This window comes from Peromyscus eremicus, chromosome 3, assembly GCF_949786415.1.
Source record: "Peromyscus eremicus chromosome 3, PerEre_H2_v1, whole genome shotgun sequence".
Lineage (NCBI taxonomy): Eukaryota > Metazoa > Chordata > Mammalia > Rodentia > Cricetidae > Peromyscus > Peromyscus eremicus.
Window position 1 is genome coordinate 95965493 of NC_081418.1, and position 140487 is coordinate 96105979.

The window sequence follows — 140487 nt, forward strand, 5'->3', positions numbered from 1 at the left end:
CTGCCCCACTGGGAAGCAACTTTTTTTTTTAAAATAAAACTTTCCTTAAACATTTTTAAAAGTTTATTTTGTGTGTCTGAGTGTTTTGCCTGCATGTGCACCATGTGCTTGCCTGGTGCCAGGGAGGTCAGAGGAAGGCCACGGATTCCCTGGAATTAGAATGGTTGGGAACCATTAGGTGTGTTCTGGGACCCAAACCCAGGTCCTCTGCAAGAGCAACAAGTGCTCTTAAGTGCGAGGCCATCTCTCCAGCCTTCCAAAACAAACATTATTGAAAAAAAAAAAAAATCTAGGCCTAGGAATTTCAGCACTTGAAAGGCAGGAGGTCAGCCTGGCCACACCTGGAGGACCATAGTCCCTCCACTTCCAGCGAGAAGTCGCATTCTCGAGCACAGGTCTCAGAGCCCTCCATCCTAGGCATATTCATAGAGCCAGGGTACAGGATTGCTGGACCTGGGAGTGGCAGGTGGGGGTGCGGCTACCAGGCTACTGAGCCTCACGTTCTCTCTTCTAGCCTCCTGGGCCCTGGCTATTGGTGACCAGAGCCGTCCTGATCCTGCAGGCCGGGCCCACCCGCGGCCCCCCATGAGCGCGCCCGGCTGACCGGTGAGGCGGCCGCGGTGGAGCCGGCGTGCCCCGAAGGCAGCGGGGCCATGGCCTCGCTGGACTTACCATACCGATGCCCGCGCTGCGGGGAGCATAAGCGCTTCCGGAGCTTGTCGTCACTGCGCGCGCACCTGGAATACAGCCACACCTACGAGACGCTCTACATCCTCTCCAAGACGAACAGTATCTGCGACGGCGCGGCCGCTGCTGCAGCGGCTGCTGCCGCAGCTTCTGGCTTCCCCCTGGCGCCTGAGCCCGCCGCCCTGCTGGCGGTGCCCGGGGCCCGGCGCGAGGTCTTCGAGAGCACGTCCTTCCAAGGCAAGGAGCAGGCGGCAGGGCCAGCGCCCGCGGGGCCGCACCTGCTACACCATCATCACCACCACGCGCCGCTGGCTCACTTCCCTGGCGACCTGGTGCCCGCCAGCCTGCCCTGCGAGGAGCTGGCCGAGCCGGGGCTCGTGCCTGCCGCGCGCTATGCACTGCGCGAGATCGAAATCCCGCTCGGCGAGTTGTTCGCGCGCAAGTCTGTGGCATCCTCCGCCTGTTCGACGCCGCCACCCGGGCCCGGCCCTGGTCCTTGTTCCGGGCCCGCCTCGGCATCGCCAGCTTCGCCATCACCTGCCGATGTCGCCTACGAAGAGGGCTTGGCACGCCTCAAGATCCGTGCGCTGGAGAAGCTGGAGGTGGACCGGAGGCTGGAGCGGCTGAGCGAGGAGGTGGAGCAGAAGATCGCCGGCCAGGTGGGCCGGCTACAGGCCGAGCTGGAGCGCAAGGCGGCCGAGTTGGAGACTGCGCGACAGGAGAGTGCACGGCTGGGACGCGAGAAGGAGGAGCTGGAGGAGCGCGCATCTGAGCTTTCACGCCAGGTGGACGTGAGCGTGGAACTGCTGGCCTCCCTTAAGCAGGACCTGGTGCATAAGGAACAGGAGCTGAGCCGCAAGCAGCAGTGAGTAGACCCTGGGAGTCGAGTGGGTGGGTGTCTCTGGATCTTACCCCGTGCCTGGGGTGTCTCCACGTGGTCAGTCTTTGGAACACAGGTTCTAAGATGAGTCTGTGATAGTGGTGCCAGTGGGTTCGAGTGTGTTGTGGTGATGAATTGGGAGCTCGGAATACGTGCGTTTCTTTACCTTCGATAGCCAGGCCAGGCAGCTCTTGAATTTTGTACCAGATTTCCCTTTAGCCTACCCAAAGAACTGGCCCAATTCTCCATGCCGTCTTGTACTTCATAAAAGCATGCAGACCCAATTGCATCTTTCCCAGGTCCCATAAACCTGCTGCTTCTTAACCTTCTAATTCTTTGCTCTTGGCTTCTTGAAGCTCTTTCTTGTATTTCTGGTTCCCTAACCTACCCTCTGGGGTCAGGGTGCCACCTCCAGCACCATCTTTGTGTCCTCAGTAAACTTCATGTTCATCACCGTCCTGGATCCATGTGCGCAGTGTCTGATGTAGACTCTCACTATGTAGCCTTTGAACTCATGATCCTCCTGCCTCAGCCTCATGAATACTGGTATTATTGCCGCGCACCACATTTAGCTTTCCTTTCCTTTTGCTCCTCCTCAGCCATCTTTTCTGGCCACCTCCTTGTTTCTCTAGTCTGCAAATAATGGAGTAATTTGTTGTGTTTGTTCTCATTGTCATACCAAGTTCCAAGCAGGCAGGGATTTCGTTTTTTTGTTCAGTACGTTTCCCCTGTATCTCCAATAGCGCCTGGCTCCTGGATTAAATGTTTAACGAATACATGAACAGCTGAATGCGTGCCAGGATACACACACACACACACACACACACACACACACACACACACACGCAGGTAACTGCGAGGGTGCTGCATGTTTATATACCCCTCAGATGCTGGGGCAAACTATAGGAATACTTTATGTTTTTGTCTGTGTTGATGTGACTCAGTGCATTTTGATACTTCTAAGAGTACATGCGTGTGTTTGATTGGGTTGGTGGGCTTGGCTCTCCATGCTTCTTAATGTATTTCAGAGTGTGAATGTGCCCTGAGAATGAGCATGATTGCATACATAGGAACATGCTGAGGACTGTGTATTGGACCAAGTGAGGAAATGTGTTCATAGCCCTGAGGCTCTCAGGGTATGCCTGGGCATGTAACTATGTGAGGAGGCTATGTATTGAGACCACATGTGGGACTCTACATGTGCCTGGAGGTGACTGTGTATAGGATGAGCATACCCATGACTATGTCCCTGAAGACCAGTTGTATTTAGTTACTTTTCTTGTTGCTATGACAAAATACCTCGTACAGTTTAAAGGGCTGTCGATTTGTTCCCTGGGTCCCACATGGTGGAAGGAGAGAACTGACTCCTTCACATTGGCTTCCAGCCTCTGCACATGTGTTGGAGCACAGATGTGATTAAATTTTTGTTTTAGATTTATTTTTACTATTTTTTTATGTGTATGAGTATTGTGCTTGAATGTATGACCTCTGGTGCCCGCAGAGGTCAGAATAGGATGTCACATCCCCTGAAAATGGAGTTAGGGCAGTTGTGAGCCAGTATGTGGGTGCTGGGAACCAACCTCAGGACTTCTGCAAGAGCAACAAGTGGCTGAATGATCGATTTCTCCTGTGTAGTGTAGTAAAACTACGTTTTTAAAAAGCAACTTGAAGGAAAAAAGGGTTTCCTTCAGCTCACAGTTTGGGGAGACAATGGATCGTGGCAGGAAGGGTGTGGTCTCAGGAGTGTGAGGCAGCTGGTCAAGGGTCATCTATAGCCAGGAAACAGAGATGGAGGCTCCTGCTCCGCATGCTTTCAACCTTTTATTCAGTTGGGACCCAGCCCAGGGAATGGTGCCACCCAAATTTACGGTGGATCTTCACGCCTCGGTTAACCCAATCTAGAAACTTCCTCACAGATGTGTCCAGAGGTTTGTCTCCTGGGTAATTCTAGATTCTGTCAGGTTAACTACGGTATTAACAGGGGTGTCCAGTTGTGTGTGTTCTGAGTGTGTGGCGACTTGTGTGTCTGCCTGTTTGTGTTGTATGTTTGCCATTGTGTGGGTCTGCGTCCTGGGCATTGTCCATGGGACCATGAGTGGACACTCTAGGCCACTGCCGGGCTTTCCTCCAATGGGCGGTCAGGCCAGGGACCTAGGGTAAGAGACTGCTCCCGGCCCAGGGAGGTGGTGCAGATCGACCAGTTCCTGAAGGAGACAGCGGCTCGGGAGGCCAGTGCCAAGCTGCGGCTGCAACAGTTCATTGAGGAGCTCCTGGAGCGCGCAGACAGGGCCGAGCGCCAGCTGCAGGTCATCAGCAGCAGCTGTGGCAGCACACCCAGTGCCAGCCTGGGCCGAGGAGGTGGGGGCAGTGCCTCAGGGCCTGGGGTGAGAGGCCCAGGCAGAATGGTGAGTGTGTACGTGCCCTGGCGTCTCACCTGCTCCTGTGGTCCCCACAGCCTTCACCCACACCACCCCAGCTTGCCTCCTTTGTTCCCCCAGGAGCAACCCCAGACCTGAAGTGGGAGGGAGGTCCACTCTGTCGGGGCGGGAGTGCTGCCTCTGAGACTGTGGCAAGGCTACTTCAATAGCCTCAGCCTTCAGAAGCCCATCTCTGTTATTTTCCTGCCAATGAGAGCCTAGGAGCCACAAGCTGGGCCCTGGGAGGCTGGGTGGGCGCATTGGGAGGGATTTGGGAGCCTGCCTGTCTGGACTGTCTGTCTGTCCATTCGTCCATCTTTTCCAACTTTATTCTTCTCTCTCCTCTCCTTCTTTTCTTCTCTCCATCTTCCTCTCTCTCCGACTATTGCCTTCTTCTCTGGCCTCCTCTGCCCATCCTTCCTTTCCCTTCCACTCTGGGGGCTACAGCGAGAACACCACGCAGGCCCAGCTCTGCCAAGCACATACGCCGTTTCACGGCATGGCTCCTCTCCCAGCACAGGGTAAGCCTTGGCCCACCCCACACAGCCTACCCTCACCCTGGAAGGTCTGCTGGCCCATCAGAGGCTCGTCTCCTTCTGTGCCCACCCCCCTGGTGTCACCAGTCTGCCTTTCCATGCTCAGGGAACTTTTGGAAAGCAGGACAGTGGGCTCCCCTTGGCTGGTGGTAAGGAAAGTGTGGGGAGTTGGGGCAATCTGGTATCCCTCAGCCTTCACTCTGCACTCCCCCACCCACCCCAGGGCCTCCAGCCGTGTGCCAGCTGCATCCCAGAGCTCAGGCTGCTATGACAGTGACAGTCTGGAGCTGCCCCGGCCAGAGGAAGGGCCCTCGGAGGACAGTGGCCCCGGGGGCTCGGGTTCGCGGGCCCAGGCTACCAACGGTGGTTCAGAGCGGTCCCAGCCCCCTCGTAGTTCAGGCCTGCGACGACAGGCCATCCAGAACTGGCAGCGCCGACCGCGCCGTCACAGCACCGAGGGGGAGGAGGGTGACGTCTCAGATGTGGGCTCCCGCACTACTGAGTCAGAGGCTGAGGGCCCCTCGGATGTCCCACGCCCTGGACCTGCTGTAGCCGGGCCCTTGAGCAGCTGCCGGCTCTCGGGTAAGTCCTGGGAAAGTGGGTAGAGAATCCAGCCCTCCGGGGTGCCGGGTTGTCTCAGGGGACACAGGGTGGAGGTGGTGACCCTTGGCTCCTGCACCTCTCTTACTCTTGTCTACCTGTAAAACACTCTTCAAGCTTGGAGCAGGGGTTTGTGTGACAGGCCAGGCCTGCAATGACCCAAGGATGCTCCATTTAAGGGGGTCTGTGTACATGGTGGATTCCATCACGGGTAGGGGAGAAGAGCCGAGCGTTTATTTGGGGCTCTGAAGTGCCTGGGGGGAATAGCCCTGTGCTTATGTGGAAGGCTTAGAGCCTGAGAGTCAGGATGACCCTCATAAGGAAAGTTTAGGGCTGGGGAGGTACTTCAGCTAGTACATGCTCATCTAGAATCCAGGGCTTTGATCTCTAGCACCTCAAACTGGACATAGTGGTACACATCTCTAATCCTGGTACTTGGGCAGCAGATGCAGGACAATCAGAAGTTCCAGGTCATCCTGAGCTACATAGTGAGTTCAAGGCTAGGCTGGAATACATGAGACCACGTCTGAAAAAGTTTTGGGTTTGTGACAAAGCAACAGACACCCCTTTCCAGTTAGTAAAACTTGGGGTACTATAGAGAAGGGGAAAGCAGAGGACCTGCTGTCTTCCCTGGGAGCTGGTCCCCAGTGTGGGTCTCATACTCACCCCTCCTGGCAGCTCCTGCCTTGCCCCAGCTCCCCACCCACAGCCCTGTAACTGCTCTTTTACACCCCACCGTCTCCTTTGGCCCCCATGTTCTACAGCCCGCCCTGAGGGAGGCAGTGGGCGAGGCCGTCGGGCGGAGAGAGGTAGCCCCTCACGCTCCAATGAGGTCATCAGCCCAGAAATCCTCAAGATGCGCGCTGCCCTCTTCTGTATCTTCACCTACCTGGATACCCGCACGCTGCTGCATGCTGCAGAGGTCTGCCGAGACTGGCGCTTTGTGGCCCGCCATCCCGCCGTCTGGACCAGGGTGCTGCTTGAGAATGCCCGAGTCTGTTCCAAGGTGCCTGCCCCTGCCCTTCCGGGAGCCCAGCTCTTACCAGCAGTAGAGGTCTAGTCTTTGTACCCCTCACTGCCCTGGTTTCCCTGCACTCTCGTGGTGCCTCCTCCTCAGAGCTAACCCATCTCCAGCCAGTCCAGTCTATCTCTGTTCATATCACTTGATCTTCCCCAGTTCCTGGCGATGCTGGCTCAGTGGTGCACCCAGGCCCACTCGTTAACGTTACAGAATCTGAAGCCCCGGCAGCGGGGGAAGAAGGAAAGCAAGGAGGAATATGCCCGGAGCACCCGGTGAGGCCTGCGGTCGGTGGGTGGGTGAGTGCTCCTGAGTTGAAGTGGGATTGCTTCCCGGATGAGGAAGTGACCGCCGGCAGCTCCCTGACCTCTTGGCCCATCCTCAGGGGCTGTCTTGAAGCAGGGCTGGAGTCCCTGCTGAAGGCGGCTGGTGGGAACCTGCTGATCCTGCGTATCTCCCACTGTCCCAACATCCTCACTGACCGGTCACTCTGGCTGGCCAGCTGCTACTGCCGTGCCCTGCAGGCTGTCACCTACAGGTGGGTCTTCCCTTCCAGAAGCACAACTCACACCTCCTATGCCTTGGTCCCTAGCTACCACATGGTCTTGCTTCTTGGCGACCACAGAGGCCACCACGGTGGGTCACTTGAGCTTTGGCTTTTCCGCAGGAGTGCCACGGACCCTGTTGGCCATGAGGTGATCTGGGCCCTGGGTGCAGGCTGCAGAGAGATTGTCTCCCTCCAGGTGGCACCACTTCATCCTTGGTAAGCCCAGGCAAGGGGGTGGGTCGGGAGGGAGCAGCAGTGGGCCTGGTCTGGGGCTGAGGACTGAGCGAGTCAGCTGTTGGGGACAGATCACACACATTGACCAGTGTGTTGATAAGGAGCTGGGCTGTCTCTCTCTGGCTTGTGGCAGTGCCCTTAAATTTTTTTTTTTATTATATATTTGGGGGTGGGAATCGAGTATCTGTGTGGAGGTCGGGGAACAACTTAAGAGTCATTCTTTCCTTCCACATGTGAGTCTCTAGATCAAAGTCATGTCATTAGGCTTGGTGGTAAGCGCCCTTACCCACCGAGCCATCCTGACATCCCAGCATTGCCACTCAAACCTTAGCTTTGCAGCTTAGATTATGAGAGCCGTTACTGGCTCAGTGGTGTCCTGTCCATGGAGACTGTAAAGTCCACAGTACGTGTGCAGTCAGCACTAGCCTGGCCTATGATAAGCCCGTCGGGGAAGGTCAGTAAATAATACATAGAGCAGGCTGGGTGTGCTGTCACATACTTGATCTCCGCTTACTCCAGAGCTCAGGTTGAGAATTCAAGACCTGTATGAGCAATTTAGCAAGATCCCATCTCAAAACAAGAACAAATCAGTTGTTGGCGAACCCAGGGTGCAAATCATCCCTTGCTCTTCTTGGGACTTCCTCAGATTCCCAGGCTTCTCTGCCCTGCCCCTTACCCTCTCAGGGATTCCCCCCATGTGCCAGCTCCTCCCAAGCCCTCTAATACCCTGATGGAGTCTGTCATTGTGGTCCCCTACTAGGTCCCCACTGCCCCTCATCCTGACCTTAATATCATCCATTCGGTAGTAATTTCTACTTCAGGCTCCCCTACTAGACTTGGTTCTCAAGGAAGACTCTGTGAATGTCCGTTTCTGTGTCCTTGCTACCCTGGGCATGTCAGATGACAGATACTATTGCCTGAATGGATGTTGAGGGATGAAGTTTGGTGTGAGTCGGGTAGGCAAGCCAGCAATGATGGAAAGGCGGGCGGGGAAACATCATGAAGGCCTTGCTAAAAGATGTGGATCGGTGTATCTCGTGTAGAAAGTACAAGGAAGCTGTTGGGGAGATTGTCAGCGTTAAGAAGGGGGTATTGAGCCAGACATGGTGGTACACACCTGTCATCCCAGCCCTTGGGAGGTGGAAGCAAGAGGATCAGGAGTTCAAGGTCATCCTCAGCTGTATCATGAGTTTGAGGTCATTCAGCCTGGGCTGCATGAGACACTCCTTTAAAAAAAAAAAAAATCTAGCCGGGCAGTGGTGGTGCACGCCTTTAATCCCAGCACTCGGGAGGCAGAGCCAGGCGGATCTCTGTGAGTTTGAGGCCAGCCTGGGCTACCAAGTGAGTTCCAGGAAAGGCGCAAAGCTACACAGAGAAACCCTGTCTCGAAAAAACAAAAAACAAAAAAAACAAAAAACTAAACAAACAAGAGTACCAAAAGCTAGGTGTGGTCTATAACCTTAGCCCTTGGGAGGCTGAGGCAGGGTTGCTACAAATTCAAGGCTCAGTAGCAGGGACAGATTAAAGTCAGACTGCTAAATGTTGTATGTCATAGACTGTCTGCTGTGAGGGTGGGAGCTGTCCTCATTGTCACCCTGAACTCCAGGGCCTGGTTCAGCTGTCTCGGCTGTAACAGACACTCCATTGCTGTCTGATGAGTATCTGGCCACCAGGTGCAGGGTAAATGGAGACTCTAAGGTGGGGCTCTGGTCTACAGCTCTCTCTGGTTGGCTCCAGAATCTGAAGCTGCCAGATGTGGTAAGAGGGGAGGGGCAGAGTCAGAGATGAGCTATAGTCTGACAACTGGATTGTTGGCAAGGTGCTTGCCGGAGGCATGGAGAGGGACCTCCAGGGACGCTCACACTTGGGACTGCAATGCCTCCCTGACCACTCTTCACTCTTCATTCTTTAGCCAGCAGCCCACCCGGTTCAGCAACCGTTGCCTGCAGATGATTGGACGCTGTTGGCCCCACCTCCGGGCCCTGGGTGTAGGTGGTGCCGGCTGTGGGGTACAGGGTCTGGCATCACTTGGTGAGTCTTTCCTTGGGGTTGGAGTGGGTAGGTAAGAAGCAGGCAAGGGTGAGATGCTGCCTGTGAAATCCCACCAGAGTTAGGGGCTGCAGCCTGGGTGATGGCGAGGGACTGAGTGCTGGGCAGGAGGTGGGTCACGGAGTTTGTCACCAGGCTTCTCTTCTTCCTCTCCTAGCAAGAAACTGCATGCGGCTGCAGGTTCTAGAACTGGACCATGTGTCAGAGATTACCCAGGAGGTGGCGGCTGAGGTCTGCCGGGAAGGCCTGAAGGGATTGGAGATGCTGGTGCTCACAGCCACCCCTGTCACCCCTAAGGCCCTGCTACATTTTAACAGTGAGCAATGGGGTTTGGGGGTATAGAGCAGGGTATGGCTATAGCCTATCCTTGGACATTTTGCAGCATTGAGTGAGTGAACTTTTCCTGGGGAGATGCAGACAGTTGTCTTCTCCTCCTAGAAAGGGCACCTATGATCTACCAAACAGTGCCACCAAAGTCCAACTTGGTGAACCGTGGAGTTTATGGCTTATTTACAGAGCATGGATGAGGGTTACATACAGAGTGTGGGTTACCCCAAAGTAGCCATACCACTCAACAGATTTATCTCAGCACAGATGACAGCTCCCTTATAGCTACATAGGTGAAGCTCTCCGTACTCTAGTCAGAGTCTAATGCCTCCAAGGTGCAGCCAGAGCAAAACTGCACACATCTGGCAGGGATGGGGAGGAAGGGATGGCTGATAGCTCAGGTGAGCATCTGTCTGATGACTCTCCAGTTCTTCTATGAGGAAAAGAAATCAACAAGACCAATCTCGAGGGTCCCTTGGGGTAGTCATAGCCACTCTGATGAAATGGTGATGGCTGTTACGCTCTCTCCTACAACCATTCAGTGTAACTATTTCCTACTGCTCTAACCATCATGTACCAGTGCTGAGGCAGACAGAGCAGTGTTCTTCCTGGCTCCTTCAACATCTCTGAGGCCAGGATGGTACTCCAGGCCCAGCAGCATTTAATGCCAACTATTTAGCTGCACAGGATATCTATTGTTCCATTCTGGCCCATAGTGGCACCAGGAGTTGTGTGTGTGGTGCCAATAGTTGCTGTGTGAGCCTCCCTCTGGGGCGGAGGCAGAGAGCAGACAGACAGAGAGCATCAAGGGTTGCAATGCTGCTCCTTAGCACATGACTTTGCTTTCTGAATTCTGCAATCTCATCTTTTGACTTTCTAGATGGTAGGTTAAAGGTCATAGTATGTGTAAGTCCTCTGGGACATTTCTTGGGGTAAGGACTTCACTCTGACTCCTCTGCTGCCCACATCATCCCATCTACTTGGTCATTCCTCTCTGCCTTCACTTGGACCACCACTCAGGACCACTGACCTCTGGGAGGTCTTCATGCAGACTGATTGAAGGTTCCTTGTTTTTTTCCCCACCAGTACTGGGTTAAACCCAGTGCTTTAAGTGCTGTACTGCTAAGCAGTACCCCTCCCCCACCCCATGAGACAGGGTCTCTCTACAAAGTCCTGGCTATGCTCTAACTCACTCTGTAGACCTGCCTGCCTCTGCATCCCCAATGCTGGGATTGAAGGCGAGTGCCACAATGCCTGGCCTTTCTTACATTTTTATTTTGAGACAGTTTGACTAAGCTGTGCAGGCAGGCCTTGAACTTATGATCCTCATGCCTTAGCCTCTTGAGTAGCTGAGGTGACAGACCTGGGCCACCATACCTATTTCTTTGACCGTTATCACCACCTAAGCCTTCCTATTTACTTTCCTTCAGCCTCATGTCCACCTAAATGGTCCACCAGAACTCACTACTCAGCCCCCTACATCATGCTCTCTAGGTCCCTCCCAGCTCCTGACCTCCCTGCACCTCTCCCTGACATCATGGCCAATAATTCTTGAAGCCCTTGTTTCAAGACTTGATTGCCTCCTACCCACCCAACTCCACACTCAGTCTCAGTTCAGCAGCTAGTCATTTCCAAGTGCCCAGGCCATGGTACAAGCTGTCCCCTCTGCCAGAAAGTTGTTAGGGCACTGAGCAGCTTGCTGTCACACACTTGTCCTTCCAGAATATCCTCCCTGCCTTCTTAAGATGTCCGTTATGAGCTGCCCCAGCACAGGCCTGGCACTCTTGTTCTTGTGGCTGGCCCATGTATGTTTCCCAGTGGGGCTCTGATTTCATTCATGAGAGGAACCCTTGGAGCACACTGCCCTTGCCAAGCACTATCCCCCTTACCTGCCTTCTGCCAGGCATCTGCCGGAACCTCAAATCCATTGTGGTGCAGATTGGGATTGCTGATTACTTCAAAGAGCCCAGCAGCCCCGAGGCCCAGAAGCTGTTTGAGGACATGGTGACAAAACTCCAGGTAAGGGGTGGACTCTGAGGCCACAAAGGCCCTTTGGCTGGGGCCGGTGAGGGTGGCAGCAGTTCATCTGCCCAACACCAACCAAGAGCTAACCTGGGGCTCTATCTCTAGGCCCTGCGACGGAGGCCTGGCTTCTCGAAGATTCTGCACGTCAAAGTGGAAGGTGGCTGCTAACCCGGGTGAGGGGCGGCAGGGCCCCTGCCAGCCCCACACCAAGGCACTCTTTGGACCTCTGGAGGGACCCTGGCTTGGACTAGACCTTCGGAGGCCTAGTGTTACGCCAGGTTCCAGACAGTGGTTGAGTACCCTGTCCAACTGGAACAGCAAAGTGACAGGTGACCCAGAGCACAGCCTCCCCAGGGCAGGGGCTTGGACAGAAGCTGCCCTGAGACCCCCATGACATGACATCCTCAGCTGGCACAGCCTTCTGGCACAACCAGCAAGGAGCTGGCACACCAGCACCTGGTTGTCACCACTCAAGAGGATCTACAGTAACCACCCAGCAGCTCCTCAGCTGTTCAGGCAAGGTCTCTCCTTCCTGAGGCCAGCTCCTGGTCAGGAGCCTGTCAGGCCACAGGCCAGAAGGGGCTTAAGGCAGCTCAGACATGGCAAGGAGGACTCTTCTCCTTTCCCTGACCAAGCCCTCTGCAAGGCAGTCCCGTCAGACAGTGGGTCTCTCTTCCAGGTCCACATTCTCCAGTGACGATCCAGGCAAGCCTAGGAACCCAGGTAGAAGGTTAGGGGAAAATTGGGGCAGGGCCTTAGGGATAAGTTTAAAAGGGTAAAAAAAAAAAAAAGTGCAACTTCCCAGGATGAGGCCCACACCTCCCTAGCAGGTAAAGGACTGGCCAGTTGGAGGAGACTACAGTAAGACAAAGACTTCTCATTATCACACTCCAGAGCGAAGCTTAAAGCAGTCTCTGTACTTTCTTGCTGAGGGACATCGGGAGGGAGGACCCTGGGCTCCCTGTTGTGCTGAGGCTTGGGGGAGAAGGGGCTTGCTTTACTTAACAGTTTGCTTGAGGCAAGGAGCCAGATACTGGTGCCAAGGCAGAGGAAAGAATTTCCTCAGCCCATCTTCCTGAGTCTTTACAGCCCTGGGCTGAGGCTACAATAGAATACTTGGGGCAGGGTGTCACGGGCCCTTGCGCCATTCCCAAAAGTCTGTTTGAGTACAAAGCCCCAAAGACTGAGCATCCCTAACTGAGTTCCTCCTCTCAGAACTTGCAGTGGCTAAGGCATGAGTCTTGGCAATCCTCACTTGGGCAGATCTTTCAAATTCCTGGCCTCTCATCCAAATCTTAGGGTTTTCTTTGCTCCTGTACAAGGTGGAATCGTCTTGTCAGTTTTCTCCAGCTAGGCCACAGCTGGCCAGAGCATGAACCCAGCTATGGGTGCCGCCTACCAGTCCCTTCCACTGCTCAATGCTCCCAGACCCCATAGCTCCGTCCCAGTTGGTCATCATGAGTTGTGTGGCTTGTTCTGTCCCTGTTCTTTGAAGACTGAAACGCCAAGGCTATCATGCTCGATACTCCATGCCTAGTCCCGCATGAAACCTTGGCTGTGTGGTATCTACACCCCTACCTCTCACGGCTGCCTCCAGTTGCTCTCCCCTCTCCAGCCCTGTCCCCAGGAGTCACAGGTAACAGCACAACTTTCCCTGCCTTCAGTGGCTCAGAAGGGAGGTGGAGGTGCCCTTGGGGCCCAGCTGCCTTCAGTAGGTCAGTTCTTTTGCCAGCCGCATCCATGTAGCCCTGCTCCCTGTGACTCCAAGACCAGAGGTGCTGCCCTTCCTGCCTCCTGGATAAAGCACAGAGTGGTGTGGCGTTGGCCAAGCCTGCCCCCAGGGGCTTCCACTACTCAACCCCAGGATTTGGACATCTTCCTGGGCAGGGGAGGCACCAGAATGCCTGGTGTTGAGGGGAACAGGTGGCAGTGCACAGCCATCAGGGCAAGAAGCAAGGTCAAGACAGTCCCAGGCTTTACTACATCTACACCACATCCTGATCCATGGAGAGGGAACATACCCCTTTTGTTGGCATAGTCTGCTCTCTGAAAAGCTGTTTCCAAGAAGTCTCACCTGCGTTCTTGCTGAGTAAAGGTGGAGAGAGTAAAAACTGTAGACCTAAGCCTTTACCAATCCAAGTGACAGGTCGCTGTGTCCTGGCTGAGTCTTGGGCATCTTAGTTTTCAGGCATGCCTTGAGAGCCAGCAGCTCTGCCCCTCACTTGTGGTTCCTTTGCTTTGCCCCCTGGCGACCAACCCTGCTTCTGGGTGCTATGCTTGTTTCCATCTTTAGCAGTCAGGAGCCAGAGTTGGGGATGGGGCATCTGGCTTCCTGAGAAGTACCTTAGCCCATCTTCAGGCACCCCAAAGGGAGCTCTTTGTCTTATACTTGATACAAAAAAACATGTGAGGGCATGCCCTGCTCCAGAAGCACAGGGTCTATGGAAAGGGCTCATGGGTGGCAGCCATCTGGCATCTCTTCCAATCCCACCCCCTGCCACACAGCCTGGCTCTAGCACCTGTGAAATATAGCATGTTTGGCCTGAGTACTTCATGCTTATGTAGGCTGCTTTTCCCCACAGTATGGCAAAAATATATGCACTCCTTCCCAGAACCCCAGCTTTCTACCCATCAAGAGAAAGCACCTTGAAATCGGGTGGTTTTTTGTTTTTTGTTTTGTTTTTTAACCCTATGACAACAGAGGCCTCTTTCCCAAGGCCTGGATCCATCCTTTGCTTTGAGTCTTTCCTATCCCCGGCCCTTATGTAGAATGCTTCAGAACACAGGCAGTGAGCTGTCCACCCCAGTCTCTGTAAGGCGCTAAGTTGAATGAAAACTTCCCAGAGTGACAATTGGTGCCAAAGACATAGCTTCTGGTGAACTTGGAAGAAGTGCGACTGAGTGGGATATGGCCCAGTGCCCAGAGGAGTTAACCACTGATGGGATCTACCCCAGCCTGTCAGCCCCTAATGACCCTTGGTGGCCACACTTTCTCATCCAGCCTTGGCTCAGGCCAGCATCTCTGTATATATTACTATGTAGTGTGTATATTTACTCCTGGACAAGTGAGCTCAGTTGTAGTCCTTGCCCAGGGACAAGGCTGAAGGTTGGGTGAAGAGCAGAACATGAGGCTTTCCTCAACTCTTTGGGACCTTAGTCCAAGACTGCCCGACAATCAAGCAGGCACCCCACCATGAGGCCAGCCCCTGAGGAGGCTTGGCCTGGAACCCCAGCCTCTGCTCATCCTTGGCAAGGGTCTCGGAGGCCTGAGGTGGCTCAGGCTTGCCTTGCAGCTGGTGCAGTTGGCTTGGCTCAGAGGGCACTGCCTTCCCTGCACAGCCAGGCTGCATCCTGCCCCCAGCACACTAGGCAGAGGGGCTGAGAGCAGCTTTTGGTTTTACTTTTGTTTCTAAAGTGGTGCCTGTACCTCCAGCCCCCAGGGGGCCTTCCCTGGCCCCACTTATCTGCCCCACCCAGGCATTGCCATCCCAGCACTTTGCTCCATGTCACCCAGATGCCCTTTGCCGAATGTATTGAGCCTATGTATTTAAAAGGACTCATGGGCATCAGAGAATTTATGGTTCTGTATCCAATAAAAGATGATGAAACTGAAAAAATTGTGTCTGGTTCAGAAAAACATGTAGCATACGGCCATATCTGTCAGACACCAAGCCCTACCCTTTGCTTCCCAGAGTCTCATGTAGCCCAGCTGGTCGCAATCTCAATATTGAAGACAGCCTTGAGCCTCTGATCTTCCAGCTTTCCGGTGCTAGGGAGTACATGTGTGCACCACGTCCATTTTGTGTGGCCCTGGAGACTGAACCCAGGTTTCTGTGCATGCTGGCAAGCACCCCACCAACAAACATCCTCAGGCCTCGTTACAGCTTTTCTATAGCTAACAGTGAGGCAGGAGGAAGTCAGACAGCCCAGTCAATGGAGCAGATGAAGAATTAGTCACCCTCTTTAGGGCAGCAATGCTGGAGAAAGGCCTGTGACTGCCTCCTGAAGCCTCCTTTGCTGTCCAAATATACAAAGCCTCCATTCCAGGGTTCCAAGGTAAACCCAGATCGGCAGAACAAAAGCAGTAGGGACTGTCTACCCCACAGCAGCTTAGTCCCACTTCAGGAGGCTCTGGCAGCCAATCACTTGACCTGTGAGAGACTAAACTGCTACCACAGCCTGACCTTAATTTCCCCATTTTACATAATGGCCTTCTTGCTGATTTAATTAATAGCTCCTAACCTGTTTAAATTTAAAAACACACACAAAACAGATGTCTGGCTTAAACTGCATACTGTACAAGTAATCCTTGAGAGCCAGCTGTTCCAACCTGACCACAGGAAGGATGTCTGTCACACTCCAGAGTGCACACCTGCCCACAAATCCTATCCTGTTTCAAGACCATCTAACCATGAGTTCAGAGCTCAAATTCTCTAATCACATCCCAGTTCCAGGAAGCAAGAACTTCAATTATTCAACATAACCCCTTCAGCTCTAATAGTCACTGACTACAGCTCTAGCTTGGGGCAGTTAGCAGAATTGAGGCACTCACTGGTAGACCCTGCCAGACTTCTGTGCCAATAACCATTAACTGCCCCTGGTCACAAGAAGCAGCAGCTGGGACGGTAGCACAAGCCAGTCATTCCAGCTTACTCAGAAGACAAAGCAGGTCAAGCCCAGCTTGGGCAACTTAGTGAAACCTTAACAGTACAAAGACTATCAGCCCAAAGTCAAAATAGGGCTGGGGACATAGCTCAATGGCAAGTGCTTGCTTAGCAAACCACATGAGGCCCTGGGTTCAATCCATAGTACCAGTTTAAACAAAAGGGACTCTCAAGGTGACTGAGCAAAAGAAAACAGGTATTTTCTCCAAGGCCTTATGAAGGTACCAGAGTCCAGAGATTATGTGATGCCCTGACACTCTTCCAAGAGCCCTCACTTACAATATTTTAAGAGGAAACATGCCTAAGCTCAGAGAACATGAATGTGGAACATAATCCACCCACTGTGATGGAAGAGATGCTGTGTGTGCAGTGCCTGAGCTAGAAGGACTGAAGATAATGACATCAGGAGAAAAGGAAGCCACTATACATCGCCAGCTACTGCTCAGAACTGCAACTGCACTGAGACTTGTAGACAAGGGCCACAGCAGAGCTCACTGCAGAATCATTTACTTCTACCGCAGCAAGTATACACACACAGCTCATTCTGAGAGGCAGCACGATGGTTTTGAGAAAAACTCTGACCAAATAATCTTAAGTTTTATTTAAATAACCTCCAGTGAGAACACAGCAGACTAATCAACCATTTCCTCACCACCAATTCACGTCATCAGGGTGGTGTGCCTCTCAATGGAGGCGGCCTTGGCCTCGACCCCGACCAGCTGCTGGGGGAGCATCCACAGTGGAGCGGGGGTTCTTGATAGTCTCATCCACGGATACAATAAGGCATGCAGCCTCAGACGCTGCTGTCAGGGCATTGATGCGCACCATGGCCGGCTCCCACACGAAGGCCTGGAAGTTGTCAGCGATGTCCTCATTGTTGATGTCCACCCCATACCACATACCCCCCTGAAAGAGAGGGGAAGCACTTAAGTTTCACTTCTTCCTGCACACTTGCCAAAGGACTCAATTGCCAGAAATTTTGAATTGATGGCACTTTCCCAAGAGAATCTGAGGGCAATGGCACCCTTCCCCACCTGCCAACACCTGCTTCCAACTCCGGGCATGCTGACCACAAGCACCTAGGCCCTCCCAGGCAACTGCTGTTTCCAGGTGTGCCAGGAGGGAGCTGTCCACTGCGCCTGGCAGTGACCATATTCCCAGACAGCACATCCCTAAGAGCCTACCCTCGCCCGTCCAATCCCTGGGTCCCAGAGAGCGGAGAACTACCTGTGCGTGCCGAGCCCGCAGCTTGTTAAGGATGTTTGTGGCATCGAAGCCAGCATTGTCACATAGCTGTCGTGGAATAATTTCCAGGGCCTTGGCATATGCCCCGATCAGCAGCTGCTGTTTCCCTGGAATGGTCCTTGAGTAATCCCGCAGGTATTTGGAGAGCTCCATCTCAATGGCTCCACCACCAGCCACCACAGAGTCATTCTGCAGAAACCAAATAGCTCGCAATGTAGTGGCCCAGCTCCAGGCTTCAAGTTGGGCCACACAGCAAATCCTCCAGCCCAGAAAAAGTGCCCAAAACGTGAATACTGGCTTGTTCTGTCCCTTCCCCAAACCCCAGATGCCCAGACACAGCCAGCATCCAGCACATCCCAACTTCAATCATAGAAATTGAAAGGTCACTGTCAAGGCCAACCATAGCTTGGGCGTGGTGACGTCAGGAGGACAGCTGAATAGATCAGCCCCAGTTTGTTAACTAGTTTTGGCCTTTAAAACATCATGGCCTATGCCAGTCAGTGGTGGTGGCTCAGGCCTTTAATCCCAGCACTCAGGAGGCAGAGGCAGACAGGACTCTGTGAGTTTGAGGCCAACCTGGTCTACAGAGCGAGTTTCAGGATAGCCAGGGCTACAAAGAAACCCTGTCTCAGGAAAAAAAAAAAAAAAAAAAAAAAAGCCAAATAAAAAACCAAACCAACCAACCAACCAAAACCAGCATGGCCTATATATGAGGCTGAAGTTATTTCTCCACGATTTGTAGGGGGAAATCAAAGCCCAACATGCCACCTAGGAAGGACAGGTTATATGAACTCTTAAGATTTTTCCAGCTCTAGTTAGAGGACTTCAGGAAAGAGGCATCATCCCAGTACCTTGATGGCCCTCCTCACGATCATGATAGCATCATGCAGGGACCGCTCTGTCTCCTCCATAAACTGCTCAGCCCCACCACGGAGGATGATGGTACATGTCTTGGCCTTAGGGCAGCCAGTGAAGAAATTGTACCTATGTCCAGGATGTAACGGTGCACACATGAATTGCTGCCACCTTGCTGCCTGATCTCCCTGCCAAGGCCTCCCAAGAGGGAGCAGTGCTTGTTCACTCAGGCTGTCAATCCTAACCTTGAAAGTATTTTTTGAGGCAGGACTGGGGTGGTACCACTAGAGCTTGTGGAATCAGATCTAAGATCCAACTAGAAGTACTTCCCTTCTGTAACACTATACCTGAGCTCTTTATCCACCCCTCCACCCAATAGCACCTTGAAAAGGGAACAGTACAAGCCACATACCACACCCAGAACTTGACAAAAAAAAGGGGGTTGGGCAGACCCAAGCAGTTCTTGGGTGCTGAGCCCATAGGCTCACCTCTCGCCTCCAATTTGGGTCTCTTCAAACACCTGGCAGTGGCCCAGCACATCTGGATTCAGAGAATTCACACTGGTCTGGATTGAGCCTCCACAGGCCTGGGGAGCAAGGAAAACATCAATGAGGCCAATTGGCCTCCTGCACCCACTCAATAAGCCGGTTTCCATGCTGAATCTGCCACAGAATCTTAAGAGCTCAACATTTATCCTGACCTCTAGATGATCCCTACTACCTCTCAAAAAGATGAAATCAAAACAGAACCAAACACATAAAAGGTAAAAAGCAAAAGGGACTAGTTCAAAGGAGAGAGATCTGATGTCTACTGCTCTGGGTTCAGCAACTCTACTCAGGAGCAGATACCGAGAGGGAAAGCCCTCACTGGAAGCAATACCCACTGAGCCTGACCCAGTGACCACAGTGCTGCTGTGCAGCACCTACTTGCTGACCTGTCTTGGTCAGTGAATTCAAAGCAGTTTCTATTACTGGGTATAGACAGTCTATTCTATTACATCAGGGACAGAGGAAACAATCTAGGGCCATGAAGGACAAGCAGCAGCCTATGAAGTTTTGCTTACCATCATTGTCCTCTTCAGATCCTCCTCTGGCACTCGGCCAGCACAGAACATGTCCCTATCAGCAAAGTACTGGGTGGCCACATCCCCAATGGGGAGTTTGGACAAGATGACTTTGGCTCCAGACTGATGGATCTTCTCTAATTTGTCGTAGAGAATGTTCCACTCAGCATCAACAATTGCCTGGTAATCCTAGAGACCCCCAAAAAGATGAGAGTGTTTGAGGATGAAAGTTGGTGTATATACAGACAGGCTAAGGCTAACCCAACTCCTCCCCCCACAGAAAACATGCCGACTTATCTGGGAATTAAGAGGGGCCAACAGTCCAAACAAGTAAGGACCATTAAAAGCAACCACTTAACACTTTCAAACACAAACAAACATACAGAGTAACTTCAAGAAGGGAGCTTTGCCTAGGGATTTCCCAATATGATCTCTCCCACTACAAAGGCCATTCTGTGCTGGAAAACACTGCTACCTAGAGGCAGCCTTGGGAACCACAATGGAGGAACACAGTTCATGAGACTAGAAAGGAAGGAGACCTGTCCAGTCCAAGAGAATCACAATAGAGGCAAGCTTGTCATCCCAGCTACTCAGGACTGAGGTAGGAAGATTATAAATTCAAGGCTGGCCCAAGAAACTTAACAACACTTGTCTCAAAATAAAAATTTAAAAATAGGTAAGCCTTGGGTAGTGGTGCACACCTTTAATCCTAACACTAGTGAGGCAGAGGCAGGCAGGTATCTGTGAGGCCAACCTGGTCTACATAGCAAGTTCCAGGACAAACAGAGCTACATAATGAGACCCTGTCTCAAAAAAAGGGGAGGGCACTGGGAGTGGTGGTGTACACCTTTAATCCCAGCACTTGATAGGCAGAGGCAGGACCTCTGTGTTTGAGGCTAGCCTGGTAGTCTACAGAGCAAGTTCCAGGACAGCCAGGGCTGCACAGAGAAACACTGTCTTAAAATACAAAAGTTAAAAAGGGGCTAGGGGAGGGCTGGAGAGATGGCTCAAAGGTTAAGAGCACCGACTGCTCTTCCAGAGGTCCTGAGTTCAATTCCCAGCACCCACATGGTGGCTCACAACCATCTGTAATGAGATCTGGCACCCTCTTCTGTAAATAAATAAATCTTTTTTTTTTTTAAAAAAAGGGGGCTAGGGACTGGGGGTGTAGCTCAGCAGTAAAGCCCTACTTAATACATTTCAGCCTTACTATGGATAAGAGAATAAACAAAACAAAATTTCAGGCAAGCTGGAGGGCTCATCCCCCTAAGAGGCAGAGCACAGCTGCTCAATAGGTTTTCACATTCAAACCACCCCAGGTAGAAGTCAAGGAGAACAAAGTAGAAAATTAGTGGGCTGAGTGTGCAGACACAGGCACGGACAGAAGATCAAGTGCCCACAGGAACCTGAGAAACTGAGCTGGCCCTTAGCAACCTAGAGATTGGAGGCCCTCACCCAGAAAGTCGCCGGCCTCCTCACCCCTGCGAAGGGAGAGGCCTACCTCTACCGTGTGGACTCTGATTTCAGCATTATCTTTCTCTGCTTTCAGCTCGAGCTCAACATTTAAGAGGGCGATCTTGGGGTTCTTATACTTCTTGGGCTGCATTTCAAACCCAGCATAAGAGAAAGTCTTCTTGAATGCGACACCAGCCACCAGCTGAGACTCCTGGTTAAGACAGATAACTCAATGGTTTGGTTACAGCCAGAAATCCAATCAATCTATGAACCCAGAAGAGTAAACCCCACTCTCCACTACTGTGATAGTCTTATCCATCATCATCACAAAATTTGGGACAAACCCATCTTTTAAACTTTAAGTGACACAGAACGTACTTTAGTTGCCCCTTTAAGGTGAGATAGCATTCAATTTGAACAGAGACAAGCATGGTACAAGCTATCTACCTGGTTGACCTCTACAGCTGGCTATGCACAGCACTTCCAACAAAGGAGCAGATGGGGGGGAGGGAGGGGAAAGGCAGACACTGTGCCGTGAGTCCACCTCACCCTCAAGTCTCCTCATTGCCTGAACACATGAAGTCCACACAGTGGAGCCTGGACGCCTCCCTAGTAGCTATCACTGTGGCTCTTCACCCATCAACCCCTCCAGTTACTGCCAACAAAGGAACAGTCTGTGGACTGCCGAATACCTCTAGGATTTCTCTTTGGAGAATTCACAAGTACTTTATCTGAGCCAATCCTTCTATACACCCTGACACTAACACAGAGAACAGGATTCTCAAGTGGCACAGGTCCATGCTCCCATCCTGATGATAAGCAAACAGACTCTTGCATTCTCCCTGCATCTATACTGTGAACTCTGCTCCCAGTCAAGTTGTCTGCTGTCTAGGGAGGCCACAACAGGCTCACCTCTAGAGCTCCACCCTGCACTTTCTTGATGCCAATCATTTTAAGCTGCAGCAACTCATCAAGCATCATCACAGCATCAACCACCATCTTGGCGAAGAAGACCTTCTGCTGAGAGATCAGCTTGGAGCTCAGGGCTGTCATTGCACACTTCTCCAGCATCTTCCTCTGTTCTCTGGAGCACAGGGCAGAACTGACATTGAGCTTCTTCCCTGATTCTACTACAGCATGGGAGTGGTGCACTGCATACAATACTCTATACATATTAACCATTAGTGTGACAGAAAACTACATTTGACAAAAGCAGTATCAACCCATCATTTAAACAAAAATCTACCTTAGCAGCTATACATACCACTCCATTACTTTCCCTTTAACCCAAAACTCACCACCCACCCCTCTCCACCTGTCACCTTTCCTATCATTAGGGTAGATTATCAGCAACAGACAGCAGATGCAATCACCCCCACCCCACCCACCCCAGTGCCAGCTCTTTCATGTTGCACAGCCAAGGGTCTGACAAAAACTCAACAGCCTCTTGCCCAGAGACTGCAACATGCTTACATACCCAATTTGGCCGCAAGATAGCAAGGCTCTGACAAAGCCCACTGGAAACTTACACTTTATCTTGCTTCTTCACAGTCACAGCAATCTCTTTGATCTTGTCAACAGCCTGCCAAAAACACAAGTTGAGTGGGTCTCATGCTAAACATAGAGTGGTGAAGTGGACCCAATAGTGCCAAGACCCTAAGCACATCCTGGGCCTGGAGCTGCCCAGGAGAATGGAAAGCTCTGCCACCTTGAGTGTTCTGAAGAATCACCAGGCACTTCCAGGCCTTGGCTCTGGGACTGCCAAGAACAACATGAGGACAATGCAGTTGAAGCAGACAGGTTGCTAGGTCAGGCCAAGCCCCTGGCTTACAAGTGGACAACTTCTAGCACTTTATATCTATGCAAGTCATAAATAATATATAAACCAGCATTTTAAACCAGCAAATCCCCTCCAAAGTATTCCTTACATATGACCTGATTTCAGTGTCAGCACTGGGAACACAGCAAAGGAGAAAGTAAGGCCTACAGGGATTAAGTGACATGTCACAAGTCATATGATGGGAGACTGAACAGTCAAAACCAAGTTATCATAAGGTACCTGATAAAAAACAAAATTGTACCATCTCGAAAAACTAAAACAAAACAACGTACACATGGAAACCGTCACGAGCCAGGTGTAGCAGCATATACTACCTGCAATCCTGCACTCAGGTGGAGGTGGGAGGATCAAGCAAATTCAAAGCCAGCTTAGGCTATTATCAGATTATCTCAAAAAAAGAAAAAGAAATTGGCTGTCCAGTGCCAAATGATCAGCCCTGAAAATATACAAGTGATATTATATATTATATGGCCTCAACAGGTTCTATTTAGGAATACACATATCAGTAACAAGAGGCCATGAACTGGAAGCTGAGTGATGAGTACATGAGAGGGTTTGAAGGGAGGAATGGGAAGGGAGAAATGCTGTAAGTAAAATACAATCTCAAAAATAAAAAGAAATTGAAAAAAGTAAAAGAAAAAACAAAGATTGCATTTAGCAGACATACTAAGATGTCCCTAGTTTGTACACTCTAAATAATTAAAAACAGCTCTCACCTATAAAGAGCCTACCTATGCCTACAAAATAAGTCTACCAGTCTTAATCTATCTCATCAAACAGCTACTGAAGGGTAGAATGGAAAGATGGCTGGCAATGCCCGTGTAGCTCTGCTCTGGGCAGTTCCTTCACACCCAGGAAAGGCATTATCCTAACAGAAATGTGAGGGGCCCAGGTTCTAGATCGAGTGAGCCGATGCAGTCCCTACCAGCTGGGTGGCTGTGCGGAAAGCTCGGATGATGATCTGAGGGTGCAAACCTTCCTCCACGTAGGGCTTCACCTGCTTCAGAAACTCGGCAGCCAGCAGGGTCACTGAGGTGGTGCCATCACCAACCTGGAAGACATGTTTTCTGCTATTCAGGGAATGAAGCTCTGAAAATCATTTTTAGGCAACTTAGCAATTTAAAGTGGATACTTTAAATTGGGTGTCAAACTTTTTCCAGAAACCCACATATTTTGCAACAAAAATGGAAAGGTTAGAGTGTCCAGGGAATCAGCCTTTCTCAGATGGCTTTGAAGTACAAAGTTAATTCCCCAGACAGCACCATTCTCCAGAGAGCCCAGGACAGTCCACTCTCAGGACACGAACCTGGCACATGAGTCAGCAGAAACTTTACTGTCTTAGTTAAGCATTACTACTGCTGTGATGAGACCCCAAAGGAACGGGGGAGGAAAGAGCCTATTTGGCCTCTACTTCCACATCACAGTTCATCATCAAAGGAAGTCTGGACGGGAACACAAGCAGGGCAGGGACCTGGAGAGAGGAGCTAAAGCAGAAGCCGCAGAGGAGTGATGCTTGCTGGTTTGCTCCTCATGGCTTGCTCAGCCTGCTTTCTTATAGAATCCAGGACCACCTGCTCAAGGGTAATATCATCCACAATGGGCTGGGTCCTCCCCCATCAATCACTAATTAAGAAAATGCCTATAGGCCTGCTTACAGCCTGATCTTATTGAGGCTCCCTCCTTCTCCAACGATTCTAGCTTGTGTCAAGTGACATAAAACTAGCCAGTGCACTTTACTACATACAAAGTTAGTAAGAAATACAGCACATGACAAATAACTACAGTACCAAAAAGAAATAAATAAACATTCCTTAAAAATGTTTTTATTTTAAGTCAAGTGGCAGCAGCACACACCTTTAATCCCAGCACCTGGGAGGCAGAGGCAGGCAGATCTCTGTGAGTTTTGAGTCCAGGCTGGTCTACAGCGCTAATTCCAGGACAGGCAGGGATACATAGAGAAACCTTGTCTCAAAAAACATAAATAAATAAATAATAAAAAAGTTTAAATTATATACATACACAGTTGAGCACAGAAGTGCAGGTGCCCACAAAGACCAGAGGTATCAAATTCTCTGAAGCGAGAATCAGGGAGTTGTGAGGCAGAAGTAAACAAACTCCTAGAACTGGCCAAAACGCTATTTAGAAGAGCAGTTTTCCAGTCTGCTCATCTTCCTCAGCTTTTCTGCGCTGCAGTCTAGTATTTGTTTATGTAGATGGGTGTTTGTCTGTCTGTGTACCACCTGTGTGCCCAGTATCACAGAGGCCAGAAGAGGGTGTCAAATGCTCTGGACGGACTTAGAGGCAGTTGTTAACCACCATGAGTGCTGAAACTGAATCTGGGTCTTCTGGAAGGACAACCAGTGTTCTTAACTGCTGAACCATCCATCTCTCCAGCCCCCTAAACTGTATTTTTAATGAGAGAAAAAGTAAGATCATTTATAAAAACTGGCTGACTTCTCCTTGGGAATGAATCCCCTTTTCACTCACTTATGTTCCCTATGTAAAATAAGGAATACTCAATAGGAAGGGGAACACTCTGGAGAAGGAATGAAGCTGCTAGATGTCTGACAAGAAGCATGCATTATTTCCTTGCTGAAGATAATTAACAAACCCATCAAGACCCACCTCAACATCCCTATTCTGTAGTACTCCGAAGTACAAAGCTTGCTCTGCACAATTACTACCCAGACTTTAGCATCAAAACTGATGTTTACAAAGACAGACTGGTGGTTGACAGTGACATGGACACTTGAAACTGGTTGGAAGGATAAATTATGTGTACTTGACACACACAGCAGGATGGAAACCTTTGTGTCTCCAATCCCATTTTATAAAGTGGTAAGCAGTGAATAACATGAATAACCGCTCACAGGCCCAGTCTAAATTAGAGCACTTAGACTCAGTCTCCAGAACTGAGACCTAGAGACAGCTGCCATCCACAATGGATTAATGGATAGGAAATAGTACATGCAGAATTATAGCTTTAAAGGTTATTAATCATAGACTGGGTGTGGTGCCACATGCTGCATGGGAGGCAGAGGCAGGAGGATCTCTGTGAGTTCAAGGCCAGCCTAGTCTACATAGCCAGCTATAGGATAGCCAAAACTACAGAGGGTCCCTATCTCAAAAAACAAAAATAATATTTTTTTTAAAAAATTTTAAATTATAACTATTTTTATATGTAAAACAGTTAGACAAGTATAATTTTAGACCTAAAAAAAAAAAAAAGATCTGCAGTGGAAAGAGTGAGGCACTGAAGGAGAGACATTGTGCTCTAGCCTCCACTTAAGTTTCCATGACTGACTTTCCTACCTCAGCGTCTTGGGATTTGGCAATGTCCACTAAGGTCTTTGCTGCAGGATGGACGACATCGAGGAGTTTCAGAATTGTGGCCCCATCATTAGAAATTGTTGCCTTGCCTTAAGAGAGAAAACAGTAACAGTTAAAACCTCCTTTCTTAATCCTGTTTACGGACCTGGACTCCACATACACTTTTTCTTGGGATTGGGCCACAAGCTTTTAAATACTATGGGCTCTTGATTTTCTTGAGTCCAGGTTAACTGAATACAGAGTAATGTTAGCCAATCATGCAGTGTGCAAGTCATCTTTGGAGGCTAAAGCAAAACATCCAGTTTGAGGCTAGCCTGGGCTATACTGTCTCAAAAATAAGAGTAACCCCTAAAATACTTTGAAGACATCTGACATTCTAGTATCTCACGACAATACAACATAGATTAAAGGGCAATTTTCCCTTCTGTGTTAGCAACATGTTACAGTGAGGAGGACCCCAGAGAAAACCAGCTTCTTAAAAATAAATATATAAATTAAAAAGAGCGATTTCCCGTTTTAATTATGTACATATGAGTACATGTACATGTGCATGCATGCAGGTGCCCTCAGAAGCCAGAGACGGCATCAGAACTCCAGGGATTGGAATTTCAGAGACAGTTAGGAGTTGCTTGACATAGGTGCTAGAAACTGGTCACCCGAAAGAGCAGCAAGCTCTCCCAACCACTGACGCATCTTTCTCTCTAGCCCCCAGTTCTATTTATGTCTCTGGGCCACACTTTCCTAGAAGGCAGTAGACTCCTGAGGCCAGGTTCTCCCACAGAGCCCCACAGGGTTCTACATTGAAGGCCGTGCATACAGCTTCACAGATCCTTTGGAGATCCTACAAGCAATGGGATTTCTGATGGCAACCGTAAGCCCCAAATACCCCCTAGGCACCTCTACTCCTTCACAAAGCCCCAAGGAACCATGAAGACTTACCTCGACCATCCACAATAAGCTTGTCCATGCCACGGGGACCCAGTGTGGTTCTTACAGCCTCAGCAACCACCTGGCAGGCACTGATGTTACTCACAAGCTGAGGGATGCCTTGGGAGCTATCAGTCCCTTCTTTCAACAGGATAACTGGTGTGGGCTGGAGAAGACAGCAAATGACTGCTTTTAATCATCACCTCCTACTTGAGACTCACAGAACAGTGGGCAGTGAAGGTGGTCCCAATTCCACCATGGCAGAGTTATCTGCACCCTTTTAAAGCACAGTCCCGTTACCCAGACTGACTCCCCAACCACGCCTACCTCTAGAGGTACTGCTGATGTTGAAATCTAAACAATAAATTATGCTTTCTGGTGTCTACATGATCCAGTACGGCCCTTTCAACTTTTGACATTTTTGTCCTGTGCTTCATAACTGGGTCACAACACACAGCACAAAAAGAGCAGTTCCAGCTTTTCATATACCGTCCCTCCAATAAAATACACACTGGTTTGTGTTAGAGAAGCAGAGGATAACTGGTATAGAAACTGAGACACTGTCCTGGAGATGACCAGAAAGGAAGCTTTACCAGAGACCTCAGCTTGAGTGTAGCAAGACAAAAAGCATGTTTATCTTACCTTAAAGTGACATACTGATATCACACAGCAATGCTGTCACCTCTCATACCCATTCCAAAATGCTCCCAAGTAACTCAGTAATTTTTGCCTTTCTCTTTAGCACTGGCCCAGAAGGGTTAACATCCCTGCATGGGCTTTCTGTGCACAACCACTCTAGAAACTATGAGAAGGTAGGAATGCTGCTTGTTCAAAAGGCCTGCTTGGAGACTGTACTGCTTAGTTCTTTGTTAACACAAGCCAGGATCATCTGGGAAGAGAAATAGCAATTGAGAAAATGCCACCATCAGACTGACCTATGGAAATGTCTATGGGGCATTTTCTTAATTAATGATTGATGTGGGAGGGCCCAGGCCCCTAGGAGTAGTGCCACCCCTGGGCACACTGGTTGTTTTAAGGAAGCAGGCTGAGCAAGCCACGAGGAACAAGACAGTCTGCAATGTTCCTCCACATCCTCTGCTTCAGGCTCTGTTCTGCCATCCCTTTATACAGACTGTAAGCTGGAAGATGAAATATGCCCTGTCCCCCCCAAGTTGCTTTCATCATTGTGGTGGTTTGAATGAGAATGGCCTCCATGGGCTCATGTTTGAATGTTCTGTCTCAGTTAGTAAAACTATTGGGGAAGAACTAGGTGTGTCACTGGCTTTCAGGTTTCAAAAGTCCAGATCAGGTCCAGTGTCTCTCCCCCTGCCTGCTGCCTGTGGATCAGGATGTAGCTCCCAGCTACTTCTCCAGTGCCATGCCTGCCTGCCACTATGCTCCTCACCATGATAATCATGGACTCACCCTCCGAAACTGTAAGCAAACTCCCAATTAAATGCTTTCTTCTATAGGTTGCCTTGGTATGGTGTCTTTTCACAGCAATAGAACAGTAACGAAGGCAGTCATGCTGTTTAATCACAGCAACAGAAACCTAACCAGGATAGGGTCTTTCCTCCAGTGTCCAGGAAACAGCATGGACAATGAAATAGCTGGCAAACCAGAGCTCCCTACAGCTACACCTGAGCCTTCAGAAACAAGTGGTGAGCCAGGCCATCTTCTCAGTACTAGACTAACTCTGCATGCCAAACAGAAGTAATTAGGAGGAACACCACCTCAGCACATTCACAGCTCTTTGTTAGCAGCAACAACTGAAATTTACTTTTTACTTAACAGTGCAATAAAAATGCCACTGTCTCCTTGCTCACTTCAGATACTGTCCCCATCTAAAAATACGGAGTAAAGGAATCATATTCTGTAGTCTAACAATCTATGAGCCTAAGTCCACTGTAACTGAGAAACTTCTGGAAGAGGTAGAGCCTGTGGAGCAAATTAGCGCTGTCCACCTTACTGCTTCAGAAAACTTACTGCTCCAGAAAACGTACTGTTTTCACGGCTGCTGGCCCCTGCCGGGCTCCAGAGCTGCTCTTCAACACGTCAAAGTTCTATGACGGGAGCCAGCCAATGCCAAACCTAACTAGCTGAAAGTTGGGCTGACCTTGGGCACCATGGTTTTCCTGTGGGTTTTATCTCATCAAACAACATAATGAAGATGTTTTGGAGTATAAAAGAAATGGATTGGAATAAACTTTGGAAAGGTTAATATAGTCTGTTTCACATGATGATCATGGTTATTCCTCTGGATTCACCCATGCGTTGAGTTGTGGATATGAGGGAAAAAGTTATATGTGAATGTGTATCAGTTAACATCTGCATTTTACATTACTGAACAAATAAAAATACTCATGTTCTTTAAAAAAAAAAGTTTAACTCCTTTGGCCAAAACAGCTGATGGCAAATTGAGAGGATGCGTGGAATAAAGCTGAAGAGTTGGGCAGGAAGTTAATCACATATACTTGAGATCAGCCATGGCAAGCTCTCAGGCTGTATTCCTACTTAGAAAGGAAGCTGTAGAAAATCCGTCCGCAAGAACTACACACTGTGAATCACCTTAAGCCACTCCAGAAAATGACAGCAGGTAAGATACAACATGCAGATGTATAAAAGGGGTCTAAAGTATGGTTCATGAATGAATGAGGGGTAGTTTAACACAACACCCACTACATTTTTAAAAGAATATTTGCCAGGTAGTGATGGCATACACCTTTAATCTCAGCACTGGAGAGGCAGAGGCAGGAAGATCTCTGTGAGTTTGAGGCCAGGGCTACAGAGAAATCGTCTCGGAAAAAGAAAAAAAAAAAGAGTATTTGTTGCAGGACATAGTGGTGCACACATGTAAGCCCACTAATGAGCTAAGCTGAGGCAGTATGATCATTCCATGTTCTAGGCCTGCCTGGGCTACATAATGAGATCCTATCTCAAAACACAAACAAAACCCCAAATAATTCACAGAGCAAAGAAACAACACTAAAAGTTGAAAGTGGGAACTGAAGAGATGGCCCAGCAATTAGGAGTACACACTGCTCTTACAGAGGACCTGAGTTTGGATCCCAGCACCCACGTCTGATGGCTCACAACCACCTGTCATTGAAGTTGCCTCTGGCCTCCACAGGTATTGACACTTACATGTACATACCCACATACAACACAACATATATACATAATTAAAAGTAAATCCTTACAAGGGATGTTTGCAGCAGTAGACCAAAAAGTCAAAAAAGCATGGAGTACATTTCAAGGAGCTCTCAGTGCAAATAACACCACCCAAGACTGCTATATACAGCAAAGCTGTCTTCTAAAATTGAAGGAGAAAAAAGAGCATTTCAAGATAGCACATGACCACCAGCACTAGAAAAGGTACTCAGAGAACTACAATACAAGAGGAAACCAGTTTCCTAATTTGAGTGGCATCTTTCTACCGACACATGCCATTTTCTGTTTTGGTCATTTTATCCTTGGTTTTTCCCATAAAGCTCCCTTTTAGTGTCATCAGAAGTATTTGCATATATTTCCACATGGCTGTTCAGATGTGGTAAGGCTGTTTATTGACTATCACTGGAAATTGGACCCAACCACCGATAGAGCGGATCCGCTTGCTCACTTTTTAAATAGTTTGGGAAGGTGATGAAATGACATTAAGAACTATAGTCTGTGCACAGAAGGCAAAACTGCATTCCTGTCTTAGTTAGGGTTACTACAGCTGTGATAAAATACCACGAACAAAACCAAGTTGTGGAGGAAAGAGTCTATTTGGCCTAAGCTTCCACATCACTATTCATCACTGAAGGAAGTCAGGACAGGAACTCAAAACAGGGCAGGAACCTAGAGGCAGGAGCTGATGCAGAGGCCATGAGGAATGAGCTTACTGGTTTATTCAGCCTGCTTTCTTATAGAATCCAAGACCACCAGCCCAGGGATGGCACCACCCGCAACTGACTGGTCTCTCCTACATCAATCATGAAGAAAATGCTCTACAGGCTTGCCTACAGTCCACTCTTAGGGAGATATTTTCTAACTTGGGGTTCCCTCCTCTCAAATGACTCTAGCTTGTGTCAAGTTGATTAATATAAAACTAACCATGACAATTGTAAATAATAACTGCATGTCAAAGAACTCTAAGCTAGCAAGGGCAAAACCTCAGCAGAGCTGCAAGTGGGCAATAAAGGTTCCACCAAGTCGGGCCAAGTGTGAGGGGCATCATGAAAGATGCCTTTGTACACAGGCAGCTGAGAGAGAATGTAGCAGACACCCCTGGGGGCCTAGATAAGTTTCCAGGCAAAAGATTTTTTGTCTACCAATTGGCTCAGGGTAGTGCCCAGAATGGGAAACTAAAGCAAAAGGGAAGAGGGTCACTGGTCCATGGAGGGGCGCACATACATTGTACCAAGAGCTATAGGAATTCACTGGACTAACATGCTCAGACTGAATACTCCAAGTCCACTACAATCACTGCATGAGGCAATGGTAGCTACCTTTGCTAACAATTACACAGAACAGACCCTGCTCCAGCTCCAAGTCCCCAACACACCTACGGCTAGTCAACTCACTCCACCTCTCCTGATCCCTGTAATAATCTGCTGCATGCAGCCAGAGACCCCACTGTCTGAGAGTACTACAGTTAGGGGCTTCAGAGGGAGCTGTCCAAGTTTCCACAATCATGTAGATTCCCTGCTGGATGTCCCCCCAGTGTGAGCAGTATGTGGGCTGGACATATATAAGGCTTCTGAAGTGGGAGGGGCAGTGGCAGAAACTGAGCTTTCTCTGCATCAAGAACTCACTTTTCATAGCACCTCATCTCCTGAATGGAACCTTAGATCTTAATGTACCTTGCTAAGTGCAGACCTCCTTTCTTCCTCTCTGGCTCATTTTCCTCTCTTCTGTTACTGAATCCTGTGGCTGTCATCCCAGGGGGCCTCATTCTATGCAGGCACTGTAGTGGGGGTTGTGCTGTCTCCACCCTGCCTCTCAACTCCAGTGGGTGTTAGGTCTGGAAATGACCTTGGTCAGAGTCTCTGTTCCCAACTTTCTTTTTTCTTTCTTAAAGGCTAGGCTTACAGAACTAGACCTTTTTAACCATATAATTTTTGAGGAAACATAGAATACTATTCAACTTTTTGTTAGGTTATTTCATAAACATTTTTTGAACCATGCTGCTTATTTGTCAAAATCCTCTCTGTGAGCAGCGCAGGCACACATGCTACAGGTCAATGTCAAGACATGCAACAGCATGAGCTCCACCTGAGAACTAATCAGAAATGTGTCTTACTGCATCCCAGACCCATGGAAACGGCCTGAATTTCAGAAAGATCAAGTGGATTTATATGTACCCTAAAGCTTGAAAACACTACATACAGTTCATATGTGCAAAACCAAAAGGCCTACAATTGAGTCTCGGCTGATAAAATGGTGTACATTTACCAAACTTCAGACAATGTGAAATAAAGCATGGTTTCGGCCCAACATGACTGACAGGAACCTGGGATCCAACAAGCACAGTTATCGAAAAGAAATTGCTTGGGGCTGGGGAGATGGCTCAGCAATTAAAAGTACTGGTTGCTCTTCCAGAAGACTGGGGTTTGACTTGCAGCACCCACAAGACAGCTCATAACTACCTGTAACCCTTCTAGGCACCAGGCACGCAAGCGATACACTCACCTGCATGCAGGCAAAACTCCTATACAATTGAAATAAAGTTTTTAAAAAAGGAATTGTTCAAGCAAGGTATTAGCAGTCCACTGAGATAGAAATGAAGATGCACCAGTACCACACACTATAGCCTATCTTGGTTAGAGAGCCACTGTCTTTAGTGAATGAAGACTGGTATCAGGATGCTGGCCTCAAAATTGTATGCACAAGTCACAGAACCTACAAGACAGCTATAAGCCAATAAAAACCAATTTTTTCTTTCTTTTATCTCCCCCCCATCATGGTTTCTCTGTGTAGCCCTCACTGTCCTGGATCTCACTCTGTAGACCAGGCTGGCCTCAAACATACAGAGATCTGTCTGCCTCTGCCTCCTGAGTGCTGGGATTAAAGGATTGCACTACCACTGCCTGGTTCAAAGTAAAACGACCAGTTGTAGGCAAGCAGACACTCAAATGAAAGAAATAGTAAAAGTAGTAATAAACAAAGTTGTATTGGTCTAAGAAAAGGTATCAAGAGTGAAATGTAAGAATAGATTTGAGGCTGGAGAGATGGCTCAGCAGTTAAGAGGCCTTCCTGCTCTCCCTGAGGACAGGGAATTTGATTTCCAATACCACAACCATCTGTAACTCCAGCTCCAAGAGTGAATCCAATGCTCTCTTCTGGCCTCCACGGGTACCTACATGAATGTATACACACACATGTCCACATGAGTGAATACACACACACACACAATCTAAAAAAACAAAACCAAAAATCCAAACGACAACAAAACACGCCCACCAAAAGATAAGAAATACTTTAAAGAATATACATCAATCCACTAAAACTAGTTATGTATAAGAGGAAGAGTTCCAGAATAGCTAGAGATACACCAAGAAACTCTCTCGAAAAACCAAAAAGGGGGGGGGCACAAAAGGGTTTACTTTAGCTTACAAATCCAGGTTACAGTCTGCTACTTGGTGGGTGTGGGGGTGTGGTGTCATGTAACCTGAAGGTCAAGATCAGAGAAAAATGAATGTATGCATGCTGTTCACTTGCTAGTGCTCATCTAGCTTTCTTCTCTTATACAGTCCAGGACTCCACGCTCAGGGAATGGTGCCACCCATAGTGGGCTGGGTCTTCCCATATCAATTAAAGCAACCCAGACAATTAATTCCCCACAGACCAACCTAATCTAGACAATCCCCCATTGACACTTTCTTCCTAGGTGATTCTGAGTTGTGTCAAGCTGACAAAACTCATCACCACAGTGGGCTACACACTGACTTCCAGACAAACCTTGAGCTACAAAGGAAGACAAGCCTGCTATTGAAAATAAAAGTCTCAGGGGCTGGAGAGATGGCTCAGCGGTTACGAGCACTGTAAGAGCACTGGCTGCTCTTCCAGAGGTCCTCAGTTCAATTCCCAGCAACCACATCCATAATAGGATCTGATGCCCTGTTCTAGTGTGCAGGCATTCGTGGACAGAGCACTCCTATCTAAAAATATACATAAATAAATAAAATGGGAAAAGAGGAGGTAGGACAATCAAATGAGGTCTTAGGTTCAATTCCCAGTACCCGAAAAAATAAAAGCCATTACCGTTAGACCTGATGATCTATAAAAGACCAGAAACCTGAGACCAGTCTGTTAACAGCATGGTGGACTCACATTTTAAGAAAAGAGATAACCAGAAGGCAAACAAGCCAAGTGGATAGGGCAAGAATAATCAATTCAGGTAAAACCCAAATGTAGTGGTCTGTGCCTTTTGAAAAAAGGTTTGCTATTTTTGGGGGGCTGAGTGGGCTCGGATCTCAGGGCCTTGGCCATGCTATGCAAATGATATACATTGGGTCACATCTGCAGCCCTGATGTTTTACTGTAGCACATTAAGAGACTCGGTTTTACTCCTCAGCTCTGGTCCTTGCCAACCAAATCAATTTCAAGAACTAGTAACGTTGAAAATAGACTTTGAAAAGGGACAGTGCTAGGGGAATATGGACGCGCTTCCGTAAGGGTTCCTTCTACTGAGTAGGAGCTGCAATCACAAAGCATTTTTATTTGGTAACAGGGAGAAGGCCATACAGGTCATCAGTCAGTGTGGACTCCGGAGACCAGAAGCTGCAAAGGGCAGACAAAGGATTGACACCAAAAAGCAAAAATTAATGCGTGAACTGGTGCCAAGTGTACAGGAATCTGAAGCTGACGTTGCTCTCATTAACAACTGAGGTTTATCATACACAGGGAAGGTCTGATGAAGGACCGCTACAGGCAGACCTTTAAGAGACTCCTGCCTAAGGCACTCTGGTCTTCCCATCCCTGTTGCTGTGCACCTCAACTGCTGCCCCTACCCAGCATGAAGCTGGGCCTGTACATTCAGGAGACATTAAGAATGCACCCGCTGAACGGGTTCCAACAGGAATGAAGGAGTCTGTTTTCCCGCATGCGGCAGCCGCGCTGAGTATATGCGACCACAGTGCCATGCAGGGCGCCACTCGGCCCAACCCAAAGTCTTCCCGCTGCCTCTGAGCGCTCTAGAAGCTCGGCCTCTACTTCTGCACCTCCCAGGGCAGCGAAGCATACTCCCAACCCGCACTCGGTTCCGAAAACCCAAGTCTCCAGTACGGGGAAGGGGGCTGAAACGGCCCTGAATCACCGTGGGACCCGTAGTCTCCGGGCCCAGTGGAGGCGCGAGCCCCATTCGGCTCTCGTCAACCGCTCCAGTTCCGGGCCGCGGCCGCCCACAGGCAAGGGATGGGAGCCGGCCTCTGCAGGCTCCCGGCAAGGCGGGGGCCCTACGGCCGTGGATGGCAACGGATACGCAAGGAGCCACTCACCATCATCTTGGAAGCGGCTTCAGGGCCCCGCAACTCGTCTGTTCTCGGCCTCGGAACCGCCCACCCAAGCCCACAATGCTCCGCGCCGGAGGAGTCCTCAGAAGCTTCTGGCTAGATGTAGGCCCGGGAGAGGAAGGAGACGGACCACTTCCGCCACTCTATGGTTAGCTACAATCGAGGTGGCCGGCTAGAGAAGTCGGAGGCCCAGGGACGCCCTAGGAACTCGCGTTTGCTATGGTGGGGGTCATCGAGTTTCGATGTGCTTTTGCACTCGGAGGGCGCAGTCGGGTCCCACTTCGGCCCGCGCCCCTGGATGCCATGGTAGACAAGCGATGAAATGTCAACACGGAACGCCGGTTGTGGGAAGCACCTTAGGTGAGCGAGCTCACCGCACCCACATAGCTCCGTGGCGTTGGAGCTCTGTGCGTTTCACAGATAGCCTGGGAAGTTGAGGCGTCCCGGGTCACAGGTGCGGAGCCCCCGAGCGCGGGGAAACTTGTCCGGGCGGCGCCTGGCTCTGCAGCGCCTCCTGTCGGCCGAGGCTCCGCCCTGCGGCCTGAGACGGGTGAGGTCGCGCGCGGCCGCAGCGCGGAGCCAGCCTCAGGCCGTGAGGACACCCGAGCGTCCCGCAAGTCTGTCTCCGCGAGCCGCCCACCCTCGGGTCGGGTGCCGCGTCTATACTGAGGAGCGCGGGGGCGGGGCTGCGAACTGCAGTTGCTATTAAGAGTTTTGGCAAATCAGCTCCCGGCTCCACTTCTCCTGGCCAATAGGAAGTAGCCCAGGGCGCAGAGGCGGAAAGTACGGCCGCACGAACAGGCATGGCAGCCAATCAGCCGCCGGCCTCGGTTCCGCGCTCCAACCCGCGCCGAGAGCGGGCCTGGGGGAGGCCGGGGCAGCTGTCAGGCTAAAGTCCGGCTAGCGAGCGCGGCGGGACGGCGGCGGCGGGACGGGCCCTGGAGATGAGCCGTGGCGCCGCGGGCTGGTGCTGTCTCGTGCTCTGGCTGCCCGCGTGCGTCGCGGCCCACGGTGAGCGGCGACGGGCGGGTGGGCGGGCTGGGTGGGCATCCAGTGTGCGCGCTGCTCGGGCCGGGGGCCACGGGTCACCTTGGGGACCCCGCGAGTTTGGGCCGACCTGGTTCTGCGACCAGACGGCCGCAGTGGGTGGGTGCTGGTCCCCGGGGCCATGAGTAGGCGCAGCCAGAGGCTCCCCACGTCGGAGTAAGACCCTCCAGCCCTCCTCCCACTGAGGGCGACCCGGGTGACAGCTAGAGATCTAGAATGGAGAAACGTGAGCGTTCATACAGGCAGGAACATACACGTGGGCTCACACGCACAGGCACTCACTTACACAACTCGCACATAAATGTACACACCTACGCGCTAAGTGAACACATGAATATATAACCGAAGAGATTAAACACATCAAACGTCAGACAGGAGTGTGCTTGTCAAAAGGGTTGCCTCATGTTAATCCAGAAGGCTTCCTTGGGGGTGTATCCATCTGATGGAGTATATCTACACTCAGGACAAAAAGCTGCAGGCCCCCTGAGCTCTGTCTGGGTGGCTGCGATTTGGACCATAGACAGGAACAGCTATAACCACAGCCAGTCATAGCCACAGCACATACAGTGATAGCTTGGTCGTTAAATTGATTAACAGACCTGAGGCAACAGCTTCCATCCATCAACATTCACTCATCTCTCTGGACTTAAGCAATCCAGGGACTCAAATCCCAGGAAAACATTAAACTTCGATGCTGAAAAGTTTCTCTGTCCTAAAATCCTGGTGGTTCTGGCAGTTCTCCTGTTCGGGACAGGGCAGGTGTCTGTTCATTCAATAACCTTTGCTGAGCAGCCACTGTGTCCTAGGCACTGGGGATTCATCACTGAGTAAAGCCACAAACTTAGAATCATTGCTATAGTGGAAGAAGCAGACACAGAATATTATACCTACATCATAATTACAGAGGAAGTAGCAGCGGGAAGAAAGTACATTTTGAATGGGTATAGGAAGGGACAAGGCAGCATCTTTCTGAGAAATGACAGGTAAACTTTTAAGAAGACCCCAAAAGATGGAAACACTGAAAAGCGAGTTCAGCTTGAACCTGGGAAAGAGGAAAACAAGATTGGAGCAGGGGTAGGAGTCGGATCATGCAAGGCCTTCTACACCACAGTGAGCAGCAGCATACATTTAGTCAGTGAAGGAGACACTGAGGCTCTGGCAGTGAGTGGGTGGCTGGAGGACCTTAAGGACTGTAAGGAGGGCATGGAGAGAGGGAGCTGAGAGATAGCTCAGCAGCTAGGGTACTAGCTGTTCTTCTAGAGGGCCCACTCACAACTGCTTGTCCCTCCAGTTCCGGGGAGCTGACACCCTCTTTCTGGATGCTGCAGGCACCAGGCACACACATGGTGCATGGATATACATGCGGCCAAAGCACACACATACATAAAATGAAATGAAAATTAAAGAATGAAGACAGATGGGAACCTGAGGCAGGATTGCTTGAGCCCAAATGTTGAAAACCAGTCTGGGTAACATAGCAAGACCCTTCTGAAAAAGGAGACATGGAAGCAAGACCAGTTAAGATTGAATAGTCAGGACAAGAGATGACAGTGCCTGGATTAGGAGATGTCAGTGAGACCAGAGCTAACTTGTAAGTTCTGGTTAGAAACTTGGGGTCTTCAGAGCAGCCGTGGATGCTGACCCGAGAGCTCTGGGTCTTTGTGGCTCACCTGCTGTGGCAGGAGGAGCAGGCAAATACAAATCTCTTGTATCCAGTCTGTCCTGTCCGGTGCAGGAACCAGCTCTCAAGCTGGGGGTGGTGATGCATGCCTGTAATCATGTTTGGGAGGCAGTCAGGAAGAAGGACTCAAGGCCCACCAAGGGAACAAAACTAGTTCAAAGCCAGCCTGGGCTATGTGAGGCCATTTTAAAAAATGGTGTGGTAGTGCACACCTTTAATTCAGCACTAGTTGGGGGTTGGCAGGGGGAGGCAGAAGTGGATCTCTGTGAGTTTGAGGCAAGCCAGGGCTACATAGTGAGACCTCGTTTTAAAAATAATGCTCCCAGAGGATCCACTCAGTTGATGTCCACCCAGCTGAAGACATAGGGAACCCCGTGATCTAAACCCTAACCAGCTTGTTCCCAAGAGGCTTTTCATCTGCACTCTTCCCTTTAGGCTTACGCATCCATGACTACTTGTACTTCCAAGTGCTGAGTCCTGGGGACATTCGCTACATCTTCACAGCCACACCTGCCAAGGACTTTGGTGGTATATTTGTAAGTGCAAAGATGCTCAGATCTCTGACCCTCAGCAGCCTTCTTGCCATCACTGAGCCATGGTGACCCTCATCCCACTTCTATGCTGGAACAGGGCAGGAAGCAGAATCCAGCTGTGCCCTCGAGCTGCTGCATACTGTAAGCCAGGGAGGGACTGCCTTCATTGGTGGAAACACCTGAGAAACCAAGGGCACCAGCTTTCTCTGTCCTTCTGCCTACTTCCCCTGGCCTGGGTTGTAACCAGCTCCCCTCTCACAGAAAGGCAGGGCAAAGTCGAGTCATCAGATGGATCTTTGTGAGAATTAAAGCACTCCATTTCCTTCCTTCACTCGTTATGAGGTACCAGGAAGAAGGAATTGTTAGCCCGTTCAAAGCCATGTTTTCTTACACTCTTACTTGTCCAAATGTCCAAACACTTTTCAGCACACGCGGTATGAGCAGATTCACCTCGTCCCTGCTGAACCTCCGGAGGCCTGTGGGGAACTCGGCAACGGCTTCTTCATCCAGGACCAGATCGCTCTGGTGGAAAGGGGGTAAGGAGTGGGCAGGCGTGACACATGGGGAGGGCAAATTCTGATCACAGCTCATTGTACTCTGAAATGTCGATCTTTAAATTCATCCTTTTTGGGTCTTTAAGAAATGTCTTGTCTACTTTCTGCTGTGTACTGATGACCCTCTATACATGTCCTCTATGGTCCTTTCATCCTCCCAGAGAGGATGAGGGAGGGGCAGCTAGCACCTGCTTTTCTCTTGGTCTCAACACTACCTCTTCCAGGGGCTGCTCCTTCCTCTCCAAGACCAGGGTGGTGCAGGAGCATGGCGGGCGGGCTGTGATCATCTCGGACAACGCTGTGGACAATGACAGTTTCTACGTGGAGATGATCCAGGATAGTACTCAGCGCACAGCTGACATTCCTGCCCTCTTCCTGCTGGGCCGAGATGGGTGAGGGCTCTTTGCTTCTGGCTGTCCACACTAAACTGGGTGGCATGACTTGGTAGGTTCAAAGGCAATCACCAGTCCCCTCTCACAGGCCCTGTCTTGAGTATCCCAGTCAGACGGCCAAAGTTCTCAGGTTCTGGAAGCTCCCAGAGTAACGGGCAGAGGGCAGTGTTGGGGTGCTGAGAAAGTGACTGCTCTTCATGCCCTCCCAGCTACATGATCCGACGGTCTCTGGAACAGCACGGGCTGCCGTGGGCCATCATCTCTATCCCAGTCAATGTCACCAGTATCCCCACCTTTGAGCTGCTGCAACCTCCCTGGACATTCTGGTAGAAAGGCCGACCCCAGGTGCCAGCTACAGGTGATTCACTTGGAAGAGGAAACCTAAGATTCTGCCACTTGGAGTTTGGAGATAGACTCTGAGGACAAGTAGAGCCAGGGAGGGGACAGGGAAGCCACACGACTAGCTTTCCCTTCCCTGGGACCTGCAAGGACATCTCATTCTCCAGCAAGAGGCAAGAACCAGACCCAAGGCTTCTGGCTAGAACTGGGAACAAAAGGTGCTGAAGGCAGGTGGCCTTGTCATCTGCAACCTGTCATACGCCACCAGTTTCAGCCTCCTGTAGCCAGGACCTCCTCACAATGAGCCTTGTAGCTGTTGCTGGAGTGGTTTAAAGAACTGGTATTCCGGGACTAAGGATCCCCTACTTTTTAGCAATAAAGTTAAATAAAACTCATTAGGTTTGTACCTGTGTCCTAAACTAAGAATGCATGGATGTGGTGGGACTCGTATTTGGTCCTACATCATGCTGCTGCATTTTGGGGAGGCTCACAGAAGGCCATGGCTTCTCAAGCCCCATTAGGATTATACAGACTGCTAGTTGTGGTCCAGCCCTCTGGGAAGACGACTTCTATACCTAGAGTCAGCAACTGAAACCAAACCTCAGAGACCCTTGCTCTGGCTTTAGGGACGTTTACCACCAGTGTGGCTGACAGTATGAGCACTACTGAGAGAGCTGGAACATTCTGCTGCCACCCCTGGGTCTAACTTGTGCCCTCTGCACCCACCTTGACTACTGCAGGCCCGGAGTGCTCTACCCAGCCCTCTCCACAAAACATTGCTGCAGAGGCCTATCACCACTCACATTTTATTGAGGCCAGTAGGCAGACCAGAGGGAGAGGGGTGCTGGCTATTGTGAAGAAGTGTGCCCCTACAGGTAGGGGGCCAGTCAGGCACGTTCTACCTGGCTCCACCTTAGAAAGAGCTTGTAGCATAGGTACCAGTCCTTCCTGGGAGCCCCCAGCAGGACTATGTGCAGGCCTCTCAGGGAAAGAATGGGGAGTGGTAGCTGTCATTTCCACAATGGCCACCCCAAGAATGAGATGGTCATCTGTGGCGAGGAGGGAACAAAGTCATGGCTCATCTCTAAGCGTCTGCTCAGCTCCTTCAGGTTTCTGGAAGACTTCGGTGTTCCTCTATGGATATCCTAAAGGTGAATGTCTGAGATCAGACCCTTTGCTGGACCATTTCAGCTGGTCCCAGGGAAGAGTGGAGCATCCTAAATTAAGGAGCACAATCCGTCATCTGCCATACTGCTAGAGTCCTGATGAAGACAGGCCTCTTCTATACTTTATAGGGCTAGCCATCTTGCCTGAGCCCCAAGAGGCAAGGCACAGGCATAGCAATCTGGAGTCTAGAGAGTAGGTTACTCTCCACCTCCCGTGTCCAATGGGAACAGCCCAGCACCCCGGCAGTCTTCTGAAGTGTTCTGAAGGCCTAGACCTTTGTTCCTGCCTCATGCTGGCAAGTGGCAGGCTATTACTTCAGCTGCAGCTGTGGTAGGTGAGCAGTAAGGAAGAGGTAAGGCATCACATCACCTCTTTCTGTCAAAGAAGCCAGTCTGCTTTCAGATTGGCAATTTTGTTGTCCCCCTCAAATTAACAGCCAGTCCAGAAGGGTCAAGCCTCAGGTGGATGGGGGAGATGGGCCAAGGGGCCCAGAGGAAGAACACTATGAGGCCTGGAGCCTGTTCCAGTCTCACAGCTACAGTGAGGCATGGCAGGGGAAGACCGGTTCTGGAAGGCTTGGTGAGGGCACAGGGCCGATGCAGCTCAGCAGCAGTGCTCAGGGCATGAGGTCTGGTGGGGGTGGGTCCAGCCTCTCTCCTACCCTCCGACAGAATGCCAGAAGGGAGAAAGCAGGCAATGGGTGCAAGGGGGAGGGGATGTTCCTTCCAACCACATTTGTGGAGGATGGGCCCCCTTTTCCAGCAGGGTTTGGGCAGAGCCTCTTCAGGCAAGATCACACATCAGTCATCTCATCCCCTAGTTCGGCATCTTCTGGCTCTCCTTCCTCCTCATCTTCCTCTTCCTCCTCTTCTGAGGTCACATTGGGGTCATCAGCCTCTGCCAGGCATTTGGGACAGGAACAGATGAACAAGTAGTTCTCCCTTCAAAGTAGAGAAGTGACAAGTCAGGCATTGCTAGGATGAAAGAGCCCAGAGCCCGACCATGTCCCCAGCTGGCACCTGAGGATCTTGTGGCGGCTGTGGCGGCTGCGCTCCCGCTGACAGCAGTCTAAGTAGCTGATACAGATTTCCTGTGGGGTACAAGAGGGTGTGACTGCCTATGCCCTCCATCAGATAGGAAAGAGCTTCCCCAACAGCTGCCTATCTATTGTCAACCACTGGTCCTGGTCCAGCATTTAGGCCTTCAATGCCCTTCAACACTGATCCATACCCATGCCTCCAGCAGGCAAGACTCCCACCTGGGTCTGAGACAGACAAGGGTGGAGGTTGGCCTCAGACCCTGAGGAAAACTAGCCAGTAGCCAAGGTCTGTAGATGGAATCAGAGGTTAATCTCTGGATGATAACTTGTATAGGAGAAAATTTCACCAGGCTGTGGCCACCAACCAGGAATCTCAATCCACACTACACCCTGTGGCTCAAGCCACAAAGAAATCAAAAAGTAGCTGGGCACATAGCTCTACTTCAATCTGAAACTTTCTACAGATGTTTGAAGAACTGGGAGGGATCAGAGCACACTCCCAGGCAAAAAGCCTCAAGCCCTGGGGCCTGTGCTGACTTTCCACCAGCCCAACAGAAGGGTCCAGCTGGTTACTGCTGCTCCCTGGAGAGAACCTGCAAGGCCCTATGCAAACCCCTGCTGCCAAGTCCCCTCACCTCGCCCGGCTTAATATCTTCCAAGGCGGTAACATGCAAAAGGAAGTTGTTTTCTGGGAAGGAGGTCTCTGCATTGGGAACACAGCTGTGGTTGCCTGGATCACAAAAGACAGATAATGAGTGAAGTATGTGTGTGTAGAGCCCAAGACCTTGCACTTACTAGGCAAGCATTCCATGACTGGTCTACACCCCAGCCCTTAGTTTTGAATCCGGGTCAAGCTACCCTTGAACTTGTGACACTCCTGCCTCTAACTCACAAGTGTATCTATGCCCAGCAATGAAAATCAGTTTTTAAAAAAATGGTAATTCTAGCTGGGCGGTGGTGGCGCATGCCTCTAATTCCAGCACTTGAGAGGCAGAGGCAGGGGGATCTCTGAGTTTGAGGCCAACCTGGTCTACAGAGCTAATTCCAAGATAGACAAGGTTACACAGAGAAACCCTGTCTTGGAAGAAAACAAAACAAAACAAAAATATAATTCTAAGGGCAGGTAGATGACTCAGCAGGTAAAGGTGCTTGCTTCAAGCCTGACAACCTCAGTGTGATCCCTAGAAACCACTTAGTAGAAAGACAGACCTGACTGACATCTATCTGTTCACCCTGGGCTCTGTGTGTGTACATAAATGTTAAAAACAAAAGGAAGCAATGTGTGGTAGCACTCGCCTTTAATCCCAGTACTTGGGAGGCAGTGCAAGCGGATCTACAATACCAAGTTCCAGGCCAGCTAGGGCTACACAGTGAGACCTTATCTAAAAAAATACAACAAACAAATATAAAAAATAAGTAAAACTGAACTAATATTCTCAAGCCAAGTGGCTCACACCTGTAATCTCCACCCCCATGAGCTAGATAGGAGGATTTGCTGTGAGTTTGGAACCCAACAGGACTATACAATGAGTTCCAGTCTAGTCAGGACTCCAGAGACCCTGTCTCAAAAAAAGAAAGAAAGAAAAAGGCTGGGCATGGCATGCCTATAGTCTCAGTACTTAGGAGGTGGAGCCAGGATCAGGAGTTCAAGATCATCCCTTGTCTATATAGCAAGTTCAAGGTCAACCTAGGCTACAGGAAACCCTGTCTCAAAACTCTTAAAAGGCCTAGATCACTTACTTTGTGGTTGAACACTGCAAGGAAGGGCAGATGTGAGACCCCATTTCCTGTCTTCTGACCCAGTGCCTCTTCCCTGAAGACCGCAGTGCTGATACAATGTGCTTTGTATCATCACGGCTGGCTCCACCCCCACCCCATGAGACTGACCATGTTCTCAGATGTGTCCCATTGTCTCGCCAAGGGAGGCATGGGGCTCTGAGGACATCTACAACAGATCATTTACTTGTCTGCTGACTTGGAACCCCTGACCACCCAGCCTGGGAAGAGAGGTTATTTAGTAGTGAGGAAAGCAGGAGGTGAGAGGCTGGGAGCTGGGGAAGGTCTTTGTTAGAGGTGGCCTTGGCCTTCCCAGGTACTAAGGACTCTTCCAGTGTGAGGCCTCCTCCCAAGATCCTATAGGCCTCAGGCTCTACTAGTGCTTCCTGACCACATCCCATAGGGCAGTGGTGGTACAATGCCCATGCTTCCCTTTGCAAGCAGCAGGGCTCTGTGCACCCCCTTAGGTGGACCTGGCCACTGTAAACATCTGTTCAAACACAAGCAGAAGGCTGGGGATGAATGAGCCTTGGGTTGCTTGGCTCCCAGTAACATCGCAAACAAGCAAAAACAATGAATGAATGAATGAATGAATGAATGGGAAAGGAAGGAAGGAAGGAAGGAAGGAAGGAAGGAAGAAAAGAAACTGATAAGAGCAATAATTTCCAAGAGAATTTCCAAAAAAACACAGACCTAACCCCACTTCTAGACTTGACCTGGTCAGCCCAAAAAGGGTAAACTGGGAAAGAGAACTGGCAGGGACAGAAACATGTGGGCCCATTCCTCCCCAGTGCCGAGACTCACAGCAGCTTTGAAGCACGAAGAGGCCAGACCCTTCACAGTTAAGGAACTCGCCGGTTGCTGTAAGACAGTAATGTGAAGATGCCAGTGGGAAAAGGAAACCACACTCACAGAAACAGACAACAGCTCTGCTGCCCTGCCACCCTCCAAAACAGATACCCAGGCACTCGCCTTTTACCTAACCCTGCTTCTCTGAGACAGGCCTGCTCTTTGGTCTGCACCACTACTATTTATCTGGCACTCTCCCTCCTCCCAGCAGGGAGCCTCTGGGTGGGTCTCAGGACCACTCACCTGCATGTCCTGTGGCTAGACCTGAAGCTTCCCACAGGCACATAGGGGTTCCCTTCCCCTACCATGAGCTTAGAGCTCCCTACAAGAACTGTGTCCACTATCTGACAAAAAAGCTCCAAGGATGGGGGAAGTCACAGCCCCATCTCACCAACCTGCCTCAATGTCCTTGTACAACTGGTCAATGAAGGTGTCCAGCTTTTCCCGGTCCTGAGGCTTCAGCTCCAGCGCATCACAGGCATGTACCCACTGGCTGAGGGAGCTGGAAGTCCCAGCAGCCCATGGTTGGAAACAGCCCAGGTCACAGGACTCTTCATGTCCAAGCATGTTACGCCCAGGCAGAAGAGTCTCCCACCCTGCCTTGTTCTTCTTCTGGAGTAAGGGCCCTATCTTTCCAAAAGAGCAGCAGATTCCCCTGCCTCATTCCTCCCATCCAGGTCGGTGCAGCACCCAATCCATCTTGAAAGAATCTGTGGCTACCTTCCTACATTAATCTCCCATCTGAACCCCGAGGGATTACCTAATAGGTCTAGAACATTCTCTCCTAACCTGGTTCCAATCCCTTGACCATTGGTCCCAACAAGGGCAAAGAGAGACCGGAATCCATCTGGCGTGAACCACTGTAGGGAGAGAGAAGTGAGCCCCGGGCTGCTCTTCCGAATCCAGGGCTGCAGTGGGAGGCTTCTGAAAGCTGGCCTCACTTCAACTCCAGGCCTGGAGCACCGAAGAAAGGCTTCAGGTCGCACCCTCCCACACTTACCTGGCTGAGGGTCTCCTCATAAAGGGCCTCTGTGAAGAGCCTACGCAGAAGTTCCAGTTGGCCCTGGTTCAGGGGAAACAGAGGGACACTTGCAGCCCTGGAGACTTCCCCTCAGTACCATGTAGGTGAGAAAAAAAACTCAGATGAAAGAGGAAAAGGAGACAGCTGTGTAGCCCGAGCTTTCCCTGGGGATAGAGGCTGTACTTATTTCCAACTGTCGGAGGGCTCCAAGTGAGGGTGTGAGCCCCAAGTCTCTTCCTGTTTTCAGTACTTGTTCCAGCAAGGCTGAGGCTGCATGGCTCAGAACACCCATCCTCATCCTCCCTTGGAGCTTCCCTGAGACCTGCCTGGCCTCTGACCAGCTAGGCTCTCTCCTTTATTCTTTGTTTGTTTGCTTGCTTGTTTGTTTAAGACAGGGTTTCTGTGTGTAGCCCTGGCTGTCCTGGAACTCACTCTGTACACCAGGCTGGCCTCGAACTCACAAAGATCTGCCTGCCTCTGCTGGGATAAAAGCATGCACCACCACGGTCTGGCTCTCCTTTTTTCTAGGTCCAGCATAGCAATGCTGATATACATCTTTCCCACAGCTGCATTCCCAACCTCTGTCTGCCTCCCTTGGACAGTCTCTACCCTCTGGCAGCCTCCTCACGTTGGCAACTCCAAAGGAAGGCTGAGGTCCTTACTGTCTTACTGCCACCACACCAATCTCACATCACTCCCTGACTTGTGGACCTCCGGCCCTCCACTCTCCAGAAAACCTGATATGTCTACCACTGCCTTCCTCAGGAGTCTTGCCTTCCACGCGGCATAACAAGCACTCTTGGGTAGGACATGCAACCCCTCTTCCTACTTCCAATTTTAGGTCTGTATTAGGTCACAAAGGTAAATGGTGTCAGGAATGCGCATTCTTTGAAGGGATTTTTAAGACGAGATTTTAACCCCCACTGTAGCTGAAAAGAGATCAAATGTGGAGTTAGTCCCCTAAAGGTAGCCACAGTCCCCCCAGGCTACTTGAGGAGTAGGGAGAAGAGGCCATGAGAGAAAACCAACCTTGAATTTGTCCCCCAGGAGTTTGTGGACAATCTCCTCTTCCTCATTGGCTGTCTTGCTGCAGAACTGGGAGAAAAGCCTGACCCAGTGGTCCTTGTCCTTGGCCTGCAGGACAAAGACACATAAGGGCCATGTGCCCGTGTGGAACAGAGGGCTTATGTTTCTCAAGTCCCTTCCGTCAGGAAATGACCACCACCCAAGACCTTCTGCCCAGGGCCCCTCCCCACTCTGCCCACACAGCCATTTCCTAGCTGGAGCCGGGCTTGCCAACTCAAAATACTTTGAAAACATAAGGCCACTGAGGAAGGACAATATAGACAGAAGTGGTCAGCATGGTGTCTCTCACTTCATGTAAGAGACGCTGTCCTGGAACAGTGATGCCTATCAGTCAAATTCAGGAACCGCTGCTGCAGAAGGCAGACATCTCATAGAAAAAACAAGATAGGCAAAACCAGTGCCTACGCCTCTGCCTGACTGCTGGATAGCACGTGCTGGAGGTTCTACACAGCAAGCAGCTACCCTTTGGGAAAACCCAGGAGCAAAGCATCCGAGAGAGGTCAGGTGACAGACCCAGGGCTGACTGGGGGTCAGCTTCTCTGGCTTACCTGTTTCACCGTGGCCACCATCCGGGCCATCAGCATTATACTTGCAGTCTCTGGAGGATAGTGAACACTCCTGGGGAAAGAGAAAGTATAGCCTAAAAATTCCCTCCCTAGGAGCAAAGCCTGGGAAGCTCATTCTGACAGCCACAGAGACATCGGTTATCAAAGGCTGGACTCAGACAACTTTGTATCCTTAGGGTTTGATGGACTCTCTTGGGGAGTCTGAAAAGGGCTGAAGATGGTAGGGCTGGCTGCTCAGATTAAAGGTAGGGTGCTAAAAACCGTGACTTCCGTTTAAGCCTAACAATGGAGAACACATCTTGGGGATGTAACTCACAAAAGCTCCCAACAGCTGCTGAGCCGAGGCAGGGATGGAGGGAAGGGAAAAGAGAAGAGACCTACCTCCACGCCTCCTGAAGCTTATTGAGGGGGTGCCGGGGGTCATCCTGGGATGCGCCTGGGCACAGGATTCGGTGGTATTGCTCTGCAGCTGCCAGCCGACATTCTGCACTGCAGTACATCACCTGTTAGGTGGGGTGGAGGTTAGCCCCCAGGACCTGGGGTACTCACCTCAATTTAACTGCATTCTTTCAACAATAACCCCAGAATAAGAGCTCAGAGAGGATAGCACAGGGTGTTCTAGGGCATGCACCTAACCTAAGCTCGTTATACTACATGAAGGGAAGAGCACTTTTCAGCTCTTCTCAGACTCCCCAGAAAAAGTTATGTCCCACGACATCTATTTTCTGGACGGGCCACACTGGCAGCAGAGGCTGAACAATTACTGGGTCCTTTCACTGTCACACACTAGACCGTGAGCCTTGAGGAACAGACCAGGTCTGTTCAGACTTTGTCTTGCCAGTGAAGGCTAACTAAAGCCTCCTTGGCCTGCTCCCTTTCCTGTGCATTCCCCAGGGGTGCTCACCTGGCAGTGGGGGCAGTGCTGGTGGAGGTCCGTGCGCACAGTGCATAGCTCTGGGTGTGGTAGAACCTGGCCTGGTTTCCCAGTCAGCCTCTGGGCATTCTCCTCTGCCTTCTCCAGTGCCCGAAGACAGTGGTCACAGGCTGCACGGAAGCCAGACACAGTAAGTGCCCTCTTTCAAGAACCCTCTAGCTCCTCCTGATCCCACTGCTTGTCCATCAGACTCAGTCCATGGGGATCCCTACCTCAGACTGCTGCTCCTTCCAGTTTGTCTCTAGCTTAAGGAAAATAGGAAAAGTCCTATAGCTGGCAAAGCCAAGGATCGTACTTGCTCTGGCCCCTAACACAGTCTTCATCGAGCATGGGTTATGCACCACCTTTTAGTAGGGACATCTAATTTGGTACAGAGCCCTTCAGCATGATGTCCAGACACTTACATAATGGGACAGACTCTAAGTTCTGTCTAAGGGAGTGTCCTCCCCAAGAAGCATTGTGGAGCATATGCCATTGCAGGTGCACAGCCCCAAACACAAAGGTAGGCAGAGATGTGATTCTCAGGTCCTGTTTTCCAGGGGAAGACAGCATTTCCTCCCAGTACCCAGGGGGTTAGCCAGAAGATGTGCGATGCTCTCTTCCAGGCACAAAATGGACGGGCCCAGCCACCACCTGAAGCAGGCAAGATGTGCTCACCCCGGTACCGATAAAGTGCATTCCAGAGAAACTGTGAAGCCACCAGGGGCCTTTCAATGAAGATGGTCTCTCCCTTCCGGATCAGCTGTGTGGCAAACAGTCCCTTTCCCTAATAGGGCAGAGAACAGACAGGGTAAGACATAGCTCCAAACCTGCCACAGTGACACACACCTATAATCCTAGCACATGGAAACAGGGGGATCAGGAATTCAAGGCTAGTCTGGGCTACATAAGACCTTTTTGTTTTGTTTAAAAAAAAAAAAAACAAAAACAAAAAAAAAAAAAAAAAACCCGGGTGGTGGTGCGCATGCCTTTAATCCCAGCACTCGGGAGGCAGAGGCAGGCGGATCTTTGTGAGTTCAAGGCCAGCCTGGACTACAGAGTGAGATCCAGGAAAGGCGCAAAGCTACACAGAGAAACCCTGTCTCGAGAAAAAAAAAAAAAAAGCTTGAAAGATGGATCAATAGTTAAGTGAACTTGTTCCATAATCATGACTACCAGAGTTTGGATCCCAGCACCCACATAAGTAATACAGGAGGTGTCTCTACAAATGCCTGCAACCCCAGCTCCAAAGAAGGCAGAGACGGGAAGATCACTGGGGTCTACGGGTTATTAGCCAAGCTGAGACAAGAGCCCCAGATTCAGGAAGAGATCCTACATCAGGGGAGTATGTGGAATGTGATGGAAGAGGACACTCAATGCTCTCTTCTACCCTCTGTGCACACAGGCATGCACACCTACATATGGATGCATACACACACAAATAAAAAGAAATAAAATTAGGCGATGGCTCAGCAGTTGACAACGTTTACTGCTCTTCCACAAGACTCAAGTTTGGTTCCCAGCATTCACATCAGGCAGCTTACATCCAAGGCCTCCACTGACACTAAGCACATTGGGATACCCTTATGCAAAAACATGAATAAAAATAACTTTAAACAAAGACACAGCTCCAAGAGCTCTCAAGACCAGCTGTACCTCTGGTGAGAGAGGTCATCAGCCTCCTGAAATGTCTGCTCTAGAAGCTGACTGACCTACTTCCAGCTGCACCTCTCTCAGTCCACAGGACTGAAGTACCTGGCCAAGGAGGGAACCACCTCAGCAGCCACCTGAATACCTGGAAATAGACAGTTCAGAATGGCTGGGGGCAAGACCAAGGTTCCTAGCAGGCTGGGGCCTCCTATATCAGCAGTGGCTAGCAGGATGGCACCGTCTTCAATTCCCCAACAACCTGTGCTACTGCTCAAGGTTACAGAGAAATCCTCTATCCCAGCAGAAAGCAGCCTAGTCTGGGGGAGAACTGACCTCTTCCTTGGACAATGTTCAGGGGATGCACAAAGCACTGAACTAGTTCTAGAACCACCTCCCAACATCTCCTGGGAACCTCCTAGTCAACTGCTTCCCACTGGAGACATGGGTATTCCAGTAATTGTGCCAGGCAGTTTCTGAGGTGTGGTGATACAGTGCAAGTGAGCACCTTCATGAACTCTACCTTGTCACTACCGTATTTAAAAGGCAAACTCTCAGGCCCTGCCCAGACCTGCTAAATCAAAATCTGCATCTTTATTTTTATGTTAGGGCGTGAGTGTGCATGTGTGTGTGTGTGTGTGTGTGTGTGGGTGCGCGCTCATGTATGTGATGTGCATGCATGAACGCAGATACTGTGTGTGTGATGGTCAGATGACATCTCCTTTCTCTACGGGATCTGGGGAATGAACTCAAGTTGTCAGGCTTGTATGACAAGCACTTTTCCCCCCTGAGCCATCTCACAGGCCCAAAATCTACATCTTAACAGGATTCTGGCAATTCCTATGAATGCTAAAGGTTAAGAAGCCTATTCTAAGCCAGGCAATGGTGGCACATGCCCTTAATCCTAGCACTACAGAGGCAGAAGCAGGCAGATTTCTTTCTGAGTTCAAGGCCAGCCTAGGGTCTACACAGTGTGTTCCAGGACAGCCAGGACTATACGGAGAAACCCTGTCTCAAAAAGCCAAAAAACCAAACCAAACCAGAGCCTAGCCTGGTACATCTTACAATCAGGAGGAAGAGAGAGGAGAGGAGACAGCCCTTGAACTATTCTCCTTCTCTCTCTTTTTCACACAGAGAGACAGACAGAGACCGACAGACACTGGCTTCAAACACGTTCCGTCCTCTGGAACACTACTAGAGTTACAGGTATCAGCCACCACCTCTGGCTCCACTGCTCTCTTCTGAGCAAGCTGAAGAACTCAGGAGAACTCGGAGCCCAGGCACTTAATGGTTCTGCTGACACTGCAAGTGACAGTGTCCCTGCCAACAAGGAACTGCCATCACCAAGTGCCAGAGAAAACGCCCTGTCACTGTGGTCGCCACAGCAGCTTCCTGTTTCCTTCAGCACTGGTACTGGGTGCAGATGGGTCTTTGCCACACTCACAGCAAATCTCAACCTACGCATAACCCAGAGAGCTTCTCTCTCTCTCTCTCTCTTTTTTTTTTTGACAGTGTCTCCCTACATAGCCCAGGCTAACCCTGAACTAGGTACGGATAACAGGTATGCACTACTACCCAGCTCTAGAAGCTAATTACAGAACAAGGAAGGTGGAATAAAGTGAGAGGCAAAGCCCAGGACTCCCCCTTGACTGCCTTTCTGGAAGCCCTATCTCTACACTTTGTGGCCCCGGGATCAACCAAGCAAAATGAAAACTCAGCCTCAGGTGACCTCTGACAATTTCAATCTTGAAACTGGGTAACTAACCAGATGTAGTGGGCGTGCCTTCATTTTTTGTTGTTTGGTTGGTTGGTTTTTTGTTTTGGTTTGGTTTTTTTTGTTTGTTTGTTTTTGTTTTTGTTTTTGGAGACAGGGTTTCTCTGTGTAGCTTTGCGCCTTTCCTAGAACTCAATCTGTAGCCCGCGCTGGCCTCAAACTCACAAAGATCCGCCTGGCTCTACCTCCCGAGTGCTGTGATTAAAGGCGTGTACCACCACCACCCGGCATGGGCATGCCTTTAATCCCAGTACTAAAGGTTAAGAAGCCTAGCTGGCACACATCAGAATAAAGAGTGAAGGAAACAACCCTTCAACTATTCATTCTCTCTCTCTCTCTCTCTCTCTCTCTCTCTCTCTCTCTCACACACACACACACACACACACACACACACACACACACACACACACACACAGAGGATAGCTTCAAACTTGTTTCATCCTCTGGAATATAGAAGCAGGTAGATAGATCTCTGAGGCAGAGGCCGAGGCCATAGTGGTCTACAGAGTGAGTTCCAGGATAGCCAAGACTACAAAGAAAAATCCTGTCTAGGGAAAAACAACAACAACAACAACAAAAAAAAACCTATAGATCTCCCTCTCCTTTAAGTCCTGGAAGACCAAATGCAGAAAATATTTAGTCACTAAAGCAAAGGAGAGCCAGAGGAATGGTGGTTGGTGTTTGTAACCCCAGCGTTTAGGAGGAAGGGGAATTAGGAGTTCAAGGCCACTCAAAAAACAACAGGGCTGGAGAGATGGCTCAGCAGTTAAGAGCACAGACTGCTCTTCCAGAGGACCCCGTTCAATTTCCAGCACCCACATGGCAGCTCACAACTGTCTGTAACTCCAGTCCAGGGGATGTGACATCTTCACAGCAATGCACATAAAATAAATTAAGAAAAACAACAACAAAAAATAAAAAGCAAAGAAAGAATCAAGAGTTGTTTCTTTCTAATGTTACTCATTCCTCAAACATACAAAAGTATTTCAGAAAAAACAGCTCCAATGCAGATCAAGAAGCACGCAAGGTTGAGTACTGTGGCTCACACCTGTTGTCTCAGAATCAAGGAGGTTGATGCAAGAAAACTGACTACCTTAAGTTCAAGGCTAACCTAAACTACATAATGTGGTTCTCAGCCTTCCACATGCATGGCAACCCCAACCATAAAATTAATATTGTTAGTACTTCATAACTGTAATTTTGCTACTGTTATGAATCATAATTGAATAGCTATGCTTTCCGATGGTCTTAGGCAACCCCTGTGAAAGGGTCATTCAATTCCAAAGGGATTGTGACTCACAAGTTGAGAACCACTGACATAATGGGCTACACAGAGCTACACAGTAAGGCCACATCAGAAGGAAGAAAAGAACAAGAGAGGGGAGGACGGGAAGGAGGGAGGAGGGAAGGAGTGAAGGAGGGAGGAGGGAGAGAGGACAAACTTTAAGAGATGACTATACAAACTCTTAGACCAGACAGTATATTTAAGCCCTTATGATTCACTAGGGCAGCCGGACGGCTCAGTCGGTGAAAATGCTTGCTGCATCCAACCTGAGGACCTGAGTTCCATCTCCAGATCTCACCGTGAAAACACAGAACCAGCTACTGAAAGCTGTCTTCTGACCGCTACATGATGTGGCACACACATGCACCCATGTCTAGATAGACACACATACCATACACACAAGTAATAATAAAATACTTTAAAGTGCATGAGTGAGATTCCATTAAAAAATAAAATCTTCCATAAGTGATTTTTTTTAGAAAAATACAATTATCAAAATAATTCAAAAGGAAGCAAGCCCAAATTAACGAGCTATGCTGGGACCTAGCTAGTGCACAGCAGTGTAACATTCCAACTGGCACCTCCTGGACCTCAAGTTAGGTTTCTGTCCCCACTGATTTGTCTCCGGCATAACAATTCATAGAGATCTAGATATCATTCCTACTAATACCCACAGATGCAGTACAAAGTGACTAAAAACTATGCCCACACTTGTCCCCTCCAATACTTCATGCTTCAGGAGACAGGTCTCTAAAACTGTCAGAGAATAAGTAATTCTCATTCTACCCTAAGTCAGGCTTGAGTGTTATGTGGTAACCTGAGGAAGAGGGCACACAGAGGGAAAAATTACAAATCAATCATGACACATGATTCCAGCTGCCGGAAGCCCATGATAGGCTCTAGGTCCACACGGGAAGGCGATTCTCCCCAGTGGAAGGTTAGGGTAGGCAGAGGAACGTGACCAGCTGGAGTTTTTTTGTTTGTTTTTGAGACAGGGTTTTACTCTGTACCTCAGGCTAGCCTGGAACTCACAACAGTCCTGCCTCAGTCTTCTGAGTGCTGGAATACAGGCCAGGGCCACTAGGCCAGTCACCAGCTGGGATCCTGAGAGAAGGCTGGGACAGAACTGGGCAAGGAGATTGGCAGAAGTAAAAAATGAGAAGGAAGTAAAGAAAGGGGAAGAGCAAGACAGGGGAGGGGTAAGAGAGATGAAAAGTGATTATTGCTGGATCGGAGACACCTCAAACTGTGGGCCCCAGGAGCACCAGAAGCTCTGAGTGGTAATGGGGATGTGACCAGCTAAGGACACACAAGATATAAGGAAGCTGACTTCCCACCCAAGGAGAGGAGTGCTCCCAATGCCTATGGTACAGAAAGACAGAAAAAAAAAAAAAACCTGGGATGGGAGCCTGGACAGATATAGAGAGGCTGACAGCAGATGACTACAGAGCTAACATCTTGAGCTAAGGACCAAGGATATGCACATTATTATTACTCATTCAACTTGACTTTTACACTTAGGAATGCAAATAAAGATAAAACAATACCATCTGCATATGTCAACTGGCAAAGACAGAGAGGGGAAAAATAGTGCTGTAGAAGACAAAAGTCTCTCTACACTGAAACCCAAGAGTGAGACCTTTGCTCTCAGGGGTGATAAATAAGATATGACATAAAGGAGCTATAAATAAGGATGGCTCTCCCCTGAAACACTATCAGTCAACTCTTTAACCAAGTAGAAATGGGCTCAATGATAGGGGAAGATGTACTGAAAGGATGTATTGAAAGAAACAGAGGAGGGGAGGGATGTTCCAGCCACTACCAAGCTGTAAGTAACCTAGCACTTGGGAGGTGATAGCAGGAAGATGAGTTATAGCAGGAAGGCCAGGATGAGCTACATGAGGACCTCATTTCAGACCAAAGAGGTAGCTTTTAAAGATGTAACTTTAATATACATGTATGTGCACAAGTACAATACGGAGTGATTTTTATCTTTATTTATGTGCATTTTCTATTTTACAAGGAACTAATAAAACACGATAATAGAGCCGGGCGTAGTGGCGCACACCTTTAATCCCAGCACTGGAGAGGCAAAGGTCAGCATGGTCTACACAGTGAGTTCCAGGACAGCCAGAGCTACTTAGTAAGACCCTGTCTCAAAAAAACAAAAAACAAACAAAAAACTCACGATAATACAAATCGCGAAATCATGTCATTTTCTTGTTTAAAACCCTTCAGATAAGCACTCGGTGTGTGGGTTCTGGTCCAAGTTCCCTAGCTCTCCAAGTCTCCACCCATACCTCCCTCAGAAGGGTCGCTGGGGTGCCAGGTTGCTTTATACCTCAGTTCCCTCGGCTAAGCACTCCCCACCCACTGCCTCCTGACCGGCAGCTAAGCCCCAAAGCTAGCCAAGAACCCCCGAACCTGGTCCAGGAGATTGCCCCAACCCCAGGACCTCCCAGAGTCTCAACTCCACCCAGGATAGCCGCAGCACCGCCACCTGCCAGTGGGCCCCGTTCCGCGGGCAGGGGTGCGCGGGCAGGGCTGCGCACGCAGGCTCCGAGGCCGAGCTTCCCCCACGCGAAATCGCCACGAGCCTGGGAGCGAGGACAGACCCTGCGCCCCGGGGCCCAGCAGGCGCCAGGCCAGCGCCGTGCGGGCCGGACTCCAGGCTGTGGGCACGGGTCCCCGGGGCGACTCTCCGGGCGGAATCCGGCCCGGCCTCACCTTGGCACTGCTCACAAAACGGACTTCCACGGCGCCCCGGGCACCGCCCGCCACGCCCACGCAGAAGGAGAACACGTCGCACATGGAGGCCGCCATCTTGGGCACGCCTCCGCCTTCTGACCTTTGACCCCGCCCCGAGAGGCCCCGCCCACCTAGCTGCCGAGTGCCCACCCTCCATGCCCACCCCGCCCCAGGACGTGCTGAGCCACACCGACCGCTTCGCTCGGCAGCATGTCAAGGTTTTGGTTGTCTTGGTTGCTTGACCGGGTGGAACCGGGACTGCCTGTGCTTGCACTTTTTGGTAGTATGTGTTTCTGACTCGGTGGCCAGTGTCGGAGTCCACTAGTGATGGCTGACGAAGTAGCCCAGGGGTAGACCCCTAGTCTTTCCCTAGCTACAAAACAAACAAAAACCAAAACAAAAAACCCAGTCTGTTCTTAAGTGTCCATTGTTGCTTCTTTTCACGCTGTCTTGTTTTTGAGACAGGGTCTCACTATGTATCCCAGGCTGACCACGAGCTTGCAGCCATCCTCCAACACTAAACAAAGCCTTTTTTTAGACTGAGAGGTGTGGGACAGCAGGAGGCTGACTTACTCAATTTTCTCTTTGACCCTCATCCTGAAAGGAGAGGCAGTTTAGTGGCTGGGGCTCACTCACAGGTTAAAAACTCCCCTCCCTCCCTTGGCAACATTTTTATTAAGAGTGCAGGTAGAGGGTTTGAGCCCCAACACTACTTAAAGCCAACACGATGAGCTAAGCCTAATACCTCCGCGCTCAGGTGGAGGCAGGAGGACCAGAATTTCAAGGTCGCCCTCAGCTACATAATAAACATAAGGCTAGCGTGGAGTACGTGAAAACCTGTCTGAAAAAGAAAGTTTAGGGACTGGAGACATGATTGGCAGTTAACACTTGTTGCTCTAACAGAGGACCCAGGTTTGGTTCCCAACACTAGTTCACAACTATCTGTATGTAACTCCAGTTCCAGAGGGCTCTGATGCCCTCTTCCCACCTCCTTAGGCACCAGGCACACACATAGTGCACATATACACACGCAGGCAAAGCAATCATACACATAAATCTAAACAAAAATTAAAAAGAAAAAAATTATTTCCTTTTTCTATAAACCCTCCTGCAGCTGGCCAGACTGTCTTATTTTAAGCAGGCTGGACCAGTCAGTGGCTCTGAGCTGACAGGGACTTTCCTGACTTTGCAGAGTGGAGTTAGGGAGCAGTTGTCAGAGGACCTCAGGTGTGAGGACCCCTTAACTAGATGCAGAAATGAATGTACACAGGCATTGTTCTGAGGCTTGGAGAGGGGTGTTCCTGTTCCACAGCTAGATCTGACCACCATACCTTATTTTGTTTTGTCCCTCAGTTGACTGTGTGGTCCTTGAAAAGGGACTTATATCTGCTCTATGGTTTCATAGTGAAACTTGGGGATTAGGTAACAGCCTAGTGATTATTTCATAAGTAATGTTTTTATTTTTTGTTTATTTTGAGGCAAGGTCTCTATGTAGATCATGCTGGCCTGAAACTCACAGAGATCAACCGGCCTCTGCCTCCTGAATTTGATTTTTTTTTTTTAAGTGAGCCAGTTGGGGCTGTGTTTGCCATATAAGTGTGAGGACCTGAGTTGAGCCCCAGTGCCATGTAACAGGCCGGGCATGGTGGCACACATTGGTAATCCTAGGGCTGGGGAGGTAGAACGAGGATGATACCTAGGGTTCCCTGGCCAACTAGCCTACTCAAATGGACTCGCTCTAGGTTCAAGAGGAGAACCTGTCTCAAAACACAAGGAGAGCGGTTAAGACATTTAGTGTTGACCTCCTCCCTCCAGTGAACACATATACATATGCAGACACACAATGAGTCAGTTGTTCCTGAAGGAGACAGCTGTGGCTGGATTCCTTGATGAACAGGACTTTTGAGTCCAGCATTCAGAAAGATTTCCCTGAGGACATGGACAGAGACAGGTTTCAATTTTTTAATTTCTCTTTTCGTTACCGTTTTTTGTGAATTTTTAAGGTTTTTTCTTTTTTTTTTTTTTTTTTTTTACATGTATGAATCTTTGCCTACATGTACGTGGTGCCTGCAGAAGTTAGAAAAGTGCTTTGGATCCCCTGAACTTGGGTTATATGGTTGTGAGCTAAGAATCAAACCCCAGGTCCTCTGCAAGAGCAACAAGTGCTTTTAACTGCTAAGCCATCTCTCTGGCCCCATTTTGTTTGGTTGGTTTTTTGTTTTTGTTTTTTCCGAGACAGGGTTTCTCTGTGTAGTTTTGGTGCCTGTCCTAGATCTTGCTCTGTAGGCCAGGCTGGCCTCGAACTCACAGGGATCTGCCTGGCTCTGCCTCCCGAGTGCTGGGATTAAAGGTGTGTGCCACCACCGCCCGGCCAGCCCCATGTTTTTTGTAAAATTTTGGTGAGTGTGTCTGTATGTGGGTGGGTGGGTGCACTGGGGAAGACAGTTCTCTCCTTCCATCATGCAGGTTCCAGGGATCAAACTCAGATCAAACAAGAGTCTTGTTTGTTGAGGCTTCTACCAGCCCTTGTTTTTGACATAGCAGCATCTCATTGTTTACTCTAGGCTGGCCTCAAACTCACTATGGTAGCTCTGGCTGACTTCAAGTTCACCATCCTTCTGCCTTAGCCTCCCTACTGCTAACACTACAGGGCTTCAGCTAAGGCGGTGGTGGTGAATGCCTTTAATCCCAGCACTGGGGAGGCAGAGACAGGCAGATCTCTGTGAGTTCAAGGCCAACCTGTGCTACAGAGTGAGTTCCAGGACAGCCAGGACTGTTTCACAGAGAAACCCTATCTTGGGAAAAAACAAAAACAAAAAAAAAAAAAAAAACTACAGGTCTGCACTACCCTCTCAGATCCAGAGGATGGCTTCTTGAGACAAGGCTCTGGGTTCCCTTTAACCTGCCATTTAATGTCTAAAAGTCGGGGGGGTTTTTTGTTTTTGTTTTTGTTTTTCAAGACAAGATGTCTGTGTGTAACAGTCATGACTGTCCTGGAACTCACTTTGTAGACCAGGCTGGCCTCGAACTCACAGAGATCCGCCTGGCTCTGCCTCCCGAGTGCTGGGATTAAAGGTGTGCGCCACCACCGCCACCACCACCACCACCACTACTCCTGGCTAAAGTCCACTGTCTTGTGTGCCGGGACTTTTGAAGCTCAGCTCCCATCATCCACCTTCCTTCCTCTTTCCCCAGGAAATTGGGCCCTGAGAACAACCTCCTAGAGGAAGATCAGGCCTTCTTTCTCCCCATCACCTCCCCTTAGCCCAGGAACTGTGGATGAACAGTCTGCACTACAGAAATCAGCTCTTAAATGGTGGAGGCTGACTTCATGAGAATAAGCTCTCAGCAGGCTTCCTGGCTAGAAATGAGCAGGGTGAGAGGGTCATTCGGGGAGGAACTATGTTGTCAGTGCTGGGTGAAAAGGTACGACAAAAGGAGGTCAACATAAATTTAGGGAAAAAAGGTCGGCACTTCAGAGAAGAAATTGGTGGGCAGAGTAGTATATTGCTCCAGGGAATCAATTACATAACCTGAGCTCATGTTGAAACTGGTAACAGACAAAACAGAAAACACTGGGCAAAGCATGGCGGCTTTCACCTGTTATCTTAGAGAGGCTGAGGCAGGAGAGCTTCCATGAGTGTGAAGTCAGTCTGTGCCACATAATGAGAATCTGTGTCAAAAAAAAAAAAAAAGCTGTCATCCCAGCATGTGGGAAGTAGAGGCAAGAGCATCAGAAATTCAAAGTCATCCTCAGATACAGAGGTGGGTGGAGAAGATGAAGAGGAGTAGGGTTGAAATGTGGGAAACTGTACCAAGTAGGCTAAGCAACATGCTTCCCTCCAGACTCCAGGGAGAGTCTTCCACACCCAGATGATCATCCAGGGAGGTCCCTTCTCCACAGCGAGGCCACGAAAGAGTGGATGAATCCGTCCTCAGGGCAGACCTGGGAAAGGTGCTTCCATTCCCTAGGTGACAGGACCTTTAAACCTCACCGGTTCCACACCCTGACCACGGGGCTTGCACTCTGTAAGTGCTTTACAGACCTCCTATCACCCGGGAGAGATGTGTAAGCTGTCAATATACCTGCTGTCCTAGCCAAGGACGTAGATCATCCCATTAGTCTGCTCCCAGGGATCTCTGGCTTGATTGTTCAAGTACATTTGGTGTCCTTTGACCTTAAGGAAGCTCTTCACTGAGATGTGGGACTGGGAGGTGGTCCAGCAGGTGGCCCAGGAAGAAACTAGCCCACATAGCATGCCTCTGGCTCAGTCCTTAACTGCCAGCTCCTGACTCAGCATCTTCACTCTGGATGTTGCCATCTGAGCTGCTGGAGGGCTCTTCCATGGCAGAGGAGGAAGGAGATTTCAGTTTTTGCTGCTTCTGATACTTCACCCTGCGGTTTTGGAACCAGATCCTCACCTGTAATTGGGGGCAGTGGACAGGCATCAGCATTTGGCCATCAGGCCCCTTTTACCCTCCACTCACTTCCGGAGCTGCCCACCTCTTGCTGTCTGGACAAATCTGTTCTTCCTGACAAGTCAAGCATCTCCTCCAAAAGGCCATTCCTGTCACCACCCATTCACCCCTGGTGTACCTTTGTTGTTTTGTGATGGAGTCTCATATCACCAGGCTAGCCTCAGACTCACTGTGTAGCTCCGGATGACCTTGAACTCCTGGTCCTCCTGCTTCCACCTCCCAAGTGCTGGGATTACAGGTGTGTGCCACCATGCCTGTTTTATGTGGTACTGGAAATTGAATTCAGGACTTCGTGCATTTGAGACAAGCACTCTATCAGCTGAGCTATGCTCTAGCCCCCAGCGAGTACTTGTGACTACAGTGTGCTGTGCTGTACTAGGTGACCGTGATAGTGGTGAGAGAGGCAAGGTCCCTGTCCCCTGGAGCTCACCACCTAGTGAGACTCAGAAGATATAAGTGGAGGCACAAACAGAGGCTTGGGTTGATCTCCTTGAGGAGAAGGTCCATCCTGGTAGGGACAGAGAGAAGCAGACTGGGTAGAGCAGGGAGACAGCCTATGGGATGGCCCTCAGTTGACATCAAACTCAAGGTGAGGACCAGAAAGGACAGCAGAGTTGCAAGGGAGAAAGGGCAGGTAAGTGGGAGTTCAGAAGAGCCAGGACACCCGGGACCTTGAAGGTCACAGGGAGGGAGAGTCCCTTTGGAGGCTTGTACATGGGATGTGACATCGTCCTGAACTGCACAGCTGGCTGATCTGTGGGGGCTGGATGAAGGGAAAGGCAAGAGGGCAGCCAGGAGCCCATAGCGGTGATCCAGGTGATCCGGGATGAGTGAGGGATACGCAGAGATAAAGCGGGGCAGTGGGAAAGGGAAGCAATTCCATCTGCAGTTTAGAGGTAGAAGGGACCAGTGAGGGCTTGCGGAGGGTTAGGAGTGGGAGGAAGAAGAGAAATCTAGGATGACTCCATTGTCAAGTAACTGGCTGGCGGGTCTGACCACGGATAAGGAAAGGAACAGATTTAGGAAAGAAAGACAGTTAAGAATTGAGGTTTTGTAAAGTTTGCAATGCCTTCCCAGAGACGTCTAAGTGGAGATTTTAAGAAGGTAGTTAGGGGCTGCAGATGTAGTTTAATGCTAGAGAACTTGTGTAGGATGAGGTTTGATTCCTAGCAGAGAAGTTTGGACTGGGAATATAAATTTGAGCCATCAACTTAGAGATGGTATTTAAACCATGGCTATAGATGAGACTAGATGGCAGGAAGTCCCAAAGGGAAGAGCAGCCTAGAAAGGAGACAACGATGGCTGGAGAAGTTGGAGGAAGGTCAAGAGGAGAATGTGTCCAAGTCGGGGAGGTGTAGTTAATCATGAGAGCCGTGACGCTCAGGAGTCAGCTGAGGGGAGGAGCAGGCTTGTTGGCTATGACAGCTTGGATGTTTTGATGAAACAGAGGGAAAATCATCATGTTGGGGTGACTTTAAGAGACACCAGAGAGCCAGGATTTGATCAGTTGTTAGAACACTGGTCTAGCACACATAAATCTCCGGATTTGGCACTCAGCACCATGGTAAACGCGTGTCATCCTAGCATTTGGGAGGTGAGGCAGGAAGATTAGAAGTTAAGATTATCTCTGGCTATGTAGCAAGTTTGAAACCAGGCTGGGATACATGAGAACCTGTTTCAAAACAGACAGGCAGACACACACACACACACACACACACACACACACACACACACACACGGAAAAGCAGAGTGAATAGAAGAGAGGACAGGATGGGAGTGGGCACAGCAAACTCCTGAGAAGTTTGCCTACAATGGGACAGAGTAATGGCACAACAGCAGGGCAATATGGGGCCAAAGGAACAGTCATAACCTAAATATCGAGTCTCTTGAATACCCACTTGGTTTTGCTGACGGCCCTTGTTTAGTATGGAAACACTCAGAAGGTACTAGAGGAGGCTGGGAAAATGGTTCAAATGGCCCAAGTCTCAGGCTTGCAAAGAGCAGAGTTCAGATCTCCAGAAAGTCACATGAATGCCAAGTGGCCCCCCTGTGACTCCAGCCTCAGCAAGCAGAGACAGGCTCCCCAGAGCAAGCTGGCCCCACATGGACCAGCTCTGGGTTTGATTGAGAGATTCCGCCTCAGCCAACAAAGGGGAAGAGCAACTGAGAATGATTACTGACATCAACCCTGGACCTCCTCCATATGCACACACACTGGCACACAAGTGTGCCTGCACACATGCAAAAACATGCATACACATATGCAAAACACACAGGAGAAATAAAAAGGAGCAAGGACTAGAGGAACATTATGTTTATAATGTGACGCCAAATAGGAATACTATATGACATAGGGAATGTGTAAACCATTAGGGCCTGTCCCCCCAGCATCCTAGTCCAGAAAAAAGGTCATGTCTTCCTCCTGTCCCTTACTCCGAGCCTATCAGAAGGTGGTGACAATCCCCACACAGCCTGAGCCCAGTCCCTGTCCTCACCTGGTTCTCTGTCAAGTGCAGCCTGGCAGCCAGCTGGGCCCTCTTCTTCCCTACCAGGTTGTGCTGCTTTGCAAACACTTTCTCCAGCTCCTCCAGCTGCTGCAAGTTAAACATCGTGCGGACCCTCTTTTGGTGTCTCTCTGTGTCCTGAAGGTCCATGGTAGGTGCCCAGTCCAGAGGGCTCCAGAGGCCTGGACAGTAAGGCTGCTCCGAGCCTAAAGAACGACCAACAGCAGAGGAAGTCAGCCAGCAGCCACCTGCCCCCTTCCCTGCCCCCTACACACACACACCGTTGAGGAGAGAGAACTCAGAGGCTCCAAATCTCTCCCCTCCCCTTGGCCAGGCAACTTAGGGCAGTGGGAAGACGCTGTACAGAAATAACCCCGAAAAAGCTGGGCAGATGACTCAGTAAATCAGTAAGTGGCACAAGACTGAGGACCTGTATTCTGATCCCCAGCACAAAGGAAAAAAAGAAAGCAGCAGGGCTGAGCTTGTGGAGACAGGTGGGTGCTTGGGGAGCTTTTCGGCCAGTCAGTCTAGCCAACTGATGAGCCCCAGATTAAGTGAGAGGCCCTATCTCAAAACTAAGGTGGAAAAGAACTAGAGAGATAGCTTGGCAATTACAAGCAATCGCTGCTCTTCCAGAGGACTCAGGTGTGGTTCCCAGCACCCATATCCAATGGCTTACAACTACTTGTGCTTGTAACTCGCTCCAGGGAATCCAATGTTTTCTCTGGCCACCTCAGGTGTACACACATGCCATACATTCACACATACACATAAATAAAAGTAAAAGCATCTTTAAAGAAAATAAGGTGGAAAGATATTGAGGACACCTGATATTGACCTCCAACATCCACACCTATGTGCACTCACTTGCATACATATGAATATACATTAAAAAAAAAATAACCTGGAAGTGTAAAAGAGCCAGAGGAATAGGAAGGAATGTGTGAAAAGCTGTCTTCTGAACTTGACATGGTTGTTACACCGCTGTGATTACAGGCACACACCATCGCCCCTGGCTAACTCTAGGATTTCCCTTCGACGCCATCTGCTACGGCTTCCAAGCTCCATCCCTGTACCTGTGAGGCTGAGGCCCTGCTGGCAGAAGAGGCGAGCCACGTTCAGTCCGGGCACGCAGGGCGTGGAGCACAGCGGGTAGATGCCCATGCTCAGGTAGGCGGGCAGCCAAGTCGCTGCGGAGCACACCCAGGGCAGGACCGGGTATTGTGACAGGGAGCTGAGGTTCAGGCTGGCGCAGGAAGAGAGCTGCAGAGGGGTGGCAGCTGTCTCACGGGTCTCGGGTCTCGCCAGGATGGCCTCGACAGAAAAGGAGGACTCCAGGCGTCCCCGAGCTAGGCGCGGGACCACTGGGGACGCAGCCACGGGACAGGGGCCCAAGCGCCCCGGCTGGACCTCAGCGCCTGAGGGAACAAGCTGCTGGGGCTCTGGGCCGGACATGGCGCGACCCCTGAGGACACCTACACTGGAGGAGAGGGGAGGACCTTCCCGGCTGTGTAAGGAGCTCAATGGGAGAAAGAGACCGCCCTACTAACGGGATAGAAGACTTGTGAATCAGGATCCTTCGGACCAGCTGGTCGCCAGGGCTTTTAAACTTAGCGGGTGGGAGGAGGCGGGGCGAAGGCCAGACTTAATCTTCCTAGAGTGAGGCCAGGCCGCTAAAGTCCCCGCAGTAGCAGTAGGTTGCATCCCACCAGGGGGTGGTGTGGGGTGGGGTTAGGGGGTGGAAGGCGGAAAGGGGATTTCCTCCACCCTGGTGCTTTGCGGGAAGGACTTTGAGCTTACTATAGCTCACTATGGCGCCCTCCCCCTCCTCCTCCCTCTTTTATTTTAGATGATCTTACTGTGTAACGCTGGCTATCCTGGAACAGACTATGTAGATCAGGCTGGTCTTGAACTCACAGAAATCCATCTGCTTCTGCCTTGTGAGTGCTGGGATTAAAGGCATGCTCCACCATACCCCACCCCCACCCTCTCAATCTGTAGTCCAGGCTGGCCTCCAAATCTTGAGTCACGGCAGAATCATGGCAATCCTGCCTCAGTCTCCCAAGTACTAGGATTACAGGCTTATACCACGGTGCTTGGCTTCACTGTGGCTCTCTGGTGATCCTAGATGTAGGTTCTCTGCCCCTGCTTACGCTGTCTATGATCCCAGTTTCCCCCCACTGCTGTGGGGAACAGCGGTCTCAGGAGGATGGGGCAGTGCCTACTGCCTTGTTTTCCTAATCTTCACCCCTTTCCCAAATAATTTTGGGCGCTGCCTCGCTGCAGCTGGGACTGTGCCTCACACTTGCTAGGCAAGCACTCTTCCAGGAGAGCCCTCTTCAAAGCAGAAGCCCTGCTTAGATTCACATAAGGGCTGGAATTTTAAAATGTGTAAACATTTTATCCATAAGCACAATGAAAAATAAACTTCCTAGACTCCTCCTCCTCCTCCTCCCCCTCCCCCTCCTCCTCCTCCTCCTCCTCCTCCCCCTCAACCCCCTCCTCCTGTTGCTGCTGCTGCTGCTGCTGCTGCTGCTGCTATCAATTTCTTTTCGATCTTTTTGGGAATGTCCTTACCCTCAGCCCAGGGTCTCTCTAAAAAGGTCTTTCCCGCTGGGCATGCTGGCTCTTGGGATGCTGGAGAAGGAGAATCTAGAGTTCAAAGCCAAGCCTGCTCTACAAAGCAAAACTCTGTCAGAACAAGAAAGAAGGGTAAGTAAGCAAGGGGGCATGGTGACACTCTCCGGGAATCCCAGGACCAGGAGGTCAAAGCCATCCTCAGCCACACAGAGTTTGAGGCCAGCCTGGGTTACATGAGACATTGTCTCAAAAACTCAGAGGCTTGGAGAGATGGTTCAGAGGTTGAAAGTTCCTGCTGTTCTTGCAGAGGACCTGGGTTGGAGTCCTACTACCCACTTGGTGGATCCCATTTAATCCCAGCACTCAGCACTCTAGGAAGATTAAGTCTGGCCTTCACCCCGCCTCCTCCCACCCGCTAAGCAGGTGGATCTCTGAACTTGAGGCCAGCCTGGTCTATATAGTGAGTTCTATGCTAGCCTGGTCTATAGAGTGAGACTCTGTCTTTTTAAGAGAACTAGACAGGTGCCTGGGGAAATGGCACAGTAGATAAAGCGCTTTCCAAGCAAGCAGGAGGGCCTGAGTTCAAGTTTCCAGAATCACATAAAATCAGATGTGTCAGCAAGTATCTGTCGTCCTCAGAGTTCCCGTGGGGAGACAGGAGTCAAAGAGAGTGAAATCCCCAGAAACCCCAGGGCCTTAGGAGAGAGGGGGAGAGAGGGAGATGAGAAAGAGAGAGTTCTTGTTTCAGACAAAGTGGAAGGGGAGGACAGATGGCCAAGTCTGTCCTCTGAGCCTCACCATACAGGTACCATGGCACCCATATATACCGTGGGCGCGGGAGCGCACACATTTTGAAAAAAAGAGAAGGGGGAAAGGAGGGAGGGGTGGGAGGAAGAGAGAAGGAAAAGAAGGGAAGTGGGCAGGACTAGTTCTCGGTAGGCAGTAAAGAGAAAATGGCCCATGGTAAAAGTAAAAACAAAGGCAGCATGTATAGTTTAATTAACATCAGGCCCACGGGACACTAGTCAGTCAACTGGTAACACCTGCGAGGTCCCCCAGGTCTAGTGGCCAGCAGAGGAGCCAAGGTGAGACACTGTGAATGTCCCCAGGTCTAGTGGCCAGCAGAGGAGCCAAGGTCAGACACCGCGAGGTCCCCCAGGTCTAGTGGCCAGCAGAGGAGCCAAAGTCAGACACTGTGATGTCCCCAGGTCTAGTGGCCAGCAGAGGAGCCAAGGTCAGACACTGTGAGGTCCCCCAGGTCTAGTGGCCAGCAGAGGAGCCAAGGTCAGCAGATACAAATCACAGATGGACAGAGGGGCTTCAACATGTGGACCACCCCGAACTGAACAAGCAGTACGTCAGCGGTTCCTGATTATCTACCTGGTGAGCCCGGGAACATGACATGTGGACCACCCCGAACTGAACAAGCAGTATGTGAGCGGTTCCTGATTATCTACTTGGTGAGCCCGGGAACATGACGTGTGGACCCCCATTGGTCTGGCCTGGGAGAAGCCTAGAGAATTAACCAGTCTCTGTAGAAATTGCCTCCAGCCTTTGCCCAGTTTCTGCTGGAGGCCCTATTAAAAGCCCCTACAAAGTGGCTCTGTAGTTTTCTCCTCTCTTGGAACCCCTCCTAATCTTAGAAATGTCTCTCATGCCGGGCGGTGGTGGCGCACGCCTTTAATCCCAGCACTCGGGAGGCAGAGCCAGGCGGATCTCTGTGAGTTCAAGGCCAGCCTGGACTACCAAGTGAGTCCCAGGAAAGGCACAAAACTACACAGAGAAACCCTGTCTCGAAAAAAAAAAAAAAAAAAAAAAAAAAAAAAAAATGTCTCTCATTCCCAGCCTCCCCCCTTCCCCCCCCACCTGACTTTCTCGTTTTCCTCAGTTTCCCTTAATAAACGATGCTTACTTTGTTTTGTTTACCCCCATGTGCTGCAGTAATCAATCACCATTGTCCTGAGACTGAGACTAGCCGGCCGCTCAAGAGCCAGTTTTGGGGCTGAGCATGGAGGCGCACGCCTTTAATCCCAGCATTTGGGAGGCAGAGGCAGGCGGATCTCTGTGAGTTTGAGGAAGAAAGGATCTTCCTATATTCAGCAATTTACATTATTATGATTATGTGTAGGGTAGTCATTTGTGTCCCAATTTTGCAGACTTATCAGTCCTTTGTGGCTGTGTCTTTGGATAAATTGCAAGCTACTATTTGTATTTACCATCTGTAAAGTGGAGAATAATAGTGGTTACCTTGGCTTTGAGGTTGGGCTTGAGTGAGGTAAATCATGCAGTGCTTTAGAACTGGTCTGGAGTGTGGTGAGCACTGGACGGTGGAGTCCTGAGAGTCCCAGGTCCCAGGCTCTCCTGGCCTTCTAGCTTCCCAAATCAATGCCTAGCACTAAAACTGCACCAACATGTTGCAGCTGGTTCCATGTCACCCCGTGGTCCAGGGCTATTTGGGACATAAACGTGCTCCTCTGCTTTGCCAAACAGAGGTAGATGGAATCTTCTTGAGCATGCACCTGATGTCCTAGTTGACCCCAGTCAAAGCAAATGGGGAGGAAGTTCCAGTCCATCACTGAGGGAAGTCAGGGCAGGAACTGAAGCAGAAACCTTGAGGAAGGAGGAACACTGCTTACCTTGCCTAGGGATGGTACCTCCCACAGTGGGTTGGAGCCTCCTACATCAATTAGCAATCAAGAAAATTCCCTACAGACACACCCACAGGACAATCTGATGGAGGCATTTTCTCAGCTGAGGTTCCGTCTTCCCAGGTGACTCTAGCTTGTGTCACGGTGACAATAAAAACTAACCAGGACACCTCTCCTGCCTTCTGAGCAGCCCAGCAAGAAAGTGAAGGTCTAGGGATGTGGCGACTAGCATGGACTAGCATGTGTGAAGCCCTGGGTTCAATCCGCAGTACCTCATGAAAACTGGGCACAGTGGTGCATGCCTGCAATCCCAGCGTAGTGGGAGGGAGAGGCAGGCAGATCAGCAGTTGAAGGTCATCTCTGGCTACATAGGAGTTTGAGGCCATCCTGGCCTAGAGGATACCCTTTCTCAAAAGAGCAAAAGCAAAAGGCTAGGGAGATGGCTCAGCAGTTAAGCATGTATTGCTCTTGCATAGTACCAGAGTTCAATTCCCAGCACCCACATTGAGCTGCTCACAATTACCTTTAACTCCAACTCCAGGGGATCTGGTATCCTTTCTGGGTTCTACAAGCTCTCTCTCTCTCTCTCTCTCTCTCTCTCTCTCTCTCTCTCTCTCTCTCTCTCTCTCTCTCTCTCTCACACACACACACACACACACACACACACACACACACACACACCTGGGTTCCACCTCTTTGCACCTTCCCAGGTTTCTGCAGATGTAAAATGGCAGTTTAGTGCAACTATCTGGGTTGGTGGCACACTTTCTCAGGGGCTGTATCTTGAGCTGCCTTCTCCAGGACCTTGATTCTACAAGCACCCAGTGATGGTGGAGATAGATCTGTCTGTTTACAGGTCATTCCACAAAAAGGACCTGACATCTCTAGATAAAAGTGGAAAGCTACTTCTATGACAGGCAGAATTCAGGAGTTTGGTTTCCCAGCCTCACTAGCACCTGGACATATATATCTCCCCTCATCCCAATCATCGATCGTGTATGTGTATGTGTATGTGTATGTGTATGTGTATGTGTGTGTGTGTGTGTGTGTGTGTGTGTGTTGCTTGTTTCGTACGTGGTGTATGTGTGTCTGGTATGTGCACATGAGTATGCAAGTGTGTGGGCCCATGGTTAGACGTGCAGAAGCTAGAGAAAGACATTAAGTGTTTCCCCCTATTGCTTTCTGCCTTATTCTGTATTAGTTACTTTTCTATTGCTGTGATGAGATGCCTTGACCAAGGCAGCCTATGGAAAGAAGGGGCCTATGGAAAGAAGGGTTTATTCAGGCTTACAGTTCCAGAGGGTTAGGGTCCATGATGGTGGAGCTAGCATGGCAGCAGGCCAGACATGGCAGCTAGGACTGAAAACTGCTCCCATCTTAAACCACAAACATGAAGGAGAGAGAACTGGGAATAACGTGTGGCTTTTAAAACTCAAAGCCTAGGGACTGGAGTGACGGCTCAGCAGTTAAGAGCACTTTGCTCTTGCGGAGAGCCTGGGTTTGGTTCTCAGCACCCACATAATGGCTCACAACCATCTGTAACTTCATTTCCACTGGATATGATGCCCTCTTCTGACAACCAAGGGCACCAAATGTGCATGTGGTGCACATATATGCATGCTGACAAAGCATACACGTAAAATAAATTGAGTAAATCTAAAAAAAATTCTAAAGCCTACCCCCAGTGACACACTTCTTCCCAGGCCACACATAAACCTCCCCAAACAGAGCCACCAGCTGAGGACCAAGTATTCAAACATCTGAGCTTGTGGGAGACATCCTCATTCGAACCGTCACATCGCCTTGAGAAAGGGTCTCTCCAATAACCTCTTGGGATCTCCCAAGTGCCGAGGTTCCGGGCACACACAGTTGTGCCTGGCTTTTTAAGCGGATGCTGGGAATTCAACTTAGGTCCTCATGCTTACATAGCATGCCCTCTTACCCACTGAGCCATCTCCCCAGCCCCCATCGATCTGACTTTTCAAAATTCATTTATTTATTGTGGAAGGGAACATGAATGACATTCATGTGGAGGTCAGAGGACAACTTGCTGGGGCCAGATCTCTCTTTCCATCATGTGGGGCCTGAGGATTCAATTTGGATTATTAGGCTTGGTGGCTGCAGCTGGTGACTTTATAGGCTGAGCCATCTTGCTTTGCTGGCCTAACTTTTTTCTTTTCTTTTCTTTTCTTTTCTTTTCTTTTCTTTTCTTTTCTTTTCTTTTCTTTTCTTTTCTTTTCTTTTCCCTTCCTCCTCCTCCTCCTCCTCCACCTTCTCCTCCTCCTCCTCCTCCTCCTCCTCCTCCTCCTCCTCCTCCACCTTCTCCTCCTCCTCCTCCTCCTCCTCCTCCTCTTCCTCCTTCTTCTTCTTTGGGTGTTTTGAGACACAGTCTATGTAGCCCTGGCAGTCCTTACTCAGTTTCTTGAAACGGGATTTTTTTCTTTCTTTTGTTTTTTTAAAAGACAGAATCTCAAGTAGCTGAAGCTGGCCTCAAACTTGTTACATAGCTGGGGATGACCTTGAACTCCTGATCCTCCTGCCTCTACCCACAAAGTGCTGATATGACAGGTGCAAACCACCACTCTAATTTTTGAGAGTTTTATTCATTGCTGGAAATTGAACCCAGGACCTGGTGCGTGCCGACCGGCACTGTACCAGCTGAGCTCCACCCCAAGACCTACTTCCTGCTTTGGGTGCAGGATATTAATACCAGGGCCTCCTGTATACTAGGCAAGCGGTCCACTGAGCCATCTCTCCTACCCTGTAGCAATTTTATAACCCCTAACCGGAAGCTGGCTGGAGATGGAGCTCAGTGGTAAAGCACTTCCCCAGCGTTCTGAAGGTCCTGGGTTCAGTTGCAGCACCACAAACAAAAACCTGGAGATAGGACCTGGGACAGGGCTCAGCACTCATGGTGGCATTCACTGGACAAGAGTAAGGACAGACGCCGGGCGGTGGTGGTGGTGGTGGTGGCGGTGGCGGCAGCGGCGGCGGCGGCTCACGCCTTTAATCTCAGCCCTTGAGAAGCAGAGCCAGGCAGATCTCTGTGAGTTCGAAGCCAGCCTGGTCTACAGAGTAAGATCCAGGACAGACACCAAAGCTACACAGAGAAACCCTGTCTTGAAAAACCAAAAAAAAAAAAAAAAAAAAAAAAACCAAAAAAAAAAAAAAAAAAAAAACCAAAAAAAAAAAAAAAAAAAAAAAAAAGAGTAAGGACAGGAGTTAAGTTTGGACCTCCAGGCCGGGTAACAGCCAGGTGGGTGTGGTGGCCCACATGTGATTCCAGCCTCAGAAGGTGGAGACGGCATCCCCAGAGCAAGCTGCCAGTGAGTGGAGCAGGATCGGCCAGCTCCAGATTTGATTGAGAGCCCCTGCCTCAGTGAATAAGGTGGAAGAGCAACTGAGGATGACGTGTCCTGACATTAAACTCGGGCTTCCACATGTATATGTACCCACACACATGTGCCTGCATACATATCACACACACACACAAACATGAAAATGGAAAAAGGGAAAGCAAACACTTGGAGACAACTTCTGAATTCCCCGGATGCAGAATGCCTAGAAGGATTCTGCAGCCCAGAATTTTCTGAGGAAAGTAATTTTTGCCACTCACCCAGGAGCCAACAGTTTTCTTTTTCTCTCTCAATTGTGAGCGCTCCTCCCTCCAAGTCATCGTGTTTAGAACTCTTATTTTGGTGAGGGTGCAGCACTCTACCATGGAGCTACATTACCAGTACTAACTAGTTAATTGATTAATTGTAATTTTAAAGACAGGGGCTCACTATGTAGACCAGGCTGGCCTCGAACTCACAGAATTCACCTGTCTCTGCCTCCCAAGGGCTGGAATTGAAGGTGTGCAGCACCATGTCCAGCCCCCTCTTTCACTTTTTTTTTTTTCTCTTTTCTGCCTTTTTATTTTATAATTTTTTTTTTTTTTTTTGGTTTTTCGAGACAGGGTTTCTCTGTGTAGTTTTGATGCCTGTCTTGGATCTCACTCTGTAGACCAGGCTGGCCTCAAACTCACAGAGATCTGCCTGGCTCTGCCTCCAGAGTGCTGGGATTAAAGGTGTGCGCCACTACTGCCCGGCTATTTTACAATTTTTAAATTCCAAGTTTAAAAGAGTCATTTAGAATTTTAATTGAAATAATTACTTCTATTTATTATTTTTAAATTTATTCTCTCATATTTTACATTCTGACTGCAGTTTCCCTGCCCTCCTCTCCTCCTGGTCCCCTCATCCCCATCCACTCCTCCTCTGTTTCCCTTCAGAGAAGGGCAGGCCTCCTAGGGATATCAACCAACCATGGCATATTAAGTTGCAATAAGATTAGGCACATCTCCTCATATTAAGACTTGACAAGTCAACCCAGTAGGAGGAAAAGGGTCCCCAAAGCAGGCAAAACATCAGAGACAGCCCCCACTCCCACTGTTAGGAGTCCCACAAGAACACCAAGCTACACAACTGTCACATATATGCGGAGAGTCAGACCCCTAGATCAGACCCATGCAGGCTCCTTGGTTGGCTGTTCAGTCTCTGCGAACCCCTATGAGCCAGGTTAGTTGTTTCTGTGGGTGTTCTTGTGATGTCCTTGACCCTCTGGCTCCTACAATCCTTCCTCCGAATCTTCTGAAGGATTCACGGAGCTCCACCCAATGTTCGGCTGTGTGTCTCTGCGTCTGCTTCCATCAGTTGCTGGATGGAGCCTCTCTGATGATGATACACTAGGCTCCTGTCTGGACTTCTCCCAGTCTGTGTCGTCTCATTTTTGAGACTAGGTCTCACCAAGTTTTACAGGCCTTGAACTAGCATCCTCCTGCCCCAGCACTCAAGTCGTTGTACTTACTGGCTTGCACCCAGGCCGTGGCTGTAACTCGTCCCTTGTAATAGCCATATCAGGCCCATGGTGTAGGTAAACCACAAGTACTCAATCCTTCCTTTGCTGAAGAACATTCTGTAGCTTCCTAGCTTCTACTTCTACAAAAAAATTTCTTTTCAATATTTAATGCACAATTGGTGGTTTTATTTCTGTACAAAAATTCTGCAAATAGGATTAAAGGACATAAATTTATATGAATGTATATATTATATCACATTGATCTCCAGACTAGTTTTTAATAATTCAGCCCTTGCTACCTACTATATCCAAGGATCCAGCACAATGCCAAGGACTCAAATGGTCAAGTCGACAATATAAATATTTAAAGCTTGGTATGATGGTGCATGTCTGTAATTCCAGCATCAAGAGGCAAGGGCAGGATGATCAGGAGTTCAAGGCCATACTCAGATACATACATAGCAAGTTTGAGACCAGCCCCTGCTTTTATTAGAACCTGCCTCAAACACACACACACACACACACACACACACACACACACAGAGGCTGTTATATCTCAGCTGGTATAGTGCTTGCCTAGCATGTATAAAATCCTGGGTTAACCCACAGTACCCCCATAAAACTGGGCATGGGGACACAGGCCTGTAATCCTAGCATGGGGACATGAAAGTAGGAAGATCAGAAAATCAAGAAGATCAAGGTCATCCTCAATTGCATAGCAAGTTCAAGGCCAAGCTGGCAACATGAGCTTTCCCTCAAAGACAAAAACACAGGCTGGCAAGATGGTTCAGTGGGTAAGAGCGCTTACCACCAGGACTGTCAATCTAAATTCATCGCCCCAGAGTCTACAGAATGGGAGGAGAGAACTGGCTTCTGGAAATTGTCCTCTGACCTCCACACCTGTACTGTGAGATGCACATGCACACACACACACACACACACACACACACACACACACACACACACACACACGTTGACTTTAAAAAACAAAACAAAACAAAAATAGCCAGGCTTGGTGGTGCATGCCTTTGATTCAAGCACCTGGAAGGCAGAATCGGGTGGATCTCATGAGTTCAAGGCCAGTCTGGGTTACACATGAAACCCTGTCTCAAAAACCAACAAAACAAACAAAAACAAGAAACAAGAAAGTAGTGGTGTGCCGGGCGGTGGTGGCGCACGCCTTTAATCCCAGCACTTGGGAGGCAGAGTCAGGCGGATCTCTGTGAGTTCGAGGCCAGCCTGGGCTACCAAGTGAGTCCCAGGAAAGGCGCAAAGCTACACAGAGAAACCCTGCCTCGAAAAACCAAAAAAAAAAAAAAAAAAAAAGAAAGTAGTGGTGCATACCTTTAATCCCAGCACTTGGGAGGCAGAGGCAGGAAGATGTCTGGATCTTTGGGAGTTCAAGGCTAGCCTGCTCTACATAGTGAGTTCCAGAACATCCATAGCTACGCAGTGAGACTCTGTTTAAAAAGAAGAAGAAGAAGAAGAAGAAGAAGAAGAAGAAGAAGAAGAAGAAGAAGAAGAAGAAGAAGAAAGAAAGAAAGAAGTACATACAATTTATCAATATATGTGTGTATAGATGTTTTGTCTATATGTTTGTACACCATGTGTGTGCATTGTTCGCAGAAGCCAGAGAAGGGTATCAGATCCTCTGGACCTGGAGTTGCAAGTTGCCATGTGGGTCTTGGGAGCCAAACACTGGTTCTCTGGAAAAGCAACAAGTGCTCTTGACCTCTGAGCCATCTCCCAGTCTCCAAATTTATATATTTGTAATGGTTAGTAGCACACACCTGTAACCTGGACACCTGGGAGGCTGAAGCAAGCCACTGGTCAACATGGGCTACAGAGGGAGACCCTGTTCTGTTTCAAACACAGTAACTAAAGGAGACTTGCCTATCCAGCCGTTCCCACCCCAGTTCCTCCCCCATCTCTGCAATGAGGGACTCTCTCTCCTCTCTCTGAATGCGCTGAGCACTGATGGTGAATGAGGTGTGTGGCAAGAAGTGAGCAACAATTGGAACTTTGCTTGGCTATCTCCCTTAGGTGGAGAGCAGGTTTCCTCCACTGAATTGAGGGGTGCCCTCGCTGAGATCTTAGAGCCGCTGGGGAGCTGAGAATTGGGGAGATAGTTACGGATTCCTTTGCCACCCTTTCTCCCAGCATTTGTTTCCTGTTTTCTTTCTTCACTGTCCCTTTTACAATGGTCCCATCCTCCCCACCCCCAAGGGGAGTCATCTCCATCCTAAGGCCACATGCTTGGTGATAACCATGAAGCTCTCTGGAGCTAAGGCCTCCAGCCCACACCACAGGCTTCAAGTGGAGCGTAGCCTGCAGAGTGAGAGGACCTGAAGGCCCCCTGGAGGAGCCCCTCACTTTTCCTCAGCTCCAGCGCACACCTGCTCCTCTTTCTCGGCCCCCTCCTCCCACACTGCACCTGACTAAGAGCAAAGAGCAAACAAGGTTGTTTGTTCCTCCCTCCCCGGAATGCTCTGGCACAGGAGGTGCTGGGTGTTGACACGCACACACTTAGGCAGTTTCCAGGGCTCTCCTAACTTCTTCTTAGGGATGTTGCTTTTAAGACCCTCTGAAGTTCTGCGCTCTTTAATTAGACCGAAGTTAACAAACATGTATTTGTTTGAGCTCTTTTCTGTGAGTTGAGTTTTATGAAGGGTACAAAGAGCTATGGGTGTGTATGTGTTACGTTTCTGCCTCGGGAACTACCGGTCTCATGGTGGGTTGGGAGATGAGACAGAGAGACCCATCTACAATTTGCTAATGCAGCTGCCAAGCCTGGGACAGAATCTACGGGAGGATGAAAGGCAGAGAAGTTAGGGATAACTTGTTTTATTTTATTTTTTTCAGCACCAGGGAATAGAACATGGTGTCCCTGTGCATGCTAGGCTAGCTCTCTGCCATTGAACTATACCCCTTTTTACTTGGAGACAGGGTCTTCCTAAAGTGTTTAGGTGGGCCCTGAACTCACTCTATAGCCCAGACAGGCCCTTGACCTTCCGATGTTCCTGCTTCAGTCTTCCAAGTGGCTGAGCCAACAGGCCTGCACTATTGGAGATGGTTTCCCAGAGATTTCCCTCTGTAGTTAAGTCCAAATCCAGCAAGGCTGGCCAGAACACCAGAGTCTGGGTGAGATCCAGCAGAGGGGGAATTCTGTGGAAAGAAGAAGAGCTGGTCTGCGCCTTGGAGACTGAGTAAGCTAAAGGAAGATCGGTCAGAGAGGGGGCAAGGATGTAGCCTAGGCTGCCCTTGGCCTTGCTATAGCTGAGGACGACTTTGAACTCCCGAGCCTTCAGCCTCAGCCTCGCAAGTGCTGGGCTTGGGAGCACATGCCATAATGCCAGGCTTGAGACAGTCCGTGTCCCAGCCACTCGGAACAGCCTGGTGCTGGGATTTGGCAGTAAACTAACGAAAACCCTTTGATGTGTTGAGAAGAACACTGAAGACCTACCAAGGGAGGGAACTTCTCCAAAGGCAAATCTTGGTTCAGGCTCTGAACATCCAGGTCACTCCTCCTGGCAGCTGTAAGATAACCCAAGGCCAGGTCAGCACCTCCCTCAGTCTTTACCCTTGGCCACGTGGAGTTTAGTGCAGATATGCTGCCTTTGAATTCTTTTTCCCCTTCTCCTCCAGTCAGTTTCTGAAGAAAGAGGCTAGAAAGAGGGATGGCCCTGACCCTGATATCGTTGCAAGCACCACAAGGTGCACAGGCATTCCCATGGCCCCCACCCCTCTCCCATTGGTACTTTCTTCCCATTTCACACATGTAGAAAATAGAACCACTGGTTTTGTGACAGGGTATCATAGCCCAGGCTGGCTTTGAACTCACTATACGAGGATGACCTCAAGCTTCTCTCCTATCTCCACTTCCCAAGTGCTGGGATTGAAGGTGTGCCCCACCATGCTCAGCTCATGCATTGCTGGGATTGAAGGTGTGCCCTACCATGCCCAGCTCATGCAGTGCTGGGATTGAAGGTGTGCCCCACCATGCCCTGTTCATACAGTGCTGGGACTGAAGATGTGCCCCACCATGCCCAGCTCATGCAGTGCTGGCGTTGAAGGTGTGCCCCACCATGCCCAGTTCATGCAGTACTGGGATTGAAGGTGTGCCCCACCATGCCCTGTTCATGCAGTGCTGGGATTGAAGGTGTGCCCCACCATGCCCTGTTCATGCAGTGCTGGGATTGAAGGTGTGCCCCACCATGCCCAGTTAGTGAAGTGCTGAAATCGAACCCAGGACTCTGTGCATGCCAGGCAGTAGCCTACTAATGGAGCTACATCTCTAGCCCCGTGACTTCTTTCATAGCTAGTGATATCTAAATTCAACCTGGATTTGTCCAGCTCTAATTTCAGTAAGTGCTAGGGATGTGGCTCTATTATGCAACACTTGCTTCATATTTTTGAGACCCTGCATTTGATCCCCAGCCCTAAAGGGGAAAAAAAGAGCATGGTGGTTTATATGTGTAATCCTAATACTAGGAAATGCCAAGGCAAGAGGGTGACCATGAGGGCTGATGAGATGGCTCAGTGGGTAAAAGTATGTGCCACTAAACCTGAGTTAAATCTCCAAGGACCAACATAGTGGAAGCAGAGAACTGATTCTCACAATTGGTCCTCTGACTTCCACACGTGTTGTGACCCACACATGCCCATACACAAACACAGACACTCACTCAAAAGAAATAAAATGTAATTAAAAGTTAAAAATAAAGGCATGATGACAAATGCCTTTAATCCCAGCACTCAGGAGGCAGATCTCTGTGAGTTTGAGGCCAGCCTGGTCTACATTGCAAGTTCCAGGCCAGTCAGTACTACTTTTTTTGTTTGTTTGGTTTTGGTTTTTCGAGACAGGGTTTCTCTGTATAGTTTTGGTGCCCGTCCTGGATCTCGCTCTGTAGACCAGGCTGGCCTCGAACTCACAGAGATCCACCTGGCTCTGCCTCCTGAGTGCTGAGATTAAAGGCGTGCACCACCACCACCTGGCCAGTCAGTACTACTTAGTGGGACCATGTCTCCAACCAACCAACCAACCAATAAAAACCAACAGTAAAACAACAAAGACAAAATACATGTTTTAAAAAGTCAGACTTAGTAGCAACTATCTTCAATCCCAGCACTTAGGGGAAGTGCTGGTCACTGAGAGCCTGTCTAAAACCAACAAAGGCCAGGGGCCTGAGAGATGGCTCAGGGGTTAGGAGGGAGTACTGCTGCTCTCACAAGAGGTCCATCAGATGGCGCTAGGCCGTCCAATGCCCCAGGCCTCCCCAAATCCTTCGTATTTCTTTCTCTCTCAAGAGAACATCTTAAAACAACAAACAGGGCTGGAGAGATGGCTCAGAGGTTAAGAGCACCGACTGCTCTTCCAGCCATCCTGAGTTCAGTTCCCAGCACCCACATGGTGGCTCACAGCCATCTGTAATGAGATCTGTAATGAGAACCCTCTTCTGTATACATAATAAATAAATAAATAAATAAATAAATAAATAAATCTTTAAAAAAAAAACAAAAAAAAAAAAACTAAAGCAAAAGTTTGAACTTGAATTGAGTTGATTTCTCACAGCCCATAGCGGGGAAAGGTAATTTTTTCTTTAGAGATTGGGAGATGGGATTAATAAGAGTTGGGGTGGGGAGTAAATCTCCTTCAGAGCTGGGTTTTTGGTTTTTTTTTTTTTCTTTCTTTTTTGAAGAGTGTCTATGTAGCCCAGGCTGACCTCTAACTCTCAGCAATCCTCCTGCCTTCGCCTTGGGAGAGCTGGACACCAGGTATGTGTTACCAGACCTCCTAACTGTCCTTTCTTTCCAGATCTCACAATGGTGCAGGCTGGTCTAGAACTGCATGTAGACCAGGCTAACTCACAGAGTTCTCTCTGCCTCTGTCTCCCAAGTGATAGGATAACAGGAATGCACCACCATGTCCAGTTCTAACAGCTCTTTTTAAAAATGTGGAGCTGGGCATGATGGAGCCAGCCTTGAATCCTAGCACTTGGAGGCAGAGGCAAGGACATCTGGGTCTCTGTAGATTTCAGGCCAGGCAGGGCTAAATAGTGAGACCCCTTGTAACTTCACTACTCCAGGGGCTGAGGCAGGAGGGTTGCTTCTAGTTCAAGGTCAAACTGGGCTACATAACGAGACCCCCATCTCAACACTGCCCTTGCCATTCATTGGTGCCTGCTCTGAGGACGAGGAGCACCACTGAAATGACAGAGAGAATTGAGTTAGGATGCCTTGTATGCTGAGGGAGTCAGAGAGGAGCGAGCATGATCGAACCACCTAGAAGCGTCTATTCTCAAAGGAAAGAAAAGCAGATGCTGCCCATGGTGTGCCCTGCAGATACCAGGCGGTGCTGCACCAGGGGACAAGGACAGACCTCGTCCCTGGCCTGTGGGTCAGCCCGGATGTTCTCTCATCCCATGTCACCTTTCAAGCTCTTCTACAACTGGACTTCCTGGTTGCTCACTAAACAAGCTGTTGCCACGGGCCCCAAGGCTGGGGTCCGAGCCTAGGGGAGCAGGGGGGGGGGGAGCTCTGGGGGAGGGGTGCTGGAGGTCCTGGGAAACGATCCCCTCCCAGGCCAGGTGCAGAGCCTGGCCAGGCCTGCTGAGCGGCTCCTAGTGGGATGGGGGCCTGACTGGCTGTTTGCTCAGCACCGACCCGAGATTCCTGTGAGGAAGTTTGTGTTCAGACTGATTTGTTTGCTCTTCACACTTGCACGAAGTGCTGCCCCGTGGGGAGGCCTAGGAAGGGGTATAGGCTGAACCCAAGAGTCCCCAGCATCCAGAGAATAGCCTAGAAAAGCCACTGTCTTCAAGCTCCTGGAGGGAGAAGAGAGGGTTGAGTTCGGTTGGAAGCTGTAAGAGGTGTGAGGTGTTCAGCCTGCCCTCTCCTTTCCTGGAAGGAACAACATGAGTCTCACCCTGTGAGAATCTTGGGTAGAAGGACTTGGGTTTTGCAGGGACCACCCAGAGAGGAGCAAATGATCTTATTCTGATGTCCCACCTGGGAGGTTCTGACTTGGTTGGTCTAACCTGTGGCTACAGTTGGAGGTCAGGGAGGCTAGCTGCTTCCCAAACCTCAACTAGAATATGAACCAGTGGAGCTGTGTCCCTACCTACTCAACAGATCTAGCTTGGGCTCTTAAGATCATTATTTACTTACTTATTCAGTGTGTGTGTGCATGTGTGTACATGTGTGTGCAAGTGTGTGCATGTGCCTAAGGAAGCCAGAGGTGTCTTCCTCAATTGCTCTCCACTGTTTCTGTTTTTTTGTTTGTCTGTTTTTTGTTTTTTGTTTTTTGTTTTTTGTTTTTGTTTTTTGTTTTTTTTTCAAGACAGGGTTTCTCTGTGTAGCTTTGCGCCTTTCCTGGAACTCACTCTGTAGCCCAGGCTGGCCTCGAACTCACAGAGATCTGCCTGGCTCTGCCTCCCGAGTGCTGGGATTAAAGGCGTGCGCCACCACCGCCCGGTGGGTTTTTTTTTTTTTTTTTTTTTTTTTTGAGACAAAGTCTTGCTGTGTAGGCCTGGCTAGCTTAGAATTCACTGTATAGACCAGGCTGTCCTCGAACTCACAGAAATCCATCTGCCTCTGCCTTCCACATGCTGGGATTACGTGCCTTCAACACCATACTCTGCTTTCCACCTTGTGTTTTGAGTCCAGTTCTCTCACTGAGATGTATTTCATCCCCCATGGCCAGGAGTGCTGGTGCACAGCACGACACCAGGCTTCCTCACATGGGTTCTGGGCACATGAACTCAGGTGTGTTTACGTCAATAGAGTGTGGATCAGTGGTGCGTTATAACTTCTAAGGCTAGGCCTTATGATCTGGAGCCTTCCCTCACGGTTGCGTTGTTTGTTCTTTGGGTCCAGTGGCTATGTGAAGAAGCTCAAGAAGAGATAGAAAGAGAGGAAGACACACACACACACACACACACACACACACACACACACGCAGAGAGAGACAGAGACAGAGAAAGAGAGAGACAGAGAGACAGAGAAAGAGAGAGACAGAGAGACAGAGAAAGAGAGAGACAGAGAGACAGAGAAAGAGAGAGACAGAGAGACAGAGAAAGAGAGAGAGGAAGAGAGAGAGAGGAGAGACTGAAGTACAGTTAAGATAATTCCTTTAGGGGCTGGAGAGATAGCTTAGTGGTTAAGAGTATTAGCTACTCTTCCAAAGGATCAAGATTCAATTCCCAGTACCCACATGACAGCTCACAACTATCTGTAACTCCAGTTCCAGGGAATCTGGCACCTCAGACATACATACAGATAAAACCCCAGTGTACATAAAGAATAAGTAAATCTTAAAAAAAATATATAATTTCTTTATGTGTATGAGTGTTTTGCCTGCATGTATGTCCATGCATGTGTGTGTACCTGGTGCCTACAGAGGCCAGAAGAAGGCATCTGATTCCCTGGAGTTGGAGTTACAGACAATTGTAAACAACCTTATAAGTCCTGGGAATTGAACCCAGGTCTCCTGGAAAAGTAGTTGGAGCCATCTCTCCAACCCCAGTTGGGTTATTTTTCCTGGAGAAATGTCTAGTCATCCTAGATCAGCCACCAATGACAAATCAAAGTAGCAATTCCATCCAGGTCCAGCTTGGTGGACCAATGATTTTATTAGACTTACTTACAGGTATATGAGGGTTACTCCCAGGAGCGTGGGTGATCCCAAACACTCCATCACTGCAGTGTGTGTAAACAATCTCACAAAAGCTGCATAGATGTGGTCTATGCAGTCAGGCCACCAGCTCCTGTATACAGCAGCAGCTCCTGAGACCGCAGACAGCTGGGGTAGATCGCCCCATCACTGGGGACCAGGAAGGGGTGAGTGGCTGGAGTCTCAGATGGACCCTGAGGCTCCGCCCTCCAGTGAGGGCGTATTAATAGGCTGGATCTTGTGATGACCTCAAGCTGGCAGTCACATCTACTCTGCTTTCATGACTGTAATAGTCATGTCCTGTCCAGACACCAGCATGGACCTATTGCCCAGGCCACCCTGCCAGCATCCTAGATTTATGAATGCAGTTATTATCCTAGACAGTCTAGTCCCAGCACCTATGTGCCAAGACCAACTACATAATTTGTAGGGGCCAGTGCACAACGAAAAAGGGGGATTGTGGTTCAAAATAAATCGTTTAGGATTCAAGATAATAATAGCAGAGCGTTGACTGAACCCCAAGGTCCCTGTGAGCTTGGGCCTGGGCACCCACAAGGTGTACACCTAAAAAGCCAGGCTTCTAGGGAGGGGAAATCCCTGTTCGCTAATCCCAGTTCAGATGATGGGAGATGCTTCACAGACTGCAAGGCAAGGACTAAGCCGGGGCTGGAGAGATGCCTCAGTGGTTAAGGACACTTACTTGCTGCCCTTCCAGAGGATGGGAGTTTGGTCCCACACTGGGTGGTTTAAGTGTCTGTAACTCCAGCTCTATGGTATCTGGTACCCACTTCTGGCTTCCTCAAATCCCCCCTTCCCACATTCATGTATACACACAGATACACAAACACATACAGAATAAATACATTTTTTTTTTAAAGAACTAAGCTGGTGGCCAGTGAGCTGACTCATCAGGTAAAGGCACTTGCTGACAAGCCTGACGATCTGAAGTGAGTCCCGGGAGTCCACACAGGGGAAGGAGAGAGCGGCTGTTACCCGCAGAACCATCTTGTCAGCCCTCTTTTGTTTGATTTCAGACAGGCTCTCACTATGTAGCCCTAGCCGGCCTGGAACTCAACGATGTAGACCAGGAAGGCCTCACACTCACAGAGATCTCCTTGTCTCTGAGTACTGGGATTAAAAGCATGTGTTATCATGCCAGGCTATTCTGTGTTTGAGACAAGATCTCATGTAGCTCAGGCTAGCCTCAAACTGGCTATGTAGCCAAGGATGACTGTGAACTCCTGATCTTTCTGCCTCCACCTACCTAGTGATGGAATTATAGGCCTGTGGCAGGCACCACACAGGCTTTTGTGGTCTTTGGGTATTATTTTTCTTTCTCATTATGTTCTGGTGCACCTAATACACTAATGTATTTTCCTCAGTTAATCTGCCTGCTGGCCTTTATTTCAAACCCTGGGATGGGGGCATTTTCTTTTTTCCCCTTCTCTACAGTACCACCAGGTGGTATTAAACTCTTTAAACGGACATACTATTTTGGAATATCGCCCTCCTAGGTTCTGTCCCAGTCAGGACTCAAGAAAGCCCCCAATAAGGGTCCTGCAGGTGCTAAACCGAGGACCTGCGGGGCCAGGCCTACGCAGAGTGTCATTTCTCACAGTGGGCAGCAGAGGGCGCGCGCAGACTGTTCGATGGGGGCGCTCAATTTCTGCAGCGGCCGCTGGGGACGCGACTGCACTGTCTCAGTGATCCAGACTGGGGGTGATGCTGGGAGGGAGAGGCCCTCACCGAGAAGCCTAGGAGCTGGGACCATTTTGGCTTACAATTTCCTCCAAAGCTAGGGGAAATCAAGCTGGCGTGGGAGAGGAGAGGCAGGGCCCTGAGCCCAGAGGGCAGCAGAGGACAGGGGAAATGGGAATATAGCCTCCCTCATTCCTAAGTGAGAGCTGGGAAGCATTCAGTCCCAGAAGCTACGTAAGTAATTTAAAAAGCAATGAGTTCAGAGAGCACAGAGCCGAGTAGGGACTTATTCGGTCAGTTCACAAGTGTCTGGATAGCAGAAGACTTCACAACTCCAAGGAGAGGGGATTGATTGCTACAGTTGTCCTGTCTCCCAAAGGTGAGGTCAGAGTGAGGCAGGGTGGAGCGTCCCTGTGTGACTCCCGAAAAAAACCTAACACATGGCCCAAAGAAAAGGGGAGAAGGCTGACACCCCATTGCTAGACAGCTGAGGTGGGGACAGATGTTTGTTCTTTCCATCTCTAGACGACCTGGAGGGCTTCCTGCAGGAATAGGTTGGGAGTCAACAGTCACAGGGCAGATGGAGGAATTGTCAGTTTACACGGGGAAGGTGCAGGGAGGGATGAAGGGAGGGCAGAGAGCAGGGATAGGGATCCAGCTAGGGACGCGGCTTCTGTGTGAGTCCCGTAGCATCCAGAAGTGGGCGACTGCCTTTCCCACCTCTGAGAGTTCTGAGAAATTTAGTGTAAGACTCAGAAACACATCCCCGGCCAGGACCAAAGGAAGCCGAAGGCTTCAGGGCACCAAGTACTCAGAGCTGGGCTGGGGACCAGCGGGGCCTTCTGGACACCGTGGGTACCTGTGCTGGGGACCTGCCCTAGTAGCCTGGGGACTGAGGGTGAGAAGAGGGAAGAGCCATCGAGTGGGGGTGGGGTGTGTCTACCGGCAGCCCGGGAACTGAGAATGTGAGGAGGGAAGAGTCTGGGGTCTGGAGATAGTGAACTTGGGAGTGGAGGGAGATGAGAGGAAAGGGGACCTCTTTACCGCTCCCTCTTCTTCCCATGTCTTTTCTTGTCCCCCCAGCCCGCTCTCTCTTTCTCTCCTTTCCTTCTCTTTCTCCTCTCCTCCTCTAGCTTTTTGAAATAGGGTGGCACAAATTCACTGTGTAGCCAAGGCTAACTTGAATCTGATCCTCCAGCCTCCACCTCTCCACTGCTGGATTACAAGCATGTGCCACCACCTCTTGCCGTAGCGGCCATCTCCTTCCCACCTCTTCCTCCTCTTCCTTTTCTTCTCTTTCTCTCTCTCTCTTTTCCTTTCATTTCCTTATTTTGATATTTGAAACAACCCTGTTTTTACCGGGAGTTGGCCCCCACATGCTAAAACTTCGGAGGATAGACAAGTTGCAGGTTTCGTGGTACTGGAAGGAGGGAGGCCTCCCGGGTCCTCAGCGGGCGCCCCTAAGCATCTCCCCTGGGTGCTCCCCCTCCCCGGGACCAGTGCTTAAGCGGCCAACGCCCGCGGGCGGAATCGCGGCAGGGGATTGAGGCGGCGCCCTAATCTCCGATACACTTGCGAGTCGGCTTCCAGCCCCGGGCCTGCTTCGCGAGCAAACAGGCAGGCGCGCACCGCATCCCAAATGCCGCATTTGAGCTGCGGGCAGAGGACGCGGGTGCCGCAGGCTGGTCAGCGCCCTTCCTGGCCTAATCCCCGCCAGGCCCAGGCGGCTGCGGCCGGGGGATTAGCGCGCCTGCCTCTCCGCTGACTCCCTGGGGCCGCTGGCTGGCGCCCCCCCCCCCCCCAACGTCCTTTTCAACTGAGGCTCTCTGTCCCTGGGAAGGACAGCAGAGTTGCCAGTAGGGAGGTGGGGACACCTTCTGACTTGACTTTCAGGGGGTGGGGCGGCTCTTCCCAGGCTGGGGAGGACATGCCCGACCATGCTGTCCATCAAGGGGTACAGGGTACAGGGATTTATTGGTGCCGGTGGGTTCCTCACCCTGTGAGCTCTCTATGGGGCTGGGGAGAAGCCAAAACCAGCATCGGGGCCTCAGCACACCTGCCCCTTCAGGTCGACATGAGTCCTCACTCAGCTGTAGGGTGAAAGGCAGGGGGTTCAGGGGCTCCACGCCAGGCAGACACAGGCTGCTCCACAAGTAGTTAATGAGAAAGGTCACACCAGGGGGAGAGAGATGGGCTCTGTGGGAGTCTCCGAGAACTGGATGGGCTTCCAAGGCTAGACCCTGTCTTATCTGGAGGAGTTCGTCTAGTGCCTCTCACCTTTCACTGCCCAATCCAGGCCGAGTCATGTCTGTCTCACTCCCAGCCGAGGCCAGGAAACCTGAGCACAGCTTCTCTGGCCCAAGTTGACAGTGTGGTTTTTACAGACAGAGCAAACTTGATGCTGTGGCCTCCCCGCCCCTTGTCATCTGTCTGGGTAAGGGAGGCCCAGATCCCCACCATGGCCCTCAACAGCCTGAGGAGTTCCTTGGAGTTTCAGGAACCTCAGCTTAGACTGAACCAAAGTTAGTCGCTTTGACACAGCTAAAAGTGTCAGTTTCATGAAGGAGAGTGGGAGATTTTATTGAAGATTTTTTTTTGGTGGGGGGTGGTTTTATGTGTGTGTGTGTGTGTGTGTGTGTGTGTGTGTGTGTGGTTTTTTTTCTCGAGACAGGGTTTCTCTGTGTCGTTTTTGGTGCCTCTCCTGGATCTTGCTCTGTAGACCAGGCTGGCCTCAAACTCACAGAGATCTGCCTGGCTCTGCCTCCCGAGTGCTGGGATTAAAGGTGTGCGTCACCACCGCCCGGCTGAAGATATTTTAATATAGGCTTAAGCATGAGGACTAGGAGGAAATGGGCACTCAGAAGAAAGGAAGGCAGAGCCAATGGCCTAGATGTGGGCTTCTTGGAGTTCTCATCATTGGTTTTTACAATATCACTGGGTGGTTCCTGAAGGTCAAATGGCAGACTTACAACAGGTAAGGTCCAAGTCTAGCCCACAGGAACACAGAAAGGTGTCTTTACTGTCAACAGTTTTGTTTGAGAATCTTAGGAGATGGCTGGGCAACGCAATGAGACCGTTCCCAAGGTCATAGACCTTAGGCCTGGGTCGCTGTTATTTTAACATAAACTGTCTATACATGAAAGGAATGTTGTGGTGGTTTGAAAGAAAATGGCCCGCAAAGGGAATGATGGCGCTATTAGGAAGTGTGGCCTTGTTGGAGTAGGTGTGGTCTTGTTGGAGGAAGTGTGTCACTGTGGAGGCGGGCTTTGAGGTCTCATATTGCTCAAGTCATGCCCAGGGCCTCAGACCACTTCCTGTTGCTTGTGAGTCAAGATGTAAGAACTCTCAGCTACCTCTCCAGCACCATGTCTGCCTGCACACTGCCTTGCTTCCCGCCATGATGATAATGGACTGAACCTCTGAACTGTAAGTGAGCCACCTCAATTAAATGTTTTCCTTTATTAGAGTTGCTGTGGTCATGGCGTCTCTTCACAGCAATAGAAACCCCAACTAAGACAATTATCAGCTTCATGTCGGTAGCCTTTACAGCAAATGTTGGTTTATAGAAGTTCCATTCTGGAACTGGAGACTTTGATCAGACTCCCAGAGGCAAGATTCCTCACCCTCTCGTGTCCCCATTATTTCCCACCACCTAATACCCTGCACTCCTGGAAGGGAAGCTCTAGCTGGGCACAGGGATGCTGGACAGAAACACAAAGACAGAGATGGAGGAGGGCTCCAGAGCAAGCTGGCCCCTGTGTCTCGCAAAGCGGCCAACAAGGCCCACGAGTATCGGTTGTGCATGGTACTTGTACCCTGGTACAAGGCAGAGTGAGCACCTGAGGGGAAGTGCCTCCTTGCCTCCCCATAGTCTCGGGCCCTGAGAAACCCTTGCTCTGCCTCAGATAGCCATCACCACTGTGCCAACACCCCCACACTGCCTCAGCCCTTGGTTGGTATGACCAGGGGACTATGTCCCAGTGAAACAGCCCAAAGCAGAGGCCTCATCTCCTGCAGTCACTGCCAAGAGCAGTACTCAGCAAACACTCAGGGCCTAGTAAATGGCTCAGGAATTAGTAACTACCCTGAATCCACCACTCTCCTCCAGCCTACCAGAGACAGCCAGCTGCATGGCCACATCTGGCTTGCTTGTTCTCTACAGCTAGGTTTCTAGCTGACACCAAGTTTGGTATCTCCTCTGACACCAAGTGCTGCTTCGGTCTCTGGAGAGACACACAAGGCCCTGAGGGACCGAGCCCAGCTTTGAATTCCTGGAGCACTTAATGGAATGGGCCTCCTTCACACCTGCTAAGCTGGCATCCTAAACTCCACTTTTTTCTGGGGGGGGGGGGCGGGGAGCAGTGTTGAGGCAGGATCTCTTTACATAGCTTTGGCAGTCCTGGAATTCACTATATAGACCAGGCTGGCCTCGAACTCACAGAAATCTGTGAGTCACATGGGATGAGTTAAGGGAGATGTAATTCCTGGGTCTTATTTTTTATTTATTTATTTATTTATTTTGTTTTTTTGAGACAGGGTTTCTCTGTGTAGCTTTGCGCCTTTCCTGGAACTCACTTGGTAGCCCCGGCTGGCCTCGAACTCGCAGAGATCCGCCTGGCTCTGCCTCCCTAGTGCTGGGATTAAAGGCGTGTGCCACAAGGGCCCGGCAATTCCTGGGTCTTATGTAGGTAGGTAGGCTGGTAGAGGTTTCCCAGCTTTGTTTTTGTTTTTTGAGACAAGGTTTCTCTGTGTAAGAACATTAGCTGCCCTGGAACTCACTTTGTAGACCAGGCTGGCCTTGAACTCACAGAGATCCACCTGCTTCTGCCTCCTGAGTGCTGGCATTAAAGGCATGCACCATGGGTTGGGGATTAGCTTAGTGGTAGAGCGCTTGCCTAGAAAATCGCAAAGCCCTGGGTTCGGTCCTCAGCTCAAATAAATAAATAAATAAATAAATAAATAAATAAATAAAGCCATGCACCACCACCATACCCAGCTAGGTTCTAAGCTCTTCCCATGGCCACTAGCTCCAAAGAATGAAGCAACATACATATGTGTATGAGAGTGCTGGAGTGTGTGTGTGTGTGTGTGTGTGTGTGTGTGTGGTGTCTCCTGAATGTGTGGGGGGTTTATTTGTGTCCTCAGTTGATGACGTGTATGGATTTTGTTAGGTGGGTGTAGGCTAACAAGGGTCTTGCCTTAGGGATATACATCTGGGACTTTTGGTGTTTCATGCAGCATGTCCTGAGTTGTTGTAATTTTGTGGTGTTGGTGGAGGAAGGTGAGGGGAAGCAGTGTCCGTGGGACGTGCACGCAGTGTGTGCAGGGCTAGGAATACACTCATGTCTCAGGACTTCTGTGTGGGGGGGTCGATAAAGGTGCCTGATGACTGATTCCCCACCCTGGCTCTGGTTCTCCCAGGCAAGCAGTCAGGGCCTGTGAAGACCGGTATCTCAGGAGACCAGGAACTGAGGAACAGCAGTAACTGCCATAACCAGGCTTTGGGACTTACAAAGAGACAGGTGATAGCTGCAAATGTGGGCAGAGGCCCTCTTGGGTGCTTCAAAGCCTGTTAGAGATGCATGGTTTTAGGTGTAGTGGTCTACGTCTATGATCTCAGCACTCCAGGAGGGCAGAGGAAGGGAGATGGTGGATTCAAGGGACCAGCGGGCTACATAGTAAAGACCCTGTCTCAGAAAACAAACAAAAACCAACAAGCAAAACAAAACCCTCCCCAAAAAAACCTAGCTGGTGGTAGATGGGTGTAAATTCAGTGCCCAGGAGGATGAGGCAGGAGGATCAGAAGTTTCAAGGGCACCTTCAGCTACACAGTGAGACCCAACCTGGCTACAAAGAGACTGTCTCAGACAACAACAAGATAACAAGGCCCTGCACATCACAGACCCCAGAGATTCCGGGCAAGAGGAGATGGTAAATAATGAAGTTTGAGTCTCAATTCCGACAGCACACTGAGGCTCAGGAGAGGAACTCTCCAAGAAGGCTGAGCCCAGGTGGTTAGAGGAGAGAGAGAAGTAAAGCCAGCTCTGCAGGCCCAGGCTTGTTCACACACCATCCTTCTGGGCCAAGTGAGCCCCACACTTAAGGCACAGACTCTGAGGAGAGAGCAGGACCTGGATCCCCAGCCCTTTTACCGTGCTAGCCAGGTGCTCCCGTGCAGTTGACATCCTGACTGCCAGAGGCTGGAGGGCTGAGCAGGGTAGACAGCTCACACTGTGGAGGAGAGGAAGGTCTGGGAGGACCAAAGGTGGTAGGGTAGCAGGGTAGTAGAGGCCTGGTGGCTAAGGCCTGGGAAAATGACATAGAACCCAGGGACTTCCTGATTAAGGTCAGAGGGCCGCTCGCTTGGCCGCAGAACTGTGACAGTGGAGGAGACCCTGTTACTACCTGGACCTTGTGGCTTGTGCCTACTGTCTAGGCCTTCGCTTTGTAGAGAGAGGGTTGTGATAAGAATTGTCCTTTCCCAGGCCATGTCCTTATTCCCAAGAGGAGCTGGGAGAGGGTGGAGAGGACGGCCTCTCTCCAGGCTGAAAACCAGCTTGTGGCTAGTATCTGGCTTGGCTAAAAACCTGAGGCTCCTGTGTGAAGAAAAATGTGTGGCTCTTGCAGTGTTTTCCCCTCCAAGAAGGACCCCCCTCCCTCCCTCCTCCTTTTCTTCTTTCTTTCCTTCCAATAGTATCTCACTATGTCCACCAGGTTTGGTTTTCAAAAACTTTTAACCTTCTGAGCACTGTGATTAAATGCCTTTTTTTTCTTCCTCTTTTCTTTCTTTTCTTTTCTTTCTTTCTTTCTTTCTTTCTTTTCTTTCTTTCTTTCTTTCTTTCTTTCTTTCTGTTTGTTTTTTAGAGACAGGGTTTCTTTTCACTGTGTAGCTTTGGCTGTCCTGGAACTCACTCTGTAGACCAAGCTGGCCTCAAACTCAGAGATCCACCTGCCTCTCTCTCTCCTGCCTTCAAAGTGCTGGGACTAAAAGCATGGGACACCATGCCTGCCTTTTTTCTGTCTTTCCTAATCCTAAATAAAATTTAGAGCTTGCTGCAGCGGCTTACAGCTTCACATAATCCCAGCACTCAGGAGATAGAGGCAGAAGACTGGAAGGTGGAGGCTATCCTCAGGAACGTAGGCTTCTTGGCTATCCTGGGCTACATTCCGGTAATGGGGTTATTTTATCTGCCCTCCAGGGCTCAGAGGACACAGAAGGGCAAGAGGCAGAGAATTCCAGGCCTTTGGAGGGCACAGAGAGCGTGAAAGAGGGAGCGGCTGGCTGCTGCTTTAAGCAGTAGGGGGGGGAAGTGATGGGAAAGATTTTTCAATCCCCCAGTGAAAACAACAACAAAAAAAATTATTTCTTTCCATTTCCTTCTCCGAGATTAATGATAAACTGTCTGTCCCCTAAAAGAAAATGATAACGACTTTAATTTTACTCTGCAGGCTTAGAAATGCCATTTCCCACGCAAAACAGGAGCCGTAATCAGAGCTGAGCCGGGCATCACTTTGATAGAAAATGGTTTCCTTTTCTCTCTATTGCGTCCCCTCTTTTCCCCATGCAAAACCGAGATGCCCGACAGCTAAGAACAATGCTCAATAAAGTGAAATCATATTTTAGTCAAAAATAGGCTGAGACTGCTCCCAGCCAACTGTAAAGTTAGCATTTTGAGGGCAAAATATGCAGACAATTTGAGATAATGAAGGCTGATTATTCAATCCAATGAATGTTAACTAGGAAGCAGGGCCTCGGCAGCCTTATCTCGCTCTCTTCGATTTATTTTTTTAATCGTTTCACATTTGAACTCTTTATTTGTTTCTGTTTTCTGTGCAACACACACATACACACACACACACACACACACACACACACACACACACACACACACACAAACACGAGTGCCCCTCCCCTCCTCATTCTGCCCAGGTTGTAGCACAGTGTCATTCAGGAGGTTGTCAGTTTGTCTATACTGACCTTAGGAAGGATCAACAAGCTTCACTGAGCTCCTGCAGTGTTCTGGATCCTTTGGGGAACTGGAGGGAGCGTGAGGTCTGTTGATGCTGTTAAACACAGGCTTTGTTTCTCTGGACTCAGAGTAGCAGGCATTGGGCAGGACCTGGAAACTCGGTTATTGTTTGTAAAAGAGGATGCCAGGGTGTGCAAGGATTAGGGAGCATGTGTGTACTTGAAATCCAAAACAACAAGAGGAATACAATCCTCCAATACACCTTCCTTGAGGCCTTGAGGAGGCTCCTCTGCCCCCCCACCCAGGGGCTGTGAAAAACTTCTTTAAAATGGCCTTAGCTTAGGCAGGACAGACTTCATGCTTTGTGGGCCCTGGATACAAAGCCAAAGTTCATAGAGCCTTGATAAAAATGGTTGAAAAAGTTGACTGGCCATGGTGGTGCACGCCTTTAATCCCAGCACTAGGAGGGCAGAGGTGGGTGGATCTCTGTGAGTTTGAGGCCAGGCTGGCCAGAGTGAGTTTCAGGCCAGCTAGGCTACATAGAGTGACCTGGTCTCAAAACAAAACAAAAGGCTGATCATTTCGAGATAGACAGAACAGAGTACAGGGCACACACCCGAGCAGCTGAGCGTGGCTCTTAGAGCCAGAGGTACCGAGGGGAGGGTCAAGGCATGCTGGTTTTATACCTATACTCTCAATGCTCTGGAAGTGGAGGCAGGAGGATCATTATCAGTTACATAACCAATCTGAGGCCACCCTGGGCTACAGGAGACTCTGTCCCAAAACAAAGCAGGCGGCAGTGCTAGGTTTGGTGGTGTATACCTGCAGTCCCAGGATTCACGAGGCAGAAGCAGGAGGATTGCCATAAATTTGAGGCAAGCTTGGTCTATGAAGTGAAACCTTGCTCAAAATGAACATAGCTAGTTCTCATTCTCAATGGGTAAGGGTCTGAGAACCTGAGTTCAGACCCTGGGACCTACCTGAATAGCCTGGTGTGGCCATCACGGTGTGCATGCACCCCACTGTTGGGGGTGTGCGGATAGGAGGATCACTGGGGCTGGCTGGTCATCAGCCTAGCTGGAAAACAGCAAGCTCCAAGCTCACTGAGAGACTCTGTTCAAGAAAATAAGGCAGACCCATAGAAGAAAACACCTGAGTCCTCCTCTGTCCTCAACGCACATGGGCAGACACCGCACATGTTCATTGCTATGCACACAAAACGACACAGAGCTAGGTATGCAGGAAGTCTCCCCTGGAGCCAGTGCTCCCCCCACCCCCCACCCCTGCTCCCCGACGAGTCCTGTGTGCCACCGTCATATTCCTGTGTCTTCGCTCATTCTGGGCCCTCACTGGGTCTTCTGCAGCCTCTCCTCCTTGAACTTGCTGTTCCACACCCAGCCCACACCCTGTAGGTTGTATCACCTGTCCCAGCCTCAGTCCCCGCCTGTAAATGGGATTGTGGTGGGTGGGACCGGCTTGATGTGGTCATGGGAAGCTGGATTGTTTGATAAGGGTAACAAGTTCCACTTGGGCTAGCCTCAGGAAAGTGCCCACATTAGCTCACTGCTCTGGGAAGCCTCTCACATTGCAGCCCACGGGACCACCTGCCCTCTTGTCTTAGATTTCCACATATTTGGAGTCTCCTTCCATCAGCCTAAGGTTATAGAATTTTCTAGAACTCACTCCTAAATGTCTGGATGTTCAGCTGACATCTCGTTTTTATCTCTTGCTTCCTCTTCTTGCTTTATCTTTCTTCTCAAGGAAGTCTTGGTTTATGTGTATGGGTGTTTTGCCTTCATGTATGTACCGTGTGTATTTCTGGCGCCCTCAGAGGCCAGAGGAGGGCATCGGATCGCCAGGAACTAGAGTTATAAAAGGTTGCAAGCCACCATGTGGGTGCTGAAAATGGAACAGGCTCCTTTGGGCCACACACAACTGCCTCTAACCCCAGCTCCAGGGCCTCCAATGCCTCTGATCTCTTCAAACACTTTCACTCCAATGCAAATACCCACACACATATACATAATTTTAAAAGATAAAAGTAAATACTATAAATAAGCTGGGTGTGGTGGGTTATGACTGTGTTTTGTTGAGACAGGGTTTCTCTGTGTAGTCCAAAACTCTGTAGACCAGGCTGGCCTCAAATCAGAGATCCACCTGCCTCTGCCTCCTGAGTTCTGGGAGTAGAGGCATGCCTCGCCATGCTTGTCTAGCATCTGACTTGAATCCTAGTACTCAGGAAGGAGAGGTGGATCTCTGAAAATTTGAGGCCAGCCTGGTCTATATAGCATGTTCCAGATCAGGGAGGTACACAATGAGAACCTGTCTCAAAAAATTAAATCAAATTAAAATAAGCAAATCTTTGCTTTGTAAAAATGCTCAGTAGAGCTTTCTAAGTTTAACCCTGGCAGACAAAGCATAGAACAAGCCGCAGATATCTTCTTTGATTCCCTGACACAGCACACCAAGTGGATGCTTCCTCTCCCAAAGAAGCCTTGTCCTGTGCACAGACCCGTGGCTCCTTCCTGGCTTCCTCCACTTCCTGCTGTCCCTACAGGGCTCTGTGCTCCACAGCTGGTCCTTGGGCCTCAGGGAAGCTCCTGTACCTCTTAAACACTGTCCATGGAGATCTCAGGAGAGCCTGTGTGTATACATGTGGAGTTATGTGCTCATGAGTGTATACACATGTGCGTGCAAGGGATGCACATGTGCGTGCATTTAGAGGTCAGAAGTTGATGTTCTATGCCTTCCTCAATCACTCTCCACCTTCTATTTTGAGAGAGGGTCTCACTGAACCCAAAGCTCATCAATTCAGCTAGACTAGCCGGACAGCGAGCTCTAGGGATCCATCTGTCTCCGCTTCCCCCAGGGATGAGGTGGGAGGTAACAGCAGCATCCCGCCATGTCCAGTTCTTCAGTTTTATTGTATTGTTTGTTGTCTTTGAGACAAGCTATCACTGTGTAACTCTATGTAGACCAGGCTGGCCTGGAACTCACAGAAATCTGCCTGCCTCTGCTTCCCAAGTGCTGAGACTAAAGGTGTGTACCATGCCTGGCTTAGCTTTGCTTTGTTTATTTTAGATTTGTGTGAGTGTGTGTGTGTGTGTGTGCATGTGTGCGTGTGCGCACGCTCTCACTTTCTGCTCTGCCTTCCTGCATGTGTGCACCACGTGACTGGTGACTGCGAAGGTCAGAAGAGGGCATTGGATCCAATGGATCTGGAGTAACAGCAGTTACTGTGAGCTGTCCCGTGAATGCTGGAACTCCAACCCAGGTCCTCTGTAAGAGCAGTAAGTACTCTTAACCACGGAGCCATCACTCCAGCCCTGATTTACTCATTTAGAAACAGGGTCTCACTTTGTAGCCCTGGCTGTCCTGGAACCCATTATGCAGACTTGGCTGGTCTAAGCGTTCACAGAGATCCTCCTGCCTCTGCCTCCTGAGTGCTAGAATTAAAGGCATGTACCACCAGTCTGGATTTATGTCCATCTCTTACATGGGTGCTGGGAATTGAACCAAGGTTCTGATGTTTGCTCGGCTGTCACTTTACCATCGAGCCATCTCCCCCACCCCAAATGCTCACCTTTGAGGGGCCCCAATATCCTGCTTCCAGCTCTCTGAACCCACAGTTAACGGCTCCAGATTCATCCTCTTTATCCCCGGTTACCTGATAGAAGTGGCATTCTTGAGAGTTCCTTACCTGCTGCTATACCAAGGCTAGCTGCAGGTCCCCTGCCACAGCCTCCCGCCTTCAGGTCACAGTCTGTCTCAGAGGCTGCCTGGCCAGCCTCGCCTGGTCCTGCCTGCGGAAACATCTGGGCAGAATCCTCCAGGGTCTCCTCCTCAGCTGGAGAATGGGGGGCGGGGGAGGAGCCAGGGTGAGTGGCAGCTTTCATGGACACCTCACTCTTTTCGACATGTTTACTCACAGGCTGTCGGAGAAGTGAGAATCCTCCCTAATGGGTGTTTCACCCAATTAAATAATTAACTCAGAGTGTTGCTAAGCATTCTGGGCTCAGGCTCCCCTTCCTGGAGGGGCCCTCCCGCCAGGCAGAGGCTGTTGCCAGCCAGGGCCTGGCCTGGGCCAGGAGGAGAAGCTGCTGGGAGAGTCTGGGAGGGTGCCCAGCTCCTTGGAGCGCACTAGGCAAGGAAAGGATCATGAGGAGTTTAGATAAGGGAGCTGAGAGTCACAGAGAGGTGGCAGAACTTTCTAGAGCTTTTCCATTGGCTTTCTAAGTTTTACCCTCCCCGCCCCAATCCTTGCCATATCCCCACTACAGGAAAAGGAAGAGGAAACTACAGAGAGAAGCTAAATGCATTTGGATTATTCATGCTGTAGAATATCACTCAGCCCTCAAAAAGAATGGATTGCTGAGCGTTGGTGGCGGCACATGTCTATAGTCACAGCACTTGAGAAGAGGAAGTAGAGGCAGGAGACTTAGGAGTTCAAGGTTATCCTTGGCTGTATATGGATTTTGAAGTCAGCCTGAGCTACATGAAATCTGACTTCAAAACAAAAACAAAAAAAATGAGATCACTTATGTGTGGATGTGATGGTTTGAAAGAAAATAGCCCCATAGGGAGTGGCACTATTAAGAGGTGTGGCTTTGTTGGAGTAGGTGTGGCCTTGTTGAAAGAAGTGTGTCACTGTGGGGTGGGCTTTGAGGTCTTCTATGCTCAAGCTAAGCTCAGTGTGGCACACAGCTACTTCTGCTGCCTGTGTGTGGATCAAGATGTAGAACTCGCCGGGCGGTGGTGGTGCATGCCTTTAATTCCAGCACTTAGGAGGCAGAGCCAGGTGGATCTCTGTGAGTTCGAGGCCAGCCTGGTCTACAAAGTGAGATCCAGGACAGGCTCCAAAAGCTACACAGAGAAACCCTGTCTCGAAAAAAAAAAAAAAAAAAACCAAAAACAAAAACAACAACAACAAAAGATGTAGCCCTCTCTGCTCCTTCTCCAGCACCAGGTCTGCCTGCATGCCACCATGCCACCTGCCATGCTCCCTGCCATGCCAACAATGGACTAAACCTCTGAACTGTAAGCCAGCCCCAATTAAATGTTTTCCTTTATAAGAGTTGCTGTGGTCATGGTGTCTCTTCACAGCAGTAGAGACCCTTACTGAGAAAGACAGAATGGCAGAAGATAACTTTGAAAACTTACGTTCTTGGGCAGGAGAAGCAGCTCAGTGTTCAGAGCATCAGCTGCTCTTACAGAGGACCCTGGTTCAGTTCCCAGCACCCACATGTCAGCTCACAACCTTATAACTCCTCTTCCAGGGGATCTGACAACCTCTTTGGCCTTCATGGCTACTGAATGCACATGGTACACGTAATACATACAAGCAAAACCACTCCTGTACATAAAATAAATTTTAAAAAAAATAAAGAAAATAGATCCCTAACCTGAGTGAGTTAAGGTTCTTCTTTTTGAGTTTCTTTTGAGACAGGGCTTCTCTTTGTAACAGCCCTGGCTGTCCTAGAACTTGATTTGTAGATCAGGCTGGCCTTGAACTCACAACGATCCTCCTTCCTCTTCCTCCTGAGTACTGGGATTAAAGGTGTGGGCCATGCTGGCCAAGTTAAGGTTCTTGAATCTGAATTTTTAAATCATATTTGCTTCAACTCAAAGTAAGATATCAGCACACAGCTGTGGGAGCCCACAGAGGGAGGCTACCTAGTGAGAACTTACCTAGAACTTGTTTTACCTAGCAGGGCTGCATAAGGAGATGATTTGGCCAGGAGAGTGTTTACCAGGTGTTTGGAAGGGTCTACACTTGGCTGTGTGGTGTGCTTTGATCTTGCAAGGGGGAGGTCTTTTGCCTCTCCCCTTGGCATATTATAAAAAGCCCCTTTGAATAAACGAAGGGGCTGAGGCCGGGCAGTGGTGGCACACACCTTTAATCCCAGAACTTGGGAGGCAGAGCCAGGCGGATCTCTGTGAGTTCCAGGCCAGCCTGATCTACAGAGCAAGATCCACAGGCACCAAAACTACACAGAGAAACCCTGTCTCAAAAAAACAAAACAAACAAACAAACCAAACCAAACCAAACAAAAAACAAGAAAACGAAGGGGCTGTTGGGTATTGACCCAGGCCCTCCCAAAGCTATCCTGTGTTTCTGTCTTTCTTCTCGTCATCTAGGTCTCTCTTTCTATCTGATATTTCCTCATTCCTCTCTCCTCCACCCAAGAAGCCTTCAAAAAGCGGGAGCAGACTCCCACACACAGGTGTGTGCTGCAGTCCTGTGTCCAGTGGCCCACAAAATCAAGTTTTCATCTAGTACAGACAGACCATGACCTTGGCTTTTTCATTTCTTTTTTGTTGTTTTTGTGACAGGGTTTCATATATCTCAGGCTGTCCCTGACCCTCCTGCTTCTACTTTCTGAGTTCTTGGATTATAGGCATGTGCCACCATGGTAGTTTCTATCATTTCTTTCTTTAAAGTTTGTTTTTATTATTTCAATTTTTAAAAAATGTGTTCGAGTGCTTTGTCTGAATGGATGCCAAACCCCTGTAGCTGGATGGTTGGGAACGGCCCTGTGGGTGCTGGGACTTGAACCTGGGTCCTCTGCGTGATCTGTAGTACTGTCGTCTTAACCCCTGAGCTGTCTCTCCAGCCCCCAGTTTCTATCATTTTTAATCTTCCCTTTGAAAACACTGTTTGCCTGGCATGGTGCACATCTGTAATCCCAGAACTTGGGAAGTAGAGACAGGAGGATCAGAAACCCAAGATCATTCTTGGCTACTGATAATTTGGTCTTGATTGTCATTGGACAGAATCTAGAGCAGTGGTTCTCAACCTGGTGATCCTGACCCTCTCAAAGGGTTGCCTAAGACTGTGAGAAAACACAGATATTTACATTGTGATTCACAACAGTAGCAAAATTACAGTTATGAAGTAGCAACAAAAATAATCTTGTGATTGGGGGTCACCACAGCATGAGGAATTGTATTAAAGGGTTGCTGCATTAAGAAGGTTGAGAACCGCCGGGTGGTGGTGGCGCACACCTTTAATCCCAGCACTCAGGAGGCAGAGGCAGGGGGATCTTTGTGGGTTCAAGGCCAGCCTGGTCTACAGAGCGAGATCCAGGAAAGGCGCAAAGCTACACAGAGAAACCCTGTCTCAAAAAAAAAACAACAACAACAACAAAAAAAAGAAGGTTGAGAACCAAGCTGGGCGGTGGGGTGCATGCCTGTAATCCCAGCATTCAGGAGGCAGAGGCAGGCAGATCTCTGTGAGTTCAAGGCCAGCCTGGGCTACAGAACCACTGGTCTAGAGGATGAGCCTCTGGATGTGCCTGTGGGTGGTGATCTTGATTGCACTAATTATGTGGTAGGATCCATCTTAACTGTGGGAAGGACCATCGCCTGGGCAAAGAATCCTTGTTTCTATAGAATAGAGAAAGCCTGCTGAGCACTAGCATGCACTGGTGTGTCTTTGATCCAGCTCCTACACTATAGTTTCCCCACTCTGATGGACTGTTACCTGAACAGTTATTCTGTGAACGAGAATAACCTCTCTCCCTTGAGTTGCTTTTGCTAGGGAATTATCACGGCAGCAGACAAGAATCTAAGATGGGAACATAGAGAAGTCAAGGCCAGTGTGGGCCACCGACTGAAACCTTGTGTCAGGATAAATAAATAAATAAATGAATGAAGGAAGGAAGGAAGGAAGAAATAAATAAATAAATAAATAAATAAATAAAAGATAAAAAAAAAATAATTAAATAAATAATTACAAACCTGGCTGTGACCTTCTAAATAGATCCAATCTTTACAAAGTCTCAATTTTTCAGTCCCCAAAGGAGCAGGGAGCTGTCCTTCAGGACTTGGCCACTAGGTGGCAGCCTCGACACACTTGCCACCATTGCAGGTTCAATTCAGATGAGGATGATTGGTGATGGCGATAATTATGATTAGAGATAGCGTATGGCTTGGGAGCCAAGACTCGCTCAGCCTCCCTAGTCCGGGATTACAGTTTACAAGTGTGCTTCACAATGCTGAGGGAAGTTTATCTTTTAAACCATTCAGGATCCCAAATCACCTCCCTACCTCCTGCAAGTCCCACGGGCTCCTGAAATGAGAGGCATTCTTGTACCCAAATAGGACGGGGCTGGGTGTGTGTGGAAGGTGAGGTCAAATTCCAAGGTAATTCCGAGAGGGTCTGGCTCTCTCCCACTGTCTAGTGGGCTGAAAAGGGAGCAAGGGTACCTAGTTTCACAACGCAAATCTGCAGCGGCTGTGTGGCCTTAGGCACGTTCCTTATCCTCTTGGTGTCTGATTCCTCACTTATAAATGGACTTAGGTAATAGTGATAGCTCTTCCCTTTGAGGAAGTGTGTAAAAGAAGCACAAACAAACAGGTTAATACACAGCTAAATCCCGCAGACACACAGCTCTTGGAGCTGTTAAGTACTCGACTCTCTGGAAGTGCAGAGAAGTATGGTACAGGCCCATTAACTGTGGAGTAAATGAAGCTGGATCCCATTCCCACGCTCCCTGGGGCAGGCAGCCGGCTGAAGCTGGGGTTGAGCAAGTGGAAGGTGGCCCTTTGATGGGATGATAAGCCATGCCTGGTAAGGCACCCTACATCCCAGCTGCTGTCCCCCCACACCACCCCCTGCCAACCCAGCCAGGCTGTTCAACCCTGGCCCCTGAGCCAGACCTCCCCTCCCTGTGACTCTGTGGTAAGCCTCTGTATTGGCTCTATGCAATCTCCAGGCTGCATCCTAATGGCCATTCATTCCCTCCTTCACACCTCTGCCAAAGCTACCTCCCACTCCTGGAAGTCCCCACCTTCTCTCCTTCCTCAGATCTGACTGAAGGACTTCTCTGCATGCCTGCTCCCAGAAGTCCTTGGCTCATTAAGGTCTCTGCCACACACCTGAACCCCAGGCATATCAAGACATGATGGTATCTACCTGGATGCCTAACCTGAAAACTGCCTTCTAAACATTAACAGTGTGGCTTTATAAGGGCCTCAGGACTTCTTGTGGAGTTGTTTCGGTGGATGGAAACACCATGGTGGAAAGCAGGCTCTGAGAAGCCGGTCTTTATTTAAATGTGAATCCTGCCTGTCATGGTTTAAAAACAAAAATACTGGGGCTGGAGAGTTGGCTCCGTGGTTAAGAGAATTTGCTGTAGTTGCAAGGGATCAGGGTTCGATTCCCTGCACCCACATGGAGTCTCACTACCTCCTCGGGCACCGGGCATGAATGTGGCACACAGAAGTACATGTAGACAAAACACTCATGCACAAAAAATAATAAAAATAAATTTAGCTTAAAAACATTCCCAGTAGATCACAAACCCCATAGACTCACAAGAAAAGCCGTGATCATTCTGTAGCTTTTGTAGGATTTGGTAGCACAGCTCGAAGTTGTGCTGGTCGCAGTAGTCCAGAGCCTACACATATGAGTAGGCCACTCATCGAGGTGACCTTATAATGGGCTGTGTGGCCTCCAGACCTTAACCAATCCAACCATTCTTAGCTCACAGTGACCTTCCCAGAGTGTTGGTCCAATGATATCAGAGCTGGTCAAAAGTGCCCCCGCCCCCCATAAAACCACCTCTGATGGTAGGTCTGCCTTTTTAGCGCTTGTAGACACTGAGCCCGACCTGCATGCTCACTGCCATCTGCACCCGATCTCCACTGTCCCTGTGTGTCCTCCTCATTCCCTGGCCTACCTGGCTTCACACATTCTCTTCCTGGAGGGCCAGTGCCCCTCATTTTGGCCAGATTAGACAAAACACCACCTTCATGGTTCAGCTAAATGTCACCACTTCCATAAAACTTCCTTTCCCAAGAAACTTGCCAGCCATGCATAGTGGAGCATGCCTATCATCCCAGCAACTGGGTTACATAGTAAGTTCCAGGTCAGTCTGTGATACATATGAAGATGTTTTAAAAAATTAAAAAAGGTAGGGGTGCTGGAGAAATAGCTTAGCAGTTAAGAGTACTGGCTGCTCTTCCAAAGGACCAGGGTTCAATTCCCAACACCCACCTAACAGCTCACAACTGTTGGTAGCTCCAGTCTCAAGGGATCTGATACCCTCTTCTGGCTCCTTCAGGTACTGCACACACATGGTGCACTTAAATTCAGGTGAACACTCATACACATGATAATAAATAAAATCTCAGCAGCAAAACCCAAAAGCCAGGCATGGTTGTACAGGGAAAGACAGTGCAGATTCCTCCATCCTGATTCTTGCTGAGGCTATTTCAGCTTTAACTAGAATTTGATCTTCTTGATGGAGAATCCCATGAAAAACCACCCAACTCTGTTTTAGGCCCTGAGGTCAAAATACCCCAACTAGCTTAGCTTCTGTTAAATAACTCTTGTGCAAACCTCCCCCCGCAGCTGCTGAGTGAGACAACAGGATGTGGTTTTTACCTTTAAACACCTCCCCCTTCCCAGTCTGAATGCTCAGGGCTACTCTGAATACCTGAGTGTCATCCCATCCAGCTGGAATAAAGACTTGTCTGAATGGTCATCTCTGGTGGGCTCCCTATAACACCTATAATCCTAGCACTTGGTAATGCAGTCAAGATCAGAAGGTCAAGGCCAGGCTTAGAGCTGGAGGGTCTCTGCTAGATTAGTCAAGGCTAGATGAGACTCTTCCCCCACCTCCCAAGAAACTACAAAGGGAAGAGAGAGAGAGAGATAGAGAGAGAGAGAGAGAGAGAGAGAGAGAGAGAGAGAGAGAGAGAGCCACAGCAGGAGGATTGCTTTGAGTCCAAGGCCAGTCTTGATTATATAGTAAGACTGTCACAGAGCCAATGTCAACGAAGAGGAATTCCTCACCATGAATCCCACCTCCATCCCCCACACCACTCACCTGCTCATAGGACTCCTGTTAACAGCGGAGCAGGACTTTAGCTTAAATCAAACTGGAGGTTGTAAGAATTTGATCTCATAAAACAACACCCAATAGTCTGCAGCCATTGTAAGTGCATTTATTTTGGAAAATTATAGATTTACATTGTTAAAATTCCAAAGTTAAAATTATACAAACCAGTCAAGTGTGCCACACACCTTTAACACCAGCACTCACCACACAGGCAGGGGGATCCCGCTCAGGCTGGAGTTAGAGGAGGTTATGCTGGGAACCTTAGCCCAGCTTTTCTCTGAAAGAGCAGCGAGCACTCTTAACTGCTGAGCCATCTCTCCAGCCCGGGTTGTTTTTTTTATCTTTGTTTTTTATTTCTTATTTACTTCAGGCTGCAGTGGTTCTAAAATTCTTTGGTCTTCCGACTTTGTAGCAAAGGGAATTGAGGGGATATGGACGTGGGTAGACATGGCACTGGGCAGACGACCTCTCAAACTGGGGCATGAGCGGCATCGCTTCCCCCCTTGCTTTGCTCTCGATTACATCATTCACTCTAGGGCAAGCTAGCTGCCTGTGGTCACAAGAATGCTCAGCAGACGGGTGTGGTGGCGCAGACCTGTGACCCTAGCACTTGGGAGGTGGAGGCAGGAAGAACGGGCCTTCAAATTGTCTTCATTTCTGGAAGAGGCTCAGACCAACCGAGCCACCCGGAAAGGACATTCTTCAGCCTGTTGAGTTTCTTGCAGGCTGTGCAGTGTCCTCCAGATACCCAGCTTTTATGTCTTATCACCCATGCCGGGATGACTTTAGAGATATAGCTGTCTTTGAGTCATTTCTGCTTCTATAAGGAACCACAATAAAACCAAATTGGACTTTGTTGGTATCTGTAAAAAAAAAAAAAATAAAATAAAAATTGGCTTCAACCACATGGGGAGTTTGAGGCCAGCCTGGGCTACTTGAGACTCTGTTCCAAAATGAAACAATACAAACAAGGATGCTCTAGCCACCCTGTGGAGAGACCTGTGTGTCAAAGACTAGTCATGTGCTCTGCCTTCAGGTGACTGCAGCCCAGGTTGCTCCTGACTGGGACTTCATGACAGTCCTCAAGGGCTTGGACTCAGAACAACCAGCTAAGCTCCCCGATTTCTGACCCCAGATTGTTCTGGGTTGTTCCATGAAGTCAGCTGCAGTGCGGACAGCAGACATCGACCCCAGCTCCTGGGAAATGCAGGGCTCCTGGGAGCCTTGAGTCAACTCGAAGGTTTTGCACCCCGATAAGCCTCTCCGCCAACACAGCAATCCAAATCAGACCGAATCAGACCGAATTAGAAAAAGCCCCGGTTTAATAGGTAATTCTCCAGCCCAGCAGAGGGGAGATGGGGAGGAAAGACTGGAAAATCACGTGTCTGTTTTCTGGGAAGCAGTTTAAATACCCTGTGGGAGTGGTCTTGATTATCTCTGGGGGAGGAGCTGTGTTTGGCGGGCTTTGAGGGGAGGGGTTTGGGGAAAGAGATGGGGGAGGAGAGTCAAGGCGGAGCTTCCACCAGAACATCACCTGGGCAGTTCACAGCTGGTTTTTGTTGCTGTTGTTGTCCCCCCACCCCCACTCCCATCCCCACTCCCACCCCCACACAGGGTTTCTCTGTGTAGCCCTGGCTGTCCGGGAACTCTCTCTATAGACCAGGCTGGCCTTAAAGGTGCACACCACCACCACCCCAGCTTGTTTGGTCTTGTTTTGAGGTAGTCTCTTGGAGGCCAGGCTGGTCTTGGACTAGCTATAGACCCTAGGATGACCTTGTACTCCTGATCCTCCTGCCTCTGCCTCCCAGGTGCTGGGGTTACTAGTGTGCTCAGCCAACCTGGTTTACAAGGAACTGGAGCTGGAATCCAGGGCTTTGTGCATGCTAGGTAAGCCCTCTACTAACTGAGCTGTCTTCCCATCCCACATAGCTTGCGTGTATGGTGTTTGTGTTTGAACATACAGCAACCTCATTTAAATCATACAGTAGTTTTTCTTTTCTTTGTTTGTTTGTATGTGTGTAAGCGTAAGACTGGAGCCACAGCATATGGAGGTCACACTAGAGGCGGTTGGTTCCCATGTGGGACCTGGGGATAGAACTCAGGTCATCAGGCTTGGTTGCCGTCACCTTTGCCTGCTGAGCCATCTCGTCTACCCTATGTGGCAGAGTCTGAACATTAAACTCACTGTGGACAGTGGGTGAACAGGAGACTTCGTTGTTACTGACAGACTTCTGTTCAGTGGTAGCCCCATAAGATTGTATGTCCTGTTGGGGCATTGTTGAGGGATAATCTTTTTGCACATTGTGAAGATGTGTCTCTGCTAAGGCACCTTCTGATGGGTTTAATAAAGAGCTAAATGGCCAATAGCTAGGCAGGAGAGGATGGATGGGACTTCAGGGAAGAGATAGGAACTCTGGGAAGAAGAGAGGTAGAAGATGCCATCAAGACACTGAGGAAATCTGACATACAGTATGGAGGAGAGGTAATGAGCCATGTGGCAGAAAGTAGATTAATATAAACCACTTAATTTAAGTTATAAGAGCTAGTTGTGAACAAGCCTAAGCTAAGGCCAAGCTTTTTTTTTTTTTTAAAAGATTTATTTATTTATTATGTATACAGTGTTCTGGCTGCGTGTTTGCCTGCAGGCCAGAAGAGGGCACCAGATCTCATTACAGATGGTTGTGAGCCACCATGTGGTTGCTGGGAATTGAACTCTGGACCTCTGGAAGAGCAGCCAGTGCTCTTAACCACTGAGCCACCTCTCCAGCCCCCATGGCCAAGCTTTTATAATCAATAAGAAGTCATATTATTTGGGAGCTGGAAGTCCAAAGATCACTTACAGGGCATGGCAACACAAGCCTATAATTCCAGCACCCATGAGGCTGACATAGTAAATTTTGTTAAAACTCAAGGTCAGCTTTGGCTATATAGTGAGTTCCAGGTCACCCAGGACTACACAGCAAGATCCTGTGATAATTTAAAAAAATCTATAGCCTAGCCTAGTGATGTTGTGGCCTTCTTGGTTAGTGTCAGTATACTTTGAGATGTTCACAGAATCTAAAAGCTTCCCCAAATCATGTTTCTCAGAATGCATGCCTATGGTTAGGCAACATGTGACTGCTTTCTCTGTAAGGTGATGGCAGTCTCTTGTGCTTAGGAACACTAGACAGCATGCTAGCCAGGCACTTGCAGGCTTTAAGCATCACTTGGTGTGGTGGCACACACCTTTAATACCAGTACTTGGGAGGCAGAGGCAGGCAGATCTCTGTGAGTTGCAGGCCAGCTTGGTTTATATACTGAGATCTAGACCAGCCAGGTCTACACAGAGCAGTAGTTCTCAAGCTGTGGGTCACAGTCCCTTTGGGGGTCTAATGACCTTTCACAGGGGTCACATATCAGATATTTACATTATGATTCATAACCAGTAGCAAAATTACAGTTATGAAGAAGCAACAAAATAATTATATGGTTGGGGGTCACCACACCATGAGGAACTGTATTAAAGGGTCGCAACATTAGGAAGGTTGAGAATCACTGACATAGAGGGACCCTCTCTCAAAAAAAAAAAAAAAAAAAAAAGCTACAGGATCCCCAGTTCCCAGTTTCAGGGACCTGGCACAGGGCTATGGTCTTGTCAGTGTCCCTCCTACCACTCTGAAGGAGGGATGCCTTTGTTGACATGGGCTGGGGCTTGACATAAGGGCCATGTCTTTTCGAAGAAGTTGTACTGTGTCTGTTTACTCTCTCACTCTTCCCCACCCCTCTCTGTGTGTATATACAACTTTCTGGAACTGGTTCTCTCCTTCCCTCCTGTGGGTCCTGGGAATCAGGCTTGGTGACTGGCATGTGCTTTATCCATTGAGCCGGCTTGCCATCCCAGAAGGACCGTGTGGTGATTTGAAAGAAAATGACCCCCAAAGAGATTGGCACTATTAGGAGGTGTGGCTTTGTTGGAGGAAGTGTGTCACTGTGGAGGCAGGCTTTGAGCTCTCATATGTGCCCAAGCTATGCCCAGTGTCCCAGTTCACTTCCTGTTGCCTTCTGATCAAGATGTAGCCAGCACCATGTCTTCCTGCATGCCGCCATGTCCTGCCATGATGATAATGGATGAAACCTCTGAAACTGTAAGCACCCCATTAAATGTTTTCCCTTTAAGAGTGCCATGGTCATGGTGTCTCTTCACAGCAATAGAAACCCTAAGACAGGCTGTCTCTTTCTAAAGTCTGAAAGTCCAGCTCTCACCCTGACTCCACCAGGTTGAGCTCAAGGGAAGGTGGCTGCTGTGAGCCCGGAGGGGAGAGGTCCGCAAGGGAAGGGACAATTCGGCGCTGCCTGGATTGGGCAGAGGAATGGACCGGGGCCAAGGAAGAGGGATGGTTGGTTATTTCAGTTAGGATTTCTATTGCTGCGACAAAACACTATGACCAAAAGGGAGTTGAGAAGGAAAGGGTTTATTTGGTTTACACTTACTTTCAAACTGTGGTTCATCATTTAAGGAAGCCAGGATAGGAACTCAAACAGGGCAGGAACCTGGAGACATGACCTGATGTAGAGGCCATGGAGGGTGCTGTTTACGGACTTGTTCCCCATGGCTTGGTCAGCCTGCTTTCTTATAGAATCCAGGACTACCAACCCAGGGATGGCATCACCACAATGAACTGGACCTTCCCCATCAATACCTAATTAAAAAAAAAATGCCTTATAGCGGATCTTATGGAGGTATTTTCTCAATTGAAGTTCCCTCCTTTCGGATAACTCTAGTTTGTGTGTCAAGTTTACTTAAGACTAGACAGCACAGTCGGTTTCCTCAAACTACACAGACCCTGCTGAATGTATCCTTGCAAGCCACGGCAAGGAGTTTTCTTTTTCTTTCTTTCTTTCTCTCTTTCTTTCTTTCTTTCTTTCTTTCTTCCTTTCTTTTTTTGTTTTTTTTTATTTTGTTTTTTTTTTTTGTTTGTTTGTTTGTTTTTCGAGATAGGGTTTCTCTGTGTAGCTTTGCGCCTTTCCTGGAACTCGCTTTGTAGACCAGGCTAGCCTCAACGGCAAAGAGTTTTATGCCCTTGGAGAGACAGGGTAGGGGTGGGGTAGGACTCCAAACCCTGTCCAGGCTGGTAATTGCCAGGGCTAACGTCCATAGAAATTGTAGTTCTCCATATGAGCAGCAGAGGGCGAACCCAGCTAAATGCAGAGCAAACATGGGGCCGCAGGACTGGGAGGAACGATGCTGTGGTCCTGAGCAGAACTGGGAGACTTGGGAGATGGACTCCATAGTTTCTGATAACGGTGCAATGAGAAGCTGGCCTTGGTGATGCCTGAGCGTACTTCAGCACTTGGAGGAGGAAGCAGGAGGATCAGGAATTCAAGGTCATCCTTGGCCAATCTGGGCTATGTGAAATTTTGTCTCAAGAGTGGAGAAAATAAACATGAATGAAAGCTACCTATAGTGACAATAATCCCAACACTTGGCAGGCCAAGGCAGGAGGATTTCAAATTCAAGGCCGAGCCAGGTGTGGTGGTGCATGGGGCCATCCTGGTCTACATCGTGAGTTCCAGAGCAATAATTAGAGCGCCATAGTGAGGCCCCGCCTCAAAATAAGTAAGTAAATAAGTCAATGACAAATAAATAAGAAAAAAAAATCAAATCAAGGCCAACTTGGTCTACATAGTATCTTTTAAAAAGGGAGTGGGAGCCGGGCGGTGGTGGAGCACGCCTTTAATCCCAGCACTCGGGAGGCAGAGCCAGGAGGATCTCTGTGAGTTCGAGGCCAGCCTGGGCTACCAAGTGAGTCCCAGGAAAGGCGCAAAGCTTCACAGAGAAACCCTGTCTTGAAAAACCAAAAAAATAAATAAATAAATAAAAAGGGAGTGGGGTGGGTGGAGATGGAGAAGTGTTCTCCCACCCGTGGGAGCTGTCAAAAAAACGTTTACCTGCCTTGTTTTGTTTTTGTTATTGTTGGGTTTTGTTTGTTTTTGTTTTATGGTAAATGGACCAGAGAATTCGAAGGCAGAGAGATAAAATCAAGAGGCTGGATGGAGGATTCTCACCCTTACCTTGAGAAGCTAAATTCATCTGTGTTGTAAAAAACAAAAACAAACAGAAAACAGACCAGAGAGGCTGGTAAACGGCAGGGAGAAACCCGGTCACTTGCAAACAACCCCACAGAACAAATCATGAAGGTCGAATTATACAGTGACCTCACGAGGGGGCTCCACTTAGCTCTCTCCCTGTGCCCACTGGTTTGCTCATTATTTCTTCTGGATCACGGCTGTCTTCCTGAAGAATGCTCCTCAGCAGGGTTTCGCACCTGCTTACCCGGGCTAAGCACAGCTGCTTTTGTTTATTCTGAATCCTCAATTCACCTTGCTCTCTAAGGCTAGCTATGCTGAACATTTCATTCTAACATGGCAGTTGTTTTCTTTCCAGCCTTTGAGGATATTATTCTATTATGGTCTGTTTACCCTTGCCGGGTGAGAAACTTGTCAGTTCAATGGTTGTTTCTTTGTTGATGATATGGCTTTGCTTTCTAATTGTCTGGGGAAAAAAAAAATAAATCCTTTTTCTTGTGGAAGTTTTCAAATACTCTAAAACAGAAAGAAGAATACAATGAATGTTTTCATTTCCAATATCTAGTTTCAAAAGTTGTCAATATTGATCTCCATTCTGCCCATCTCCCTACAGACTCCCCCCTCCCTGAGACAGAGTTTCACATAGCCCAGGCTGGCCTTAAACCCCATATGTAGCTGGGGAGTATTTCTGATCCTTGCGCCTTCATCTCCCAAGTGCTGGAATTAAAGGCTAGCACTGCCATGCCTGGTTTATGAGTTTCTGGGAATCAAACCCAGGCCTTGGTGCCTGCTAGGTAAGCTCTCTGCCAACTGAGTGACAGCCCAGCTCCAGACCACATCAACTATCATGCACAAAAACAAAACTATGCCCTGTAATCACCATTCTCTGAAGGCTGAGTAGGAGGGTTGCTGGGAGGTCAAGCTGTGAGTCCAGGATGGCCAGAGATGAATACAAAACCTTGAACCAAACTAGACTGTGTAGCATGAATCTTAAAGAGTCTTATTAACAAAAACAAACCTGGAGCCAGGTATTGGGGTAAATTCTGGAAGATCAGAGAAGCAGAACAAGTCACAGCCACCTCACCTCGCCAGTTCCTCAGCTGATCCTGTTTCCTCAGACTGGAAGCCTCTGAGTCCTCATCCATAATCTCAGCTGAACTGCTGCTAAAAGCCTAAAAGCTTAACCAGGCCAAAAGCTTCTAGTTTCTGGTCTTCACGCCTTACATACCTTTCTGCTTTCTGCCATCACTTCCTGGGATTAAAGGTGTGTGTTACCATGCCTGGCTGTTTCCAGTGTTGCTTTGAACTCACAGAGATCCGCATGGATCTCTGCCTCCCAAGTGATAGGATTAAAGGCGTGTGCCACCACTGCCTAACCTCTATGTTTAATATTATGGCTGTTCTGTTTTCTGACCCCAGATAAGTTTATTAGGGTGCACAATATTTTGGGGAACACAATATCACCACAAGACCTAGTGTGACCTGAGTGGAGGGAAGTGAAAACCAGGATTTCAGGTTGGAGAGAAGATTCTTGTCCCTGATGGAGGAGAAGAATCCATCCCTATTCCCTTTGGAAGAAGACAGTCCCCAGCTTCGATGCCCTGAGTTCAGTTATCTGAAGCCAACTTGGATCCTGAAATGTTAAATAGAAAATTCATGGGAGAGTGGTGGGATGGGTGGTCCAGCAGGTCAAGGCACCTGGCACCAAGCCCGAACAAAGGCCTGAGTTCCATTCCCAGGCTGATTGGTGAGAAGAGAGAGCCAACTCTGCAAGTTGTCCTCTGACCTTCAGAGGTCAAAGAGTGGGTGGCATAGACACCCCAGCTTCCCCCTTCCCACATACATTTCTTTATATTTTCCTTGTCCTCTTCCTCCTCCTCCTCTTCAATTAGGGTCTCACTATGTAGCTCTGGCCAGCCTAGAACTCACAAGGTAGATCAGGCTGACCTTGAATTCCCAGAAATCTGTCTGCCTCTGCCCCTCAGTGCTGGGACTGAAGGTGTGTTCTACCACACATGGCTTTAAAAAAAAGATTTTTTTTTTTTTTTTTTTTTTTTTTTTTTTTTTGAGACTGGGTTTCACTGTGTATCCCTGGCTGTCCTGGAACTCACTTCTGTAGACCAGGCTGGCCTTGAACTCACAGAGATCTGCCTTACCTCTCTCTCCCAGGTGCTGGGACTAAAGGTGAGTACTACCACCTTTAAAAATATGATTATAACGCTTTCTCTAGTGGCAAAGGTTGGGAGACTTTATAAATGTTTTAAGACATAGTATAACACCTTTCTCTAAGAATTTCAAAATAATTAATTATGAAAAAGTCCAAACATCTCTCTAAAATGAAACAGTGACTGAGTTGGCTTCTCATCGCCATGACAAAATATTTGGGACGATCAACTTAAAGGGGGAAAATGTGTTGGGGTTGACGACTTTGTTCAGTCCAGGGCCACTTGGCCCTGCCATTTCTAGGTCAGTATGTGGTGGATAAAGCTGCTCACCTCATGGTGGCCAGAAATCAGAAAGACACAGAAAGGCCCAGGATGAGTTACAGTCCTTCCAAGGACCAACACCCCTCAACTGGGTGCAACCTCCTAAGTCTGTATCACCCCCAATAGCTTATGGAATTCTGATGCTGTCCAAAGATCAGTCCCCTGATGACATCAGAGCCTTTGGGATCTGATCACTTTCCAAAGCCTTGTCCCTGAACACTGCTGCAGAGGGGATTGAGTCTTCAATACATAAGCCTTGAGGGGACACTTGGGATCCAAACCATAACGGGAGGCTGAGTAGATTATATCGTGTGAGATCAAAAAAAAAAAAAAAAGCCCAGTCATCCCGGAGAGGGCACAAACATCAGAACAAAGTGTTTAGTGATTCCAAAGTCCAACTTGGTGAACCAATGAATTTACTGCGCTTTCTTACAGAGCGTGGGTGAGGGGTTACTTACAGAATCCCAAGTGACCAACAACCAAACCTCTAGAAAGTCTAACCCCAGCCAGGTTGATGATTTCCCCTCCACTCAGGAAGTATCCACACTCTACTTGCTGCTCCTTCTGTGTGCTGTTTTTATTGTCCCTGAAGTATTTTGAAACAAAGTCTACACTTAGCGTCTCTCCAGTGGGTGGCCATTTTCTTCCGCAAATATTGCCCCTACTACACTGAACACAACTAATAACACTTCCTTCTTATTCTCGACTACTAGGTCACATTCCCTGATTGTCTCAAAAACGGCCTTTCATCTCCAGCCTGTTGGCACGGGGGTACACAGACTGCATTTAGTAATTATGGCTCTTAAATTTCTTTGAATATAGAGTAGTCTTCCCCCTTTCTTAATTTCTTGTGATAATGACATGTTGAAAACCTGGATCAGTCAATCTGCGGACTGCCCTAATTCCTGCTTTTGTCTCTCACCTTCTTCATGGTACCACTTAACGGGCTTTTCTCTCCCCTGTTGCTGCTGCTTGGAGCGCAGCTCTGGGTCTTGACTAGTTGCGAGTTCTCATGTTGGGAGACCACTTTGGATCTGGGTTTTTTTTTTTAGGTTAATTTTTATTTTATGTGTATGAGTTTGCTCATACATATGAGTGTGCACAATGTGTGTGCCTGGTGCCAGAGGAGGCCAGAAGAAGGTGTCCGTCCTCAGGGACTGGAGTTACAGCAGTTATGAGACTTCATAGGGGTGCTGAACTGAACCTGGGTCTCTTCAGTAGCAGCAAGTGCTCTTAACTAATGACAGTGTCGGTTTTTTATTATTTGTTTGTTTATATGGCTGGTTTGTTTTGAGTCCAAATCTTTCTACAAATTTGTCTTGGTTTCTTTCCATGTTTCTGTGGGAAAATGCTCAGACACAAACAGCTGGAAGGAGAAAAGGGATTATTCTGGCCCACACTTGGTGGGTACAGTTCATTGTGGTGGGGATGTCTGTGCAGAGAAGCAGTTGATCGCGTTGTATCCACAATCGGGAAGCAACGTCTAGGAATGGATGCCCCTGCCCAACTAGCTTTCTCTATTTACACAGTCCAGGATCTCAGCCAAGGAATGGCGCTCCCCCACAGGGGATAGGTACTGCCTCAATTAAATTAGTCAAGATAATTCTCCACCCAGAAGCTCAGAGACCCACCCCCAGATGATTCTAGACCTCATCGAGTTGAAAATGGAGGTTAACCATCACAGGGAGATTATTCTCAATCACCCTTAAAGGTAACTACAAGAGCCTTTATGGTAGGAGGAGGGAGGCCAGAGGGGGGTGGCTCAGTGGGTAAAGACACTTGCCGTGAGAGCCTGGTGACCTGAGTTCAATCCCTGAAGCCCACATAAAGGTGGAAGGAAGGAGCCAACTCTGGAAAGCTGCCCTCTGACCTCCGCAAGTGTGACCTCTGCAAGTGTGTCGTGGTGTGCACACTCCTTCCCATTCCGGGATGATAATAAAATTAAACACTTTAAAAGGAAAGAGGAGCTTTGACTAAGGAAGTAAGAGATGGAAAATAGAAGCAGGAAGCTGAGGGAGCTAGAAGAAAGGGTCATAAAGAAAAGGTAAAGAGACAGATCCTCTCCAGGGCCTTCCAACAGACTCAAGCCTGCCTACACTGGCTTGGGCCCAGTGAAAACCATTCTAGGTTTCCATTTCCAGGCTTCAGAAGAAGAGAATAAATCTGTGGTGTTTTTTGTTTTGTTTTGTTTTGTTTTCTTGTCTTTTCTTTTTTAAACAGAGTTTCTCTATGTAGCCCTGACTATCCTGGAACTCACTATATAGACCAGGCTGGTCTCAAACTCACAGAGATTTGCCTGCCTCTGCCCCATAAGTGCTGGGATCAAAGGTGTGTGCCACCATGCCTGGCTTCAACTTGTGGTGTTTTAAGCCATTGAGCAGTAAACACAATAGGAAATTAGCGTGTAGTACTCAAAGGTGTCTGAAGCAGGAGAATCATGGGTTTGAGACCACCCTGGGCTCCATACTGAAACCTTATCTCAAAAATGAAAAAACTTAGGGGCATGGGCACCCTGTCACAAAAAACAAACAACAACAACAACCCCCACCTTCACACACACACACACACACACACACACACACACAAAACAACAACAAAAATAAAATCCAACAAGACAAGAAAAGGAAAAATAAAATGAACCCTTACCAACACCCAAGTTTTATTTATATTTTCTTTTCTTTTAGGGAATAGAAAGAACCCAGGACTTTGGGCAAACATTTTACACTGAGCACACTTCGGCCCTATTGTGTTTAAATTTTTTTTTTGAGATTGTAAGTTAATTGCAGCATCTGCCCTCCCCTTTCTTCCTTTTAAACCCTCCTGTGTGCCCGCCCTTGCTCTCCTTCAAACTCATGGCCTCTTTTCTTGCTAACTGTTACTATCGATATAGCTTTTGAAATGATAGCAACCACTTAAACTTTTTTGAATTTCCCATTAAGAATGGATTTATGAGCCGGGCGGTGGTGGCGCACGCCTTTAATCCCAGCACTCGGGAGGCAGAGCCAGGCGGATCTCTCTGAGTTCGAGGCCAGCCTGGGCTACCAAGCGAGTTCCAGGAAAGGCACAAAGCTATACAGAGAAACCCTGTCTCGAAAAACAAAAAAAAAACAAAAAAAAAAAAAAAAAAAAAAAAAACAAAACAAAAAAAAAAAATTAAAAAAAAAAAAAAAAAGAATGGATTTATGGCTTCATTGATGTTTTGCTGGAAAACTGAGTGGTCCAGATTGTCCTCATCAGCAGGGCCTTCTAGATGGTCCTTAACACTGGTGCCTGTCCTTCCTCGTGTGCAGGCCAGCTGCTTTTCTGGGCTGTTTGCCGCTCCTATCTCCTGACTGGCTATTGGAGGGTTCTGCAGCCATGTTTGCATTGTGTGGAAGGATGGGACTCAGGCCCTTTGCATGCTGTGACATCGCCTTTACCAGCAGAGATTACAACTGTCTGCTTTTTGAGAAGTCCTTTCGTAGTTTCATTTCCTGTACTGGGCATCGAACCCAGGACTCCGTGAATGCCGGGCAAGCATTCTTCCACAGAGCTACTGCAGGGTCCCTACACCTCCACAGCCAGCAGAGTGACATCTGACGGAGGCAAGAAGGCAGTTTGGTCCATAACGGCTAAGTAGCCAGTGTTGGTTCAAACTCCAGGAGTTTTACCTCGAGTGGTTTATTTTAGGCATATTTAAACACAGCACAATTTGGTGAAAACTTTCTCGGTGATAACTCAATCCTGTGTGCACAATGAAGCAAGTTAAATAAAGATTGTATGTGACTACATCAAAACTCTTTGTAAAGATAGGTTCTATCTATAGACCCACTGAGAAAAACAAGCTTAAGATAAGGGTCTGGGGGAGGATCCCGTGTGATCTCTGGCCGCAGGGATATCACAGAGGTCAACAGGCTGGTACACAGGTCTGCTTCCAGCCTTCTGAGTGTATTGTGTTCTTTCTCTTGAAGGAACAACCCTGTGTGCTAACATTCCAAGGTCCCCTATGCTTATTTCCTAGCACAAGGACCTTTGTCCCTCCTCCAAGCCCTTTTAGAGGTCCTAAAGTGGGGACAGAATGGCTACTTCTGAGGCTGCATGATTATTATTGTTACTATTATTTATTAGACAGGGCCTTATGTTGTCCGAGCTGGTCTCAAACTCACTATGTAGCTGATGAGCTTGAACTTCAAGCCTGCCTGCTTCCACACCTGGAGTGTTGGGATTACAGGCATGCACTGATACTGCTGATTTATACAAGGGACCAGGAATTCTTGCACACTGGGCAAGTGCTCTTCAAACCAAGCTGCACATCTAGCTGAAAATCCCCCACTGATATAACCAGGAGGTTCACTCCCTCTGTCATGGTTCTGGTCTCTCTGGGATATTTGAGAGTCAGTAGTCACTCATGGGTGGATCTTGCTGTGTTTTCACATGGCACTGATAGCCTTCTGGGAGCCCAGGGCCACCATCCACTTCTGCAGCCTAGTCACTTTGAGGGTGGGGAAAGTTGTTCTGTGTCTGGGACATGAACAGCACACCTGTCTAGTTCACTTCAGCACAGGTGAGCATCTATGTTGTAGAATATTATTATAAGGTGTGTTACTTTTGTTTATGTTGCATTTGTTTAACTCTGTGAAGCTGTGTTACTGTGCCTGTCTAAAACACCTGATGATCTAATAAAGAACTTGCCAATCGCAAGGCAGGAGAAAGGATAGGTGGGGCTGGGAAGTAGAGAGAATATATAGAAGGAGAAATCTGGGAAGGGGCATTGAAAAGGAGGAGCCAGAGAAGGAGGAAGATTCCAGGGGCCAGCCACCCAGCTACACAACCAGCAACGGAGTAAGATTTACAGAAGTAAGAGAACGGGAAAAGCCCAGTGGCAAAAGGTAGACGGGATAAGTTAAGTTAAGGAAAGCTGACAAGAAACTAAGCCAAGCTAAGGCCGGGCATTCATAATTAAGAGTAAGCCTCCGTGTGTGATTTATTTGGGAGCTGGGTGGCGGCCCCCCAAAGAGACAAAAAACAAACAACAACACATCTATTCACTGGATGAGGTACACTACACAGTAAAGATACCTTGAAAGTCCATGTAAGAGCTGAGCTTTGTGACCACGCCTGAAATCCCAGAACTCCAGGGGTGGAGATAAAAGTACCACGAAGTTACTTAGAGGCCAGCCTGGTCTCAGTGAACTCCAGGCCTGTAAGGGTTACATAGTGAGACACTTGCCTTCCCCATGAATAAGAGAAAAAAATATTCAAAAGTCAGGTGTGATGGTGCACACCTATCATCCCAGCAGTTGGGAGGTGGAGACAAGAGTTGTTCACGGTCACCCTTGGCTCCACAGTTTGAGGCTACAACACCCAGCGGAGGAAGGGGAGGAGGAGAAGGAGGAGGAGGGGGAGAAGAAAGAGGAGGTGAGGGAGGGTTTATCATTCCAAGGCTAAGCCCCGCCCCTCAGGACTCCTCCTATTGTCCCTGATAAATAATACCCATTATAAGGCCTTCCACAGCTTTGGATTTCCTGCAGTGCTGGTTTCCGGTCAGGCTTCTCAGGTTGGCCTTTCACACTCTGCCCTGTCCTCATCCCAGTGACCAACAGTTTTGCGTCATCGTACCTACTGTCTGCATCCCCGCCCTCCCCAAAGAATCCCACCAGTGCAGCTGGAGGGGTTCCTCAGTTACCCTGACTACTGTGCTGCTCCTCCAGCCCAGGACCCCTTACCACGAAGAGAGGGACATGGAGTCTTTTGCTTTTTTTAAAGTTTTTGTTTCTTATGTAAACTGGTCTTTTGCCTGCATGTATGTCTGTGAAGGTGTCAGATTCCCTGGAACTGGAGTTACAGACAGTTTTGAGCTGCCATGTGGGTGCTGGGAATTGCACGTGGGTCCTCTGGAAGAGCAGCCAGTGCTCTTAACCACTGAGCCATCTCTCCAGCCCTGTCGTTTGCTGCTTTGTGGCCGGCTTCCCATTCCCTGTGGGTAACTGCTCACACCAGGACACTCCCACATCCTTGTCCAGGGCGCAGCTGCACACTGCCAGTTCTGAATAACATTTTTTAGGAAGTATTCCCCTCCCCCATCCCGATTGTGAAATAATTTGAATCACCCTTAGAAAATCCCAAATCCTGCTGGGTATGGTGACATACACTGCCATCCAAAAACTCAGAAGGCATAGGTGATAAGTTTTAGGCCTCCTGAAGGTCTCTCCGCCGACGCAGCAAACTGAATCAGACGGAATTGGAAAGAACAGGTTTAATGGGTAAAGCATTCCCAGGCGATTCCCAGGCCCCACAGTGAAACTGGAAGAACCACGTGTCTGTTTTTGGGGATGCTGCTGCTTATATGCCCTGTCGGAGTAGTCTTGAGCCTCTCTGGGGGAGGAGGTGTGTTTGGCGGGCTTTGAAGGGGTGGGTTTAGAGAGAGATGGGGAGGGGAGTTGAGGTGGATCTTCCACCAGACTCCCTCCAAACATTCCAGACTCTTTGAGTATAGGGATGTCAGGGTGCCAGGGGTTGAGGTGGAGCTCCCACCCAAACAATAGGCTGGAGAATTGTAAGTTCCAGGCCAGTCTGGGCAACAGAGTAAAACTGTTTCAAAACGAACAAACAAACAAAGCAATCTCTCTGAGTGAAATGTAGCAGTACAGAGAACCCGGACACTTGGAGGCCATAGTTCGCCCTTATTTATTCATTCACTCAGGCATTCACTGATATCTTTCTAGACGCGTAGAGTTTTTTAAAAATGGGTTAAAATCCAATTCTGTTGAGACATATTTCTGGCTCCACTGCCCCAGCTCTGGGCACCTATAGTCCTTCCTGGTTGGTTCCTTTGGTTTTCTGGCATCCCCCAGATCTCTTGCCCCTGAGGACATCCTTATTTTCCACTATTACAAAATGACCCAGGCTTATCCTGTTTTCCCTTCACTGGTCCTAGGATCAGTGATTTCTCCAAGTCTGCAATGGGTGTGGTGGGTGGTCTCCACTTCTAATCTAGAGGAAGAGGCCCTCTGGAGGGTCATCTCTTGCCAGGCCACAGACAGCAAGCTGGCAGACTCTTTCCTCTTATGACCCAGGGCCTCACCAGGCGCACACTGCCAAGCTTCAGTGCCCTCTTACAGCTGCAGTCCTGAGCCAGCAGGAAGCCTGAACTTGCCAAGTGCTTAGGCAGGGCAGGAGGAAGGAGGGTAGGGGGCAGGGGTGGTACATCTGGGTTCTCTTTGCCTTTTCCTGGAGGCTTCCTCCTGAGGGCAGGAGGTGGGGACAGCTCAGCTAGAGAGCTGGCCAACATGAAACAGACCGTAATGGAGCGTGACCGATTCACAGGAGTTGAAGGTTAATAAAGAAGCTTTCATTTGAAAGACCTTGGGAATCTACTGTTCAAGGGGGAATGTCAGCTCACCAAAGGGTGTGTGTGTAAGAACGCTGGTCAGTGTGAGAGGTCCTGCGTTAGTGTGGGGGATTGGAGTGGAGACTTCTGAGTCTGTAACCTTGGGCAAGCCTGCTCACCTTTTCCTATCTCAGCTACTTCTCCAGCATCATGTCCATCTGTATGCAGCAAAGTTCCCGACTGTAGCTGGAGTTATCTCCAGTCCCACCTGGGCCCGCAGCCACTCAGGCCCAATAAACACACAGAGGATTATATTATTTACAAACTGTATGGCCATTTGCTCAAGCTTATTACTGACTAGCTCTTACACTTAAATTAACCCATAATTTTTATTTATGTTTAGCCACATGGCTTGGTACCTTTTTCTAGTTCTGTCTTTACATATTGCTTCTCATGGCGGTGGCTGGCAGCATCTCTTGACTGAGTCCTCCTGTTCCCAGAATTCTCCTCTCTCTTTGTCCCACCTATACTTTCTGCCTGGCTGCTGGCCAATCAGCACTTTATTTATTAACCAATCAGAGCAACACATTCACATCATACAGATATCCACAGCACCCTACCACAATGTTAATGGACTAAACCGCTGAAACTGTAAACAAGCCCCAATTAAATGCTTTCTTTCATAAGAGTTACCTTAGTCAGGCATGATGGCTAAGTCCCAACGCTCGGGAGGCAGACAATCTATGTTGAATTCAAGGCCATCCTGGTTTATAAAACAAGTTCCAGGACAGCCAGGACTACACAGAGAAACCCTGTCTCCCTATCTAGAAGTGCCCCACCCCCACCCCACATACATCTAAAATGTTGCCTTGGTCACAGTGTCTCTTCACAGCAATAGAACATTGGCTAAGACACCTGGGTTACTGGATCCTGTTTCTAAAAATGAAAACAAAACAACTAAAGCCTACAAAAGTTTGTAGCATTTAGATGGCCAACAAGCCAGAGTGCCATGGGCAATAAAATCACTACAACTGTTTTAACTGCAGTTTGCAATTTTCCAGTTGGTGACTTCAGGGAAATAGTCTAAGCTCTCTCTGCTTGAGTTTCCCCATCAGTGACTGAGAGAAGCAAGAGAACCTACCTCACTCTCAAAGCTGTCTTCAGGGGGTGGGCGTGGGAGGCAAAGGAGATAACACAGAATGTAAACAGGAGATTCCCAAACCCACAGGTTTAACCTTTACTCTCTAGGGCCCTCAAATCATATGCAGACAGTGCAAAGATTAGAAAGACAGCAAACTGCTGGCAGTTGACTTCTGGGTGGTACTTTTATTTTTCTTTATAGTTTAATGTACTTTCCAAATATTTTTTTTTTTGGACAAGGTCTCACGTAACTTAGGTTGGGCTTAAATTCACTGTGTAGCTAAGGATACTTACTGTGTAGCCAAGGATATTCACTGTGTAGCCAAGGGTGACCATGAACTTCTGATTCTGCTGCTTCCATCTCCCAAGTGCTGGGAATAAAGGCGTGTTCCCCCTCACCCGGTTTATGTGGTATTAGATGAAATCAGGGCTTCATGCATGTCTGGTTCATGCAGGCAAGCAGTCTACTCCCACCCCAACAGTGGAGATGGCCCTGAGTTTGAATCCCTAGGACCCACATAAAGCTGGTTGTGGTACAAAGCATACATTGGTACTTCCAGCACTTTTATTGTGAGATGAACGGTGGAGAAAGGAGAATTCCAGGAGCTGAAGGGCCAGCTCGGTGTACTCAGTCTAGGAGAAAACAACAGAGACCCTATCCAAAACGTGTGTGAGGATTGACTCTGGAGGACACACACACACACACACACACACACACACACACACACACACACGCGCGCGCCTGCTGTGGGAGGCTGACCAAATGGACTGTGGTGGAGTTTTGTGTTCCTGGTAGACAGTATGTGGCCGGGAAAGTAGAAATTTGGGTGCTATATAAGAAATAAAGCACCGTGAACCTCCTAATAAAGGAAGGAAAACAATAATAGAACTAATAAGACTGAGGGAGGAGAGTGGGTGTTAGCCAGATAAAGTTTGTATCTGTCTTAGCAGGAAGGCAATAGATAATGGCCAGTGTCAATTTTAGATATAGCCACAGAAGCAATTTTTACAGCTAGGTGGAGTCAACCCCAAGGCCTGGGAACACAAATAGCTTTATGAGGTGTGTAGCTCAGCTGGAGAGAGCCTGAGTGAAGCCCTGGGGTCGATCTCCAGCATACCACGGGAGGTGGTGGCGCAAGCCTGTAACCCCAGCCTTACGAAGATGGAGGCAGAAGGATCATGGGTTAGGTTATTCTTGGCTACATTTCATATTCAAGGCTACCCTGAGAGGTACATGAAATCCTGTTTAACAGAAACAAACACAGGTATGTCTCGATTGAAGCTGGGCATCCCAGCACTTTGGAAGAACAGGCAGGAGGATGAGGAAGGAGTTCAAGGCCAGTCTATGGTGATTTCAAGGCCAGCCTGTGCTACACAGGACTCAAAATAAAAATAAGTTGATAAAGGGCCTAGCATGGTGGGAAATATATTTAGTACCAGAACTTGGGAGGCAGAAGTAGGCTAATTCTTGTGTGTTTGAGGCCCACTAGGGTTATGTGGTAAGACACTGTCTCAAATAAAAATTTAAAAGTAAGTATGATTGGACAGGTGAAGCATGTGCTTGCTGTGGAGCCTAATGACCTGAGTCAATCCTGTGAGGAGAACTGAGTCCTGTGGATTATCTTCTGACTGCTATACAAACACACACACACACACACACACACACACACACACAGAGAGAGAGAGATAGACACAGAGACAGACACAGAGAGAGACAAAGAGAGAGATACACAGAGACAGAGACACAGACGGGGGGTGAGTGGGTGAGGGATAAAGTAAGTTAAAAGAGATATCCCGCCGGGTGGTGGTGGCACACGCCTTTAATCCCAGCAGAGGCAGGTGGATCTCTGTGAGTTCAAGGCCAACCTGGTCTACAGAGCTAGATCCAGGAAAGGCTCAAAGCCGCACAGAGAAACCCTGCCTCTCGGAAAAATCAAAAAAAAAAAAAAAAAAAAAAAAAAAGAAAAAAAAAATCTCTAGATATGGAGAGCTTTCTAAATCTCTTCCAATGCTTTTTAAATTTTATTATTTTTGGTGGGAGAGGGTGTACTACAGTTAGTGTATCTGTGGAGGTCTGAGAACAACTTGCTGGAGTTGGCTCTCTCCTTCCATCATGTGGGTCCTGAGGATCAAACTCATCACCAAGTTTGGTGGCAATGGGGCCACCTTGGAGCCTCCTGTTTTGTTTGGTTTTTGACCGGAGTATATTATGTGCACATTTGTGGAAAATATTCTATGCCAGGTGGTGGTGGCACCCGTGCCTTTAATTACAGCATGTGTGAGGCAGAGACAAGCGGATCTCTGTGAGTTCAAGGCCAGCCAAGGCTACACAGAGAAACCCTGTCTCCGAAAAACAAAACAAAACTAATTTGTGTAGGCTCTGAAAGTTAACAACAGCAAAAAGTAAAGGCTCACCATGTAGCCCAGGCTGGCCTTGAATTTGCCTCCGGAGTCCTAGGGTTACAGGCTGTGCTACCATGACTTCTTTGTTATGAACCTTAGGCAAATTTATCTAACCTATAATTCTGTCTTCTGGAAAACCAAAATTCATATACAGGGTGGCTCTGAAAATGACGTGAGGTAATAAACATACAGCTCATGAGTCAGTGTTGGCCAACTCCTGCTGAAATTCAGCATCCATAATTATTAACCATTATCTTTATAATGAACCAAGTATGCTGGTAGTACTCAGGACACAGTGCACAGTAGGCCTGTATCAATGGATTCAGATGCTGAAGATTAGCTCTGGAGTAGAATGCTTGCCTACTACACGTAAGGCCCTGTGTGAAATATAACTAACATAAAACGTTTGTGAGGTTTCGTTTGTTTGTTTGGACAAGGTCTCACCATGGGGCCTGGAACTGGCTGGCCTGGAACTCACTATATACACCAGGCTGGCCTCACACTCAACAGATCTGCCTGCCTCTGCCTCCCAAGGGCAAGTGCTGAGATTAAAGGCATGCACCACCACATCTAGCTTGACAAGATCTCACTTGGCAGTCCTGGTTGGCCTAGAACTCCCTATGCAGACCAGACTAGCCTCAGAGTCACAGAGATCTTCCTGCCTCTACTTCCTTTTTTTTTTTTTTTTTTTTTTTTTTTTTTGGTTTTTTCAAGACAGGGTTTCTCTACAAAGCTACAGCTTTGCACCTTTCCTGGAACTTGCTTTGTAGACCAGGCTGGCCTCGAACTCACAGAGATCTGCCTGCCTTTGCCTCCTGAGTGCTGGGATTAAAGGCGTGCACCACCACCGCCGGCTATGCCTCTACTTCCAAAGGACTAGGATTAAAGGTGTGCACCACCCCACCCGGTCACTCAAAAATGTTTTAAAGACGGCTGGGCGTGAGTTAGAGGATATGCAGGGCTACCATGTGAGCCCCCTCATCTAAAAAAAGAAAAAAAAATCAAAACAGTGTGGTGGCTCAAAAAGAAAAAAAAAAAATCTGTCGTGGGGGAGTCCGCCTTTAATCCCAGCACTCGGAAGGTGGAGGCAAGAGAATCTGAGTTCGAACTCTAATCTATATAGCGAATTCCAGGGCAGCCTGGACTGCATAGAAAGACCCTGTTTCGGAAAAAAAAAAAAAAAGGTTGTTCGTTTGGAGCCCCACTCTAGTCAGTCAGTGACTTCTCAGCACGAAGGCGGCTGCTCCAAGTCATCACAGATCCTCAACTGCAGTGTCAGCGGAGGCTGTGGTGCCAGGCGGTCACGTGGAGCGGCGGGATGAAGGATGGGAGGAGAGCATGTGTGATTTTGGGGGTCTCCGGAGTCGGCATCTACCCTCAAACCCTTCCGAGCGGCGAGGGCTTTCGGGAACAGAGGAGCTCGCAGGAAAACCTGGGACTGCCCAGGTAGAGCGCCACGGGCAGTAGCGCAGAGGTCCAGTTTTCCAGTTTGGGGTCGCTGCCAAAACGGGGCGGGGCCATAGTAACCACGCCTACCTCTCTGCAGAGGCTGTGAGCTGCCTTCACCCGTTGACCCCTCCGTTTCTTCTCCTGCAGCTCCGCACTGTGCGCACGCGAATCGGGTCGTGAATAAGGCGTGGCCAGCTCTTAATCCCCGCCCCAAATCCATGCAGAGGCCGCGCCCCTTCCGCTCCAGTCACCTTTTAGTACTGCAGTATTAGCTTGAGGGTCGGCCAGAGGGGCTGGGCCAGTGAGGGTGCCCCGCCTACATCTTTGCAGAGGCCGCGCCCCTCTCTGGGCTTCTAAAGCTCCAAGGCAGCTACAGGCTGGTGAAACCAGGGGGCGGGGTCTGGGCGGAGCCTAGGCGGGGCGTGACGTCGAGGTGGGGGGGGCGGCCGCCCGGGAGGCGGGGCGGCGGGGAGGCGGTGGCCCGCTCGGCCCAGGCCAGCCCGCGGCTGCGGCGGTCCGGTTCGCTGCAGGCAGCGCCGGGAGCCGGCTGCTAACAGCATCCCGCGGCTGCCACCTCTGTCACTCGGTCCCTGGGTCAGACATGGCTCTGGTGCGCGACGCCGAACCGGCGGCCGGGTCCACCCGCTGGCTGCCCACGCACGTCCAGGTGACTGTGCTACGGGCCAGCGGGTTGAGGGGCAAGAGCTCAGGCGCCGGCAGCACCAGCGACGCGTACACGGTGATCCAGGTGGGCCGCGAGAAGTACAGCACCTCGGTGGTGGAGAAGACGCAAGGCTGCCCGGAATGGTGCGAGGAGTGCTCGTTCGAGCTGCCGCCCGGCGCCCTGGACGGCCTGCTGCGGGCACAGGAGGCAGATGGGGCCCCTGCGCCCTGGGCCTCGGGCCCCAATGCTGCCTGCGAGCTGGTGCTCACCACCATGCACCGCTCGCTCATCGGTGTGGACAAGTTTCTGGGCCGGGCCACCGTGGCTCTGGATGAGGTCTTCCGCGCAGGCCGCGCCCAGCACACGCAGTGAGTCTGGGGCTCTGGGAGGGGGGTGTGCAGAACGGTTGAAGGTCTAACCGGGCGGGGCTGGTGGGACATTGGGACCCCGACCTCGCGCTCAAGGACACACACAAACCGACACATTAGTTGTTACTTCTCATTTTGGGGGCCCTCCGATTGTCTCCCAAACAGCCTGGTGGGCCTGGAAGGCCTGATGGAGTTGGCATAGTGACCAAGGCTTAGGAGTACATGGTCAAGGAAAGTTCGGAATGGGATTCTGAGGCTGTGAGAATTCAAGAAGGGAAATTTCAGGGCTTCAGGGCCTGCCTCAAAGAGGTGCCCGGCCTGTAGGGGAGTGGAGAGACTGGCTAACCTTGTAGACGCAGCAAGGTGAGGTTGTTGTATTTTAGGGCAAGATTGAAGGGAGACGCCTCAGCAAAACCCAGAGTTACACAGAACACGTGTCTCTTGAATGTACAGGGATGCCCTTCACCATCTGGTCATGCTCCCTGACTCTGTGTCCAGGGTACCAGAACTGAGAGAATTGGGCGACCTCCTTAGTTTAGGAAGGAAACCCCTGGGTCAGCTTGTCCCTGGTGAGGCAGTGATATGGTTATAATACTCAGCCATTTTCCCTAGAAAGGCTAGGAGAGGTTTTTTTTTTTTTTTTTTTTGGTTTTTTTTGGTTTTTTTTTGTTTTTTTTTTTTTTTGGTTTTTCGAGACAGAGTTTCTCTGTGTAGCTTTGCGCCTTTCCTGGGACTCACTTGGTAGCCCAGGCTGGCCTCGAACTCACAGAGATCCACCTGGCTCTGCCTCCCGAGTGCTAGGATTAAAGGCGTGCGCCACCACCGCCCGGCCTAGGAGAGGTTTTTGTTGTTTAGTTTTGAGACAGGATCTCTCTGTGGAGCCCTGGCTGTCCTGGAATTTGCTGTGTAGACCAGGCTGCCCTTGAACTCAAGCATACCCACTGCCTCTGCCTCCCCAATGCTGGGCTCAAACATGTGTACCACCAAAACCTGGCTGTAAGGATAGGGTGTTTTGATCATTTATTTTGGCTGGGTTTGGCCTTCCCAGAGTTAAGATTAAGACCTAAGACTTTGCTGGGCAGTGATGGTACACGTTTTTAATCCCAGCACTTGGGAGGCAGAGACAGGCAGATCTTTTTGAGTTTGAGGCCAGCCTGGGCTACACAGAGGAACCCTGTCTTGAAAAACAAAAAATGAACAAAAGACCTAAGACTTGGAGCACCTTTTCCTGTTTGGGCCTGTGACCATCTGGAAGTCAGTCTCCAGGGCTGACTACCTCCTGGGGCCTCCTGGAGCAGTTAATTTCTAAGCCTCCTGGGGGGAGGGTCGTCTGTAAGGGAATGGGTGCAAGGTGGTATCCTGCATAGGATAGCTGCTGAAAAGGCTTGCTGGTTTTGAGTAAATTGAGGAAGGCTTGCTGGAGAGGGGTGAGCCTTGAGCCAGGTACAGAGGAAGAGGGAAGCAGGATTTGGATAGGAAAGGGTCCAACTAGCCGGGTGGTGGTGGCACACGCCTTTAATCCCAGCACTCGGAGGCAGAGGCAGGTAGATCTCTGTGAGTTCAAGGCCAACCTGGTCTACAGAGCTAGATCCAGGAAAGGCGCAAAGCCGTACAGAGAAACCCTGTCTCTTGGAAAAACCAAATAAATAAATAAATAAATAAATAAATAAATAAATAGAAGAAGAAAGAAAAAGAAAAGGTTCTAACCTTCCTTAAATGATTTCCGCCCCCCCCCCCCACACACACACACAACATGAATAGGGAAGGGCTTTCCTGGCTGGCCTGCTGTGGCTGGGGTGGGATAGGACTGGGCACATTCCAGACAGGGCTCTGGCCTGACTTCATCCCCCTCCCCTGACTTCTCCTCTTTCCTCATGACTTGCTGTTTGGTTGCTGGGTGTGGAGTCATGTGCTGCAGCTCGGGCCTTGTTTTGTCTTTCCTTTCCTCTTTGGTATCCTTTCCCTCCTTCCTGGTCCAGGCAGACCAGGCACTGGGTGTGGGATGGAATGCTCTCCTCTGACCCCTTAACTCCTCCTTTTCCCATTCCCATCACCCCTCTTTTGTTTGGCTGTTCCAACCAGGGTGGTAGTTACATGTGGGATATGTTTTAGGGGTGGTGGTGGACTAAGGGGACAAATTAAAACAAAAAACAGAAACAGCAACAACAAAACAAGCTACAGGGAGAAGCTTCTTTGATTTTTTTTTTTTTTCCCCCTTTCTTTCCAGTTCATATCCTTGCTTCCCTCTTGGCCTTGAATCTTGCTTAGTGGAGCTGGCCCAGCCTGCAAGTCCAGGTGGGCCTGTTTTCTGCCAAGAACAGTGCTCCCAGGAGACTTTGACGTGCCTTCCCTTGATCTGCATGGGAACCTTAATTTACTTTCAGAAGTCATCTTTTCCACAAGCATCACTTCACGCCCACCTGGCTGCCTTCCTGCTAACGCATTGACCTGGCTTATTTATGGAGTTGGAGAGGGCAGGAAGGCGGGCACTTAGGGTGGGCAAAGGAAAAGTCCACGTAGTTGGCCCCCTCTGTTCCTCTAGTCCCTGGACCTCACAGCATGCTCACTGACAGAGAACTAGGGCAGCCACTTCTGCTCCACGTCCCAAAGGCTCTTATGGCCACTCCTGGAGGCATTTCCTGGCCTGAGCTGCTGAGGCAGTAAGTCTGTGCAAAGCCCACGTGGCGAGGCAGAGAAGATCAGGGGTGTGACATCTCAGTTTTGGGTACTGGTGGGGAAGTACTGTCTTCATAGTACTTCTAGGATGCAGGGGCGGAGGGAGCAAGTGGTGGGCCCCTGTTACCTAGAGAGTCTGACTTGGGAAGAGCAGGCTGACTTGAGAGGAGGAGGCTGAGAAGTTGTGTGGAGCAGATCCCTTTCTCAAGTATGCTAGGCAGGCAAACTCTTGAGTGCCTCAGTTTACTAGTCTTTAAAATGGAGGTAACTTACACCTTCCCAGGGTTGATGTGGGAGATGAAATGAGAATACGGAGGAAGATCTAGTGCAGTTCCCAGACTGTGTGTGTGTGTGTGTGTGTGTGTGTGTGTGTGTATGAATGAATGAATGTTTGTAGGTCAGTAAACAGAAGAGGTGGTAGAAGGACATGTTGACAGCACCATGGAAGAAGTCCTCTGCCTTAGAAGAACTGCTCAAGAGCTTAGAACTTAGACATCTGACAGGACAAATATCAGAATTCCCAGCTGCCCTTTGCAGCCCTCTGGAGGCCCAAGAACTGCACCTGGGAAGCATCCATGGTCCTTAAGCCAGGCTCGGGTCACCCAATGGCTCTGCAGCTCTCCCTGGCAGCCTTGCTTGCTACTGCCCATGCCCTGGAGGAAGGTACGCTGGTACAATGTTGGTTCCTTAACCTTTTCACCACATCTCTGCAAGGGTCATAATGTTAGAGATTGGCTCTATAGATTGGTAAGATGCCATCTGTAAAGGCTTGGTGTAATTCTAGATGGCTGCTTTCACAAGGGTAGGGCTGGGGTTGCCGTAGGACCTTGCTTCCTGTGCTGTGGCTGTAGCTACCCCAGGGACCCCTGCAAGTCACTTCTCTGTGAGGCACTTGTCAGTATGAGACACTTTACTGGAGACTTTCGAAATATCCAAAGAGGAAATCTACCCCCACCCCTCCCGTACCAGGGATGGAACTCGGTGGCTATTGTGTGCTAGGCAAGCATATTATTGCTGAGCTGTATTTCTAGCCCTCAGAGAGGAAGCTCTCAAAACAAAAAACATGGCACATATGACACTTGATCAGAACACCTTCCCATCTGGAGCTCCATCTTCCTGCGTGACACCAGTGTTAGTGTTGTAGCTGGGACAGTTCCAAGGTGCTACCCACTGTTAGCTCTTACCACCACTGCCCCCTACCCCGGAACACCCAGTGGGTGCCAGGCTTGCTATTCTGCCTCCTAGGACCTAGATGGGATAGTGGAAGTTAGTTCTTTTTGTTACCTGTGGGGTCAGATAGGGACACTTGGACTCTTCTGGACTCCTGCTGTGGATGTGGCTTGTACCACAGGGGAATGACCCCAAATAACTGGAAGAGGAAGAAGAAAGTGGCAAAAGTGAATGAGGTTAGGGAGTCTGTCACAGAGCGTTTTGCATGGGGAGACCTGCTTTTGACCCCGTGAGGGTGCTGGTTGGTCTGTACTGGGAGAGGAGGAGACAGCACCATCTTGTGTGGACCCCCACATTTGCCTCCTCCCTGACCCGGTCCCAGCCGCGAAGCCTATGGTCCAGAAATAAATCGGATTGGTCCTCTGGAAAAGCCACGGCTGTGGGTTTGTCAGCTGGGACCAGTTGTCTTCTCTCATCATAGTCTAAAACTGTGACCATGACCAGGCTGCTAACTGCCCCCTGAGAGGCTTCCTTCGTCAGTTCCTGCCCAGCCTGTGCACTGTTGTATCTTTTAATTTTTGAAGAGGGCAGGCCCAGGGAAGCTCATGGGTGTGGAAGTCTGAGGGCAGAGGTTCTTCCTGGCTGGCCACAACTATTTAAACTCCCGATTCTCCTGCCTCTGCCCCCTTGAGAGCTGGGATGACCGGCATGAGCTAGGTGTGACCTGGTTTTCAAGAAGCAGCCGAGGCCCACTCAGGCCCCTGCTTGAACCCCAGGTCTGGAGTGGAGCCTGGGGGCTGCTGGGAAGGGTTGTGGCCACACTCAGAAGGTGTCATTAGGATGAACAAGCTTCATCTCTCAATTGCAATCCAGTGGCCTACCCCTATTTGGGATTGTTTGAGCATCATCATGGAGGGTGGGGTGGTAGGTGTGACTCCTCTCCCGGGCACAGTGGCTTCACCTTTCCTTTGAATCTGTCCCTGGCCCTGACTCCTGGGCCAGACCCAGGCAGTCACCAGGGGTCTGCCCACCCCACTAGGCAGATGGGGACAAGGTACAAGCCAGCAGAACCACCATCCTGGTTGACCTTGAGGCCTGGTTTTGCTTTAATTTTTCTTCTTTGCGGCAGGGTTTCACTGCATATTTGAGGCTGACCTGGAACTTGCTGTGTAGTCCAGGCTGCAGCTGACCGCTCCTTGTTATTGCAGTCACCCTGGCGCTGTGATGCTTTCCTTGCCGCTAAACTGCTGGTCTGGCCTTCTCCAGATGTTTCCCTTGCCCTTCCCACCCTGCTCGGGACAGATGACTAACACAGTGACAGGAGCGGCTGTTGCTCTGTGGAAATCAGCCCCCACACTATTTCCCTGTATAGAGTGTGACCTCAGAATGGATCCTGGAAGCCCAGTACTGAAAGACTGGTCACTCTGTTCCTTTTGAGCTGGCTTCCCTATGGAAGAGAGGGGTCTTGATACATGGTGATGAGGCCCCGTATAGGCCCAGTGTCTCCTCAGCCAGCAGTGAGCAGGGCTTCCAGAGAGGAGATGCTATGGGAAGAGGCTCAGGCAGAACACTACCCTTCAGCCTAACTTTTCGATTTACCTCCTATACAGTGGGTCTTTACTCGGAGTGGAGACTGGCTGGGGATAAGGAGAAGAGAGCCCAGGAGCTACTCATTAGTCAGAAAGGGTGTGGTTCTCCGTGGCTTCTGTTAAGCTCTGGCAGCCTAAAGAGTTATGGGTGAGCAAGAGCTGGCGTGTGGGTCCTGTGTGCGTCGTGGGGTTTCTGTGAGTTGGGCGCATAGCTCATGGGAAGCAGAAGCAGGGGTCTCTGGGTTCTATACAGCCCTGGAAGGTTGTTTTCTGAGGCATCCCTGAAGCACATGGTAAAGCTCAAGATGAGCCTCTGGGGGAGGGTCTGGAGGTGGACAGGGACATCTTTCTGCACTGGAATCACGTTAGTTACAGCCTGGGTTCTGGGGCCCAGACAGGAATCCTGGATAGGTTCTGAGCAGATGGGTCACTGGGTTTGCTCTAGTCAAGGCCAGCCTTTTTTTTTTTTTTTGACACAGGGTTTCTCTGTGTAGTTTTGCACCTTTCCTCTGTAGACCAGGCTGGCCTTGAACTCACAGAGATCTGCCTGGCTCTGCCTCCCAAGTGCTGGGATTAAAGGAGATGACATACAACTAGAGACTAGTTGGGCGGCCATCAGAGAGCCTCTCTGCCTCCCAGCCCAGGACTGAGGACTGAGGGTTTTTTCTGTCTTGTTCTAGTCTATCACTCACTAACTCCCTTCGAGGACTTCCCTTACACCCGGGAGCTTTCAGCTGTTACCCCGCTTCATGGCTGAGTAGTTCTTGGCACACAGAGGTGAAGTGACTTTAGCACAACACATGACAGAGTTAGGACTTGACCTGGGCTCCTGACCACACCATGTGGGAACATTGGTCCACCCCCCCCCCCCCACACCACCATGGGAACATTGGTCCATCTCTGCGTGTCGTTCCCCCCCACACACCACCATGGGAACTTTGGTCCATCTCTGCCCACCCCCCCCCTGCACACACCACCATGGGAACATTGGTCCATCTCTGCCCACCCCCCCCTTGCACACACCACCATGGGAACTTTGGTCCATCTCTGTGCACCCCCCGCCCCAGCCCCTTGTACAAGTCCAGGTGCTTGGCAGGGACCTTGTTAAGGCTTCTTCTCACTCTCCAATACAGATCTCCAGATCTTGGGCTTGGCCTTGGGGACTTGCTTCTCCTCCTGTCAGAGCCCCGAGTTTATGAGTTAAGCAGTTTATGGTGCCTATGGTTCTAACTGGTCATGTTCATCCCAGGGCATGAGTGTTGCTTGCTACCTAGTGTATCACAAAGGTAGTCTGAGGCCTGGGACACTTCTCAGACTTGGATGGGTCCATCCCAATCTCCCCAACTCCTCCCAAGGTGTCGTATGCGTGTTTGGTTGACAGAGGCTGCTAGACCTCCTGTTCTTCCTCTCAGAGACCAGGCATTTGCTGTTTGTTTCCTGCATTTTCAAGCCTGGGAAGCCTTTCCCAAGGCCCCCTGTAACCACTGTGCTTCAGCAGGGAGGCAGTGGGAGAAGGGGAAACAGGTTCCCCTCAGGAGAGGGGCAGCAGTGTGTTTGAGAGGAGACTTCTCAGGAAGCTTGTACCCACAGAGCCGCCGGCAGACAGCCCCAGAGGAGAGTCAGGAGGTGTTCACAGGGCTGGAGGGGCCAGGCCCGGCTTCCTGGGGATGCAGAAGAGACCTGATGTGGCCTCGTGACCACAAGGCAGGGAAGGGACCACTTCAGAAGTGGGGAGAGAGAGGCAGGGAGGGGAGCTGGGCTGAGTTTGGGTACATCTTGCCCCCCAGTCTGAGTCAGCCTGTTCCCCTTCTCAGAGGCAGCCAGTTTTTCCGGCTCTGGGGTAAGCCTCCAAACTTATTTCCTGCATTACAAGCAGGAACGGCATAGTTTCTCCTCTCTCCCTGTTTGGCCAAGTGCGACATTCTCAAATGCAGCTCTACCTGTGACCCACCTGCCTCACTTTCCCCCACTGCCAGAAGTATTATTGGTGTTTATCTCTGTTGAGGTTCAAACAGGAGCTCCAGAGAAAGACAGTCATCACTTAGCTCTGGCCTCTCTGACTCAAGGTTCCTGGGGAAAGTGAGCTTAGCACCCCAGAAGCCAGGTGGGCTAGGTAGAAGTCCTTCCCCTCGTCACTGAAACTCCATGAAAGGTCGTCTTGCCAACTCCTTCTTTCCTCCTGAATCATTGCTGCATGGTCCTGGCCACCTCGTTCCTGGAGGCAAGTGACAGCCTGTAAAAGACCTTCCATAGACAATAAACTCAAAGCTTTTATATGTGGCTGGCCTACTTCTCAGCATGCTTTTCCAGAATTATCTCATTTTACTGCTCACCGAGGGCAGCAGAGTGATCCCTATTTCCACAAACATGGAAGAGTGGGGTCCCGGGACGGCAATGACCTGTCCAGGGTCTCGGGGCTTGTTAGTGGTGGACAGGTGCCTTACCTCAAGCCCGGTGCACTTTTCCTTGTCTGGCTCTGGGCCCTGCACTCCGAATATCTGCCCTTGTGGTGTGGTGGTTGGACCGGCCTTCTGGCATTTTTATGGCATGGGGCTCCCAGCCCCTTCAGAGGCCAGCTGACACGCAGACCTTTGGAGCGTCAGGCAGTGGGACAAGTATTAGAGGAGATGTTTATGTGAAGGAAGCAGGGGTGAAGGCTGAGCCTGGCTGGGGTGTGCAGTGATAGGAGTAACTGGTGAATGCTAGTCTGGGTCCCCTCCAAGGGTTGTGGCTGCCAGGCCTGGCATGATGCCAGAGGAGATGATAGGATTAGTCTTCGGGCCTGATGAAAGGCTCAGTTGGGTCCTGGGATTGTGTCTGGCTTGTAGTTTAAGTATAGAGACCAAGTCAAAGAGTAGGTTGTGGGAGTTAGGGGACAGGTGTTGGCCTGAGAGCCCTCCACTCCTGTCCCCTGGTGTGTGACACAGACTGCATCCACGGGGTTTTGAGAGAAGAGGAGGCAGAAGGCAGAGGAGATTGGGGGGTGGTGTCTCCTGGTTGTCTCCAGACTCCAACTGTGAGTTTTAGCTGGTGCTTTCCTGTTTTAAATCTAGTTTATCATTTCATTTTGCAGAGGCAAATAGCTTTTAAAAATCTACCCAAGGTCATTGGGCAGTGGTGGCACATGCCTTTAATCCCAACACTAGGGAGGCAGAGGCAGGTAGGCCAGCCAGGGCAACACAGAGAAACCCTGTCTCAAAAAAAAAAAAAAAATCCACCTAAGGAGCACTGGGGATATAATATTGTTAGTAGTATAACCTTGTCTACTACTACTCACCATGTGTGAGTCCTGGGCTCAGTACTCCCTACTGTAAAAAAGCTCAGTCCTCCCTACTGTAAAAAAGCTCAGTCCTCCCTACTGTAAAAAAGCAAACACCCAACCCAGCGATGCACTCAAGGGGCTGGAGATGGAGCTCAGGTGGGAGAATGCCCAGCATGCCCGAAGTCCTGGGTCCATCCCCAGCGCCACATAAACCAGGTGTGGTCGCACATGCCTGTATTCCCAGTGCTTGAGAGAGAGAGAGAGGCAGGAAGATAGGGCTTCAAAATCATCCTGTTACAAAATTCAAGGCCAATTGGCCTATATGAGACCCTGTCTCAAAATAAAAACAAAATTCATTCAGTAAATAAGAGGCAAGACTAGAATCAGTCTCTCAGCTACTGGTGTGTGTGTGGCGTCCCACAATGCCCTTAAAGACACCCTCCCCCAGTTTCTTTCTCTGAGTAAGTAAATCAAGTCCTGCTAGTACCGTGTCTTTATCTAGTGGATGGTGGAAGGTGCCTTGCTTTGTTTTACTTGCTCGTTTTGTTTTGTTTTGGGACAGTTTCCCAGTGTTACCCAGGCTTGCCTGGAAATCTTGAGCCCAGGCGATTCTCCTGCCTCAGCCTCCAGAACAGCTGGGAGCAGGCCCACACTCACCTGGATGTTGCGTTTTCGCTCCTCTGTCAGTACGCTGACAGAGTACCTGAGAAATGTCAGCCCAAGGTTGTTGGCTTGTTTGTTCCTGAGGTAAGGCAGAATATTCTGGGGTCTGGAGCCTGTGGTAGAAGTGGCTGCTTTATGGTTGCCTGGGAGAAAATCAAGGCTCCCACCTGTGGTCTGCTTCTTTCCAACTTGGCCTTGCCTCCTACCATCCTCCAGTAATGCCATCCAATTGTGAATATATTAGTGGTTTGGCCCATGGATGAAGATAGAGCTCCGATCTAGTCACCCACAGTGAGGAACAAGCCTGTAGCACATTAGCTTTTTGGGGAACACTCCATATCCAAACCCATACAGGAGGCATCCTGGGGTGTAGAATAGAAAAGGTGAATGAATATTGATTTCTGCTGCCAATCTCTGGGAGAATCCAGCACAGGTTGGTGCTGCCAAGGCACCAAAAACATTCCCTGAGGAAGCCCCTGTCCCTCCTGCCTCCCCATTGCCCCTGGGTCAGGATTTCCTGTTTGAGACAAGGTCTCTGTGGAGCTCATGCTGGCCTTGAACTTGCCATGTTGCCAAGAATGATTTTGAAATTCTAATCCTCCAGTCTCCACCTCACAAATGCTGGGATTACAGGCCTGCGCTGCTGTGCTCCGCTTCCCAGAATTGTTTCTTAGAGTTTCCATTTTATTTACCATTGTGTTCTGATGCCCCCTGGGAGCAGGTACCTGTGTGCTCCAGTGTGTGTGTGGAGGTCAGAGAACAACTGGGGTCGGCTCTCCTGTCCACTGGGGGCCCCAGGGGTTGAACTCAGGTCTCCAGGTTTGTGTTACAATGGTTTTACCTGTTGAACCACCTCCCTGGCCCCAGGGCTTTCTTTTCTTTCTTTCTTTTTTTCTTTTTCGAAATTTATTTACGTAGGTGTATATGGGTGTATAAATGCCGTGGCACATATGGAGGTCAGAGACAGCTTTCTGGGATGGGTTCTCTCCTTCTACCATGGAGGTCCCTTGGATCAAACTCAGGTTGTCAGGCTTGGTGGCAAGTACTTTTCTTTCTGAGCCATCTCTCTGGCCCAGGATTGTGTTTTTAAACTTCTGTTTTAGACAGTTAGCTGCTGATACTTTAAGAAATAAACAAAGGTGTCTGATTATTAATTTATGACAGAAATGGCTGTTAAAATCTAAGGTGTTGGGGATCAGCCTGGCTTGGGACCTGTCACGGTTGTGCTGGCCCCGCGCTCTGCTCCCTGTCTTCTCTCTGTGCTGACCTTCATGAGACGCTCTTTCTTCCTCCATCAGTGTCCACAGTTCTGTCCTCAGTCATACCCTAGAATGCATTCAGGGTCCACAGTAAAGCCACAGGTCTCCAGACAGGCATGGTGGCTTACACCTGTGATCTCAGCACTGAGAGAGGCCGAGAGAGGGTTGCTGAGAGTTCCAGGCCAGCCTGGGCTCCAGAGTGAGACCCTCTTTCAAAAACCAAGTAACAGGCTGGAGGACTGGCTCAGTGATTAGGAGTGCATATTGCTCTTGCAGAGGACCTGAGTTTAGTCCCAGCACCCACATCAAGTGGCTCACAACCACCTGTAATTCCCCTCCAGGGGGTCTAATACCCTTTTCTGGTCTGCATGGACACTTGAATTCATGTGCACAAACTCATACACAGCTGCATACACATAAATAATAAAATATCTTTCAAAAAAAGTAAAAAGAGCCAGGCGGTGATGGTGCACGCCTTTTATCCCAGCAGAGCCAGGAAGATCTCTGTGAGTTCGAGGCCAGCCTGGTCTACAGAGCGAGATTCAGGTCAGGCACCAAAACTACATAGAGAAACCCTGTCTCTAGAAGGAAAAAAAAAAAAGTAAAAACAAGAAAAGAAAGTCCTAGTTCCTTTGTGTGCTGGAGGCTGTCTCCTGTCTCCCCCATCTGCCCCCAGTCTCCCCCAGTCTGCCTCCATCTACCCCAGTCTGCCCTTTGCAGCCCAGTGCCTGGACTTCCTGTTCTTTTTCTCTGGAGTGTCTTCTCCCTTTCCCCTCCGCTCCCGTCCTCCAAGCCCACTGTAACTAGCTGATCCTAGGGCCCCTCCCAAGTCCCCGGCCACCCTTTCACTCTGCTTTCCTGTGATGACTGCCTCTTCCTTGGTTTATTTGCCTCTCGTTCCCCACCAGGGTGTGAGTTCCACAGGACACTCTGTTCTTGTCCCTGGAATATTTGAGTGCAGGCTTGGCTCAGCAGCCAGGCTGGGTAGAGTGTTGCTGGCAGGACCCCTGTGCCTCTGGGAGGGATGGTGCTGGCCTGTGTACTGTGTGCCAACCTGGGTGAACAGACGTCTGTTCACATCATCCCCAGTCACACAACAGGGGGCTTCCTAAGAGTTGGGCAGGGCAGCGGTGAAGAGTCCACTGCTGAGCCAAGAGCTCCCCACGTAGGGAGGACTCATGTCTAGAAGTCTAGAGTCTGGGGATGGAGAATTATAGTGAATGGCATCATGGGAATCTACTTCCAAGGCCCCAGGAGGTCCAGTTCCTCAACCAGATAAAGTATGGAACACACAGAGAGAACTAGAAAAGTTGGGAGAGGAGACAGACAACCAACAGCCATGAAGAGACTTTTGGCTTGGGGGGCATTTTCGCAGAGGTACTATGAGAAGAAGGCACCATTCCTGTGTTTTCACACAGTGCCTGAAACTAAAGATGGCTCCAGAATATTCTGGAACATTTAGATGGTCCTGACTCATTCACATTCCTTTTTGTCCCTTAGACCCTTCTAGACGTTAGAGGTTAGCCTTTTCTCTCGTTTTATGGCTGGCCTCAACTCCTAATGATGTCCTCCAACTCCTGAGCCTCGTGCTCACCCATGAACACCTCAGTCCCACGCACTCACCGGTCCAGCAGATGTCTACCCAAGTACAGCTGGGCAAGCCAGTGTCATTGGGCTTACTTATGGGAACATGCTATGAGCACATTGACAGATTATATACAGGGGTATGGGTGACCCCAGAATAGCTGCATTCCCTCAAAGCCCCATCCCAGCATGACCTCTCCAAAGCTGCCCAGATGGAGTCTCCCCTTTGATCAACCTACTACTTAGATATTCTAGCGCCTTCTAAGGCCAGGAGCAGCTGGACAACATTCTGTGCAGCTTGGGTGTGGGAGATAGGATGGAGGGAGTGTCTGGAATGTATTCCATCTCCTTTTTGTTTTGTTTTTGAGACAGAATTTCTGTGTTATATAGCTCTGGCTGTCATGGGTATGTAGTCCAGGCTGGCCTTGAACTCAGAGATCCACCTGTCTCTGCCTCTTAAATGCTGGGATCAAAGGTGTGCCCAGCAAAGCTAGTGCCATTTATTTATTTGCTTGTTTGTTTGTTTGTTTATTTATTTATTTATTTATTGTTTTGAGACAGGGTTTCTCTGTGTATCCCTGACTGTCCTGGACTTAATCTGTAGACCAGGCTGGCCTTGAAAGAGAATCACCTACCTCTGCCTCCCAAGTGCTGGGATGAAAGGGGTGCACCACCACCGCCTGGCTGCAGCTAGTGCTTTTAACTGCTGACCAGGACTAGGAAGCCGGAATGTGTGATATTGGTCACATGATCAATAGCTTCCTCTCCCTAGGAGGCAGGTTCCCTGCCTGGTTCCTCTCTCCCTCCCTCGGTTGCCTTCATTGGCACTCAGAGCGTTTGAAGACCAAGCTGATCACTATGGCCTTTGGCTGACTCCTTGCTGATTGTCAGGCCGTGTGTGCCCCTGGATGGTACATGCCTTCTGCTGGAACCTCTCAGCCTAAAGGTTGAGATGCTGGATAGGGAGGCCTGGCCCTCTGCTGAGATCCCTTCCTGGGCATTCTCAGTCCTGGGCCTCTGAAACCCAGGGGCCTCTTTTCTTCTCAGAGTCTGGTCTCTGAATGGACAGTTTACAAACCCTGCACACCTGGGATGTTGAGGACAGTAGTCAACACAGGAAAAGACATAGGCTTTAGTCCTGTGCTGAATCCAGTGATCTGGTTCTGCTCTCATTGTTATGTAGGTCAGAGCAGTGGTGAGTATGCTTTTAACAGCTGTCAATAAATATGAAACAACCTTTTTTTGGGTGTATGTGTGACCAACTTCTATGTATTGCCACTATGATATTATTGTCACACACATACAAAACCTATTTTGGGGTGTTGTTTCAGTTAGAGGGGCTAGAGAGATGGCCCAGCGGTTAAGATCGTGTACTTTACCCCCACCATATTTTTATGACTCAGGAGCTGCTTCCCATCCTAACCGCACAGGGCTGTGAGGGTCTCAGGGCATTTCAGTGTGCTGTGTGTTTAGTATAGTGAGGGGCTGTGTTTGGTAGAGAAGGGGTGATGAGCTCAGTGGCTTTTCAGGGCCAAGTGGTGGGCTAGAGGTCAGCACCCAGCCTCTTTCTTTTCTGACCTGGGCACTTCCTGGGCCTGTCTGGGCATCTTCTCCCAGTGGGTGGGGGTAAAGACCAGGCCCCTTCACAGAGGTCACATGATCCCAGGACCTAGCCCTGAGAGGTCACCGGAGCAATAGTTCTGTCCTGACCATGGCCCCTCTAAACCTTGCTGAAGGTGGGGATTTAGTTCAGTTGATGGTAGGGTGCCTACAGAGCATGCATGAGGGCCTGGGTTCTATCTCAAGCACTGCATAAAGCCAAGAGTAATCCACACATGGGGAGGTAGAGGCAAGAGGATCAGAAGTTCAAGGTTATCCTCAACTGCATATCAATTTGGAGGGCAGCCTGGGCTGCATGATTCCTTGTCTCAGAACAAAATAGAAACAAACTTATGGAGAACAGCCTTCTTTCTACACAGAGCCATGGAGGCCAAGCCTAGGCTCTAGGGAAGCTTTCCAAGAACCCTGTCTGTCAGCTGAGCCTCCTCCCCAAGCTCATCTCCTTGACAAAGTCCAGTGGTCACATGTAGACTTGGGACTCAGCTCTCAGACTCTTCCCCGTGACCCCAGGGTCAGAGAGCAGCAGGTGTGTAGCAAGTTCCCCATGAGGTTAACTCTGGTCATGGTCTGGACCACTTGTCTGCATCCTCTCACACAAATGTGGCTCCAGGCAGCAACAGCCTGATCACCCTGTGAACCGGGCAGAAAGGGAGCCTTTTGAAAATATCTGAGGCGTTCAGAGTCTTCTAATTTTGGCATATGTGTATAATGTGTGTGCATGAGAGTGTATGCCTTGGCACATGAGTGGAGGTCAGAGGGCACCCTCCGGTGTCAATCCTTAACTTCCATCTCGATTGAGTCAAGGTCTCTTTGCTGTTAGCCACTGTGTAAGCCAGGCTAGATGGCCCAAGAGCTTCTGAAGAGTCTCACGTGTTTGCCTCCCATCTCCCCATAGGAGTACTGGGCTATGGATGTGTGCTGGCATGCCCAGCTTTATGTGGGTTGTGGGGATTTGAGTTCATGTCCTTACACTTACATGGCAAGGGCTTTACTGACTGAGCGAGCCCAAGACCTAGGCCAAAGCCAGGGGCTCTTCTGTAGTGTGAAAGGTACTAACCTCTCTGTTCTACTTGTACTGCTAACTTGTATCAACTTGAAGTGCATTATGCATAACATTTTGGGGTGCAGGTATGTGGGTAATGACAAGCTTCAGGGACTGAGGAACCTGTGCTTTGAGGACCAGGTATGTGTTGGGGGGCATAGGTCAAGTGGGGTCACTGTTCTTGTGGCATTTCAGAAGTAGTTTTGGGGAAAAGAGGCCACATTCATCTTAGCACACTTAGTTTATAGGAAGTGCTTTATGAGGCTGGTCCCTACTCCAGGTGTGCTACCTCTCGGCAGGTTGCCTCCTTCTGGAGAGGGATGGACACATCTAGGGTCAATCACCTCACTAGAAGTATGTCTTGGCTAGGCCAGGTGGCACAGGCCTACTGAGAAAGATGGATCAGAGTTCAAGGACGGTCTGGGTTATAGTGCAAGTTCAAGGTCAGCTGGTTCAATTTAGTGAAACCTTATTTCAAAAATAATTAGGGGGCTGGAGAAATGGCTCAGTGGTTAAGAGCACTGGCTGCTCTTCCAGAGGACCTGGATTTACTTCCCAACACCTACATAGTGGCTCACAACCATCTATAACTCCAGTTGCAGAATCGGACACACTTCTCTGGCCTCTAAAGGCACCAGGCACACACCTAGTGCACAGACATATGTGCAAGTAAAACACCCATACACACACACACACACACACACACACACACACTCACACACACTCACACACACACACAAAATAAGCAAATAAAGGCCGAGGTTTAGTATAGCTCAGTGGTAACACCCTTGCTTAGGATGCATCCAAGCAGCAGTACCCCAAACAAAAAGCAGCATGTCCTATTGGCAGTGGTGGGCACAGCTCTGTCCCCAGCATTAGGCAGGCTAAGGTAGGAGGACCGAGAATTTGAGGCCAGTCTGGGTGATACCACTGGACTCTTGTCTAAAAAACAAGAAACTGGAGACAGAGACAGAAAAGCATGGCCTGACTTGGCTGGGCCCAGGGCAACAAAGGGTTCTGGTTCCACCTGAGTGTCTTTGGGAATGAACACATGGAGGGAAATTTGGTCTCTGACTTGGCAAACTGATGGAGACAAGTCAGGGACCATCCATCTTGTTCCCACCAGGGCTGAGTGTAGTCATCTGAAGGGCCCCCACCAATACGTCTGTCATGTGTCTGCTTCCAGTCTGGACTTGGTAGTTTATACTGGGGGAGTCTTGGTGTTGCTGGCGTCACAGTCAGGCTTTGTTGAGGCTTTGGTCAAATCCTGATGGATTTTGGCCGAATCTCAACCCTGAATGGGAATAATGGGCCAGGCATCAGCATGGGCCTTGAGGTTCTCAGGGCTGTGACATCCCCACTCAGGCAGCCCTGGGAGGGGCAGGGAGAGTACTTGAGACTTTCAAAGTCAGGCCCCATCTTCCCTGTCTAGTCCTGGGGATGGAGGTGACCATTTGTTAGGAGAGGATGCCTGGCAAGGCCTAGCTGTCTGGGCCACCTTTGCATGGATGGAGCGGTGGGAGCCTCAGTCTGTAGGGAGCTGCTGCTCACAGCCCCTTTGCTCTTGGTTCTGTGGTGTGTGTCTGACTCTGTCTGCCCAGTAGGCAGTGTCTGTGGCCGCCTTCGCCCTAGGCACCCAGTAGCTTGGTGCGGGGCAGGTCTGGGTGGGGTGTATTTGAGGTCTTGTCTAAGTCAGGAATGAGGAAGCAGGAATTTCGGCCATCTCAGCAAGCATAGGGTCACCTCTCTGGAGGAAGGCTAAGCTCTAGCCAAGTCCTCAGGGTGCCTGAACTGGCGGCCAGAGAGGTGTCAAGTGACTGAGCTTGTTGAGGAACAGGAGTGATGATTTTCTGCGTCCCGAGGCATTTTCAGCTCCAGGCTTCTGGACAA

General features: G+C 49.5%; 6 protein-coding genes across 11 annotated transcripts in view; 3 read left to right on the forward strand and 3 right to left on the reverse strand.

Annotated features, from left to right (window-relative positions):
• The first annotated feature begins 531 nt into the window (after window positions 1-531).
• Fbxo41 (F-box protein 41) lies at window positions 532-13997 on the forward strand. The gene is made up of 12 exons (XM_059258072.1): window positions 532-1552; window positions 3747-3972; window positions 4432-4505; window positions 4744-5102; window positions 5885-6126; window positions 6298-6413; window positions 6524-6676; window positions 6806-6901; window positions 8832-8950; window positions 9126-9284; window positions 11199-11314; window positions 11426-13997. The coding sequence occupies exons 1-12, from the start codon at window positions 654-656 to the stop codon at window positions 11486-11488; spliced, it is 2622 nt and encodes an 873-aa protein (XP_059114055.1). The 5' UTR covers window positions 532-653; the 3' UTR covers window positions 11489-13997.
• A 2573-nt stretch (window positions 13998-16570) lies between these two features.
• On the reverse strand, window positions 16571-35764 carry Cct7 (chaperonin containing TCP1 subunit 7). The gene is made up of 12 exons (XM_059258074.1): window positions 35180-35764; window positions 26712-26865; window positions 25755-25861; window positions 23368-23493; window positions 22132-22184; window positions 21515-21686; window positions 20649-20813; window positions 19148-19336; window positions 18573-18670; window positions 18081-18213; window positions 17212-17418; window positions 16571-16890 (listed from the first exon to the last, which is right to left on the reverse strand). The coding sequence occupies exons 1-12, from the start codon at window positions 35183-35185 to the stop codon at window positions 16669-16671; spliced, it is 1632 nt and encodes a 543-aa protein (XP_059114057.1). The 5' UTR covers window positions 35186-35764; the 3' UTR covers window positions 16571-16668.
• Window positions 34449-40135, forward strand: Pradc1 (protease associated domain containing 1). Of its 4 annotated transcripts, none has more exons than XM_059258076.1 (5): window positions 34449-35342; window positions 38358-38458; window positions 38882-38991; window positions 39234-39401; window positions 39611-40135. In XM_059258076.1, the coding sequence occupies exons 1-5, from the start codon at window positions 35150-35152 to the stop codon at window positions 39729-39731; spliced, it is 693 nt and encodes a 230-aa protein (XP_059114059.1). In that variant the 5' UTR covers window positions 34449-35149; the 3' UTR covers window positions 39732-40135. The 4 variants fall into 4 exon arrangements, with proteins under 4 accessions (XP_059114059.1, XP_059114060.1, XP_059114061.1 ...); XM_059258077.1 differs by having other exon boundaries at window positions 35229-35554; XM_059258078.1 differs by lacking the exon at window positions 34449-35342 and adding an exon at window positions 35801-36205.
• A 392-nt stretch (window positions 40136-40527) lies between these two features.
• Smyd5 (SMYD family member 5) lies at window positions 40528-55713 on the reverse strand. The gene is made up of 13 exons (XM_059258075.1): window positions 55591-55713; window positions 48836-48944; window positions 48149-48288; window positions 47626-47747; window positions 47227-47296; window positions 46622-46726; window positions 45572-45634; window positions 45361-45431; window positions 44967-45073; window positions 44527-44583; window positions 42582-42676; window positions 41927-41997; window positions 40528-41848 (listed from the first exon to the last, which is right to left on the reverse strand). The coding sequence occupies exons 1-13, from the start codon at window positions 55684-55686 to the stop codon at window positions 41701-41703; spliced, it is 1254 nt and encodes a 417-aa protein (XP_059114058.1). The 5' UTR covers window positions 55687-55713; the 3' UTR covers window positions 40528-41700.
• Window positions 55714-59705: 3992 nt separating this feature from the next.
• Noto (notochord homeobox) lies at window positions 59706-64145 on the reverse strand. The gene is made up of 3 exons (XM_059256760.1): window positions 63671-64145; window positions 62586-62800; window positions 59706-60033 (listed from the first exon to the last, which is right to left on the reverse strand). Exons 1-3 carry the CDS (start codon window positions 64047-64049, stop codon window positions 59887-59889), a joined length of 741 nt encoding a protein of 246 aa, XP_059112743.1. The 5' UTR covers window positions 64050-64145; the 3' UTR covers window positions 59706-59886.
• A 59006-nt stretch (window positions 64146-123151) lies between these two features.
• Rab11fip5 (RAB11 family interacting protein 5) overlaps window positions 123152-140487 on the forward strand; it is a 40630-nt gene continuing 23294 nt past the window's right edge. For all 3 annotated transcript variants that reach the window (XM_059258080.1, XM_059258081.1, XM_059258082.1), the window contains exon 1: window positions 123152-123732. In XM_059258080.1, coding sequence (XP_059114063.1) covers window positions 123302-123732 — 431 coding nt within the window. In that variant the 5' untranslated portion in view covers window positions 123152-123301. The remainder of the gene's footprint in view (window positions 123733-140487) is intronic.

Coding starts and splice junctions, on each gene's coding strand:
- Pradc1 (XM_059258076.1), top strand. CDS start 35,150: ATGGCAACGGATACGCAAGGAGCCACTCACCATCATCTTGGAAGCGGC. Junction 38,459..38,881: donor AGGACTTTGGTGGTATATTT/GTAAGTGCAAAG, acceptor AACACTTTTCAG/CACACGCGGTATGAGCAGAT. Junction 38,992..39,233: donor ATCGCTCTGGTGGAAAGGGG/GTAAGGAGTGGG, acceptor TACCTCTTCCAG/GGGCTGCTCCTTCCTCTCCA.
- Noto (XM_059256760.1), bottom strand. CDS start 64,049: ATGTCCGGCCCAGAGCCCCAGCAGCTTGTTCCCTCAGGCGCTGAGGTC. Junction 62,801..63,670: donor GCAGGGCCTCAGCCTCACAG/GTACAGGGATGG, acceptor GTCGTTCTTTAG/GCTCGGAGCAGCCTTACTGT. Junction 60,034..62,585: donor TGCACTTGACAGAGAACCAG/GTGAGGACAGGG, acceptor CCCCAATTACAG/GTGAGGATCTGGTTCCAAAA.
- Fbxo41 (XM_059258072.1), top strand. CDS start 654: ATGGCCTCGCTGGACTTACCATACCGATGCCCGCGCTGCGGGGAGCAT. Junction 4,506..4,743: donor GGCTCCTCTCCCAGCACAGG/GTAAGCCTTGGC, acceptor CACCCACCCCAG/GGCCTCCAGCCGTGTGCCAG. Junction 9,285..11,198: donor GGCCCTGCTACATTTTAACA/GTGAGCAATGGG, acceptor GCCTTCTGCCAG/GCATCTGCCGGAACCTCAAA.
- Cct7 (XM_059258074.1), bottom strand. Junction 23,494..25,754: donor CCAAATCCCAAGACGCTGAG/GTAGGAAAGTCA, acceptor CATGTCTTCCAG/GTTGGTGATGGCACCACCTC. Junction 19,337..20,648: donor TCAGAGTCCACACGGTAGAG/GTAGGCCTCTCC, acceptor GGGGGTCTCTAG/GATTACCAGGCAATTGTTGA.
- Smyd5 (XM_059258075.1), bottom strand. CDS start 55,686: ATGGCGGCCTCCATGTGCGACGTGTTCTCCTTCTGCGTGGGCGTGGCG. Junction 47,297..47,625: donor AAGCTTCAGGAGGCGTGGAG/GTAGGTCTCTTC, acceptor CTCTTTCCCCAG/GAGTGTTCACTATCCTCCAG. Junction 42,677..44,526: donor CTTCGTGCTTCAAAGCTGCT/GTGAGTCTCGGC, acceptor TTTGTGATCCAG/GCAACCACAGCTGTGTTCCC.